The following is a 144,179-nucleotide window of genomic DNA, read 5'->3' on the forward strand; positions in this document are numbered from 1 at the left end:
CTTTCTCTGAAGTCTGTAGCATTGTGGTGGTGGCTTGTTGGTCATCCATAACTCAACCTCTGCCCCGTCATGGCCGCTGTCTCCTTCCGTCTCTTCCTCCTGTGTCCAAATTTCCTCTGCTTATGAGGGCTCTGATCATACTGGATAAAGGCTCACCCTGATTCAATTGGGCCTCATCGTGATAGTAACTTCAAAGCTCCTCCTTACAAGTGAATCTATGTCCACAGGACTGGGGGTTAGGCCTTGAACATGACTTTGGAGGGGTGGGGTGGGGCATGAGTCAATCCACTGGGTCTTTCTTTTAGCCCTGCCTTTACCTTCCTGCGTCCCCTGAACACCGGGGGAGGTGGAAGATGGTTGAATTGGGCCAAGGATGGCCAGGTGGTGCATGTCCTCACAATCTCTGGAATGGGCCACCCCCTCCTCAGCCTGGCCCACCAGCAGACCTCTGTGTTCTCGGGCACTTCTCAAAGCAGCTGTGCTTGCTCTTATTCCAGGTCAGCTCCCTTCCAGGAACCACTGTCTGAGGGTGGGCTTGGGCCCCCGGCCCCATGGACGTCAGAAGGGGTGATGGGCATCTGGGGCCTCTCATACAGCCCAGGGCCTTTAGAAGGGCCCACACATGTGGGTAGTTGAGCCTGCAGCAGCCTGTGTCCGCCAAGCCTCATCTCACCACCTGCCAAAATATCACAGCAATCTCAGTCACCCCTGTCAGGGTGGAAAATGATCCTATTTACTCCACATACTAGAAGAATCGACGAAGTTGGAGAAGGCAGAGAAGGATGGAGTGCCTGGTGGTAAGAAGGAGAATCAACAAGGAAAAGGGCAGGTTGAGGAGGATGTGATTGTTGGGAGAGAACAAGGGAGCCTGAGGTGAGCAGATGGTGCCTGCTTCCTCTTGAAGCTTCTGCTCCTTTGCAGGGTAAGCTGGGCTGGAGGAGGCGAGAGGAGGAAGGAAGCAAGCTCCTTCCTCCAGAAGCTTCTAGAAGCCCAGTACAGATGCTCTTCTGAGCATGAAGGGAAGCTCAGTCACCACCAGGGCTCTACTGACCTCTTGGTTTCTAAATCCAAAGGATGCTTTTTCTTTTCTGACTTTCTAAAGTGGTTGACATTTTAAGCATTATCCAAATACACAACAGGAAATCTTGTTACCTTCATAAACCAAAAAAAAAGTGGTTTTTATAAAGATTATTTTCTTGTGTGTACTCAGGATTTTGTCTGTGGCACTATTTTTCAAGTGTCCCAGACTTTATGTTACTCATGATGATATATTGCGGACTCTAGTTTTGTCTCAGCACTGAAATTCTCTCGTTTTCATGTGTTTCAGGAAATAGAAATGTTTTTTACATGATTAACAGTTCATCTATTGCCCATTTTATTTTTTAAATGGCTTAACTGAGGTATAATTTACATACCATAAAACTCACCCGACTTAAGGACAGTTCAATAATTCTTCATAACTTTATAGTGGTGCAACCATTACCACAATCCAGTTTTAGAACATTTGCTCATTTTCTTTTAACTCTTAAAAACACCTCAAACACAATTAGTGTGGAGATATATATGTCTATTTAAAAAAAGCAAAACAACCTGAAATTTGAATGCATTTTAAAAGTAGTGTGCTTTTTTTCCAATGGCAATAGCTTAAACCAAGCCAAAAAAACTCTTATTTTAATGAATTGAAATGAAATGAATTGAATTGAATCAATCATTTATTGCACATCACTATGTTCCACCCTGCTCCATGTGCCACGGAGACAAAAAGAAAGTACCAGGCATGGTCTTTACCATAGGAAGGGTTGAAGTCTGCTTACAGACAAAATAATTATGGAACAATTAGAGAGCAGATTTGATTGGATGCAGGTTGCTATGGCCAAAGTGTCCCCAGAGAAGGATGGGGAAGCTGGTTTGCTCAGCAAACTCCTTAGAGGCTCAGAACTCGGAAGCATCAGTTCCCAAATAATGCTCCCAAGATGCAGCAGTTGGAGCCCAGTTCCCCCAGTCCTGCCCGGCCAGTGCCAACCCCAGACTGGAGACTTCACCTTGGGAGGGGATGAGATGGAGAGGCTGAGGATGCACGATGCCAAGCACCAGGGAGATGGTGAGATCTGCCTGCGGTGGGACCACTCTCCATCCATCTGCCCACTGCCCCGTTGGCCTTCCCACCCTCCCCACCCCCATCCCCACCCCACTGGCACCCTGCTCCCAGATCAGCAGCTAGTTCATGTCTCCCAAGCAAGAGATGGAAGGAATGTTCCCTGGGAAAATGGACTTGAATGAATCCAGAGGAAAGACATCCACATGCTGACCCTTGGGGGTGACCCCTATGAAGCAGCCAATTGTTCACTGGCATTGAGAGCCACTGATTCATAGGCCCCATCCACCCACAATGTATCCAGTCAGCTTCATACAACTCACAAGTTCCCATTTTAACCTCCACTTACAAGTGTACAATTCAGTGGTATCAATTACATTCACAGTTTCATGCTACCATCACCAACATTCATTTTCATCTGCTCAAACAGAAACTCTATACCCATTGTACTGGTTTGTATATATTATGTCCCCCAGAAAAGGCCATGTTCTTTGATGCAATCTTGCAGGGCAGACATAATAGTGGGGATTAAGTTGGAACGTTTGGATTAGGTTGTTTCCATGGAAATGCACCCAACCCAACTGTGGGTGATAACTCTGATTGGACAGTTTCCATGGAGATGTGATCACTTAATTATGGGTGAGATCTTTGATTGGATAATATCCATGGAGGTGTGGCCCCGCCCATTCAGCATGGGCCTTGATTAGTTTACTAGAGCACTATATAAGCTCAGGCAGAAGGAGCGACCTTGCTACAGCCAAGAGGGACACTTTGAAGAACGCACAGGAGCTGAGAGAGGAGCTGCAGATGAGAGAGTCTGAAGACGGCCATTGAAAGCAGACATTTGCTCCGGAGAAGCTGAGAGAGGAAAAACGCCCCAAGAGCAACTGAGAGTGACATTTTTGAGGAACTGCAGTCTAGAGAGGAATGTTCTAGGAGAAAGGCATTTTGAAATCAGACCTCTGGAGCAAGCGGACACCAGCCACATGCCTTCCCAGCTAACAGAGGTTTTCTGGACACCACTGGCCATCCTCCAGTGAAGGTACCTGATTGTTGATGACTTACCTTGGACACTTTATGGCCTTAAGACTGTAACTGTGTAACCAAATAAACTCCCTCTATGAAAGCCAATCCATTTCTGGTGTTTTGCAGTCTGGCAGCATTAGCAAACTAGAACACCCATTAAACAGTAACTTCTTCTTCCCCTGCTACCCTGTCATCTACTATCTGTCTCTATGAATTTGCTTCTTCTAGGTATTTCATATAAGCAAGATCATACACCAGTTGTCCTTTTGTGTCTAGCTTATTTCACTCAACATGATATCTTCTCGGTTCATCCATGTGGCAGCATGCATCAGAACTACATTCCTTTTTACAGTTGAATAATATTCCGTTGTGTATAAGTATCACATCTTGTTTGTTCATCTGCTGATGGACACTTGGGTTCCTTCCACCTTTTGGCTATTGTGAACAATGCTGCTATGGACATTGGTGTGTACATATCTGTTCAAGTCTTTGATTTCAATTCTTTAGGGTATATCCTCAGTGCCTTATTCTCAAATACAAAATGATAACCCAGGATCACCAGACCTCTGAGGAAAATCTCAGAGGAAATGAAAGGAACCCAGAGGAAAGAGATAATATGACTTTTAATAACTTAAAAACAAACAAAACAAAACAATTAAAATTCCCTCAGAGAGATAAAACACTATATCCTTAAAACAAGAACAGGATACCGAAAGAAAGAAATAATCAGAGAACAAAAGGATCTCTAGGGAATTCAGGATATGACAGCTGAAAAATAAGTAATTACATAATTAAATAGTAAATGAATTGAAAGTCGAGGAATCTCCAAGAAAGTAAAACAGAAAGACTAAGAGGAGGGAAATAGGGAAGAAGAGAGACATAGAGAGCCAACCCAAGCAGTCCAAATAGTAGGCTCAGCCTAGGAAGTCCACATAATAAGAGATCCCGGAAGAGAGAAAGAGGACGGAGTGTTCCCGGAGGAGCCGGTGACGGCGCAAAGGCCCTGAGGCCGGAGCGCGCGGGTGCGCTGGGGACTGCGGGGAGGCCGGCGGCGCTGGGGAGCGGGGCGCGAGGCAGGGGGTGAGGTCAGAGGGGCGATGAGGGCCCAGGATGGGAGGCGCCTTGGAGAGCACTGGGAGGACCGAGGATTTTATTCCGAGAAGGGAGCCGCGGAAGGGTTTGGAGTCAAGGAGTAACGTGCCTGGTTAAGCGAATGGAGCATCACCAAAAGTGACTGAAGGAAGGCGAGGGGGAGCAGCGACGCAGCGATTGCAATCGTCCACCAAGGGACGGTGGTGGCTTGGAGCAGGGTGGTAGCCGTGGTCAGATTATGGGGATATTTTGGCGGTAGCGCGGCCGGGACTTCCCGCGGATGGAATGTGGGAGGATTCCCGGGGGTGGCGCAAAGTTCTCCGCCCGAGCCGCGGAAAGAAATGGGGCAAGGTTTACTGCAATGGGAACGCCTGCGGGGCGGGGCAGGCTGATATGGTTTCCAGTCAGCGTCAGCATCATCCCTCATTTTATAACTGAAGACATCTGCGTCTGAAGCACATGATTCAGAAGTTCTAGATCATCCTGCCAACCAGGAACCACGCACTCTGCTGGAAGCGTCCCTCACGGGTTATCCCGGCGCCAGACCTGTGCTAGGGGTGCAAGCACGTCAATTTTATATTCCTCACTATTTGGGTTTTTTAGGCACAGAGAGGTGGCGTTGTCTGCCCAAGCTCACACAGCCATTGGGTGGCTGGGATTTGAATCAGGTTCAGGCACCCTGAAGCTCCTTTTTCCCTTCCAGATACCGTTTTGTTTCTAACTGCAAAACTGAAGACGTGCTTGATAATAATTCTGAATTATCTATTCCCACACACTCTAGGATGGTAAACTCGGGAGTTTACCTTTTCTTATGGTGGTTGAGTTTTTGCTTTTTAAGTTCAACACATGATAAAAATCAGCTTCACCGCATGGAGAGGAAGTGTAACTAGACACTGCTTTCCTAGTCACTGGGAAATTTTCAAAATAAAAGACACTTTCAATTTGAGGAAGTGGGTAAACAGGCAACAAAGAATGGGAGGAGTTTACACTTCTTCAAAGATGAGTAAAACAAAAGGGACAATACAAAGCTGTACACATCCTAAATCCATAATTAGTCGAAGCAGAGGATCCTTATATCTGTTGAAAGAAGAGCCGGTGGTCACACAGGATCCACTCAGGATTTGTAGAATGAATGAATGTGCTCAGCCTTCTGCTCCCCAGCCCCTACCCCCTCCTGTTCTTCTTTTTCAACTTCCTTTTCCTGAAATGACAAACAGCAGCACAACTAGGAAGACCCACGCCTGAGCTCACGGATTTATTCTTGGTGACAGTCGCCATGAAGAGGTGAGTTACAGGAAAAGAACGCAGACAAAGCTGGTGCCGGCCAGTTTCAGAAGGAAGCTTGAGGTGCAACCCCTGGTTAGTTTTGCAGGAAAATAAATTTGCAGACAAATGGTTCATTTTACCAACCTCTTCTCTTAAAAAAAAAAAAAAATCCCAAAGTCATTTATTATTTTCCATACAGTTATGATTTTAGTGAAATTGAATGAATTCTTCTGGCTCAGGGTAAATATATATATGCAAACTCCATGAGTAATTAGTAATTTCAGATGACTTCTCCCAGTTTCTAAGCATGCTTGTCTTATGCATTTAGATGCTTTGAAAGGAAAATCAATATCATAGCTGTACTAAACTTCAGGAGGGCAATTTGACAATAGGGATCAAAAGACTTAAAAATGTATATGCTTTTCTAAGAGTATATCCTAAGGACGTAAATAAGCGATATGCAAGATTAGGAAGTAGGAAGTTCATTGCAATATTGCTTAGAATAGTATAAAAATTGGTAACAAATTAGATGTTCAAAAACAGGGAATTGGCTGAATAACTTTGAACAAATCTGAATGACAGTCTGTTGCATATGACAATCCAGAGATAAAAATGTTATTGTAGACATATTTTGTCATGAAAGAGATCAGGTTATGAAATATTATGGCCTGTAACTTCTGGAGGCAATATGAAAAATATGTAACCAGTGGTATGTGATTAGCAGGTGCTAATCAGTCTGAATTTCAGCTTTGAACTTGTTTCTCTGTAGCCAGAGCTATGGCTATACTCTCTCACCCTCTCTATCTCTCCCTCTCTCTCTCTCGCTCTCTCTCTATATATCTCTTGTCAATCAGTCATTTTGGACAGGTTTCTGCTATAACATTAATTCTGCCTCCTGGTGGTGTAATTCTGGTAATTTTTTTCTTCTTTCTTGTCAAATATACATACATATTTTTTCTGATATTTCTCAATGACATGTATTGATAATAATTGTTAAAAACACATTATCAGGTGATCTGAAGAAGTTAATGCTTCTACCAAATTGACTGACTATATCAAGGAACACCATAATAATAGAAAATAATAATTCTATTATTTTCTAACTTATTCCCCTGATTTGAAAATGAATACATAGTATTGTGATATTTAAGAATTTTACACACATGATACTGGCACATATTAAGTTCTAAATGCAACTGCAGATAGAAAATAGTGGGAAGACTAGAAAATATTTGATGAGGTTCTATGTAATAATTTATAAGAAATTCACTGTAATCTCTGTGGAACAAGCAAAACTTTTTTTTTTTTTTTGTAGTTAGAAAATCCATTCTACCTTTCTTTGGAGAAATCAATACTACAAGTGAGACTTTGACTTTCTCATGGATCAGAAGATTCTAGATAAAGGTAGGTCACTGTATTTCCTGGCTTAGCCCTCACCAATCTATAGCAGGAGAATGAGGTCCCATTAGTTTTTTTTTTTTTTTAACACAGTTTTATTGAGATATAGTCACATACCCTACAATCATCCACAGTGTACAATCAGTGGTTCACAGTACCATCATATAGGGGTGCATTCATCACCACAATCAATTTTGAACATTTTCCTTACTCTAAAAAAAATAAAAATAAAAGTAAAAAAGAACATGTAAAACATTCCATGCCCCCCCATTCCATCCTATTTTTCATTTAATTTTTGTCCTCATTTTTCTACTCATCTGTTAATACACTGGATAAAGGGAGTGTGAGCCACAAGGTTTTCACAACCACACAGTAACACCATGTAAGCTACATAGTTATACAGTCGTCTTCAAGAATCAAGGCTACTGGGTTGCAGTTTGACAGCTTCAGGCATTTCCCTCTAGCCATTCCAGCACACTAAAAACTAAAAAGGGAAATCTATAAAGCACATATGAATGCTCTCCAGAGTGACTTCTCTGCTCCATTTGAAATGTATCAGCTACTGAAACTTTATTTTGTTTCATTTCTCTTCCCCATTTTTGTCAAGAAGATTTTCTCAATCACACGATGCTGGGTCCAGGTGCATCCCCAGGAGTCATGTCCCACGTTGCCAGGGGGATTTACACCCATGGGAGTCATGTCCCACACAGTGAGTTTACCTGCCAAGTGGGCTTAGAGAGAGAGAGGTCACATCTGAGCAACAAAGAGGTTCTCTGGGGGAGACTCTTAGGCACAATTATAAGTAAGCTTAGCCTCTCCTTTACAGTAACAAGCTTCATAAGGGAAAGACCCCAGATCGAGGGCTTGTCCTACTAAATTGTCAGTCCTCGATGCTTGTGTGAATATCAGTGTTCTAGTTTGCTAATGCTGCGGAATGCAAAACACCAGAGATGGATTGGCTTTTATAAAAAGGGGGTTTATTTGGCTACACAGTTACAGTCTTAAGGCCATAAAGTGTCCAAGGTAACACATCAGTAATCAGGTACCTTCACTGGAGGATGGCCAATGGCATCCGGAAAACCTCTGTTAGCTGGGAAGGCATGTGGCTGGCGTCTGCTCCAAAGTTCTGGTTTCAAAATGGCTTTCTCCCAGGATGTTCCTCTCTAGCAAAACATCACTCACAGCTGCACTCTGTTCAGTCTCTTTGAGTCAGCATGTTTATATGGCTCCACTGATCAAGGCCCACCCTGAATGGGCAGGGCCATGCCTCCATGGGAGTATCCCACTAGAGTCACCACCCACAGCTGGGTGGGGCACATTCCAAGCAAATCTAAACAGCACCAAAAGTCTGTCCTACAAGACTGCATCAAAGATAATGGCGTTTGGGGGACAAAATGCATTCAAACTGGCACAATCAGTAATAACACAGCTGGGGAAGCCCAACATTTCTGCATTTTCCCCCAGTTCCTCAGGGGAGCCCTGCAAATACATTTTTATTTTCTGCCCAAATTACTTTGGGATGTATCAGGATTTCACACTAACCTGTTTAAACCTACCAGATCTCACTTCCTATTCAAAGTTCCATGTACTTATGGTGTTTGAATAACTGACCATACAAGTTAAATTATTTAGTGTGCTACAGAAAAGATAGATCCTGCACCAAATAAACATCTCTTCTCTTGTTCTCACAAAGAAGTTGAAGTTTTAAAACACAGTCAGTATCATCTTTTACCCTTTTGCCTGATTTACCTTAGTCCTAACCAGATTCACTTCATTTATAATCCCAAATGGAAGTCTGGACTCTTTTTTCAGCTTTTTTGACAGTTGCTGTATGTGCTAATATGGTCATTCATAGCTGCTGAGCTCTAGCTCTCAGTTTCGGGCATCACACAGATACCCAAATTTCCAGAGACTGAACAGGTTATACACAAGGAGCTCAGCAGTTCAAGATTTAGAGATAACCATTACAACTCAGGAATAGATGTGACTGCTGTAAGAGCTTGCAATCTAGGGGAAGTCCCATCAGTTTTTAGTGCTCATGTTACCATAGCTTGAACCTGCCCCCTGGTGACTCTGTGAGGACTAGTGTTTTTGTAGAGTCTCCTTTCTCCAGTATTCTTGGGGATCTCCAAAAGGCCACCTTCGATTGTCCCTCCCTGCCTGGGCTGGGTATCTAGCCACAGAGCCCCCTTTCTGCTTTCCCACCCCTATGGGCCATGGCTCAGGTACCACAGGGCACCTCCTGCCATCTGCTATACCCTTTACCAGTTCAATCGAATGTGGGGACAGACCCCTCCCTTAGTTTTCCAAAGAGAAAAGTGAAACAAGTTTGCAAATTTCATATGACTTCATGGGAGAGTTGAAGATAATGGAAGGGAATTTCATCACAGGCTGTAACTTGTAATGCTGCTAGATGCTAGAAGCTGCCAGGCGGGGCCTTCAGGCTGCCAGCCTCCAATCACCTTGTGGGGCCAGCTCACCTCTTTAGAAAAGGAAAGCCCTTGAACAAGTCTCCCCACATGGAGGGCAGGCACCCACACATCTTAAACTCAGAGGGAGAAGAGCCTTCCTGACTCAGGTTTTAAGGATTTCTCCAAGTCTTCATTATCTGGCTCAAGATTAACCGTTCTCCAGGAGGACTGATGGTGCATTGTCATTCTTTCCAGAAGCCCTACAATCCCACCATGGGGAGAGGTCTGGCCCCACGGTTCCCCCGAAGCTCCAGGCCTTTCACTCAAGCTGGGCCATCTTGAGTTGTTCCAAGCCCTGCTGGCGCCTTTTCTATCTCCTTTAGCATGAAATAAGGCTGTCCTGCTGCAGGCCTGGGGCAGCTGGCCTCTATCTACCATGACCAGATGTGAGATCATTCCCTCCTGCCTGCCCAGGAATAAGCGATAATTTTTAGTAATAGCAAATTCTAAATTAATGCATTATAAAGAAACATTTCTCCCAAAGAAGCAACAGTCAGGGGTATGCACACCCCAGGGGCTGGGGGTTCCTGCTGGCTCTCCAAGAAGTACATGGACATGGACACTTTGAAAGGAGGGTCTCAACCTTGGTGCAATTGACAATTTGGAGCAGATAATACTTTGTTGGGGGGAGGGAACTGTCCTGGACATTGTAGGATGTTGAGTAGAATCCCTGGCCTCTACCCCATTAAGAGGCCAGCAGCACCCAAGCTGCCTGAGTCATGACAACCAAAAATGTCCCCAGACATCACCAGATGTTCCCTGGGGGGCAGGTGGGGGTAGGCAGGAGATGACAATGGCCTCCAGTTGAGAACCACTGTTTTAAGGCAATTGATTTTCAATTTCACAACTTCCATAAATACTCTTTCCTAAAACCCCTCTGCTGAGCACACAACACTAGGGGTTCACATTTCTGTTTACAAGCACCCTTCTCCACTTTATAAAGAAAGCCACGCCTCTTTTTCATGCCTCGGGAATCTCATTAGGGTGCCCTTGGGAGTGAAAATCCATGCAAAGGGACAATTCGAAATGCTGCTGCTCCTGTTGAGAAACCGAATGACGTGAGCCGCTGGGTACTAAATCCTTTTGGAAGGCTGGTGGTCATCAGTCATTTGCTTGCAAAGACATGTAAGAACAACCTAATCAAATTGGCTGCGGTTAGGTCATTAAAAATAATTTTAAAACTTTTTAATATGGGAAATTTTATATTCTCATAAAACTAGAGAAAATAGTATCATGAACTCTTATTACCCACTCAGCTTAGATAAACAACATTAAAATTAGTCTTTTAAACATTTATCATGATGATGGAAAATTTCTAACATGTACAAAAATAGAGAGGAAAGGCTAATGAACCGCCATGAACCCATCACCCAGTGTGTTAGCTTTCAATTGCTGCTCAACAAATTCCACAAACTTAGTAGCTTAAAACAACATCTGTTAGCTCACACTTCCATAGGTCAGGAGTCTGGATGGCCTGGGTTCTCTGCTCAGGATATTGATATCAGAAAGCTGAAAATCAAGGTGTTGGCTGGACTGAGGCTCTGGGGAAAAATCTTCTTCCAGGCTCATTCGTGTTGCTGGCTGAACTCAGATCCTTGTGGTTGTAGGACTAAGGATCTTTTCCTTGCCAGCCAGTGGCTGCTCTCAGCTTCTACAGTTGGCCCACATTCCTTGCCAAGAGACCCCCTTCATCTTCAAGCAATAACAGCACATCGAATCCTCATGCTTCAAATCTCTGACTTCCTTTTCTTCTAGGAGCAGAGAAAATGCTTTGCTTTTAAAGGGCTCAGGTGATTAGGTCAGGGCTCCCCAGATAATTTCCCTATCTTTTAAGGGCAACTGTGCTATATAACTTAATCTAATCATGGGAATAAAATCCATCATGCTCACAGTTCTGGGGATTATACAGGGTGTTTACACTAGGGGCACAGCAAATCTTGTGACTCATCTTAGAATTCTGCCTGCTGCATCCAGTTTCAGGAATTAGCAACCCATGGCCAGTCTTGTTTCATCTTGTTGCAGGAAGCAGGCTCTGAGACAGAGGTTAGCATGGAGGAAGTTTATTAAGGAGGGCTCTCCAGATCAACCCCATGCAAGGAGGGGAAGAAGCAGGACTGGGCAGAGGGAGCTTGAGGAGCTCTGAAGCTGGGATGGTCTTCAGAGGTGTTCCAAGGTGCATGGTATTTGTTTTAGCAGCCAGGAAACGGAAACTCTTCCTTTTGTCCCCTTGCTGTGTATTCTGAAGAGTTTGTCTTGTAGTGTTTCTCATACTCTGGATTTTGTTGGCTGTATCCCTATGGTTTCATTTTAACAATTCATCAGTGTCCTGTATTTCCCATAAACTGGTAGTTAGAATGAGAGGCATGACTGATTTAGTCTTATTTTTTGGTAAGATTTCTTTGGTGGTGATGGTGTGGGCATCTATCAGAAGAGATGCCATGTCCATTTGCCTTTCTGTGATATCAGCAGCATTGTTAACTACTGCCTGCATCAGAATTTCTCACCCTCAGTACTTGATATATTGAGCCAGATAATTCTTTGCTGGGTGGGAGGGATGGGGGACATTATGGGGTTTTAGCAGCATCCCTGGCCTCTACCCACCAGATACCAACTCTCAACAACCCTTTGGTAAAATGGGCTCCGACAGTCAGAAAACATCTTCAGGCAGAGTTGCAGGTACTGGAAGTTTCCTTCATGTTCAGAAATATTTAGTGCCTAGGAGATATGGAGAGGTGTCAACAGCGTCTGCTACCATCCACCCCGAGCCTCCCAAACCACTGATGTCCCATGTTTATCCACTTCATGCTCTGATTCTTCCAGGTGAGGGTGGATCTCAATTTGATAGAATAAAAAATGTCCCCAATAAGGAGATTAGTGGGACTGCGATGGCCCCTTTTGCTGAAGATGGTCTCAGGGCCATAATTCTCATCTTCTCCCTCCTCTTCCACCCCTCGTGGATTCTCCACACTCTTGGCCAGCACTTCTCCTGGGCCAGTTGCTTGTCTAGTGGGATAGCCCAGATTTTTATCCCCGAAGGTCTGCACTCTGATGACTCTGCCCTGTTACTGTGCTTGACCACTCACAGCCCTCACTGGGTGCGGAAGCACCGACATGTGCCCTGATGAACTCCCTGCCTCTCTGCCCCATTGTGTAGCGGCCACTCCGTCACTTTGTAATAACTGGGGTGAATAACCTTGGACCCCTGTCTTTGCCTGCTGGCCTCCTGCACAAGGTGCTCCAAATAACCAGGTGGGAGCCCTTACTGCATCTCTTGGTGATGCATTCCCTTGTCCCTCCTCCCCAAAAAGAAACTAGGGGACAGGAAGTACTTCCTGGGGGGTGCTGGGAGTGATGTTGGGAGGAGCCTCTCCCACCCTGGGCTCCCAGACCCTTGTATCCTAACTGTTGGGAACCCAGCACCTCACCCCTCAGGACTCACAGCCAGCTGTGTCTTTGCTGTAATTGGTTGCTTCTGAGTGGTGGGTCACGTGCCCATTTTTGCACCTCATCTGCCATAACATGGTCCCTTGGTCTGAGGCAATGTATCAGTTAGGGAAGGATCAGAGAAGCAGAACCACTATGAGTGAAATGGAATAAGGTAACGTGTACACCACATGTCCCCACAGATGCCCATGTCCTAATTCCTGGAACCTGTGGCAAAGGGGAAATAAGGATGCAGGTGGAATTAAGGTAGATGATTAACTGACCTTAAAATGGAGAGATTATCCTGGATTTTTTGGGTGGGCCTAATAAGGGTCCTTAAATGAAGAAGAGGGAGACAGAGGAGGTCACAGTGATACTATGTGAGAACTTGACCTGCTGTTGCTGGCTTTGAAGGTGAAGGAAGGAGGGTGGCCTCTAGAAGCTGGAAAGGCAAGGAAACAGAGCCAACCCAGAACCTCCAGAAGGGAGCACAGCCTTGTTGACACTGTGATTTTAGCCCAGGGAGACTTCCAAACTACAAAGCTTACAAATCTGTAAGATAATACTTTTGTGCTGTTTTAAGCCGCTAAATTTGTGGTAATTTGTTAGCCTAGCAATATAAAACTAATACAGGTATTTATTATTGGGATTAGACCCTCAGCTCCTCAGCAATTATGGCAAAATATTATGGATTAAGCATAGATTTATCATATGACCTAGCAATTTCATTCAGATATATACCCAAGAGAAATGAAAATATACATCCAAAGACTTGTACCCAAATGTTTACAGCAGCATTATTCACAATAGGCCAAGTGGGAAAACAATCCAAATGTCCATCAATGGACAAATGCATACACAAAATATGGTCTATCCATACAATGGAACATGATTTATCCATATAAAGGAACAAAGTGCTGATAGTTTTACTGATACATGGATGAACTTTGAAAACACTATGCTGAGTCAAAGAAGCCAGAAACAAAAGACCACATACTATATGATTCCATTCATATGGAAGTCCAGAAAAGACAGATTCATTGAGACAGAAAGTAGACTAATGGTTGCTTGGGGCTGGGGGTGAGGAGGAGTTAGAGGAGTGGTAGTTAGCTAGAGGGTTTGGAATTTCTTTTTTTTTTTTTTTTTTTTTAATCATCATTTTATTGAGATATATTCACATACCACGCAGTCATACAAAACAAATTGTACTTTCGATTGTTTACAGTACCATTACATAGTTGTACATTCATCACCTAAATCAATCCCTGACACCTTCATTAGCACACACACAAAAATAACAAGAATAATAATTAGAGTGAAAAAGAGCAATTGAAGTAAAAAAGAACACTGGGTACCTTTGTCTGTTTGTTTCCTTCCCCTACTTTTCTACACATCCATCCATAAACTAGACAAAGTGGAGTTTGGTCCTTATATCTTTCCCAATCCCACTGTCACCCCTCATAAGCTACATTTTTATACAACTGTCTTCGAGATTCATGGGTTCTGGGTTGTAGTTTAATAGTTTCAGGTATCCACCACCAGCTACCCCAATTCTTTAGAACCTAAAAAAGGTTGTATAAAGTGTGCGTAAGAGTGCCCACCAGAGTGATCTCTCGGCTCGTTTTGGAATCTCTCTGCCACTGAAGCTTATTTCATTTCCTTTCATATCCCCCTTTTGGTCAAGAAGATGTTCTCCATCCCACGATGCCGGGTCTACATTCCTCCCCGGGAGTCATATTCCACGTTGCCAGGGAGATTCACTTCCCTGGGTGTCTGATCCCACGTAGGGGGGAGGGCAGTGATTTCACCTTTCAAGTTGGCTTAGCCAGAGAGAGAGGGCCACATCTGAGCAACAAAGAGGCATTCAGGAGGAGACTCTTAGGCACAAATACAGGGAGGCCTAGCCTCTCCTTTGCAGCAACCGTCTTCCCAAGGGTAAAACTTATGGTAGAGGGGTCAACCCATCAAACCACCAGTCCCCTATGTCTGTGGTCATGTTAGCAACCATGGAGGTGGGGTAGGCGAATACCCCTGCATTCTCCACAGGCTTCTCAAGGGGGCACTACATCTTTTTTTTTTTTTTTCCTTGTTTGTCTTTTTTCTTTTCTTTTTTTTTTTTTTTAACTTTCCCTTCTTTTTTAAATCAACTGTATGAAAAAAAAAGTTAAAAAGAAAACAAACATACAATAAAAGAACATTTCAAAGAGACCATAACAAGGGAGTAAGAAAAAGACAACTAACCTAAGATAACTGCTTAACTTCCAACATGTTCCTACTTTACCCCAAGAAAGTTACATAATATAGCAACATTTCAGTGAACTTGTTCCTACTACATCCATCAGAAATTAACAGACCATAGTCATTTCTGGGCATCCCCAGAACGTTAAGTAGCTTATCTGTTCTTCTTGGATTATTGTTCCCCCTTCCTTAATTGCTCTCTGCTGCTAGTTCCCCTACATTCTACATTATAAACCATTTGTTTTACATTTTTCAAAGTTCACATTAGTGGTAGCATATAATATTTCTCTTTTTGTGCCTGGCTTATTTCGCTCAGCATTATGTCTTCAAGGTTCATCCATGTTGTCATATGTTTTACCAGATCGTTCCTTCTTACTGCCGCGTAGTATTCCATCGTGTGTATATACCACATTTTATTTATCCACTCATCTGTTGAAGGACATTTGGGTTGTTTCCATCTCTTGGCAATTGTGAATAATGCTGCTATGAACATTGGCGTGCAGATATCTGTTCGTGTCACTGCTTTCCGATCTTCCGGGTATATACCGAGAAGTGCAATCGCTGGATCGAATGGTAGCTCTATATCTAGTTTTCTAAGGAACTGCCAGACTGACTTCCAGAGTGGCTGAACCATTATACAGTCCCACCAACAATGAAGAAGAGTTCCAATTTCTCCACATCCCCTCCAGCATTTGTAGTTTCCTGTTTGTTTAATGGCAGCCATTCTAACCGGTGTTAGATGGTATCTCATTGTGGTCTTAATTTGCATCTCTCTAATAGCTAGTGAAGCTGAACATTTTTTCATGTGTTTCTTGGCCATTTGTATTTCCTCTTCAGAGAACTGTCTTTTCATATCTTTTGCCCATTTTATAATTGGGCTGTCTGTACTATTGTCATTGAGTTGTAGGATTTCTTTGTATATGCACGATATCAGTCTTTTGTCAGATACATGGTTTCCAAAAATTTTTTCCCATTGAGTTGGCTGCCTCTTTACCTTTTTGAGAAATTCCTTTGAGGTGCAGAAACTTCTAAGCTTGAGGAGTTCCCATTTATCTATTTTCTCTTTTGTTGCTTGTGCTTTGGGTGTAAAGTCTAGGAAGTGGCCTCCTAATACAAGGTCTTGAAGATGTTTTCCTACATTATCTTCTAGGAGTTTAATGGTACTTTCTTTTATATTGAGATCTTTGGTCCATTTTGAGTTAATTTTTGTGTAGGGGGTGAGGTAGGGGTCCTCTTTCATTCTTTTGGATATGGATATCCAACTCTCCCAGCCCCATTTGTTGAAAAGACCATTATGGCTCAGTTCGGTGACTTTGGGGGCCTTATCAAAGATCAGTCGGCCATAGATCTGAGGGTCTATCTCTGAATTCTCAATTCGATTCCATTGATCTATATGTCTATCTTTGTGCCAGTACCATGCTGTTTTGGCAACTGTGGCTTTATAATAAGCTTCAAAGTCAGGGAGTGTAAGTCCTCCCACTTCGTTTTTTTTTTTTAGAGTGTCTTTGGCAATTCGAGGCATCTTCCCTTTCCAAATAAATTTGATAACTAGCTTTTCTGCGGGTAGCTGAGCTTGTACCTCGGCTTGCCAGGCCTGGGCCAGGGGACCTGATCACCCCCTGGGGAGGGTAGTAGGTACGGGCGTTAGTGCCCTCTGCAGCCCCCCCGAGCCTGAGGAGCGAGGTCAGGGCAGCTCCCTTTTCCTCACCCAAAATGTCACGGGCAGGGGAGGCTTGCCGGAGGAAACCGCCTTTCTCCCAACCGCCCTTTCCTCACTTCCTTATCTTGCCCACACACTCCCTTGTGCCAAGGCCACTCCTGCCACCGCCAGCGCGCATGCACCGTGGCCAGAACAACCCCCGCCCGCTGCAACGGCTCCTGCGTCCTCTCAGAACCAATCCTAGCCCCTCTTCCTTCAGTATTGCCATTTTAGGCTACTTCACCTCCTTTCCAGCCCTGCCCTTCTTACCAGCCTATATAACATGTGATCACCCCTGAATAAAGCCTCTTTGGCGCATACTCCTACTGGATGAAGAGTGTCTTGTCCTTATCGCCGCCCTCCACACCTTGCACGCCTCCCGCCGAGGACCCGGCCAAGTCCTCCGCCTCCCCCTCGCCTCCGGGAAAGAGCCCCCGCCGCCGGTACCCTTTAAGCAGCCCCGAGAGCTGAGGGCTCAGCTACCGGCCGCCCCTCCCCCCAGAAGCAGTAACCCCGACTGCAACTGGTGCCCTGTGTGAGGGGCGTCTCCACACAACAGTTCAGCAGGTCGCCCGCTCACCCGGACGCCTCTCCAGCTTCCCGTTTCCTCGCCTGCAAGGTAAGGGCCGCCTCTCCTTCGCCGCTTCCGGAGCCGTGTCAGGTTCACTGCTCCGAAGCCGCTCCTCCCTTCCCCCACGCTCTCTTCGTCCTCTTGTATGCGCACTTCTATGACCCCCGTTCCTCCTAACGCTCTCCCTCTTCCCCTCCATTACTTTGCTGTAGTTCTTTGTATCTTTGTCTCCTCATTTGGCGCCGTGTGCCTCTTTGCAACCCCCCCCCCCGACTGCTCCCGTTGCCAAAGGGCACTGCTTTCTGCTCTCGCCGTCTCCTTCGGCCTCGCGGCCACGGTTTATCTCATTCTCTCTGCTCGGTAAACAACTCCCCCTCCTCTCCCCTCAGCTATGGGTAATCATCTATCTACGTGCCAGGCACCTCAAGTTCGTGCTCTAGCGGGTCTCCTAGACACGCATCGCTGTAAAGTGTCTGTCCGGCAGCTGCAGATATACTGGGACCTCCTGCTGCCCTTTAACCCATGGCTCACCACTTGCCATCTTTGGGACCCTGTTATTTATGATCGTCTTATTGATCGAGTCACCAACGCCATGGAACATGAGAGCAAGCGCTTCCCTCCCGGCTTGCTCCCCACCTTGATAACCATCCGCTCCTGCCTTCAAGGCTCCCTCCCCCCTGATCGAGGCCCCATTAAATCCAAGGAGGCCCTATCAACCCAGTCAACAGATTCAGACAGCGATACTAATTCAAATCATGACTCGGACACGGAGTCCTTAGTCGAGCAGATTAACAACGCGCTCGAGGTGACTCCCAAAAAGCAAAATAACACTGCGCCACGCCAAGATGGCGAACTTCCTCCTTCTTCTTCCATCGAGGGGAGGAAATGCTCCGGCGATGACATCAGCCCTAAGCTGGGCCGGAAACCACATACGCTTTACCCCGCCCTTCCACAGGGCGGAGCTAGTCCACCATCTTGTGCCTTGAACCCTGCCCTTTCACAGGGCGGGGCTGATCCACCATCTTGTGTCTTAGCCACGCCCACCGCGCCGCCATCTTGCGACGCTTGGGGCCTCCCACTCCCGCCTCCCCCTTCGGCGAGCTCCCCCTCGGAACCGCTGCCGGCAGCTGCCGCCGCTCCTTCCACCCTGCCGACTAACAACCCCTGGCTGCCTTCTGCACCTCAAGGCAACCCTTGGGGCAACGCTCCCCCTACCCCCACTCCCGCGCCAAGCCCTCTGCAAGCGCGTCCTCCTTTCTCTCGTGCTTTTCGCTGCTTTCCTCTTAACCTTGCCCCCACCCCACAGAAACCGTATGACTGGTATCCCATTGACTCAGATACTATCAAGCAGCTTCGCAGGGCCGTCAAGGAGGACGGGTTAGGTAGCCCATACGCTTCCCAAATACTGCAGGATCTCGGCATGGACTATTGCATCCCCCAAGACTGGGCCTCGCTTGCCCGTTCCATTCTTAACCCCGGTCAGTTTGTTGACTGGCGTGCTCACTTCCAGGCGGAAGCAGCTAAGCAAAGTGAGCAAGACGCAGCCACTGGAGTCTATCATCACCCCGAAGCCTATCTAGGCACGGGAGCGTTTCTAAATGCGTCTGCTTATATTAATGCACCTGCCACCTTTTGGCCTATCCTTTGGGGAATCGCCTTACGAGCATTTGCCAACTGCTCTGCCTGTCGGCCTAATAAATTCACCAAGCTCTTCCAGGAGCCGAGTAAGCCTTTCGCCACCTTTGTCTCCAGAGTCGAAGAAACCTGCGCTCGAAAGGTAAGTGATCCCCAGGCCCAATATTACATGTGCCCATCCTCAAATCCTGGAAAATCGTACTGTAATTCCCCCAACGAGTACTACTGTGCATACTGGGGGTGTGAAACATTAGCCACTAATTGGAAGCCTCCTGTTCCTAATCATTACCTTACCTTAAAGTGGGCCCCTACAGGGTGCAAACTCCCTACTGTTAACTGGCTCGGCCAAGAAAGTGAGGGATCCTGCACACATCTTAATCTTACAGTGCAGCTCCCCACTGATCCCTCCTGGTTACTCGGTCAAACTTGAGGCTTCAGAATCTATGAGAAAGGAGGCGACCGAGGATCACTTATTCTCATAAAAAAGGAGGCTGTAAGCCAACTATGCCAAAATACTGCATTAAAAACACCCTCTGGCATAGGTCCCAACCAAGTCCTTAACCCCCTTTTTCCACAGCCTTCCAGCCGCACCTCAAGTACAAGCAGCGCATCCGGAAACCGCACCTCAGCTACAAACAGCGCATCGCCAACCCCACCACCCCAACCTTTTCTGCCCCCCTCTCGTTACTCCTCTCCCCTCCTCGGCCTTATCCAAGCGGCCTTCACCTCAGTGAATTCCTCCAACCCCAATCTTACCTCCTCTTGTTGGCTTTGCCTCTCCACTTCCTCCCCCCTGTATGAGCCGTTGCCTCCAACCTCTCCTTTTCAGAAAACACAGAGGACAGCCCCTTGGAATGCAATTGGAATACCTCTGCCGTCCCCCTAACCTTTCATTCAGTCTCCTATACAGGAAAGTGCGTCCGCCCTCGCTCCAGTAACTCTCCCGACCTCACTGCCTGTGCCAGCTACTCATTTCCCAGCAGCTCGGCAAAATTTCTCATTCCTCATAACTCCTCCCAATGGCTCTGCTCCTCTACAGGACTTACCCCCTGTCTCAGCACGAATATCATCAGTGAATATAAAGAAACTTGCCTCCTAATTGTCCTTATCCCTAGGGTCTTATACCACAGCGAAGAAGACTTCTTCCTCCGTCTGGAAATAACTGCAGCTCCTGCCCTTCTACAAAAGCGAGAGCCCATCACCGTCCTCACAATTGCCTCCCTCCTAGGTCTTGCCGGCACTGGCACCGGAATCGCTGCACTAGCCAGTCAAGGCTCCGCCCTAACTCACCTCCGGGCGGCTGTTGACGAGGACATTCGTCACTTACAAAACGCTATTTACCATCTAAAAAATTCTGTCAATTCCCTCTCTGAGGTAGTGCTCCAAAACCGCCGAGGTCTTGACCTTCTCCTCCTCAAAGAAGGAGGCCTCTGCGCCGCCCTAGGAGAAGAGTGCTGTGTATATGCCAATTCCACAGGTCTCGTCGAGGACAGCCTGAAAAGGGTCCGAGAAGGACTGGAAAAGCGTAAAAGAGATCGTGAAGCCACCAGTTATTGGTCCAGTTTTTTCACTCCCATCCTCCCATACATCCTTCCTTTTCTTGGCCCCCTATTAATAATTATTCTAGCTCTCATCTTAGGACCCTGCCTCATCCGCAAAATTGTCCAGCTTGTAAGGAAACAAACGGATGCCATTTTTTCCTCGTTCGTGCAAATCCAGTATCAGCGACTCGCCACCTCTGACGCCCCCCACTCCAAGATGACAGCCAACCCTCCGCGACCTCAACGCCACCGGTCAACCCGCCGACCGCGAGGCCCTTCTCAATCACTTGAACATCGCTCTCGCCTCGAGTTCCAGCTTCTCTGAACCCCTGAACTTTAAACCCCTCACCTTCGCCCAGCCCGCTGCAGCAAAGCCATTGTCAAGCGCCCGGGCACCACACCAACACTGAGCTCCAGCCTCACCGAGCCACCGTCAACCCCTTTTTCCCTTCCCTGACCTCCCCCTTCCCTCACCCTTAGCGGGCCTCTCCGGTAAAGCCTCTTCCTCTAATTAGAAAAGAAAGGGGAATTGCGGGTAGCTGAGCTTGTACCTCGGCTTGCCAGGCCTGGGCCAGGGGACCTGATCACCCCCTGGGGAGGGTAGTAGGTACGGGCGTTAGTGCCCTCTGCAGCCCCCCCGAGCCTGAGGAGCGAGGTCAGGGCAGCTCCCTTTTCCTCACCCAAAATGTCACGGGCAGGGGAGGCTTGCCGGAGGAAACCGCCTTTCTCCCAACCGCCCTTTCCTCACTTCCTTATCTTGCCCACACACTCCCTTGTGCCAAGGCCACTCCTGCCACCGCCAGCGCGCATGCACCGTGGCCAGAACAACCCCCGCCCGCTGCAACGGCTCCTGCGTCCTCTCAGAACCAATCCTAGCCCCTCTTCCTTCAGTATTGCCATTTTAGGCTACTTCACCTCCTTTCCAGCCCTGCCCTTCTTACCAGCCTATATAACATGTGATCACCCCTGAATAAAGCCTCTTTGGCGCATACTCCTACTGGATGAAGAGTGTCTTGTCCTTATCGCCGCCCTCCACACCTTGCACGCCTCCCGCCGAGGACCCGGCCAAGTCCTCCGCCTCCCCCTCGCCTCCGGGAAAGAGCCCCCGCCGCCGGTACCCTTTAAGCAGCCCCGAGAGCTGAGGGCTCAGCTACCGGCCGCCCCTCCCCCCAGAAGCAGTAACCCCGACCGCATTTTCCAAGTCTGCAAAGTAGGTTGTTGGAATTTTGATTGGGATTGCATTGAATCTGTAGATGAGTTTGGGTAGAATTGACATCTTAATGACATTTAGCCTTCCTATCCATGAACATGGAATATTTTTCCATCTTTTAAGGTCCCCTTCTATTTCTTTTAGTAGAGTTATGTAGTTTTCTTTGTATAGGTCTTTTACATCTTTGGTTAAGTTTATTCCTAGGTACTTGATTTTTTTAGTTGCTATTGAAAATGGTATCTTTTTCTTGAGTGTCTCTTCAGTTTGTTCATTTCTAGCATATAGAAACATTACTGACTTATGTGCATTAATCTTGTATCCCGCTACTTTGCTAAATTTGTTTATTAGCTCTAGTAGGTGTATCGTTGATTTCTCAGGGTTTTCTAGATATAAGATCATATCATCTGCAAACAATGACAGTTTTACTTCTTCTTTTCCAATTTGGATGCCTTTTATTTCTTTGTCTTGCCGGATTGCCCTGGCTAGCACTTCCAGCACAATGTTGAATAACAGTGGTGACAGCGGGCATCCTTGTCTTGTTCCTGATCTTAGAGGGAAGGCTTTCAGTCTCTCACCATTGAGTACTATGCTGGCTGTGGGTTTTTCATATATGTTCTTTATCATGTTGAGGAAGTTTCCTTCAATTCCTACCTTTTGAAGTGTTTTTATCAAAAAGGGATGTTGGATTTTGTCAAATGCTTTTTCAGCATCTATTGAGATGATCAATTGATTTTTCCCTTTCGAGTTTTTAATGTGTTGTAATACATTGATTGTTTTTCTTATGTTGAACCATCCTTGCATGCCTGGAATGAACCCCACTTGGTCATGGTGTATGATTTTTTTAATGTGTCTTTGGATTCGATTTGCAAGTATTTTGTTGAGGATTTTTGCATCTATATTCATTAGGGAGATTGGCCGGTAGTTTTCCTTTTTTGTAGCATCTTTGCCTGGTTTTGGTATTAGATTGATGTTAGCTTCATAAAATGAGTTAGGTAGTGTTCCATTTTTTTCAATGTTTTGAAAGAGTTTGAGTAAGATTGGTGTCAGTTCTTTCTGGAAAGTTTGGTAGAATTCCCCTGTGAAGCCATCTGGCCCTGGGCATTTATTTGTGGGAAGATTTTTGATGACTGATTGGATCTCTTTGCTTGTGATGGGTTGGTTGAGGTCTTCTATTTCTTCTCTGGTCAGTCTAGGTTGTTCATATGTTTCCAGGAAATTGTCCATTTCCTCTACATTATCCAGTTTGTTGCCATACAGTTGTTCATAATATCCTCTTATAATTTTTTTAATTTCTTCAGGATCTGCAGTTATATCACCTTTTTCATTCATTATTTTGTTTATATGGGTCTTCTCTCTTTTTGATTTTGTCAGTCTAGCTAGGGACTTGTCAATCTTGTTGATCTTCTCAAAGAACCAACTTTTGGTGATATTTATCCTCTCTATTGTTTTTTTTGTTCTCTATGTCATTTATTTCTGCTTTAATCTTTGTTATTTCTTTTCTTGTACTTGGTTTAGGATTGGTTTGCTGTTCATTTTGTAGCTTCTTCAGTTGATCCATTAGATCTTTGATTTTGGCTCTTTCTTCCTTTTTAATATATGCGTTTAGTGCTATAAATTTCCCCCTTAGCACTGCTTTTGCTGCATCCCATAGGTTTTGGTATGTTGTGTTCTCATTTTCATTCGTCTCTATATATTTAGCAATTTCTCTTGCTATTTCTTCTTTAACCCACTGATTGTTTAGGAGTGTGTTGTTTAACCTCCAGGTATTTGTGAATTTTCTAAGTCTCTGATGGTTATTGACTTCTAATTGTATTCCATTGTGGTCAGAGAATGTGCTTTGAATAATTTCAATCTTTTTAAATTTATTGAGGCTTGTTTTATGTCCCAGCATATGATCTATTCTGGAGAAAGTTCCGTGAGCACTAGAAAAGTATGTGTATCCTGGTGATTTGGGATGTAATGTCCTGTAGATGTCTGTTAAATCTAATTCATTTATCAGATTGTTTAGGTTTTCAATTTCCTTATTGGTCTTCTGTCTGGTTGATCTATCTATAGGAGAGAGTGATGTGTTGAAGTCTCCCACAATTATTGTGGAAACATCAATTGCTTCCTTTAGTTTTGCCAGTGTTTCTCTCATGTATTTTGTGGCACCTTGATTGGGTGCATAGACATTTACGATTGTTATTTCTTCTTGCTGAATTGCCCCTTTTATTAGTATGTAGTGGCCTTCTTTGTCTCTCAAAACATCCCTGCATTTGAAGTCTATTTTATCTGAGATTAATATTGCTACACCTGCTTTCTTTTGGCTGTAGCTTGCATGAAATATTTTTTTCCATCCTTTCACTTTCAGTTTCTTTGTGTCCCTGTGTCTAAGATGAGTCTCTTGTATGCAACATATTGATGGTTCATTTTTTTTGATCCATTCTGCGAATCTATATCTTTTAATTGGGGAGTTTAATCCATTTACATTCAACGTTAAAACCGTGAAGGCATTTCTTGAATCGGCCATCTTATCCTTTGGATTATGTTTACCATATTTTTCCCTCTCTCTATTAATATCCTTTATTGTACCCATACCGAATCTCTTTAGTACTGAACCTTTCTCCAAGTCTCTCTGTCCTGCCTTTGTTTCTCTGTCTGTAGGGCTCCCTTTAGTATCTCCAGTAGGGCAGGTCTCTTGTTAGCAAATTCTCTCAGCATTTCTTTGTCTGTGAAAAATTTAAGCTCTCCCTCAAATTTGAAGGAGAGCTTTGCTGGATAAAGTATTCTTGGCTGGAAATTCCTCTCACTCAGAATTTTAAATATATCGTGCCACTGCCTTCTCGCCTCCATGGTGGCTGCTGAGTAGTCACTACTTAGTCTTATGCTGTTTCCTTTGTATGTGGTGAATTGCTTTTCTCTTGCTGCTTTCAGAACTTGCTCCTTCTCTTCTATGTTTGACAGTGTGATCAGTATATGTCTCGGAGTGGGTTTTTTTGGATTTATTCTATTTGGAGTTCGCTGAGCATTTATGATTTGTGTATTTATGTTGTTTAGAAGATTTGGGAAGTTTTCCCCAACAATTTCTTTGAATACTCTTCCTAGACCTTTACCCTTTTCTTCCCCTTCTGGGACACCAATGAGTCTTATATTCGGACGTTTCATATTATCTATCATATCCCTGAGGTCCATTTCGAGTTTTTCAATTTTTTTCCCCATTCTTTCTTTTATGCTTTCATTTTCCATTCTGTCATCTTCCAGGTCACTGATTCGTTGTTCAACTTCCTCTAGTCTTGTACTATGAGTGTCCAGAATCTTTTTAATTTGGTCAACAGTTTCTTTAATTTCCATAAGATCATCCATTTTTTTATTTAGTCTTGCAATGTCTTCTTTATGCTCTTCTAGGGTCTTCTTGATTTCCTTCATATCCCGTACTAGGGTCTCATTGTTCATCTTTAGTTCTTTGAGTAGCTGCTCTAGGTGCTGTGTCTCTTCTGGTCTTTTGATTTGGGTGCTTGGGCTTGGGTTATCCATATCGTCTGGTTTTTTCATATGCTTTATAATTTTCTGTTGTTTTTGGCCTCGTGGCATTTGTTGAACTTGATAGGGTTCTTTTAGGGTTTGTAGACCTATTGAAGTCCTTATCTCTAATTTATCAGATCTACAGCTTCGTGGAGTACACTTTCTCTAACTAACCAGCAGGTGGCGTCCACGAGCCACCTGTTCTCCACAAGCCAGATCTCCCCTGCTTAGCCTTTTTGGTGAGTGGGGGAGTGAGTCTTGTGGGGCCCAATTGGTGTACCAAGCTTGCGTGTGTAGTTGGTGTTGCCTGCCCTGTATGTGGGGCGTGTTTCTGGGCAGTCGGGGAGGGGGGGTGGCCCTAACAATCAAATCTCCCTGATGATCCTAGAGTTTTAAAGCTGCTGCAATAGTCTAATCCTTCAGTTCAGTCCTGCCACAGTTTGTCTCTGCCACTGACCCACAAGTCTTTGGTATTGGCGTATGGCTCCTGAGACTTGCAAGTGGGCCCCTCTTCCAGGCCGTGCACCCCGGGTCCTCTGTTGAGGGATGACTGTGCTATGTCACAGGTGAGTGCCGTCCCCCCAGGGCAGTTCTGGGCTGCTGGGCTGTGTAGGGATGCTCCCAGTCTGCTCAAATGATGGCTGAATGGGGCTTTGTTAATTCACACTGCTCCACCTTCCCAGCTCTGGGAGATTCAGCTGAGGTTGCAGGGAAGGCTAATGTCCACGCCCAGTTTTGTGGTGTGTGCCTGTTATTTGAAGCACTTCCGTCACACTGGGTTGTCTGTGGCAGCTCTGGGCTATGGGGCTGGCGATGGGCAGGAGTGTTTCCTGTCCACCAGGATGGTGGCTGTGAGCGGACACCCCCCTTTTCTTGGGAAGTTGTGTTGTTTAGTGAATTTTCTCAGCCACTGGATTATTGCCTTTTGTCTCAGAGCTCTCTTAGTTCTGCTCTTGACTTGAGGTGCCCAAATTTCAATTCTTTGAAGCTTTCTGTATTGAGCTTCTTAGAGTAATTGTTTTAGAAAAAGCAAAAAGGATTTAAAAAAAAAAAAAAAAAAAAAAAAAAACGGCCCTCCTCAGAGATCTAATGGGTTATTGAAATGCTAATAGACAAAGCAACCAGGGCCATTAAGGAAAGGTGCACAGGGCAGAGAGATCAGCTTTGCTTCGGGATTTGCATATGCGCCTCAATGCCTGAGCTCCGCCCTTCCCCTTTCTGTGTTCACCAGAACTCCAAAAATCCTCTGCTTTTATTTTGGAGTTTTCCGTGTTGTTTTTTTTCTATGCCTGTCTCCTCTCTGCTGGGCTGGCTGCTCTCAGAGTCTCTGGTGTCTGGTCTCAGTCTATCTATGGTTGGAGTTTGAATCAGTAGAATGAGTTTTCTATAAGAGCAGCCACTGCAGTTCTCCCTTCTCCTTCCCGGAGCTGACAGCCCCTCCTCCCCCGGGACTGAGCCTGGCAGGGAGGGGCGTGAGTCCTCTGGCCGCAAAAACTTACAGATTTCGCTGATCTCAGCAGTTCCACGTTTTCATGAGTGTTGTATGAAGTATGCCCAAAGACAGATTGCTCTGTGGTGTCCAGTCCACGCAGTTCCTGGCTTTTTACCTACTTTCCTGGAGGAGTAACTAAAACTTATAGCTCACCAGTCTGCCCTGGAATTTCTTTTTGAGATGATGAAAATATTCATGGTTGGTGGTTGCACATTATCTGTGAATTTATGAAAAACCATTGAATTGTACACTTTGAATGGGTGAATTTATAGTATGTGAATTACATCTTAATAAAGCTGTTGAAAAGAATATTATGGAAGAGTCTTGCCTCTGCATTTGGGTGTGGGTCTGGACTCACTGTAGGGCAGCAGGACTGGCTGTCAGGAAGAAAGGCTGAACAAGGAGCTGGTATCGCAAGGACAAAATGGAATCTTTGAGGACAAATTGGAACCCAAAAGGCAAATTGGAACCTGTGTTTGCCTCTAACTGCCTCTCACCCTTGGAAACCCTCTCAGCCCAGGACTTGGAGACGCTGAAGGAGAAGACTCAGCAGAAGCTGAGGGAGCTGCAGACGCAGCTGCTGCCCCATGCTGGGCTGGATCTCTAGGGCTGCCGTAACGAAGTTCACAAACCGAGTGGTTTAAAACAATAGAAATGTATTCTCTCATGGTTCTGCAGCTAGAGTCTGAAATCAAGGTATCGGCAGGGCCTCGTTCTCTCTGAAGGCTCTGGGAGAGGATCCTTCCTTGCCTCCTCATGGTTTCGGGTAGTTGCTGGCAACTTGGCATTCCTGGCTTGTGGCTGCATCACTCCATTCTCTGCGTGTCCTCATATGGTCATCTTCCCTGTGTGTGTCTATGTCTCTATGTCCAAATCCCCCCTTCTTATAAGGACAGTGCTCATATTGGACTTAGGGCAAACCCTAATTCAGCATGACTCGATCTTGACTTGATTACATTTGCAAAGACCCTATTTCCAAACAAGGTCATGTTCACAGGTACCAGGGGTTTGGACTTCAACATGTCTTTTTGGGGGACACAATTTAGCCCATAATAAGACCATGACATTGGGCCCCTGCACTGCTACTCCATTCAGGGGCCATAGTGCAGGCACTGAGGGGGCTGAAGACAGAGGTTGACTGGCTTTCACTGGATGAGTGTGGGGTTTGGTGCTTCCTCTGTGGCGTATGCTCTCTGGTGAGCATGCTTTGTGCACATTCCAATGGGTCCACTCACATACCTCTACCTAGACCTCTTTGTTACTGATTTTCCACTTTTTCTCATTCCAGGTCCCAAGTCATTTGCCACTGCCCAGGAGTCCGTGTTTATCTTTACCTTGGGCCACTTCCTTCTCCACCCAAAGTGCATAACCAAGGCTCTGCCTGAAGCTCTCTGTGCTGGTTTGAATGTATTATGTCCCTCAAAATGCCATTATCTGTGATGTAATCTTCTGTGGGCAGATGTATCAATGTTGATTAGATTGTAATTCTTTGATTGTTTCCATGGAGATGCACCCAACCCAACTGTGGGTGATGATTCTGATTGGATAATTCCCATGGGGGTGTTACCCCACCCATTCAGGGTGGGTCTAAATTAAATCACTGGAGCCATATAAATGAGCTGACAAACAGAAGGAACTCAGTGCAGCTGAGAGTGACATTTTGAAGAGGAGCTACTGCCAAGAGGGACAGTTTGAAGAATGCACAGAAATTGAGAGAGGAGCTGCAGATAAGAGACAGTTTGAAGATGGCCGTTGAAAGCAGACTTTTGCTCCAGAGAAGCTAAGAGAGGAGGAACGCCACAAAAGCAACTGAGAATGACATTTTTGAGGAGCTGCAGCCTAGAGAGGAATGTCCTGGGAGAAAGCCATTTTGAACCCAGAACTTTGGAACAGATGCCAGCCACGTGCCTTCCCAGCTAACAGAGGTTTTCCGGACACCATTGGCCATCCTCCAGTGAAGGTACCCAATCGTTCATGTGTTACCTTGGAAACTTTATGGCCTTAAGACTAACTGTGTAACTAAATAAACCCCCTTTTATAAAAGCCAATCCATCTTTGGTGTTTTGCATTCCAGCAGCATTAGAAAACTAGAACACTCTCCTACTAGATTTCTCTTCAGCTCTGTCTCTCAGGGTCACCCCGAGTTGAGGCAGCATTGCAATAGCAGTCTGCTTTCAGATCAAACTAATATATGGAACAGATATACCCACAGACCAAGCCCAGGTTTTTTCGTCCTCTCAAGTTGTTTGCAGGTCAAAGGTGTAAGATGAAGAGAGGTGTTGAGAGGTGTTGGTGCAACACAGGTAGGTGGCATGTGGGTCTGGCTACCTGTTCTTGTTACTTGTGCCCTCCAGACATGCTCGGTCCCAATCTCAAAGGAGCCTTTTCCACCCTATGTAGAAGTATTGCTGAAAGCCTGCTCAACCTCATACCTTGCACAGCATGGGAGGCCTGCAAAGACTGTGAATTCAGCCTTCTTTGTATCCCCCAAATTCTCACCATAAGACCCTGCTGGGCTTGACATTCATCACAGTCTGCCTTTGGCTGCGATTGATGAGGTCTTTTTAAACAAAGCCATAGAGGTCTTCTGGCTTTTATACGATGCCCTAAGCATGTCAGTTTCTCCCTCAGCACTTCAGTGGCAGTTAATAACCAGCCAACTTCACCATCCTTATAATTAAAATTGCCCCTAATATCTCTCAAATGCTAGAGCCGTTGAGTAAGCCAGTGCATCCCTTCCTTCCTGAAACCTGTCTCAGTTCACTCCAGGTGAGTCCTAGGAGTTGTTGGTCTTCAGTAAGCCAGGGCTTATCACCACCCCACTCCTCACTTGTAATGGGGTCCTTGTTGCCATCTGATGAGGGATCCAATTCCAGAATCCCATCTTGAGGATCACTTCCTAGGACTACTCCTGTTCTCAACTCTTTTGTGTTATCCCAGATGCAGACCCCAAGACAAGGATTCAAGTACACATCATTTATTAGGGAGGTGTGATGATTTGGAGCTTTATGGACCCCAGAAGATCATGTTCTTAAAACTAATCCATTCCTGTGGATGTGGACCTATTAGTTAGGTTATTTCAGTTGAGGTACGCCCAGGTGGAGTCCTTTATAAGAGGATGAAATACAGAGAAAAAGACACAGAACCTAAGAGAGAAAGACACAGAGGCTTAGTGATAAAGCCACAGAAACACAGAGGAAGCCACTGAAGTCAGAAGCTGGAAGAAATGAAACCCGGAAGAGAAGGGAGAGACCAGAAGATGCCACCATGTGCCGTGCCATGTGGCAGAGGAGTCCTGGATCACCAGGTCTGTGATAAGCCTGTCTTCAGAAAGAACGTATCATCTTGATGATGCCTAGATTTGGACGTTTCCACAGCCTCAGAACTGTAAGCTTGTAAACGAATAAATCCCTGTTCTAAAAGCCAACTCATTTTATGGTATCTGCATTTCAGCAGCTTTAGCAGAATAAAACAGGGGGACAGGGGGTGACCTAAGGATACACGAGCAGAGATGTGGGGAAGTGAGGCAGGGCAGGGAAAGGAAGCCAGTAAAGGGTTTTCAAGCAAGTTACCACTGTGGGCAACTAAAACAGTCCTACTGAGAAACTGCAAGACAGCATAGAACACATTCCGCCCAAAACACGAGGGAGCTGGGGTATTTACCCATCAAATATCATCAGTCCCTGGTTGACAGGCTACTTATGAGGAGCCTTGCTTTTCTGGTACGTCTGGCCTGGGCAGAGAGGAGGGCACAGCCAGAGGGCCAGGGTGCCGGCTGCTGGAAGTTGGGCAGAGGGATGTGGGTAGGGGTGTATGTTACACAGCCAAGGAGAGCGATGGGCAATTTGCACATATGAGAAGCAATGATTCTCATGGTCAAGGAAAAAGAATATAGAAGTAAAGCCACATACATTAAAATTTCACACAAGAGGCTCTCGGTGTTGGGGAGCAAAATGACTACAGAAACTATTTTTATATGTGTATTTATGAAAATAGGTTTCCTATAATCTATCTAAAGGTTTTAGCATAGTTCCCTCTGAGCTCTGTTTCTAATGTCTTGCTAGCTTTACTAGATTTCTAAAACTAAGGAAAGATGGTGACTTATCCTTTATTTGTAGGGGCAAAAAACGTTCGGACTGGTTTCAGTCTGATCACAATCTGAGGAAACATGTTTGGCAAGCAGGGAAGCCTTTTGGGACTAGTTAAGGTTTTGACAGTGGCAGGAACAGAGACATGCACAGGTTCCCTCATTTCATGATGGTTTCCTCTAAGGGCACACAGGGAAGGAAGGAAGAAGACACAGGAGTTTTACCAGTGGCATAGCTAGGCTTTGGTGAGAAATACAATAGCTTTCAAGACACAAAGTAGGCTCTCAAGGCCCAGGAATAACTGGATGTTCTGGTCATTTTAAGTATTTTTGAGCAAATGGAGTGTATGGAAGATATCATACCACCCTGGAAAAATTGTAGTATTGGGTTTTCTGATGGAAGTTAAATCTATTTGTATGATGCCAAGGTGCTGGGCAGGACTTTTAGGGCAGTAGCTACCAGTGAATGATCAGCATTGGGCAGTGCTTAGCTTAAGGCAGAACTGAGAGTCTGGAAAATGCCACACCAAATACCAAACAGATCTCAGCAAGATCTGAGCAATAATATCAATCTACAGCTGACTACATATTTTAAATACATAGCTAAAATACACCTAACATAACCATTGTTCTAGTTTGCTAATGCTGCTGGGATGCAAAACACCAGAAATGGATTGACTTTTATAAAGGGGGGTTTATTTGGTTACAGAGTTACAGTCTTAAGGCCATAAAGTGTCCAAGATAAAGGGGGTACCTTTACTGGAGGATGGCCAATGGCATCTGGAAAACTTGTTAGCTGGGAAGGCACGTAGCTGGAGTCTGCTCCACAGTTCTGGTTACAAAACGGCTTTCTCCCAGGACATTCCTCTCTAGGCTGCAGTTCCTCAAAAATGTCACTCTTAGGGCTCTTGAGGCGTTTTTTCCTCTCTTAGCTTCTCCAGAGCAAAAGTCTGTTTTCAAAGGCTGTCTTCAAACTCTCTCATCTGCAGCTCCTCTCTTCTTAGCTCCCGTGTGTTCATTCTTCAGAGTGTCCCTCTTGGCTGTAGCAAGCTCGCTCTTTCTGTCTGAGCTTATATAGTGCTCCAGTGAACTAATCAAGTCCCATACTGAATGGGCGGGGCCACACCTCCATGGAAATTATCCAATCAGTTATCACCTACAGTTGGGAGGGTAGAATCTCCATGGAAACAATCAAAGAATTACAATCTAATCAATACTAACATGTCTGACCACACAAGTTTGCATCAAAGATAATGGCGTTTGGGGGGACATAATACATTCAAACTGGCACAACCGTTTTCTAGGTGTATATTCTCTAAGTATTTCTCCATTCTCTTTTACGTTGATTTCGAAATCAGCTCACTGTATATTCTCCAAATTCCACCATTGTCTCCCTATTTATTTTGTCTACCTAGAGCCTTAGCAAGCTTGACAACTGATATTCTCTGTAATTTCTGAATCCTTTATTTCTATTTACAATAGCCACCAGAAGGCGGGACCAAGGTTAAATGCTGAGGTGAGAAGGTGGGGAAATTGCTGTAGTAAATCAAAGAGAATGTCTCCAAATAATATTGGGACTAAGTTTACTGGCTATACTTTGTTTGCAATATTAACTCTCAACCATTGTTTTAAATTGGTAATAAAACATCTTGTGTAATATAACTAATACAAATTTCTGTATTAAAGCATTATTTATATTGGTTTGGTAAGATCCAGTAGTGCCTTTTTTATTTTTGCATTTATTTTTAATTTAAAATTTTATTATTATTTATTAGAGAAGTTGCAGGTTTACAGAAACATTGTGAAGAAAATACAAAATCCCTGCAACTCACAGTTTTCCCTATTATTAACACTTTGCATAGTGTGGTAACTTTGTTATAACTGATGAAACATTATTAAAATTATACTATTAACTATAGTCTGTAATTTACATCAGGGTTCACTGTGTTGTACAGTGCTATGTTGTTTTTTTTTAAATTTTTATTCTAGGAAAACATATAAAACCTAAAATTTCCCCTTTTAACCACATTCAAATATATAATTCAGTGCTGTTAATTACATTCATCATATTATGCTACCATCACCACCATTCATTACCAAAACTTTATGATCAACCCAAATAGAAACTATACAATTTAAGGAACTCCCATTTAATTTCCATTCCCTAACCCTCCCTAACCCTTGGAAACCTGTATTCTAGTTTCTGACTCTATGAGTTTGATTTTTCTAATTATTTCATATCAGTGAGGTCTTACAATATTTGTTCTTCGGTGTCTGGCTTATTTCACTCAACATCATGTCTTCAAGGTTATCCATATTGTCACATGTATCAGAACTTCATTCCTTTATACAGCTGAATAATGTTCCACTGTATGTATATATCACATTTTGTTTATCCATTCATTAGTTGATGGGTACTTGGTGTTTCAGTTTGCTAAAGCTGCTGAAATGCAATACACCAGAAAGGATTGGCTTTTTTAAAGGAGATTTATTAGGTTACAAATTTACAGTTCTAAGGCCATAAAAGTGTCCAAACTAAGGCATCAACAACAGAATACTTTCATTGAAGAAAGGTCCACAGTGTCTGGAACACCTCTGCCTGCTGGGAAGGCACAAGCTGTCTGCTGGTCCTTTGATCCAGGATTGTGTTGCTTTTGGTTTCTGATTCCAGTGGCTTTCTCCTTAAGCGTCTGTGGGTTCTCACTTAGCTTCTCCAGGGCAAATTCTGGACTTCACCTCTTAGTTTAGCATCTCCAAACATCTTTCTGTCTGCATTTCTGAGTGTCTGGGTCTGTGTTGGCTCTGAGCTCTCTCTCCCTGAGCTCTCCTAAGGACTCCAGTACACTAATTAAGACCCACCTTGAATGGGTGGGGTCACATCTCCATGAAAATAATCTAATAAAAGTTCCCACCCACAATTGGGTGGGTCACATCTCCATGGAAATAACCTAATCAAAAGGTCCCACCCACAACAGGTCTGCCCCCCCACAAGAGTGGATTAAAAGAACATAGTCTTTTATGATATAGATTCAAACCAGCACAGTTGGGTTGCTTTCAACTTTTGGCAAATGTGAATAATGTCACTATGAACATTGGCATGCAAATACCTCCTCGAGTCCCTGCTTTCAATTCTTCTGGGTATATACCAAGAAGTGGGATTGCCAGATCATATTGTAATTCTATACTTAACTTTCTGAGGAACTGCCAAACTATCTCCCACAGCAGCTGTACCATTTTACATTCCCACCAACAGTGATGAATGTTCTTCTTTCTCCGAATCCTCTCCAGAACTTGTAATTTTCTATTTTTTTTTTTTAAACAGTAGCCAATCTAGTGGATGTGAAGTGGTATCTCATTGTGGTTTTGGTTTGCATTTCCCTAATAGCTAAAGATATTGAGTATCTTTTCATGGGCGTTTTGACCATTTGCCTATCTTCTTGGGAGAAAGTCTATTCAAGTCTTTTGCCCCATTATAAATTTGGTTGATTGACATTTTGCTGTTGAATTGTAGAATTTCTTTATTATGGATATTAAACCCTTACTAGACATGTGGTTTCCAAAATTTTCTCCCATTCCGTAGGTTGTCTTTTTACTTTCATGATGAAGTCCTTTGATACACAAAAGTTTTAAATTTTGACAAAGTTCCATTTATCTATTTCTTTTGTTGCTTATGCTTTGGATGTAAAGTCTAACAAATCCTTGCCTAACACAAAGTCTTGAAGTTGCTTCTGTGTTTTCTTCAAGGAGTTTTACAGTTTTGGTTCTTCACAAAGATGACTTCTACTTTTGATAGTGGTGGAAATTGCTTAGGAAGGTTTCAGAGGGATGACATACCTTTATACTATATAATTTATAATCATCTCTTTCTGTAAGTGAAATCCCAGAGTATTAGAATCATTATAAAATTGGAGAATAGACAATAGTGTCAAGTACACAAAAAAGCAGTTCCTATTTGTCAGATATCCTAGGACTAATTTAAGCTTTTGGAAAAATGGGCCATCTTTTTACTACAGAGAGGAAAATACATTTTTCTTTTTATTCAGTTTCCCTGCTGATTTCTTCCTCTATGATGGATCCAGAAAATTGGGGACAGTGTGTGTGTGACAGTCACTGTGAGAATATATTTGAGTGGTATACATTTTCAATTTCCTATTCCATTCTCAAGTCCCTTTTTAAAGTCAGAATACCTACTCTGCCAATGTTTTCTATTCTAGCCTCATCATTCATTACTATTTGCTCATCCTCAAGATAGCCTCAGCTAGAATGAGTTCCAAGTGAGGACAGAACCACAGTAAGGGCAGGAAAGTGGTATATCCTCTGCATGAAAGACGGTGTCAAAATCTCTCTTCTTGCCCTTTTCCTCTCAGTTGAAGTAAAATATAGTCCTATTTTTCCATCATACAAACACATTTATCATGTCTTTTAAGTGACCCCCAAAGACCTGTAATTCTGTGATCATCTGAGCCCCCCCAAAAGAGATGGTGAGAAAAAATGGGATGTTTCTGGTATTTGCTACTACTGTTCAGTAAGAGGGGATTTCTTGGGCATCAGAGGTGTATTTATTAATATTGGCTTTTTAGTCAACTTGGAAAAAGAATTTGACAAAGCTTATTAAAAGGACAATTATTGAAGGGTTCCCAGCTTGAATATACACTGTGTTCAACTTCAGTGTCAAATGTGTCCAGATGGCAGGAGATATCTATTTGCATATGGGATGGAGAAGCCTTCTTAAAATGACATTATGCTGAGAGAAGAAGTATTTATAAAGAGAAAGCAGTTCTAGTTCAAGAAAGGAAGGGGCATGTGAAACCATTACAAGCTTTCACTGAAGGCTGTCCTCCAGCCCAGTCCTAAACTGAGGGAGTAAAAAAGCAAAAAGCAAGCAGAAAACTATTTCTCTACTAGCTCTGAGGGCCAGGGACTGCAGTGGTGGCTCCTTCAGAATCCTCGACCCTGGGCAGGGCATCATTTGGTGCACGCATCGAGACCCTCCATTATGAATACCTTTTGAAGGCATCAGCGGCAGCACCTTTGTTGTATAAAAATGTATTAAGTACAGTAAAAAAATCAAGAATTTTAGGACCAGTGTTTATTATAAAAAATTGTTTACAGCAGTAGGGTTTAAGACAAAACACAAATAAAAGATACAAGTTGACCGCATGAAAACATTGAAAACAGGGTTAAGTCCTTCCACTATCCAATAAAACATACAAACATAGTCATAAAAACCCCACTTGACTCAAGTTTAAAACTTCATTCATTTAATAATTATTTTCTGAGCACCTTCTGCGTGCAAGGCATTGCACAAAGTCCCTTCTCTCACAGCTTACGTTCTAGTGGTGGTGGTGGGGAGACAAAGACCAAACCAGACAAAATAAATAGAAACTGTGTTAGGTAGTCAGAGGGCTATGGGGAAGGGGGACAAGGGAGGCTTCTGCATACCCCCCAGATTCTTAAGAGTAACCTGCAGCTGGTTAAAGGTCCTAGCTTAGGAAAAGATACAAACTCTAAATTAGATTTTTAAATAACTTTTATAGGTTGCAAATTCTGGTCCGACTCTATAAAGTTCATTGTTTTAAGCAGCATTTCTAATTTTTTAATTAGGAGCTACACTAGTGAATACTGTGTGGCCACACTAATGCAATAAGGTCCATATCACACCTGTGTGTGTGGATGTATATGTCTGTTGCTTTTTATATATGTATATATTATATGATATTAACATCTATATTAATATAACTATTTCTGCCTCTATTAGCCTTTCACATCGTCTTAGGTTATATCCAGCCTTTCCAAGAACTCTCAATATTGTGATTTTGAAGCAGTTTATTGGTGTCTTCAAGTGCAAAGTATTTCCAACTAAGCTTTTTCAGAAAAAGTATGTATCACCTGGTAAGTAAGCACACACTGCTTAAGCAACATGCAGAACTTAATGAAGAATGGAATAAAGTGGCCTTCATACCAGACAGTCTCAGAACTTGAAGACATACATTCCCACATCTTGGGGATCTAATCATTTCGTTGGTGTCTTTCAACTGCAATGTCTGACAAAGGCATTGTTTCTTTTTAGGCTGTCCAGCTTGAGGAAGGTTTTTACTGTGGTAAATCTAGGGCCTGAAGCACTGGATGGACAATGCCACTGGCACAGTATGAAAGCCAGGGTTGGCAGTGGGTTATGAGATGTCCCTAACCTTTTTAAGGCAAATTATGAAGGTGACAGGATCTTTACAAATGCAAGGCCAGGACAGAAGTTCTGCTTTAAACCAAAGGCCTCTGGTCAGAAAGATCAGAAGGTATGTGTGTTCTGGGTCTCTCTGGAGATTCTCCAGCAGAGAACTGTCTCTCCCAGGAGATCCTTGAGCCTCCTTGAAACCCCATCATTCTCTGCTAGAGTGACGCAGAAGGCTTGGACTGCAGGTCCAGGAGCCTGTGCGGCATGGCCTGCAGTCTTGCGTGCGTGCTGAGGATGTGTTTACTGTCCCTGCCCTCCCTAGGGCAGCTACATTCAACCTCTTCTTCCACCAGGATGAACCTGTGACCTCAGCAGAGACTAACACAGAAACAGGACTGGCCTGAGGTTACACACACTTCCCAGCATGCTCTGTGCCTGCACCCTTCTCTTTCACTGGACCCTTCAACAACTGAGTTGAGAATTTTGCCCTGGAGGCCACCACAATTCTTAAGACTTCCTTTCTAAGAAGAAATTCATGAATAATCCCGAGAATCAAAAATTTAAAAATAAGTTACAGGTGCCCTTGGAAAGCATTAGATAATTTTTAAAAATAGTTTTTCTTTCTAGTTACATTTTTCCCCCTTACCTTGATATTAAATAAATTGCACTTTCTTAAGTGCATACAGGATGAGCAAAAGGGATACCCGAATAGAGCTAGGCAATATAGAGAAGTTAGTCTGGTATTTAAAAATGACACAGATAAGCCATAAAAACAAACAAATCCCATAGTATGTCAATAATTAAGAAACTGATTATACATATTATAATGCTGAAGTATTCTACTTCTTACACTATTTTATCATGAGAATTTTTTGGTTCCATGTCTTCTTGCATAAACTATGATTAATCTCTCTATGCTCCCTCCCATATCTTAAAAATAATAGTAGCAGCTTTCCTAATGAGATAGTTACCCATTTCCCCATAACTTTAATGACTGCAAATTCTAACCGGAAGCTACTGTTCTACTAAATTGTTAATCCTGAAATAGTCTTTAAATTTTTTTTTATCGAACAGTTTTATTCACACATCGTAATTCCCTCCTAAGTAAACAATCAATGATTCCTGGTATAATCACATAGTTATGTATTCACCACTACAATCTATATAAGGACACATCCATTTCTTATGCAAAGAAAGAGGAAGAGAAGAAAGAAAAAAAAATGACTAAAAAAAAAATACAATAAAAATGTCAGACACCACCAATGACAAAAATTCCATACCCCTCCCTTATATCCCCCTCTTACAGACATTCAGCTGTGATATACCGCCTTTGTTACAATTAATGGAAGCATATTACAATGTTACCATTAACTATAGACTCTAGTTTGCACTGACTGTATTTTTTTCCCTGATGCCATCCCATTTTCAACACCTTGCAAAGTTGACATTCATTTGTTCTCCCTCATGTAAAAACATTCATATATTTGTACATTTAATCACAATCATTGACCACTCTAGGTTTCACTAAATTATACAGTCTCAGTCTTTATCTTCTATCTTTCCTTCTGGTGTCATACATGCCCCTAACCTTCCTCTTTCAACCATAGTTAGTCATCTTTATTCAGTTATTTACAATATTGTGCTATCCATTTTTGGATCTATACAGTCAATCCTCTTGAACATTCTATACTGCTTCAGCATCAAATGCCCAATCTCTACCCTCTTTCTATCTCCTGATAGCTTCATTTCTATACTCTTCTCCAAACCTCCCTCTCCTGTCTTTTCCTAATTGTCTGTAGCACTCCTTTTAGTATTTCTTGTAGAGGTCTCCCGTTCACAAACTCTCTCAGTGCCTGTTTATCTGAAAATATTTTAAACTCTCCCTCATTAAAAAAATTTTTTTTCCCCATCTCCACTAACTCAGCATACAAACCAATGTTTGTATGTTCAACGTCTTATAAAACATCTTCCTACGATCCTGCTTTTTTTAAAGCAATTTTATTGAAATATATTCACATCAATCAATCCAAAGTGTACAGCGTTCACAATATCATCATACAGTTGTGCATTCATCACCACACTCAATTTTTTTAACATTTTCATTAATCCAAATAATAAAAATATGAAAACCAAAACACCCCATCCCCTCCTCCCCAACTATTATTCATTTATTTTCCCCCATTTTTCTACTCATCTGTCCATACACTGGAGAAAAGGAATGTGAGTCGTAAGGTTTTCACAATCATACGGTCACACCATATAAGCTATATAGTTATACACTCGTCTTTAAAAGTCAAGGATACTGGCTTGCAGTTCAAAAGTTTCAGATTATTTCCTTCTAGCTATTCTAAACAACATAACCTCCAGAATGACCTCTTAACTCCATATAAAATCTCTCAGCCACTGAAACTTTATTTTATTTCATTTCTCTTCCTCCTTTTGGTCCAGAAGGCTTTCTCAATCCTATGATGCTGGGTCCAGGCTCATCCCCAGGAGTCACGTCCCATGTTGCCAGGGAGACCTACATCCCTGGGAATTACGTCCCATGTAGGGGTCTCCCTCATTTTTGAAGAACATTTTTGACGGATATAGGATTCTTGATTGGCAGGTTTTTCTCTCTCAGTATCTTGAATATTCATATCACTGCCTTCTTGCCTCCATGGTTTCTGCTGAAAGAGTCACACTTAGTCTTATCGAGCTTCCCTTGTATGTGATGGATTGCTTTTCTCTTGCTGCTTTCAGAATTCTCTATCTTTGACATTTGAAAATCTGATTAGTATGTGTCCTGGAGTAGGTCTATTTGGATAAATTCTGTTTGGGGTACACTGTGCTTCTTGCACCTGCAATTTTATGTCTTTCATAAGAGTTGGGAAATTTCCATTGATTATATTCATGTGCTTCATGTTGTCATTCAGTTCCCTGATCCCCTGCTCATATTTTCCCTGTTCTTTTGTGTGTAGGATTTCAGATGTTCTGTCCTCTAGTTCATTAATCCTTTCTTCTGCCTCTTCAAGTCTGCTGTTGTATGTCTCCATTGTTTTTTTTCATCTCTTCTTTCATTCCCACAAGTTCTGCCATTTGTTTTTTCAAGCTTACGAATTCTTCCTTATGGTCACAGTGTCTTCTTTATATCCTTCATCTCTTTTGTCACACTTTCTTTCAACTCATTGATTTGATTTAGCAGATTTGCTTGAACATCTATAATTAGTTGTTTCAACTCTTGAATCTCAGTTGAGGTGTCAATTTGTTCCTTTGACTGGGCCATATCTTCGTGTTTCCTGGTATGGCTCGTGATTCTTTGCTGTCTAGGCATCTGATTTTCTTGATTAGTTTATTCTGGAGGTTGTTTTCTCTCTTTTTCTTATTGGTTGCTTTGAGCTCTATCTTATCTTTCTCTTGCTGGCCAGTTGACAGATTGGCTCTGCCCCTCAGTCTTCCCCCCAAAATCAGGTAACCACTGTGGCCTGCCTTAGGGATGGGAGGTAGACACTGCGCACCCCAGTAAGTTCACTGTGTGTGGTAATACAAATCTGTTGGCTTCCAGTGGTGCTGTTTCCTGCCAGCCAGCAAGACCTGGGTTTGTTTTAGAGCCCTGCTTTAACAGTTGTGTCTTCCCTATTTCTCATCCCAAACAGGGCCAGGTTTCTGTACAAGGCATGTAGACCAGCTCCTACGCTCCTAAGAAAGGGTGTGGAACATCTTTTTAAAAGTGTTTCAATTCCCTTGCACCTTCTGGACTGTCCAGGAAATGGCACTGTTTGGTAATGTAATCGTCCTCTGAGCTGCTTTGCCTCTGAGCACAAGGTATGTTAACACAGGTGTGCTGAAACTGCAGGATTCCTATGTCCTCGCTTTGCTGGCCAAAATCTGGCTCAATGTGGGCTCCACCTGTGGCAAAGTACTCCCTCAGCTGACCCAGTACTCCAGCTGTCCCTAAGGCAAGGAAATGGCTGCTGGCTGCTGCTTCCCTTAAGGGTGGGGAGGGGCTTTCAGACCCAGGGCTGTAAACACTGTCTCTGCCCACGTTTTCTCAGTCTCTTTGTGCCTCACTGACCTGGGCCTTGAAATGTCCTCCCCTGTCCCCTGGGTCTTCAAATGATGGGGGTCTGTCTCACTGCTGTGAGAGATTTTAAAATCCGTGTCCCTGGTGGGAGGGGTCCTCTCTGCTGATTCTGTGCCTTTCCCACATGAAGACCGAGTTTGGGCGGGGAGAGGACTGGCTGGTCTGGGACGGAAGATTCCTACCTGCTATTTCTTCTCTTTCTTCAGTTTGCCATTTGCAGGGTCCTTCTCTAGTCTATATCCTCCTCCAGAGTTTCAAACAATTCAGAATTGTCCTTTTCTTCATTGAACCTCTGGAGAGAAGTTTTCAGTAGCTGTTTATGACGCCATGTGCATTACGTCACTCTCTAATCCTGAAATTTTAACGCATAGTAAGAGTACTTGGTTTCAATTCTAAATCATGTAAGGAGCAAGTAACTTGAGGCAGGACCCCAAGGTTCTTGGGATAAATGGACAGAAGACTTGGGGAGTTACTAAGGATCATCTTGCTGGCATCTGGGGCTGTTTTCAAGAGTAAGCTACTTTACAGAAAACCAAGTGATGATGGTATTCAGGCTTTTCTAAATAAATTTCCCAAGGGCTTACCTCATGCCAAAGAAAGGACTGAATTTCTCAATATCTCCTGAAAAATAATGAAATATAATACTGGGTATGGAGGCTGAACAGATGACACACACAGGAACCAGCAGCATCCGTGACAGCATTAGCTGACACGGACACAGTGTCAAAACAGGACCAGCACCATGACACTTATACACCAGGGAAAAGATGAGTGGCCCTCTTAACTCATTTCATGAAAGGCAGGTCCAACAACAGGTCTTTTAAGACTTTACGAATGAGTATGAATGTAGAAACTTTTCTCCAAACATCTGTAATTTCATTTTTAAATTGTTAAGTTGCTTACTGATATTTTCATTTATATTTTATATTCTCTTTACAGTTACTGAGAGGAGCACGGAGCTCAGGCTCCCACAGTAAAATTCTTACCAATCTGCCCAAAATTTAGAGTTCATTTCTGGTCACATTGTCTTCTGCTGTAGAAGTTCTTCACTTGCTTTATCCTCACTATTTTCATCTTCATTAGAATAGTTTCCTGAGTCTCGACTAGTTTGGGAATTGTATTGTTTGTGATTTTCGTCAATTTCATGAGTTTCTTCGAAGGTAGTAATAGTGCTTGTATTTTCAATTATGAAACATCTTTCAGTTTGTTCCTCAGAAGTGGAAAGGAGTAGATTCTTTAGTGGCTTTTCAGAGAAATACTAATTTCAAAAAGGGAAAGAATAGAAACAGATTATTTAAAATGGTAAAAATTAGTTTTCCAGTTCTAATAGTTTTAACTTCTTATGTCCATTATTTAGAAAACCTATCTTCTGACATGCACATTAAAACGTAAGCAAAGAGCATACCAACTGCATTATTTCTAGAATAAAGTTATCATTAGTGAACTTACTAAATCTTACTATCTTTTTTTGGTGACTACATCAAGAGTACCTGAGAAAGGTGCCCTGTGCTACCAGGGGTAGGTGGTAGAAGAGCACAGGACAGGACAGAAAAGAGAGAGCACTGGGATCTTGGGTATTTTATTTTGAAACAGTAATTGTTTTTTAATTCAACCCACAGATACCCAGAGGAAACAAAAGTGATGGACTTTTTCCTCTTCAACTACAAATAATTCAGCTGTTGTAACTAGTTATGTCTCTTAAAAAAAACAGTTATGAATATAAAGAGTGTACAGAGATATTTAAAAACTTGGGTATAAGAGTTAAATAGCTAATTTTTACTGAGCTGACTTTTATGGATAATCTCCTATTCCTCAAAAATTAGGTACTAATGGCCCCGTTTTACAGTTGGGATACTTGTTTACTCTAAAATCATACGTTCAAGCTCACAGAGCAAACATATTACACCTTGTCAACAATTAGCTGTTTGGTCTCTCTAACTCCAAAGCCTAATTTCATAGCTGTACTGCCTGTCACACAAGGTGAGCAACTGCACACCTGCCCTAGGGGAATGTGTCACTCCCCAGGCACAAGTTCTATGCTGAGGTTTCAGCATTTAGTGCTTTCACTAAATACACTAATCTCACAGGAAGGCCAAGCAAAAAACTGCAGGATGATGAAAGCAAATGCCATATTTTTAGAGTTCATTTTCTGTGATTTCATCCACAGAATACACTTTCTACCCTGATAATGTTTCAGTCTTTTGATATATTGTGAAGAATCACAAAGACTTTAAATGGTAAAACAAATACTACAGTAGTCAAAGTGTTAGAAAAACATGGGGTTAAGGGCAAACCTTACTATTCCATGTTATGGTATTACATTAAATGCCTGTTTCTAAAGTTAATATACTAAAACATTGCAGAAGATACCTAAATCAGTCTGTATTGTTTTGGGGATATCAAGAAAACATATACTCTGTTGAAATCAGTTGTGTTTCCTGTTTGTTTTCAGAAAAACCCAGCTTGGCAAAGAAAAATAACATACCTCATCTATACTGGAAGGAGGTTTATGTGATGGAAAGAAAACATATTTGATACATTTCAAGAGGCCTTTCACAGCATAAATGACAAGTGGGAAGGAAAATAATGCAATGCAAATTCCAATTATAATCCAGGTTTTGGAGGTCTTTCCTAAAAACAAATAAATGATGTTTAACATCAATATGTGTCTTGACTCACAAATACTTTAATAGTTCTGACAATTTATGTGAAAGACTAGTCAGGTGAAAGGAAATAAAAAAAATCTATTAAAAAACATCCTTACATGTAAAGTATTTTCCAGCATTTCTACAACATACAATTTGTAAGATGAAAAAGGAAAAAAAAAAAAAGAAAAAAAAAAAAATTCTGTGATTAAGCATCTCCAAGCCAACATGAGAAGCTGTAAAATAGAAAATGAGACTAAGCTATTCCTACATAAATTTACATTTTGAACTAAGTGATCTTTTGATTTAAAAAATTTTTGTTAAATTAATAGGCTCATTGAATACTAAACCACAATAATGAAAGGAAATTATGTGACTACTGGTTGAAATATCAAACATTCAAAAAATAATGAATCGAGTAGAGAATTAAAAATATTTTCTGAAAACTATTTTCTTAAAGACTTTTAGCTTGACGGTTTAATTTTGATTCATATAGTTCATTAAGAAAACATTAGTTGTGCATATTTGCAGAAAAGAAATATTTTACAATTAATTTTTAAGTGTTAAATTATTTTTATTAAGTCCAGTTACATTAAAAAAATAAGATACAGAGAAAGATTCTAACCTGGCTGTGTTTTCTCACATACAATATCACTAAAAACACTGCTTTTATTCCATTTTTCATCTTCAACAAGTGCTCTTGCTTTGACACAATACACAGTCAGCGGTTGTAAGTTAGGAAGAGTAAAATCAGTTTTATTCTCTAGCATTTTGCTCTATAAAAAATAATGAAATCATTGATAAAGTTTAGTCACTTCATGAATAACGATAGGAAATACCAATTTTCTGAATTCCTTAAATATTCAATCTAGTACTGGTCTCTCACCAACAGTTACATGTGTTTAAGCAACATAAATTTGTTTCAGACAATGCCTTAAAACCAAATCAGCAAGTTAAAAATGCTGCTGCCCAAAAATCACGTGATAGACTCCTAAGACAACTCTAACTTAAGCTGGTTTAATTTCAACTGGTTTACCTCTAGGTAGTGGTTAAGAACGACTAAGAGTGGGTGTCCCAGCCTTAAACTGCCTGATTCAAGGTGTCACTGTACGGGACCTTAGGTGAGTACTTTAGTCTCAGGCCCTCACCTCCTGATCTATAAAATGAGGATAATTATTGCTCCATTCCGTTATTGGACAGCTATCACCTTAACAATGCCGTGTAACAACCATCCCAACATTTAGTGCCTCGAAACAATAATTATTTCTTTCCCTCATTCCTGAGTCTCCAGTTTGGCAGCTCTCACTGAGGCTGTGGGCCAGGTTTTGGCCTGCTCCACCAGGCTCTCATCCTACTCAGATTGGGATTATGGAGGGCAGGTTTTCTCCTGGCAGATGGCAGAAGCACAAGCACCAAGCCAAACGACACAAGCACGCTGATAGTGTTTAAGGCCTCAGCTCGCAGCACATCCACTCCCATTCCACATCCAAGTCCCACAGACAAGCCCAGCATCAGTGAGGCAGGACAGAATGCTCCATCCCAAATATATGCTGAATAATAGTTTACTCTATCATACCATATGGGAGGGTTGCTTTGAAGAATGCCAGAGACAAATTATGTAAAATGCTTAGCATAGTGCCTGACACAATGTAAGTATTCATAAATATCAGTTGCTATTATAATTATTTATGTATTAAGCCACATAGGATAGGACAGCAACCAAAATTTGTTGAACCTTTACTATTTGTGAAGTGATGTGCTGGGTATTGTCATTTATGGTACCTGTTTTAAACATTATAAATATGCTTCTGAAAAATTCAGGCACTATACCACTGCTACAGAGAAGAGGAAACAAAGTCTTAGGCACCTTGCCTAAGGTTTCATTAACTTCGTAGCTTGAGACACCAATTCAGGTTTGTCTGATCCAGGGACAACTGAAAACTGATCCTAACTCTAAACAGGCTGAATCATGCTGTGGTTACAGTATACTCAGATAGTTACAACAAAAGCAGACAACTCACTGGAATTTGCTTAGACTTCCAACAGAAAATGAAGTTACCGAATTCACCAACTTGAATGCACAAGATTTTTAAAAATTGATTCCTTGATTGTAATTCTACAAGGGAAAAGTGATCTAGGAACCATGCAGATTATCTGATGTTCTATATTATCTGTGTAAGTGGTTTTTGAATGTTAGTGTTTAGACCAGTGTTTCTCAACCCTTTTTTCATTACTACTCCCCAAGGGAGATTTTTAGATGATTTTTTTTCTAATCACTCCCCCACCATAAGCTTTGGAGGGCCACAAACCATTGTAATATCATAGATTCTTCTGTACCCCAAGAACTGGGTTTTGCCCCCTCGGAGGTGATACTGCTCCCACTGAAAATGTGGGACTCAGACCAGTGGTTTAACTGGGGCAATTGTGCCTCCAAGGGGACCTCTGACAATGTCTGGAGACATGTTTGGTTGTAATGACTGGGGGTGGTGGAGGGGGTGCTACAAGCATCCAGCGGGTAGAAGCTGGGATGCTGCTAAACATCCCACAACGCACAGGACACACCCCGCAACAGAGAATTATCTGGTCCCAAATGTCCACATTGCTCAAGCTGAGAAACCCTGGTTTGCACGAATACCTGGGAATCACGTTAAAAATGCAAATTCCTCTGGTTTTAACCCTAGCAATTCTCATTCACGAATTTCTCTGAAACTAGAAATTCAGGCTTTGTTTACCCAAATCGTAGTTATAACTCTAAATGACAAGTCTTTTACCTCAGCAGTTGATGTATTTTCCCAAAAAACAATTTCATAAATTATTGGGTAATACTGGTTCACAGACTTGTTTTCTGACTCTTTTGGAGCGCCAAGATAGATACGCAGGGAATTGTTAATAGGTTTCATGCTGATGACTGGGGGAAATACGGCAGCTAGAAAAAAATTGTGAAGACATTTAGATTAGAAACAATTTTTAAAACTCATACCAAATTGGAGAATTAAAATCTCAAGTAAAAACTATTTCCTCACTTTGTATTTCGGGCACAAATTTTTTCTCTTCAGACCAAAGAGACGTGTTAATTCCATTGGACGCTTTTACACGGAGGAAGTAAATTCCTTTTTGGAAAACTCTCCGAGGAAAGACACACTGGGTAGTTTTGACGTTTTTACACTCAGGTATTTGTTTCCATTTATCTGAATGGTTCCCAAGAGTCTTTTTAAAAAAAGCACTTTAAGGCAAAAAAAATTTCTTTAATTCAAACATAAATTCAGTAAATATTTTTCAAGCACCCACAATATGCTAGACACTCCCCAGGGGCTAAGGTCACAGAAACAAACAGTCCATACCCTCAAGAGACTCACAATCCAGTGGGAAACAACACAATCAACTAGAGGTACAAAGTTGTCTTAGAAGAGCTGGTAAGTACCTTAGATAGTATCAGAATGCCCTCACTTTACAACAAATGAAGAAATCTCAGTATCATCCAGCTATTTGCTGGCAGAGTTGGGACTAGTCTTCAATCTCCCGAGTCTCTAATGCATCATAACCACCTTTCAATCAGGCTGGGTGCAAGGAGTTGCAGGAGACTGAAGTGAAGTGAAAAGATACTCAAAATAATAAAATAAAGAGGGCAAAAGGAAATGTATGAAATGGAACTTACTGAAGCCACTGAACTTGAAAGGTCACGTTTTCATACAAGTAATCCCATTTAAGAACATAGTTCTGATTTTTAGCGTCAATTTCTATATTTTCTGGTGGAGGCAGTTCATTTTCAGCTAGAAGCCAAAGAATACACAAAAAAGCATACATTTTTACACGAGTGAGATAATATATGGTAAGAATTTCTAACAGCAGGAACAAGAAGATAAAAGGTTTACATTTCCTTGTCATAAGGTAATAGTCAAATAAGTTAATGGTGTATATTCACACAATGTCAACATATGTAGTCATTTAAAAGAATGCAGCAGATCTATATGTACTGTCAGAGAAAGACATCCTCAATAACTTAGGTTAAAAAACAAAACAAGTTGTAAAATATGTCTGGTATGATACTATTTTTTATTTAAAAACAAAACCCAAAGAACTCTGTATCAGCCCAGAAAAAAGGATAGAAGGATACACACAAACTGTAAGCAATATTTATCTCTGGTAAAAGAAATACAGGGGGAATGACAGAGGCACAAAAGGGAAAAGTTTACTTTAAATCCTTCAGTATTGTTTGATTTAAAAAATAAAGCATAATACATTTATAATTAAAATAATAAACAAATCCTAATTCCTAGTCTTGACCTTGATCACTGGCAAGATGCTACTGACTTATAAATTGGGATGCTTTCATATTCTAACAACATTAGACCACTTATAAAGTCATACTTTTTAGAAGACTAACTTGTTCTACTAGCAACTACCTCCCCTTTTTTGTGGATTCTGAAACAAATAAAAGCAGTTTCTGTCATTACAATATATTTTTGCTTTCAAGTAAAATTATTTTACTTCAGAAAAAATTCCCAAATAACATTTTTGACTTACACAAATACTGTTATAACCAGTGCTTTTAATATCCATCAAACCTTCATATAAACTTCATCAACTACAGGGAAAATGCCAAGATTAATATATTGTCAACCTGTATATAATTATTGACTATAAAGCAAAACCTCCTTCTTACCCGTGGTATTTATACAATACACTGGACTGTAGAAACCAACTTTTCTCTGCAAACGTAGTCTTGCTTTAACTTTTAAACAATAAGTAGTCTCCGGTGAGAGTTTATAAATCTTATCTCCAGAATAAACAGTTGCAATCCTTTTCTACAAAATAAAAAAAAAGTCTATTTTTAAAAAAAGTAGAAAATCAAAGTTTAGAATTAACTCATCACATTTTTCTCTCACATTAAAACAAAGGAAAAAAAAAAAAAAGCTTACTTCTACACTTGAAGAATTTTTCCAGATAACTAAACTATATGTAAAGCTGAAACTATCCATAGCCCACATGACACTATCTTCTGTTCCAGGAGGGGAGATGTTGATGATTATTGCCTTATCTTCAGCTTCTAAATGTACTTCTGGAGGACCAATCTGAGCTGTAAAAGTCAAAACAATTTTTATATACCTTTGTTACTATCACGCCAAAACATTTATTCAACAAATATTTCAATCACTTGAAAGTACCTGGCATGGTAAACAGAGAAGTCCCCGTCCTTACAGAGTTTATGTTCTAGTGTGGGTCTTGGGGGAAAAAACCAAACCAAGAAATAAACAACTACATATAACGCCCCATGTGCTATAAACAAAAATAAAGTGATGTAAAGGAACAGCAAACAATAGCAAGCACTGTTTTAGATTAAGTTGGTCAAAAGTCTTTCTGAGAAAGTGACATTTGTGCTGAGATCTGAATAAAGGGAAGGAGTAAAGGCATGTAAATATCTAGGGAAAAAATACTCTAGGCTGAGGGAAAAAGTACAAAGCCCCTAAGATGCGAACATGTTTGGCATTTTCTGGAGACAGTGAGGGGCTAGCACAGCCGAACAGAAGAAAACAAGGCTGAGAGGTGATGAAAATGAGATAGGAGAGGTAGCTAGAGGCCAGACAGCCAAGGAAGGGCTTTGTGGTCACAGCTGAGTCTGTGAAAAGTCACTGGCGGATGGAGACTGGAAGAGTGCCATGATCTGATTTACGCCTTGGAAAGATCATTTGGTCAATGGAAGTGGGGAGAGTACATACTCTTACTTAAGCTACTATAGGAGTTCAAGTGAGAAAGAAAGTCGCTTGGTAAAGGCTGTGGCAGCGATGGAAGTCAGAAAGGATCAGATTCAGGATATACTTTTAAGGTAGAGCAGACAGAATTTGTTGATGAACTGGATGTAGGATATGAGGAAAAGTTGTGTCAATGATAATGCCCAGGCTCTTGGCCTGAGCAAATAAATGGGCAAATGGTACTGTCATTAACTGAGATGGAATATATTACAGGGAGAACAGGTTTTAAGGAGAAAATCAAGAGCTTTATTTGGATTTGACGTTTAGATGTCTGAGGAGAGAGGGTGAATAGCAAGCTGGTGATATAAGTCTAAAGGTCAGGTGAAGGAATGGGACTGGTAGTATAATTTGGGGAGTCAACAGCCTACAGATGGTATTTACAGCTGTAAGATTACTAGCGAAGCAAAAGTAGAAAAGGAAGAGAAGCAGTTCAACGACTGAGCCCTGTGACAGTCCAACACTTAAAGATCTGGAAGATGAGAAGAAAGTGGCAGAGCGACTGAAAAGGAGCAACCAACGAAGTAGGAGGAGAGCCAGGAAAGAGCAACGCCGTGGAGGTCAAGGGAAGGAAGGGGGCTCTAACTCCAGCTGTGCTACAGAGGGGCCAAGTCAGAAGAGGGCCTGGGATTGCAAATGGACTGGGCTTGTGGCGATCACTGGTGACCTTGACAAGAGTGGTTTAGTAAAGTGATGAGGAACAAAGCTTGATCATAGAGAGCTGAAGAGGGAATGGGGGGAAAGCAGAGGAAGGAAGTATAGACAAGTACAGACAGTTCTTTTGGGGTGGTTTTGGCAGTGGTTCTCAGGATCCCTTTACAATCTTAAAAAAATTACTGAGGTTCCCAAAGGGCTTTTGTTTAAATGGGTTATGTCTTTCAATACTTAGCATATTAAAAATTAAAATGAAAAAATTTTGAAAATACTTGGCAATTAAAATAACAATGTCACACCCATTAAATTTTACCAAATATTTGTTAAAAAAAAAAAAAAGCTTTATTTTCTCAAAACCAAAAACTTAATGAGAAGAGAGGTACCATTTTACATTTTTTTGAAAACTCTTTAATGTCTGGCATAAAAGAAGACATACAGATTCTATAATTACTTCTGCATTCACACACATCAAGCAGCCTCTGGAAAACTCCACCGTAAGTATGTAAGAGAACGAGAACGAAAAGGGCAAACACATCGTAGAATTATTATGAAAATAGTTTTCTCCTTACCAATTCTCCTGAAAGAAACCCTAGTGTCCCCAGACCACCCTGTAAGAACCACTACTATATGAAAAACAGAGAAATGGGGTAGTTGCAGGAAGGAAATAAAGGTTTAAGGGAATCTTTCTTTTTTATTTTTTACAGATGAAAGATACTACATGATGAAATTGAATGGACTTGGGAAGTACACTGTTCTAGTCATACTTAATAAAGAATTACATCTAATTCGGCTAGCAACTTTTTCTTACCTTTTTGAAATGGTATAAATGAGTCAACCTCATACCATGGAGAAGTATTGTTTCCTTTTTCTGCTCTTATACGCAATTTGATTTCTTTATAAACATTTAGCTTGGCAGAAGAAAAGTTGCATTTGGTACCAGTAATATACTGACACCCAGGCAATTTTATCCAGTTATCCATTCCAGGTCTTTAAAACAGAAAAGCATATGAATGAATGAACCAAGGTATAAATACAAAAGAGTATCAAGTAAGTTTTCAGTTCACCAACCTTATAAATCTAGTTTAAGTAGCCATTTCTTCTAATTGAGTTAATGTCCTATTAACGTTTTAGTTTATATCTTTCCAGACTTCTCCAATGCCTGTATACCAAGTTATTATTTATATAAATGGAATAATCTGATAGTTAATTTTAAAATATAGTTCTATATTTAATTTTGTGGGTGGCTCCATTAGGATTTCAAGGAAGCAGAGAAATGAACCATAATGTAAAAGTAGATTTAGTGCTGTTTTTGTTAAAAGTAAATTGGGTGACTTCTGACATTACTTTGTGTTTCTGGACCTTGACTTCCTCACTGAAAATCTGGGAAATGGATTTCATTATTCCCTTCTGACCTCCTCTCATGAATTAATCTACCCATGAGGTTGACCTTACAACAGAATCAGTGTGATTTCAGAGTTTCCCCTGCCCTCCCCCAAACCACAACACCACTTCTGCTTGCTGATCTCCTGAATTCCTTCCATTCCATCATGGGAAACATAAAACTTAAAAATGCTAATATTAACTAACAAATTCCTCTAAATGTAATTGGTCTATCAAAATTTAAGCGAATGAGATTAGATTTTTTTTTAACAGAAGCAAACTGATGAAGAAATCAAGCTGGCACGGAATGTCTAAAGCAGAAAGGACATGCTGCTACAAAGTGGGGAGAAGAGACTAGGGTGAAAGTAAGAAATAATAAACTAGAATTCCTTTTTTTTTTCCCCTATGGTAAACCCTGCCTACCGAAAGCAGGCACAGAAGCTGTCCTCTGAGAAGGCATTTTTGTCAAGCCTAATTCTACTATTAGCTGTTCTTTTTCTCCCCTTTTTAAGTAATATTGTATATTTCATTTTAAAGATACATTAAAAACCCAGTAACTTTTATTATTATAAACAGAAAACCTTTTCATAAATTTAAAACTAAGCCTTGGTATTATTTCAACCCACCCTCGCCCTTTACATTTGTCTTTCGGTCCTGCTCCAGGAGATGCAACCGTATGCTCTATTATAACCACTTTTGCATATAAAGGCCTCTCCTGCTCACTGACGTATTCTGATCACCCAGAAGAGTGCTCAGCATAAAAGGCACCCACCATTTGTTTTATGAAAGAATGAATGCTAAACATTACACCCATCATAATATACTCTACATGTAAGTTGCAAACACTGAATTTTTTTAGATAGCATTTGTTCTATGGGCACTGGAACCTTAGAGATACAAGTTGGTGGCGTACTCTTTCTCCAACTAACCAGCAGATGGCATCTGCGAGTCACCTATACCCCTCAAGTCAGTTGTCCCCAACTCTATCTCTGTGGTGTGTGGGGAAATGATTTTTGTGGGGTCCAGTTAGTGGACTCAGTTTGGGTTTGTTGTTGGAGCTGTCTGTCCTGAATGTGGTGCGTGTGTCTGGGTGGCTAGGGAGGCAGGGCAGCTTTAACATTCAAACCTCCCAGGTGTTCCTGGAGATTCAAGACCACTGCAAGAGTCTAAGCCTTCATTTCAGTTCTGCCCCAGACCCTCTCTGTCGCTGACCCACGAACCACAGGCATTGACGTAGCATCCCGGGGTTTTCCAAGAGGGCCCCCCTTCTCAGCTGTGATCTTCCAGGACCTCTGCTGAGGGAAGGCTGTGCTACATCACTAGTGCGTGTCGTCCCTCAAGGGAAGCCCTGGGCTGCCACGCTGTGCAGGGGCGCTCCCAGCCTGATGCAAAGATTAGCCTATAATTCTTGACTGGTGTAAGTTCTGAATAAAGGCTGGTAGTAGAGCTGGGCCCCACCCCTTTCCTCTTAGAGAAGATAGATGCCTTAGGGAGAGGTCATTAGCATTTCAATGGTCTCTCTCTGCCTGTACCACACCCGTCTGGGTCACAGAACTGGGAACTGAAAAAGGCCAAGGCTTTCTCCACTGAGTCGAAAAAGGAACAGAGGCGACCCTCCGGCTCTCCAAGGTCAGTCATCACCCAAAGCCTCTGTCTACTTGCTGGGGATTCCTACTGAGCAGTTCACACTTGCTAATTAAAACCCCCAGGTGGAGCTCAGCTGAGCTATATTCGCTTGCTGGGAGAAGGCTTCTCTCTGGCACCACAAGGCTTTGTAGCTCGGGCTGTGGGGGAGGGGTCTCCCGATTTGATCTGCAGTTCTTACTTACAGATTTTATGCTGTGATCTCAGGCATTCCTCCCAATTTAGGTTAGTGTATGATGAGTAGATGGTCATGTTTGTCCCCCTGCAGTTATTCCAGATTATTTACTAGTTGTTTCTGGTTTTTTTTCAGTTGTTCCAGGGGGACTACTTAGCTTCCACTCCTCTCTATGCCGCCATCTTAGATCCGCCCCCTGGAATCTTAATATCTTGCTTATGTGTATGTGTATCATTTATCTGTGGTATATGGAGTATACCAATGGTGCATGTCCTATATTCTATGAAACACTGTATTAGAAAATACCTGTTTGCTGCCGCTATTACACGTCAATTTATCATTTTAATCAATGCCACTGCGCACTTTATATACAACTATTCAATACTTACAACAACCTTCTGAGTTAGATAATTTACTACTCTTACTAGGGTGTCCCGTCCCATTTTGCCTAGGGCAGTCCTGGTTAAGCCTGTTGTTGCAGATTATGTGAAATTAGATGTCTCTCTTCTTTTTTAAAAGTATCCTGTTTTGGATGCTAAATTATATGGTCATATTAGTTACTAAGTCCATTTAGGTAAGGAAACTGAGATACATAGAGTTATTAAAAGAGGGTAGATTTAAGCCCAAGTAGTTTGGCTCCAGTTTGTAACCTGCCCCAGCTTGCATTATGCCACACCACGCCACAGTTTTCCCCAAATTTGTAGTTAGCATATTTTTGCAAAACAAATTGTTTATAAAGCTGACAAAATAAAACAGGGTAAGGACACACTGAAATAATGCATTTGATGTTAAAAGTCCGAATGGAAGAGTAAAAGATATTTATGGACTACAGAATTTAGCATAAGCAATAACTTGTGAAGGAACCAAAGTATAAGGGCAGTGTCTGGGGCTTTGCTCTTTATTATAAAGGTAACTTTAAATATACATATGAATATACACATATACCTTTTTTTTTCCTCTCTATTCCAAGATCTCTGATGGGCTTTTTTGGGATACTTTCCTATATTCTCAGGACATGCTCAAGTTCAGACCACAATTTTAATTTGAAGAAGCCACAGCATCTAGAGCAGTCAGAGAAGATATGGCTGCAAATTAGAGAAACTGCCTCCTACCTTCATCCCCAAAACTCTTTTGTTTTAATGCCCAAAGATGAAATTGACTAAGTCTCTATTTGTAGAAATGAAGTTATTAATAGTATGTAAAGTAGATGCAACATTTTTAAATAATAGAGAAAACCAAATGTTTCCTAATCTGAAAAAAAAATAAAAAATCCCATGGTGTTAAAATTATAAAAATTATTCAGGTATTCCAGCAAATCAACAAGTAGAGACACATACATTTGATAATCTGCTGAAAAAGTCACGTTCCCGATAGACTCACTGCTCCAGTTCCACCTCAGGATAAAGGTGTCATCTATGATGGAGACCTCTACGTTCCACGGAGATTTTAGATCTTTTCCATCTATAACGGCAACAAGAAGGAAGAAAATAATTATACATGCATTGTATAGATATCAAAAAGTTATTCTCCCCTTCACATCACTGACTAAAGAATGAATATGTTTAAATAAAGTATGTAAAAATCTAAAAAAACCTAATCACTCTCAGCACAGCCAGGCTCCTAATTGTTTATATCTCTGCATTAGAGAGAGCTAGAAAAAGGTGGAGTCTTCTTCATCTATAAAAAGTAACAGTTGTGTTTAAAACTGGAAAAAAAAAAAAGGTCTGTATAAAAATAGGAATTTTCTTTGGTCTTTGAGGTAATACTGACGCAAAGGGTACAGGGTTCGACTGTTTGACAGCCTTGATTTGCTTTCACACTATGCTTAGAGATGGCTGCTTCAATACAGAACTGAAGAGGTGTGATTTCAAAGTTGAAAGCTATTCACAGGAACTGAATAGTCACAAAACAAAATGGAAAAAGACATATGAACAGTTATCACATCAGCCAAGCCCTTGAGGAACCTGACAAGGCCCTGACTGTAGATTACATCAAGTCTGAACCTTTACTTCTTACTACTCCTAACACAGATCTTCCAACTCCTCCTGTCTCATTTTTCCTTCCCAGCCCCTCCAACATGCAGTTCACTTCTCTTCCTGACTATGGAAATCCCCAAGGCCCAGCTCAAGTTGGATTCCTTAAAGAAAACTTCCCCAAATACTGCTCCTCATGCTGACCTTGCACTTCTCTTGCATGCTATATAATTTAATCTGCATATCTGTAACTGAGAAATTAAGATTTAACAAACAATTATGATTGAATCACTATAAAGATGTCTTTTTCTTACTTTCTAGTATATTGTAGAATAGCCAAAAATACCTGAAATTGCTGAAACCCACTGAGTTGCAAAATGTAAAATCCTCCTGACCGGCCCCCCCTTGTGCCCCACCCCTCAATCCTGTTTCACAACTTTAGAGTCTTGCCACGAAGACAACCCCTAATGTTAATGAAGGAACTTGGGTGAACCCAGAACTAACTGTTGGCTACAGTGTTCATACTTGTTATGTTAATGGTTATCCCAGCTTAGTTCTAGCTTAGCTCCACTCCTTTATATTTGTAAATTGTAGTTGTTTATACTTGTTATTGTAATGGTAACAATTCCATCTCCCCTTTCAAGAAGCCACAAAACCCTTAAACTCCTACGACTCTGGGAGACAGATTTTAGACTCATAGGCCATATCAGATCTCCCTGCTTCATTGTACAATAAACTCTTTCTCCCCTTGAAACGTGGCATCATAGATCGGCTGTTATGTGCGTCTGGCAGAGAACCTCCTCTTTGATTGGTATCACACTTGTCACAACCCAGCTTAGCCTTCAGACCAAGAATTTACCAAGCACGGAGTTAGACATGAGTTTAATAGGACTTAACAGGAGTTATGGTTCCACGGTGGTGGCAGGCTGGGAAAGACAGAAGTTAGCACTGCCAAAAGCAGGGGGTACCGGGGTGGTTTACAAGGGTTAGGACAAGTAGGGTGTAGGAACAGTTTCGGCAGTGTCTTGTGACACAGGGGTATGGACCTCGGTTATCAACAGTGATCAGGGGAGGGGAATTTCAGTGCTTTGTTAACAATATACGTTTTCTTCCCCTGGGGAGGTCTGATGACGTAACGTCTATCCAGTCAAGTAGCCGGCTACGTGAAATCACTATGGAGGGGAGGGGGCCCCCACAATCCAAGCCCATGTAGAAGACTACATTGACCATAGGACAGACATTGCATCCATGGACAACAGAACACTAGAAGTCCCCCCACCCCACCAGAGATAACAAATTTACAAAGAGATGCTGCCATGGTCAAGAAAGGAAACGCAACCATTTAGACAAAGGGTCTATTGATAACTCCTGAATTCTGCCAGGCCAGTAGGCTACTCCACACAGTCCAATTTTCAGGGGTCACAGTACAAGAAAGGCTAGTAGCATCTAAAGGTGGCAAATCCATGCAAACCCAACACTGGGTTCAACTGTGGGCATGAGTTACTGCTGAGGCCCACTGCAGGAAGCTGTCTGCTAGGCAAAAAGAAAGATGTTTATGGGGAACAATAAGGGGTAGTATCTGCTGATTTAACAATATACATGCTTGATTTCCACTGGTTGATAACAAGGTACCGGGCAGAGGAACATTATGGGGAGGTTTTAAATACCAGACATTCTCCCTTTGTGTGCCAGTTTGAATATATTATGTCCCCCCAAACGCCATTATCTTTGATGTAATCTTGTGTGGGCAGATCTATCAGCATTGATTAGACTGTAATTCTTTGAGTGTTTCCATGGAGATGTGCCCCACCCAACTGTGGGTGATGACTTTGGGTAATTTCCATGGAGGTGGTGGCCTGCCCATTCAGGGTGGATCTAAATTAAATTACTGGAGCCATATAAATGAGCTGACAAACAGAAGGAACTCAGTGCAGCTAAGAGTGACATTCTGAAGAGGAGCTGTAGCCAAGAGGGACACTTTGAAGAAAGCACTGGAACTGAGAGAGGAGCTTCAGCTTACAGAAGACATTTTGGAGACAGCCTTTGAAAGCAGATTTTTGCTCCGGAGAAGCTAAGAGAGGACAAACGCCCCAAGAGCAACTGAGAGTGACATTTTTGAGAAGCTGAAGCCTAGAGAGGAACGTCCTGGGAGAAAGCCATTTTGAAACCAGAACTTGGAGCAGATGCAGGCCATGTGCCTTCCCAGCTAACAGAGATTTTCCGGACGCCACTGGCCATCCTCCAGTGAAGGTACCCGATTGCTGATGTGTTACCTTGGATACTTTATGGCCTTAAGACTGTAACTGTGTTACCAAATAACCCCCCTTTTATAAAAGCCAATCCATTTCTGGTGTTTTGCATTCTGGCAGCATTAGCAAACTAGAACATTTTGCAAATCTTGAAAGTTTTCTACCATTATGTTAATTGTTAAGCCGGGTGTAACAAGAGTCCACATAGTCATGCATAAGGGTCCCATGGGAATAGGAGGCCCAGGATTGGTGATAAAAGATTTTAACAGACATTTGGGCCTTACTGCAATATTTTGGGTAACTCCTATTCCCCCAGGGACTTCGGATTCCTAACCAATGCAGCTGCATAGGCCAGCACCAAGGCCAACTGACCTCGCTTTCCCCGTTTTGTATGGTCTGAGGCACAGGCAACAATAAATTACTTCCCCACTTGGGCTGTAAAGCAGCTGGCCCTTTAACTTGGATTCTCAATGCTTGCCTTGGTCTGGCTGTTAGCATTTCAATAGGAGCTGGGGCGACAGCTCTAAGTGTGGCATTCAGGTGGGTGAGGGCCTGACAAAACCTTCTGTTGTAGAGATTTTATAGTCCGCTGCCCATGTTTGGGTCATTTGTTCAGTAAAAGGGATTCCCGAACACTGTCTATTTGTGTAGGTAGGCCATACAGAGTGCATAACCTTTCCAAACAGCTGATGGTGACCCGCTGGTTTGCCTTTCCCACTGGGAAAGCTAACAAAAGTTCTGTAGCTGTGTCCATGGCAGTAAATGCACACCTCGAGAACAGAAGGTGACTGATGTAACCCACACATCCCATCTGGTGTGGAAGCCTATGTGGCCGACACAGAGAGCACAAAAGGCACTCTTTAGTGGTGTCCGCTAGCTGTTGGCAAGTTACCTTTGTTGTTGGTGAGCATCCCAGATGTCTTTCCATAACTCTTGTCATTTCAACAGCTACCTCAAGTGTAGCAACTTGAACTTCTGAATCCTCTACATAGGATAGTGGTCCAAGAATCTCCTGCATTTCTGCATTCAGAGGGCTGGTATTGAAAATGCTGTGCTGCAGCAGGTACACTCTCCACCTGACCAGTGTGCTCAGCTGGGCACTGCCAGAGCGTGGCTTAGAAGCTATGTCAGTTATCCACCTCTGAATAGGGATGGCCCTTTTTAAAGTGACTGGGCATCTTTGCGTCAGTTCCTCCACTTGCATTATATGCAGCATACAATTGCTTTTTTAGGGGGCTGTATCTCAGTTCTGCCCCTTTCCACAGTGGTGACCAAAGCCAAGGGGCATTCGTTTAGAATATTGCCTCTGCCACAGACCCCACCCAAAGCCAACGTTAGTGCCGACTACATCTAACTCATGGGGCACGTCTGGATCTCTGCCCTGCAGTGCTTGTGCCTGTGCTACTGCCCTCTTGCCTTTTTAACTGCAGCCTGCTGGGAGGTGTTCCATTCCCAGGGATGGCCTTTTCTAATCAAGACATACAAGGGTTTTAACATTTGGGCTAAGTAAGGAACAAAGGTTTCCAATATCCCCAACAACCCCAGGAAAGCCATTAGTTGCTGTGGTGTTTGTGGCGCAGGGAAACACGGCACCTTAAAGAGAGTTACTGGATAGTGAAATAAGAGTTACACTTGTGGGACTTTTCTACTTAGCCAAATCCTTTGCCACGAAACCATGGCAGATGGTCAGGCTATGTACATAACCGTGGGGAAGCAAAGTAAAAGTCCATTGTTGGATACCCCAGAAGAAGGCTAATGCAGGCTGGCTTGATTTTACTCAACAACAAAAAAAAATTAGCAAGATCCAATACAAAATGATAGTGACACAACTGGGTATTAACTTTTTGTAATAAACCAGCGATGTTCAGAACTGCGGCACACAATGGCGATGATACCTTGTTTAAACCACATCTCCCCCATTTTTCTGCCCCTGGCCCTTCCCCCATAGCTGCCGTAGGTGCTTAGGCTTTGGAGGCAGGGATAGTGGAGACTGATAGAAAGAGGCTTATCTTGTTGAACTTAGATTTAAAAGTTTTAACTCAGGGCAGTGGGATTTGGGAGATTCTACACCCCACTTTTAATTATTTCCAATTATTAGATCTACTTCACTTAAAGCTGTGATCTGGACAATTGGGAAAGGTCTTTTTGCCTTTTCCAGAGGCAGCCCTCTGGCAGCCTTCAGCTGCCTTAGGGAAATTCCACGGGCAGTTTCTTGTCAATGTCCAAGTTTGTTTACAGTAATTACAGAACTAAAGCTTTGAACCCTGCTGCAAAGAGGTTTTTTATTTTCCTTTTGGGACTCCAGGAGTACTAATTTACATATAAAATTGCTTATTCATTTTTAAGTAATTCAAATAGAGCTCTTTAAGAATTTTTGTTAACTTGTTATTACTGTCTGGGGGGGGTACAAGAACTTACATTAAAGAGGCAGACAAGACAACAATACACTGAATGGGCAGACAAGACAAACAGAGCGTTAGTCATAAGAAAAAGAAACACAAATACTTTTCAGAGGGGCAAACACAGAATTGAATACACATCATTTTATCCCATTTCTACCCTTTTGCAGAACAATTATAATACCATGTTCTTTACATAGAGCCATTTCTCTCCTGATTTTAAATCATACTGAGGCCCAATTGTGTTAAAGAAATAAATATTTTCTTAGGCTCATAACAAACATCTTTCCATTTTTTTTTTTTTTTTAAATCGCATCAAAGTGTTCCCATTCTTCCTCTCCTTCCTCTTCCAAGGAAGAGGTCCTTGGAAATTCTCCAGACTAAAATTCTCCAGGCTAAAACTCTCCAGACTTGAGCCTGAGGCAACTTACAGTCTTGTGCATATCTGCATGCCAGAGTCTCTAGCTGATCATCCACTGGGAGCAAGCAATCAGTTAAGAGAGTCCTTCATTTCAGCCTGGGCAAGGTGCTTATCTCTCTAATTTTACTCTCTCTTCTAAATGACATGCTGTTGCAAAACACTTAGCAACTCTGCCCAAGTTTTCACTTGTGGCGGTCCCCATTTGTCTAGGAGGGCAGCCACCCCTCCCTATGGATGATATGGGACAATTTGGGATTTTCCCTAGACTCTCCCTTCCTATAGAATTTATGCCTGCTATGGCTGGTGGCTTTTAGATCCTCCTGGCTGGCTTGTCAATTGTCACAAACTAGCTCTGCACTAGGACCAAGAATACCTGAGGCACAGAGTTAGACAACAGTTTAATAGGACTTAATGGAGTTATCATTCCAAGGTGGCAGTGGGCTGGGAAAGACGGAAGTTAGCGTTCCACAAAAGCAGGGGGTGACAAGAGGTGGATTATAAGGGTTAGGACAAGGAGGATGTAAGAACAGTTTCAGCAGGGTCTTGTGACACAAAGATGTGGAGATTTGTTCTCAACAGTAATCAGGGGAGGGGAGTTTCCATGCTTTGTCTACATTTTTTCTTCCCCTGGGGAGGTCTAGTGACTTAAAAAAACAACTTCAATTTTATTGAGATATATTCACATACCATACAGTCATACAAAGAGTACAATCAATTTGTTCACAGTACCACCATATAGTTGTGTGTCCATCACCAAATTAATTGAGTACAATCAACTGTTTAGAGTACCACCATATAGTTGTGTGTCCATCACCAAAATTAATTTTTGAACATTTTCATTACCACACACACAAAAGTAATAAGAATAAAAATTAAAGTGAAAAAGAACAAATAAAGTAAAAAAGATCACTGGGTGCTTTTTTTTTTTTTTTTTTTGCCTCCATGTTTCTACTCATCCATCCATATACTGGACAAAGGGCAGTGTGATCCACATGGCATTCCCGGTCACATTGTCATCCCTCATAAGCTACATTTTTATACAATTGTCTTCAAGATTCAAGGATTGTGGGTTGTAGTTTGATAGTTTCAGGTATTTACTGCTAGCTATTCCAAATTCATTAGAACCTAAAAAGGGTTATCTATATTATGCTAAGAGTGCCCACCAGAGTAAACTCTCGGCTCCTTCTGGAACCTCTCAGCCACTGAAACTTATTTCACATCCCACTTTTGGTCAAGAAGATGTTCTCCATCCCACAATGCCAGGTCCAGATTCCTCCCTGGGAGTCATGTTCCATGTTGCCAGGGGTATTTACACCCCTGGGTGTCAGATCCCACATAGGGGGAGTGCAGTGATTTCATCTGGCAAGTTGCCTTAGCTAGAGAGAGAAGGCCACATCTGAGCAATAGAGAAGCATTCAGGAGGAGATACTTAGGCACAATTATAAGCAGGCCTAGCCTCTCCTTTGCAGTAACAGTTCCCAAGGGCCAGTCCCACGATCGAGGGCTCAGTCCATCAAATCACCAGTCCCCAATGTCTGTGAGAACATGAGCAACCATCGAGGTGGGGAAGCCCAACACCCCATGCATTCTCCCCCAGCAATGTTCACATTAGTGATAGCATATAATATTTCTCTTTTTTGTGCCTGGCTTATTTCACTCAGCATTATGTCTTCAAGGTTCAGCCAAGTAGTCATATGTTTCACAACATCATTCCTTCTTACTGCTGCATAGTATTCCATTGTGTGTATATACCACAGTTTATTTATCCACTCATCTTTTGAAGGACATTTGGGTTGTTTCCATCTCTTGGCAATTGTGAATAATGCTGCTATGAACACTGGCATGCAGAGACCTGTTTGCATCACTGCTTTCAGATCTTTCAGGTATATACCGAGAAGTGCAACTGCTGGATCGAAGGGTGACTGTTCTAGTTTGCTAATGCTGCCAGCACGCAAAACACCAGAAATGGATTGGCTTTTATAAAAGGGGGTTTATTTGGTTACAAAGTTACAGTCTTAAGGCCATAAAGTGTCCAAGGTAACACATCAGCAATCAGGTACCTTCACAGGAAGATGGTCAGTGGCGTCTGGAAAACCTGTTAGCTGGGAAGGCACGTAGCTGGCAACTGCTCCAAAGTTCTGGTTTCAAAATGGCTTCCTCCCAGGACATTCCTCTCTAGGCAGCAGTTCCTCAAAAATGTCACTCTTAGTAGCACTTGGGATATTTGTCCTCTCTCAGCTTCTCTGGAGCAAGAGTCTGCTTTCAATGGCCGTCTTCAAACTGTCTTTCATCTGCAGCTCCTGTGCTTTCTTCAAAGTGTCCCTCTTGGCTGTAGCTCCTCTTCAAAACATCACTAACAACTGCACTGAGTTCCCTCTGCCTGTCAGCTCATTTATATGGCTCCACTGATCAAGGCCCACCCTGAATGGGTGGGGCCACGCCTCCATGGAAATATCCAATCAGGGTGCATCTCCAAAGAAACACTCAAAGAAATCTAATCAAAACTGATAAAGTCTGCCCACACAAGATTACATCAAAGATAATGGCATTTGGGGGACACAATACATTCAAACTGGCACAAGGGCAAAAACAGAAAGAGAGACAAACTAGAGAGAACAAATTAAGACACATCAAGGATCAATCCAGTAGGTACAACTTTCTACTAGTAACAGTTTAAGGGATAACAGAAAATAGAGGGAAGAAAGTATCTAAAAACATATATATATATATATATATATGTATATGATTTCTGCCTTTGACCATGATGGAATAGCATGCACAAGATTTATGTTCTTGCCTTGAACTTTAGTTTGCTAATGCTGCTTGAATGCAAAACACCAGAAATGGACTGGCTTTTATAAAAGGGGGTTTATTTGGTTACACAGTTAGTCTTAAGGCCATAAAGTGTCCAAGGTAACACATCAGCAATCGGGTACCTTCACTGGAGGATGGCCAACGGTGTCTGGAAAACCTCTGTTAGCTGGGAAAGCACGTGGCTGGCATCTGCTCCAAGTTCTGGTTTCAAAATGGCTTTCTCCCAGGACATTCCTCTCTAGGCAGCAGTTCCTCAAAAATGTCACTCTTAGTTGCACCTGGGATATTTGTCCTCTCTCAGCTTCTCTGGAGCAAGAGTCTGCTTTTAATGGCCATCTTCAAACTGTCTTTCATCTGCAGCTCCTGTGCTTTCTTCAAAGTGTCCCTCTTGGCTGTAGCTCCTCTTCAAAACATCACTCAGAGCTGCAGCTGCACTGAGTTTCCTCTGCCAGTCAGCTCATTTATATGGCTCCACTGATCAACTCAGACCCACCCCAAATGGGTGGAGCAACACCTCCATGGAAATTATCCAATCAGAGTCATTACCCACAGCTGAGTGGGGTGCATTCCAAAGAAATACTCAAAGAATTAGAGTCTAGTCAATAGTGATAACATCTGCCCACACAAGATTACATCAAAGATAATGGCGTTTGGGGGGACATAATACATTCAAACTGGCACAGTGACTCTATATCTAGTTTTCCAAGGAACTGCCAGACTGTCTTCCAGAGTGGCTGAACCATTATACAGTCCCACCAGCAATGAATGAGTTCCAATTTCTCCACATCCTCTCCAGCATTTGTAGTTCCCTATTTGTTTAATGGCAGCCATTCTAATTGGTGTGAGATAGTATCTCATTGTGGTCTTAATTTGCATCTCTCTAATAGCTAGTGAAGCTGAACATTTTTTCATGTGTGTTTTGGCCATTTGTATTTCCCCTTCAGAGAACTGTCTCTTCATATCTTTTGCCCATTTTATAATTGGGTTGTCTGTACTACTGTCATTGAGTTGTAGGATTTCTTTATATATGCAAGGTATCAGTCTTTTGTCAGATACATGGCTTCCAAAAATTTTCTCCCATTGAGTTGGCTGCCTCTTCACCTTTTGACAAATTCCTTTGAGGTACAGAAACTTCTAAGCTTGAGGAGTTCCCATTTATCTATTTTTACTTTTGTTGCTTGTGCTTTGGGTGTAAGGTCTAGGAAGTGACCTCCTAATACAAGGTCTTGAAGCTGTCTCCCTATATTATCTTCTAGGAGTTTTATGATACTGTCTTTTATATTGAGGTCTTTGATCCACTTTGAGTTAATTTTTGTGTGGGGTGTGAAGTAGGGGTCTTCTTTCATTCTTTTGGATATGGATATTCGACTCTCCCAGCCCCATTTGTTGAAAAGACTGTTATGTCCCAGTTCAGTGGCTTTGGGGGCTTTATCAAAGATCATTCAGCTGTAGATCTCGGGGTCTATCTCCAAATTCTCAATTTGGTTCTATTGATTGACATACCTATCTTTGTGGAGTACCATGCTGTTCTGACTACTGTGGCTTTATAGTAAGCTTCACAGTCAGGGAGTGTAAGTCCTCCCACTTTGTTTCTCTTTTTTAGAGTGTTTTTAGCAATTCAAGTCATCTTCCCTTTCCAAATAAATTTGATAACCAGCTTTTCCAAGTCTGCAAAGTAGGTTGTTGGAATTTTGATTGGGATTGCATTGAATCTGTAGGTGAGTTTGGGTAGAATTGACATCTTAATGACATTTAGCCTTCCTATCCATGAACATGGAATATCTTTCCATCTTTTAAGTTCCCTTTCTTTTAATAGAGTTATGTAGTTTTCTTTGTATAGGTCTTTTACATCTTTGGTTAAGTTTATTCCTAGGTACCTGATTTTTTTAGTTGCTATTCAAAGTGGTATCTTTTTCTTGAGTATCTCTTCACTTCTTTCATTTCTAGCATATAGAAACATTACTGACTTATGTGCATTAATCTTGTATCCCGCTACTTTGCTAAATTTGTTTATTAGCTCCAGTAGCTGTATCGTCGATTTCTCAGGGTTCTCCAGATATAAGATCATATCATCTGCAAATAACGACAGTTTTACTTCTTCCTTTCCAATTTGGATGCCTTTTATTTCTTTGTCTTGCCTGATTGCCCTGGCTAGGACTTCTAGCACAATGTTGAATAACAGTGGTGACACTGGGCATCCTTGTCTCATTCCTGATCTTAGAGGGAAGGCTTTCAGTCTCTCATCATTGAGTACTATGCTGGCTGTGGGTTTTTCATATATGGTCTTTATCATATTGAGGAAGTTTCCTTCAATTCCTACCTTTTGAAGTGTTTTTATCAAAAAGTGATGTTGGATTTTGTCAAATGCTTTTTCAGCATCTATTGAGATGATCATTTGATTTTTCTCTTTTGATTTGTTAATGTGTTGTATTACACTGATTTTCTTATGCTGAACCATCCTTGCATGCCTGGAATGAACCCCACTTGGTCATGGTGTATGATTTTTTAAACGTGTCCTTGGATTCGATTTGCAAGTATTTTGTTGAGAATTTTTACATCTATATTCGTTAGGGAGATTGGCCTGTAGTTGTCCTTCTTTGTGGCATCTTTGCCTGGTTTTGGTATTAGACTGATGTTAACTTCATAAAATGTGTTAGGTATGTGTTCCGTTTTCTTCAATGGTTTGAAACAGTTTAAGTAAGATTGGTGTCAGTTCTTTTTGGAAAGTTTGGTAGAATTCCCCTGTGAAGCCATCTGGCCCTGGGCATTTATTTGTGGGAAGCTTTTTGATGACTGGGTTGGATCTCTTTGCTTGTGATTGGTTGGTGGAGGTCTTCTACTTCTTCTCTGGTCAGTCTAGGTTGTTCATATGTTTCCAGGAAATTGTCCATTTCTTCTACATTATCTAGTTAGTTGGCATACAGTTGTTCATAGTATCCTCTCATAATTTTTTTTAATTTCATCGGGATCCACGGTAACATCACCTTTCTCATTTATTATTTTGTTTACATGGGTCTTCTCTCTTTTTGATTTTGTCAGTCTAGCTAGGGGCTTGTTAATCTTGTTGATCTTCTCAAAGAACCAACTCTTGTGATTATTTATTGTCTCTCTCTCTTTTTTTGTTCTCTATGTCATTTATTTCTGCTTTAATCCTTATTTCTTTTCTTCTACTTGGTTTAGGATTAGTTTGCTGTTCATTTTCTAGCTTCTTCAGTTGCTCCATTAGTTCTGTGATTTTAGCTCTTTCTTCCTTTTTGATGTATGTGTTTAGTGCTATAAACTTCCCCCTCAGTACCGCTTTTGCTACATACCATAGGTTTTGATATGTTGTGTTCTCATTTTCATTCATTTCTAAATATTTAGCAATTTCTCTTGTTATTTCTTCTTTAACCCACTAACTGTTCAGGAGTGTGTTGTTTAACCTCCAGGTATTTGTGAATTTTCTAAGTCTCTGATGGTTATTGACTTCTGATTGTATTCCATCGTAGTCAGAGAATGTGCTTTGAATAATTTCAATTTTTTAAAATTTTATTGAGGCTTGTTTTATGTCCCAGCATATGGTCTATTCTGGAGAAAGTTCCGTGAGCACTAGAGAAGAATGTGTATCCTGGTGATTTGGGATGTAATGTTCTATATATGTCTGTTAAATCCAATTCATTTATCAGATTGTTTAGGTTTTCAATTTCCTTATTGGTCTTCTGTCTGGTTGATCTATCTATAGGAGAGAGTGATGTGTTGAAGTCTCCCACAGTTATCATGGAAACATCAATTGCTTCCTTTAGTTTTGCCAGTGTTTGTCTCATGTATTTGGTGGCACCGTGATTGGGTGCATAAACATTTATGATTGTTATTTCTTCTTGCTGAATTGCCCCTTTTATTAGTATGTAGTGGCCTTCTTTGTCTCTCATAACATTCTTGCATTTAACATCTATTTTACCTGAAATTAATATAGCTACTCCTGCTTTCTTTTGGCTGTAGCTTGCATGAAATTTTTTCCATCCTTTCAATTTCTTTGTGTCCCTGTGTCTGAGTCTCTTGTATGCAACATATTGATGGTTCATATTTTTTGATCCATTCTGCCAATCTATATCTCTTAACTGGGGAGTTTAATCCATTTACATTCAACGTTACTGCTGTGAAGGCATTTGTTGAATAGCCATCCTATCCTTTGGTTTATGTTTGTCAGATATATTCTTTTCCCCTCTTACTGTCCTATAATGAACCAATATTGAATCTCTTTAGTATTGAACCTTTCTCTATCTCTCTCTGTCCTTTCTTTGTTTCTCTGTCTGTAGGACTCCCTTTAGTATGTCAATAGGGCAGGCCTCTTGTTAGGAAATTCTCTCAGCATTTGCTTGTCTCTGAAAAATTTAAGCTCTCCCTCAAATTTGAAGGAGAGCTTTGCTGGATAAAGAATTCTTGGTTGGAAATTTTTCTCCCTCAGAATTTTAAATATGTCATGCCACTGCCTTCTCGCCTCCATGGTGGCCGCTGAATAGTCAGTACTTAGTCTTATGCTGTTTCCCTTGTAAGCGGTGAATTGCTTTTCTCTTGCTGCTTTCAGAACTTGCTCCTTCTCTTCAGTATTTGACAGTCTGATCAGAATATGTCTTAGAGTGGGTTTATTTGGATTTATTCTACTTGGAGTTCGCTGGGCATTTATGCTTTGTGTATTTATATTGTGTAGAAGGTTTGGGAAGTTTTCCCCAACAATTTCTTTGAATACTCTTTCTAGACCTTTACCCTTCTCTTCCCCTTCTGGGACACCAATGAGTCTTATATTAGGAAATTTTATTTTATCTATCATATCCCTGAGGTCCATTTTGATTTTTTCAATTTTTTCCCCATTCTTTCTTTTGTTCTTTCATTTTCTGTTTTGTCATCCTTCAGGTTGCTGATTCGTTGTTCAGCTTTCTCTAGTCTTGTACTATGAGCATCCAGAATCTTTTTAATTTGGTCAACAGTTTCTTTTATTTCATAAGATCACCTATTTTTTTATTTACTCTTGCAATTTCTTCTTCATGCTCTTCTAGGGTCTTCTTCATGTCCTTTATGTCCTGGGCCATGCTCCTGATGTTTGTCTTTAGTTCTTTGATTAACTGCTCCAAGTACTGTGTCTCCTCTGATCTTTTGATTTGGGTGTTTGGGTTTGGGTTATCCATACGTCTGGTTTTTCCATATGCTTTAAAATTTTCTGTTTTTGGCCTCCTGGCATTTGCTTAACTTGAGAGGATTCTTTTAGGATATATAGGCTAATTCAAAGTCTAACCTCTAATTTGTCAGATCTACAGCTTGGTGGCATACAGTTTAACCAGCAGGTGGCGTCCGCGAGCCACCTATTCCCCTCAAGCCAGTTCTCCCCAGCTTTGTCTTTGTGGTGTGTGGGGGTCTGATTCTTGTTGGGGTCTAATTGGTGCACCAAGCTTGGGTATATTGTTGGCGCTCTCTGCCCTGAATGTGGGGCGTGTGTCTGAGTGGTTAGGGAAGGAGGGCGGCTTTAATAATCAAACCTCCCAGGTGTTCCTGGAGATATAAGGCTGTTCCAAGAGTCTAAACCTTCAGTTCAGTCTCACCACAGACTGTCTCTGCCGCTGACCCACAAGTCCTTGGCATTGGCGTATGGTCCCTGGGATTTCCAAGTGGGTCCCTCTTCCAAGCCGTGCCCTCTGAGGGCCTCTGCTGAGGGAAGGCTGCGCTACATCACAAGTGCGCACTGTCCCCCAAGGGAAGTTCTGGGCCACCAGGCCATGTAGGGGCATTCCCATCCTGCTGAAAGGATGGCTGTATAGGGCGTGTTAATTTCCCCCTTTTAGCATAGCTCCACCTTCTTATCCCAGGGAGCTAAGGGTGCGCGAAAGGCTATTGTTCACACCTGATATTGTGGCGTGTGTGCGTGATGCTGGAAACACTTTCTGTCACACTGGGGTTTTGGGCGCAGCTCTGGGCTGTGGTGCCGGTGCTGGGAAGGAGCGTTACCCACTTGCTGGGAAATGGCTGTAAGAGATGTGGTTATTTTCCCCTTTTGGCTAACCTCTGCCTGCCTTGCTCTGACACAATTAGCAGTGGGTGCGCAAAAGGCTATTGTCCAGGCCAGATACTGAGTCGTACCCACAGCCTGTTCCTGCCACGCTTCAGTGTGCGATTCTCACTGCCGTATCCGCAGCTGCTTGTGGGTTTTTTGAAAAAGAACTAGTTCAACTCCAAATGCCAACCCATGGTTTCCCCACACCGCAGTATGACTGCTGGATATTCAGCAGGCTTAGTCACTCGTTTCAGAATGCAGACTCCCGGTTTCACCAAGTGCACGGTTCCTGTGGATTTAGCAGACCTTGTCCAGCTGGTGCATCACTGGAACTGGTGTTCTGGGTCACTTTCTGGCTTTTATCTGGTATTTTTCAAGGAGGTGTTTTTTTGCCCTGTCTCTCCTAACCGTTATCTTCCGGAAGTCCCGGTCTGGTGACTTTTAACATCTGTCCAGGCAAGTAGGCAGCTATGTGAAATCACTATGGAGGGGAGGGGGCCCAGGCCCTGGGCCCCCAAAACACACAATTTCACATTTAAGTAGATATATTCAGCACAGGATCTGACGTAACAGTAGGCTCTCAAATATTTATTCTATGAAAGACGTTTTTTAATATTTGCTTTTTGCCTTAAACACAAATTTCCAAACAGACTACAAGTTCTTTAAGGAGAGGGTCTATATTGCTTCATACTTAATTTCCATTTTTCAGAGTACTTAGCAGAATCCTGGGTTCATCTGAACTTCTTCAAAATCACTAAGGTCTGATCTTTCACTAGGGTGTTACAACTTTTTGTAATTTAAATTTCCTTCTGGATCCTACAATATTTCTAGCCTTTATTTCTGCATCAGGGTAAGCATGTCTTTGCACTTTTTCTACCACAGGAGTTCTAGTGTAGAACCTTATTAGGACCACTTCCTGTCCTTTGAGTTAAGAGACATTATATTATAATAGGGGAGCAAAGGAGGAAGCATCTGAGAAAATATTTTCTGATTATTTTAATTTTGGGGAGGTACCAATCAAGTCTCCCACCCTCAATTTTCTGTTTCACATTTGTATTCTCTGAAACTTCATTCCTGAACAGAATAAACTCCCTTATCCAACTCCCCTAAACTTGATTACCATCCCATTTATTGGGATTTTACAGATTCAATGCAGCCACAGGGCAGAGATTGGGCTTACAGGGGTTAACAAAAGACTTGAAGGCATTGCAGGACTTGTAGTAATGTAACCCTGTAGCTGCTCTTGTTGCCAATTAGCCCGTTTCCCTTCAAGAGATCTGAATTATAAATGTAATTTGAGTCTACTTCCTCTCCCTTACTCATTATTTTGTTTCACAATACTGCTGTAACCAGTAACAATCCATTTGTTCCAGCAGGTTTTTTTTTTTTTTTGTCAGTTTAGTCTCTTACCTTGTTATATTATGTTAAACTATTTACAATACTGCTGTAAACTGTAACCTAATGCCTACCCCAGCTCTTCCAAGAACCTCTTAGACTTACATTAATTCTGTAAACTGTAAGCTAGTGCTTACCCTAGCTCTTGTCTCCAGGCCCATGCTTACACACTTCCAATTAACCATAATCAATCAATACCTGTCAATGTCACTCTCACCACCTCCCTTTGTCCAATCCCATAAAAACCCCAAACCCTTATGACTCGGGGAGACAGATCTGAGGCTTTTCTTCCTCCTGTTGTCCTACACAGCATGCTCTGTCATAAGACTTTTTCTCTCTTTGAGACCCTGGTGTCATACATTGGTTTACATGCGCATTGGGCAGAGAATCTGGTTTGCTAACTGTATCATGTCTAGAATATCCCAACTCTAGTAAATCTGGGCCTTGAGCCATGAATTGGAAATCTGATGGGGTAGAGCCAGGGATTTCTCAGGGATGAAATTCTTCTGCTAAAGGAAAGAGATCCTGGAGTTAGAGGCATTTTGGCATCTGGGAGACCAATGAATAAATCTTCAATAAAACTGATAAATGCACAGGGACTTAGAAACAAAGTTACTAAACAGGCTTAGTTTTTGAGGATTTTGCTGTTTAGTTTTAGCAACTCCATTTAATAATAGTGTATTTCACCCTTTAATTAGCATGTAAATTACATGTGGGCATTGAATCCAACACTTATATCCACATAAATATAATTGGTTACCCTAACCTTTCACATTCACATTGATGACCAGAAATGGTTTACTATCTTTGTAAGTCTGATGTAAATCCAAACATCCATGCAAATATAAATAAAACTTTCTTCTCATACTTTGGATTATTTTCTTAGGATAGGGTCATGCACTTACTAGGTTAAAAAGTATAGATATTTTTATGACTTTTGAAAGCCAGAGCAACACTGCAATCTCAAATTCTGGTTATCACATTTGGGTTAACATTTCATTTGGTTTTGAACATTACTATTCTTTTGGGGAAAAAAGTAGATTAGTTCACTGATAGGTAACTAATAATTAGGCCCTTAATACCTTGAGGGATAATCAGCAATTTAAATAGTTTGACATTTAGGAAAATAGTCTAGTCTTGTTAAGCTCCAGGGCTCTGAGGCCATTGGATTTCCCACCCTGCAACTGGCTACCTATATGACCTGAAGCAAGCTTTTTAATCCTCTGTGCCTCAGGTTCATCTGGGAAATGAAGGTAACAGTGCCTAGGGTTGTTCTGAGAGCTAAATGAGTTTACATACTTAAAATACTTAGCAAAGTGCAACCAAGAAATTAAGATTTAACAAATAATTATGATGACAATTATTATACAGACACCTTTTTCTTACTTTCTAGTATATTATAGAATAGCCAAAAGGAAATACCTAAATTTATTGAAACCCACTGTGGGAAACTTAGGACAGGGCATTCCCCAAGGGCCTTGAAGACAGCACACAGCAGCTTGCCTGACCTAGGTCAGTTCAAATCTGACCTATTCTCTTTGTGAAATCAGGTGCTAAATGTAATCTATACCTCCTCCCTGAGACTCCAAGATACTGTTACCTACAAAATAATCTATAATCTTCCTCTCCTCCCTGCTGATTACAATCAATCCCTCCCTACTTTGCAAGAACACCCCCCCAACCCCCCACCCCAGCTCCTGCCTTATGTTCTCATACCCATTGGAATGTCGAGCCCTTATAAACAGCCTATTCAGACTTCCCAAAGTGCGGACTATTTCCACATTGAGCTCTGAACTCACCGCCATTCAGAGTGGCTCCCAAATTCATTCAAAGCAGCTCCTGAATCCAGGGTACTGTGACTCGACTTCCCACCGTGTTGGTAAGCCCCATAATAAAACCTCAAGTCTCAGAAGGTGTCCGGTGCTTTCTTTAGTCCTTTGGCAACAAAAGCCCTCTCGGGCCATGACACCCACTGAATTGTAAATTGTAAAAACCTCATGACTGGCTCCACTTATACCCCCTTATACTGGTTTACAACTTCAGAGTCTTATAAGCACTTGAAGACAACCCCCTCATGTTAACGAAGGAACTTGAGTCAACCCAGAACTACTGACTGGCTCTTGTAATGGTTAGTGTAGTTCTAGCATAGCTCCACTCCTTTACATTTGTAGATCGTAGCTACTTATGCCTGCTATCGTGATGGCAACAAGTCCATCTCCACTTGTTTGACTCCATAAAAAAACTTAAACTCCTTGGGCTCAGGAAGACAGATTTTTAGGCCTAGAGGCCATCTGACCCTGTGCTCCCACAGAGCAATAAACTCTTTCTCTCTTTGAAATCCATGTTATAGATTGGCTATTAGGTGCATCCAGCAGGAAATCCTGGGTTTGTTCAGTATCAACAGTGTCTGGCACATAGTTAAGTGCTCAATAAACATTAGCTTCATATAATTCGTATTTAGCAGCCCTCCTCTAACCTAGATTAGTTTTTTAATGCACATCCTCCTGGAATGTCAATTTTACATGAAAACCCGGGTCAGTTACTTTTAAAACATAAGTGTAATGCAAGATTTCCACGAACAAAAGACTTCAAAGAAATTTATCATAGGTTGAACCAGGACCTTAGTACCTGTACACTACATCTGTGCAAGAGTTTGAAAAACAGGATAACATGTCCTACACAGGGTATGTTTTCTGAGCAAACAGTTCATAAGTATTTTGAATCCAGTGGACAGCTTCACCCAACTCCTGGATTCCTACCCTGCTTCTCTTTGGGTTCCCCTCCCCAGGACAAAATTACCTCACTCTTCCAATCAGCTTTATAATTATGGCCACTCCCTTGAGGCATGCTCGCTAAGTATAGAGAAAGCCAGCCCTCTGGCTTGAGGGCTGTCCCAGCCTTTGTATTTTGGCTGTACACTTCTCTTTTACTACTTTTGATAGCTAGATAAATAGAAAATACTCGATATAATTCTTTAGCTGGAAAATGCTTAGTATAGTCTTCAACAGCCAATAGGAGAAAAACTGTTAAGATCATATCATTCAAGCAGCCTTGAGTTATTCTGACCATGAAAAAGCCCTTGTTAAAGTAACTAGCTGTTGTTCTAATCTCAACAACAAAAAAACTTGCTCTCTGCTCTCAGGAACTTTCCCAGCATTGCCCACAGGAGGAAACCACCATACGGTTTCATTAAAAACTGGCTTTTTAAAAAACAAACCTGAATGAGGGGAGGACTTCAGGACTTCAAGATAACAAGGAGATGCTGACAGAACAGCTTTCTCTCTTTTATTTTTTATTTTTTTTCTTTCCTCTCTGCTTTTTTCTGGCTTCTGGCCATTTCTTTGTCTGGGGTTATAAAAGCCCAACCAATTCTTCTCACTTTGAACTGGGCTTGAAAGGTTTTTCCTTCCTCCAGTTCCTTGTTGATGAATATTCAATAAACTCACCTTCTCACCAAAGAAAGAGACTTGTTTCTCTGTTTGATGTGCGATCAGGTGGGCCTGACTACCTGGGACCGTGTTTTCTACCGGTAACACTTGATTATTAGACTGCACGAATCCTGAAGGCAGAGAAATTCTTTCAACACTTAGCCCACTCCCACGCAAGATTACGTCTTCCAAACTGAAAAACAACGAGCGTTTCAGCAACAGCATTCTAGTTCGTGGCTAAAACCCAGTTTATGACACCGGGGAGCCGAGAACCGGATTTTTCCAAAAGAAACATTAACACGCAGGCTCTGTCTCGCCCAGTTTGGCGGGGAGGGCGCCCCCAGGCCGGGGCGTGGGTGCAGCAGGCTCCCCAGCAAGCGGCGTGCCACGACTCTGAACCTCACTTTCTCCTGTTTGTTCTTCGAGCCCAAGTCGGTTTCAATCTGAGCCTTGCGGCCACAGACCCCAAACCACCACGGCGCGAACACCCCGAGGTTCCCAGGAAGGATGCCGACGCCGCCCCACCCCGACCCCATATCTAGGCTGCCAACGCCACCGCCACGACCTTCCCCAAGGCCTGCGCCGAGACGCTCTCGTCTCTCACCTGCGGCTGCAAGCAACGCCCACGGCGACCCGACGACCACCATGAGGGTCGTCGCGCCCAAAAACGCGAACATCGTCCGCGGGCCGCCGCCGACCCCCGCGGATCACATCCTCAGTCTGCTCGAGCGGGCTCTGGGAACCGCCCCCTCTGCGCACGCGCCGTCCTTCCCCGAACGCCAAGCTGGAGGATTCACGCCCGCGGCGGGGCCGCAGGACCGCGCGCACACGCACGCGCGCTTTGGGTGGCAGCAGGCTGCCCCTCCCCTTCGTCTTCCTCGCGGTTTCGGGCCAGTGACTGCCGGCTCGCGGCCCGCCCTCTAGTTCCGGCAAGAGCTCCCCTACCCCGAGAGGCCTTGACCCTCACAGGAACGCGGCGCATCGCTAGTGCGCGTGCGCAGCCGTCGCGGCCCTGGAGTCACCGTCCCTATCCCCTCCCGTTAATGGCCGCCGGAGCGCGTTGGCGTGGTCGGCAGTTCTCTGTCCTCGACCTCCTCTCTCCGGGTCACGGTCCCGGGGATTTTGAGAGCCGTGTTAGGGCGACTTGGGGATTAAGGCGGACGAGAATGAGGAAACTGCCTAGCGGGCGAGGGCATTCCCTGTGTCCAGGGCGGTGTGAACAAAGAGCAGGAATTTTGAGCAAAGACGCGGCCGGCGCTGGTTTTCCGGGTGGCCGGGCCGAGGGATGGTTTTCCGGGTGGCCGGGCCGAGGGATGGTTTTCCGGGTGGCCGGGCCGAGGGATGGTTTTCCGGGTGGCCAGGCCGAGGGACGCACGGGTCCCTTGGACTCCTGGAGAGGCTTGAGCTGTCTCTAAACTTTTTTTGATCGCAGACCCCTATCAGTAAACAGTTTGAGCCCACCATTCTGATGTTTATTTATTTACATACTTCAGCGATAGATTATATCACTGATTATATAAAAAGACAAAATGAAAATTTTCAAAGGATGAAGAATGAAAAAAGCATTAAACGTTTAGTTGTTAATTTTAACAACTTAAAAAAAAACTTTGAAGGTATAATTTACATACCTCGAAATTCACTCCTTTTAAATGAATGGGATGTTTGGTAATCTATCCAGTTCATATGCCTAATTTTTAAAAACCTTGGCTTATCATATTGTGATTCACCTATTTTTAGGTTTAGTTCTGAGTTTGGAATGTGTTAGTGCTTTGTTTTAACGAGTCATAGCTGGAATAATACCCACAAACATACGTGTTTCACTTACTAAATCATACTCATTTTAAAGCCTTTCCAAAAAGTCTTTTGACTTAAGGTTTTTATTAAAATTTCCAGTTCCGGTTGTCCAAAAGCTGTTTTCGGAAACTAGTTGGAATATGTTCGGTTTTATGTTTACAACAATGGACTCACTGAAACCGACTGAAGCACTTCATTTGAAAGACTTGTAAACAGGTTGTGATATCTTTTTCCACAATGTGTAGTAGGCAGCAAGTTTTCATATATGCATGCTGCATTTTTGGCAACAGAAAAAATCATCCATATAGAAATATTTCCAAATATACTTCAAAATGCAAGCGTTTCTTTTGATTTTCACTTCCTTGCTATAAAATTGTCACCTTTTAAGGGACTTAGAGGTTTATTTTGGTTTTCAGTAGCTACTACATAACATGCCCATTGTTGGATACCTAATTCATCTTTAAATTGACAGCATTTGGCACAAAAGATTTTCGCGGTCTTTCCCTATCTTACTACAAAGTATTGTAAAGATTGGATTGCATTTTAATAAAATTGGATTGTGTTTTAATGAAATTCACCTCCGGTGTGACACCCTACAGTACTTTGTGCACTTTGGTTTCAACTTATTTGCTGTAATAGTTTGTGGATGAGGCAATGAATTCATTGTTTGGTGCTACCTCTGTAACTTTGATCTAGAACCTCCTTTTATCTCCTTTATTTGACTCAAAAATGATCCATCAGAGTTTCCTCCTGCAATTTTTCCTTAAAACTTTTTAAAATTTTTATTTTGAAATAATTTCAAATTTACAGAAAAGTTGCAAGAATAGTACGAGAATTCCTACATAATCTGTACCCACAGTCATCAAATTGTTGACATTTTGCCACATTTGCTCTCTGTGTGTGTTCTAGTTTGCTAATGCTGCAGAATGCAAAACACCAGAGATGGATAGGCTTTTATAAAACGGGGGTTTATTTCACTACACAATTACAGTCTTAAGGCCACAAAGCGTCCAAGGTAACACATCAGCAATCGGGTACCCTCACCGGACGATGGCCAATGGCCTCCGGAAAACCTCTGTTAGCTAGGAAGGCAGCTGGCGTCTGCTCCAAAGCTCCGGCCTCAAAACGGCTTTCTCCCAGGACGTTCCTTTCTAGCAAGCTTGCTTCTCTTCAAAACATCACTCCCAGCTGCACTCTCTTTCCTCTTTGAGTCAGCTCATTTATATAGCTCCACCGATCAAGGCCCACCCTGAATGGGTGGGGCCAAGCCTCCATGGGAACATCTCATCAAAATTATCACTGACAGCTGGGTGGGGCACACTCCAAGCAAATCCAACCAGCACCCAAGGGTCTGCCCCACACAAGACCACAAAGATAATGGCATTTGGGGGACACAATACATTCAAACCGGCACAGTGTGTGTGTGTGTGTGTGTGTGTGTGTGTGTGTGTGTGTGTGTGTGTATGTATATATATATATTGGGTATGATACAGTGGATCCAGACATCTGCTGGTTAGTGAGGTTAATTCTGGTCACGTAGTCAAGGGTTATCTGCTTTGGCTACTGTGTAGTTACTATTTTTACCCCTTGCAAGTTATCTGTGGAGAGACACTTAGAGGTCTTACAATACCCTGCTCTTCAATCAATTTATCCCTCCAGAGTTAGTGTCCATTGATGATTTTTGCCAGTACCAATCTATACCATGATTGTGGCGAAATGGTCATTTTTAACCCTTCCTCTCTGACTGCAACTATTCGTTGAATATTATAAGAAAAAGATTTCCCTCATTCCTTGTATTTGTTGTCAGTGTGGACTCATAGGTTGTTATTTTATTCAATTGGTTGTACTTAATGCTCAAATTGTCCCAGATTTGGGCAGTGGGTACCATTTCAAGCTGGCTGGCTGATGTGTCCTCACCATTTTTTTTCAAGTACTAATTTATTGAAAAAAATTCAGTATCATTGTTTATTGTTAAGAATTATACATTGAGCATTACCAGATCACTTTATAATCCATTTTTAAAAGAATTTTTTTCTAGAGAAGATTAGGGTTTACAGAAAAATCATGCATAAAATACAGGATTCCATGTAATACTCTATTATTAACACCATGCATTGGTATGGTGTATTTCTTAAAATTGATGAAAACACATTTTTATAATTATACTATTAACTATAGCTCATGATTTAACTTATGGATCACTCTGTGTTTTGCAGTTCCATGGATTTTTTTTAAATAAAATTTTTATTCTGGGAACATACATACAACCTAAAATTTCCCCTTTAAACCAAATTCGAATATGTAATTCAGTGGTATTATTTATGTTCACAGTGTTGTGAACCAGCACCATCTATTATCAAAACTTTCCATTGTTTGAAGTAGAAACTTTCCCACATTTTTATCCTACATTTACATAAATAATAGGACATTATGCATAATTCCAAATTGATGGCTGAATTCTACAGTAGGGCATTTTTGATAGCTATTTTTCTGTCTTCGACTTCTGATATGAATTCCAGTTTTTCACTTTAACATTTTTATAGCCGCATTGTAAGAAATTTAATGGTGCCGTAGGAATTAGAACCTAATGAAGTCTTTCATTCAATCTTTCATACACTGAAAAGGTTTTATAGTTTGATACCGTGATCACATATTCTATATATGTTATTCTGGTGGTTTGGAGCTGTATGTACCCCAGACAAACATGTTATTAAACAATTCATTCTGGTGGATATGGACCCATTGTAGATAGGAATTTTTGATGAAGTTACTTAGATTAAGGTGTGGCCCACCGCAATCAAGATTGGGTTTAATCCCATTATGAGTCCTTCATAAGTGGAATGAAATTCAGAGAAAAAGTCATGGGAAGCAAGAAGCCGAAATTCATTGGAACAGAATTCCTTTCCGTCATTTTTAGGTATAGAGATCAGAAGAGGTGGTTGTCTCCAAATAGGAAGCAGGAGAGCCACTGGGTCTGGCTTCTGTACAGACTGAAGTCATGCTCTTCATCCAATGGTTGAAATCTCTGAACACCATGTTAAAGATTTTTTTTTTTTTTTACCATTGACATGATGGTAGATGTGTCCTTCTTGCAGATATTTTGCATGGATATAATTTCTTGTTTTTTAAGGGCTCTTACCCTGCCTGAGAAATTAGAGAATGAATAACGTGGGAACTGTGCAAAAGATGAAGGTTCTGTGCTTGCTGTTTAGGAAAAAAAAAAAAAAAACACCTCAGAGAATCACAACAAAAGTCCCTTCTCAGAATCAGGAGAACAGAAAGCTATTTACTGATGTGGACCCGGCCCCAGCGCTCAGGTCACCTTGGGCGCCTCTTCGTGGGTCCCGCCCTTTTTTTTAAAGCACTTTTTTACCTTCCAGCACAGATGTTCCAGGCTCATTCATGTATATTTTTCCTGCCCTAGCACTGAAATCAGCCATTTCACTAAAGGGTATCGGCTTCCTTTTTGTGGGAATGGTATTTAGAAACCAAGATCTGGGTACTAAAACTTTTTAAAATTACAGTTGTGGGTATATTTTGTCTTTAATGGACTAACAAAGAAAATTACTTCCTCATGTATTTCACTTTTGAAACGGATATGTTAGAAACATCTGCACTTTATGTATAGCAAACTTACACCACTCCGAAATTTAACTCTTGTTTCTCCAAATCCTCAGGCATATTTTCTACACTTCTTCCAATAGTATTTGCTAAAAAATAAATGTGTTTTAATTTATCATTTTATTGTGGCAAAAAAGAACACGTGTCTCTCCATAACGTGGTTTTTTGTCTTTTGCTATTAAGTGAGAACCTCAAAGGAGGCTTCTGAATACTGTCATCAATTGTAGTGAAATTTTGGAAAGAACTGGAATGAATGGGTATCGCCTAACTTTAAACAGTCTTGAAAAAGAATTGTAGAGGGTGGCTTTTATGGAAAATTTCTTCCTAATGTGATGGCTTCTTTCTGTCATTAACTAATATCTAAAGCTGCAATATAATTTAGGGGGGAGGGGAATGGTTAATGAATGGGTGTAAATACGGTTCACAAAGAGTCTTTATGATCATTTCTTTTTTCTTTTACTGACTTCTTGAAGGGTCTGATCAGATTCTCACTGTTTTAATATCGCAAAGTGGCAAAAAAAAATTAGTTTATACCCACCATAGGAGGGGCATCAGTTCTGCCATTATCTTATTCACTGTGTGTTACTATATTATCTTTAATTTTCTATTTATTCACAGAAATCTTTTACATTTTGTGAGCATTAGTTTATTTAAAACTAGGTAATATAATCTGTAAATGCAATCAGGTCAAGTAAACTGCTAGACTTGGTCACAGACTCCAAGAATGAGCAAGTAAAATCATCATTGACCATTTTTACCCCATGGAACTCGCCATCCAGGCATGTCTGATTCCTTGACATTTGGACTAAGTCAAGGTGCCAGTGTTCACATACATCAAATATTAGTAAAGCTCACTTTATTTCTTATTTTAAAATGCAAATAGAATTTCATTGCACCCCAGCGAACCCTTTATTCCAATGCAAACCCCAAGGTGGCTGCACCCTAGTTTGGAAACCACTGCTCTGGAACCTTCCAGATGGGTAAGTTTACTTCTTTCTGGGCAGAGAAGTTGGTAGAGTAAAGCTCAGTGTCACTAGCTGAGCACCAGCCTAGCAGTGCAGACTTTCAGATATCCAGGAGGAATCTGAGCAGCATTGCTATGGAATTTCCAGAATTGCCTTTCACCTTGATGCTTTATCATCATACTCCTTTCTTCACTCCAGCGGGCAGGAAATGAAGTAAAATATAGCAAGAAAGCAAGCAGCAGGAGCACTCACCTGGTTTAGAGGTGAGGGGTAAGGATTGCAGCAGGTTACCTGGAGTAAGAGGTGGTTAAGCGGTGACTTAAAGTGTAAGTAGGAGGCAGCCAGGAAAAGGGAATTATGCCCAGCAAAGAGAATGGCTTGAAGGCCTGTGTTCAGTGTAGCTTGAGTCAAGAGTGAGACTGGCTGCATACTGTCTGCTTGCAGGGAAAGAAAGATATCTGCCTTGAAGTGACATCATGGAGGACAGCTACACCCCTTGCCTTCTGGTGAGGATCTCAGACACACGACACTGGACCTACTAGTAAATACAATACCTATCAAAAGTGGTGAGTTTTCTGCCCGATGCACTCAAATGACCAATTCCTGAGACACTGGGGTTTCAAAGAGAGAAACAGTTTATTGCTAGGTTCAAAGCAGGAGATCAGAAGGCCTGTTGGCCTAAAAATCTGTCTCCCCGAACTGCAGTGACTCTGACAGTGTTATAGTACTAAAAGATGGGCAGGTTTTAGGATAATGAGTACAGTGGCTTGAGATGATGAAGTTAGAGATGATTTAATTATTCAGCATGCGCAGACTGATTACATGCTTAGCCACAGAATGTGTGTAAGAACATGGCAGCCTTTATATGATGATGGGGTGATTTTTAGTATCATAATGAGGTATAGGTCCCTTATAAGTTATAGTTTAAGCTATTGGGCATGTCAGGCAGGCCAATTTTTATTAGATCCAGCTCCGTCGAGGAAGACAATTTTGGAATTGGGGTGGCTTAGTTCTGGGCTGACTCAAGGCCCTTCGTTAATAAAAGTTGAAAAAACAGGATAAGCGGGTACAAGTGAGGATCAGTCACAAGGTTTTTACAATCACAAGATAAAGGCTATATAGTTATACAATCATTATTAAAGATCAAGGAGGCTGGATTACAGTTTAGTAATTTCAAGTATTTTCTTCTGGCTATTCTATTATACCAGGAAGTAAAAAAGAAATATCTATATCATGATCCAGTAATCATAATCATTTGCTAAATCCTAACTTCTTGGTTACCAAGAGTAGAGTTCTGAAGTTGGCTTGACCTGGGTTGGTATCCCAGTTCTATCACTGTGATATTTGGGGCAAGTTAATCTATTTAATATTGTTCCTCACAAGGACCATAATAGTATCTACATCTTAGTGTTGTGATGAGGATTAAATGATTAATGCATGTGAAGTGTTCAGTCCAGTGTCTGGCACATGGCACTCAATCAATATTGGCTATTTTTTCCCCTGATCACTGTGGTTATTGTTTTTTCTACTTTAGAAGGGCTCAAGAGGAAGAAGCGATCTAGTTCTGCTGGAGAAGATCCAAAGCGTCACATAGCCCCAAAGATCATACCTTCAGTCTCCAACCTCACCTGGGCTGAAATTTGAAACCTTCTGTGCTGTCTTCAAACCTGCCCCACCACTTCTCTTCTCATTTTCAACAGATGCTCTCTCACCCAACCCCTTCTTTCTTGGAAAATTGAAGTAATCAACAGATCAGGTCTCAGCTTCCCACTGCCAAAACTTCAAACTCACCTACACCTGCACCGATCCTTCCTTCCTCCCTTCCTCCCCCTCTCTCTTTCTTTTCCTTCCTTCCTTCCTTCCTTCCTTCCTTCCTCCCTCCCTCCCTCCCTTCCTTCCTCCCTCCCTCTCTTTTTCCTTCCTTCCTTCCTTCCTCCTTCCCTCCCTCCCTCCTTCCCTTCATCTCTCCCTCCAGCTGCTGTCCTTTCTCCTACTATTCATAGACTTATCCACACCTTTCTTTGTTTCCTCACCTCCCATTTGTTTCTCAGCCCACTAGGCCTAGATTTTTGTCCCTACCATTGTGCTTACCAACCATTGTTCTCTTCAAGATCACCAGTTAATTTCTAGTGTTCAAACCCATTAGACTCTTTATAGTCTTTTCCTTATGTGACTCCTCAAGAGCTTTTGGTGTCTTTATCATTCTCTCTTCCCTTCTTCTCAGAGTCTCATAATTCCACCCTCACTTGCTGTTCCTTCTGTTTCTCTGACCATTCTTCCCAGTCTCCATTGCAAACCCATTCCACTCCTGTGTCTTAACTGTCAGTGTCCTTCATTTCTCTGTCCTAGCTCCCTTCTCTTCTCATTTGAAGTGATCTCCTCTAGTGCTCTATTCTCCTTCTAAGAGTTCATTGACTCTCACTTATGCTATTGACTCTCAAACCTGTCTTCAGCCTTGATCTCTTCCTGATAACCAGATTTGGTACCCACCAGCATATTGGGAAGGGGAGGGGGCTTTTATTTCCCAATCATTTTGCACCTCATTTGAGGAGTCCAACTCCAGACCGAAATCCCATGTGTGCTCTCTCAGGCCTGACCAGAGGCAATTACAAGGCTTTGCCCGGTAGGTCTCATGGAGGGAAGCTGCCCTCCCCACCCAAGACTTGGTGCACAGCCAGTGCCTTGCAGTTTTCTGGAGGGAGATGCAGTCAAGTACTCAGGCTTCCCTAGGCCAGCCATGTTCATATGCGTATCTGCATTCCTGGCCAGGCAGCTCCATTCAGAGGTCTCCTTACAGGGGCCTTGGCTGAGGGACTTTGCTCCACACTGACCCAGTACCTTTCCGCTTCCACCCCTTCCCCTCCTGCACACTTCAGCCCATGGGTCCATAAAGAAGCAGGAGCTTTTTGTTTGGAGCTCCTTGGCAGGGAGACCATTCCACCTGACCCTCACCTGGTGCTGTTTTAAGGGGAAAAATGGAATACTGGAAAGCCAGCACCTCTTTTTGCCCCTTGCTTGCATTATGACAATAAGGATTGATTGTTACTTTCAGTTTGCCTTGTTGACCCAATTGACTATGTCCATACCTGATTGCTTGATACTATTTGGTGAGCCCCTTCCATTTGAAAACCTGGGTCTCTCTTGAGCTGAAGGAAATTTTCTTGTTTTCGTTTTGTTCTTGGGTTTTGTTGATGTTCTTGGATCTATGGGTTCATAGTTTTCATCAAATTTGGAAAATTATCAGCCATTATTTATTTAAATATTTTTTGTTTCCTGTACTCTCTTTTTTCTTCTTCCAAATACACATACCTTAGGCGGCTTGAAGTTGTATGACAGCTCAGTGATGTTCTTCTCATTTCTTTTCAGTATCTTTTTTTTTCTCTTTTGTTTTGGATAGTTTCTATTGCTGTATCTTCAAATTCACGTATTTTTTCTTCTGTGGTGTCGAATGTGCTATTAATCCTATTTCAGTGTACTTTCCATCTCATATATTGTGTTTTTCATCTCTGGAAGTTTGATTTGGATCTCTTATTAAAAAATACCTCTCATGTCTTTCCTTAACATATTCATGCTTTCTTCTTGAACATATGAAATACGGTTTTAAAAACTGTTTTATGTCATAATCTACTAATTCTATCTAGTGTTTCTATTGATTTATTTTTCTTCTCATTTTATTTTCCTGCCTCTTTGCATGCCTGACAATTTTTTATTGGATGCCACTCATAAATTTTACACAGCTATTTTGTGAAATATTTTTGTATTCCTCCAAATATGCTTGAGTTTTCTTCTGGGATGTGAATATTTGGAAATAGTTTGATCCTTTCCAGTCTGGCTTTTAAGCTTTGTTAGGTGGAACCAGAGAAGTGTTTAGTGTAGGGCTAATTTTGTCACAGACCTGATGATCCATGAATTATGAGGTTTTCCACTGACTGGTGAAGTATTCTCAGCCCTGTGCAAGCCCCAGGGACTGATCCCCTTGCTTTTATGTATCATTCTTTTCCTGGTCTCAGGTAGTTTCCTTGCAACCCATCTACTGATCAGAACTTAGCTGAATACTTGCAGGGGATCCTCTGCAGATCTCCAGAGCTTTCTCTCTCTGTGAGCATTTTCCTCTCTGGTTCTCTGCCCTGTGAAGTCCAGCTGGCTTGGCCTTCTTGGACTCCTAGATCTGTCTCCTCAGAATTCTGTGATCCCCCTCCCAAAGTCTTGGCCTGGAAATTCTCTCCAGAATGTCAGTTTGGGCAATTGTAGGGCTCATCTCATTTGTTTTCCTTCTCTCAGGGATCACACTTCTGTGCTGCCTGTTGCCTAATGTCCAAAAATATGTGTCTCATATAATTTGTCTTTTTTCTTTTAGCAGTTCAAGGCAAGAACATAAATCTTGTGCATGCTGTTCCATCATGGTCAAAGGCAGAAATCATATATATATATATATATATTTAGATACTTTCTTCCCTCTATTTTCTGTTATCCCTTAAACTGTTATTAGTAGAAAGTTGTACCTACTGGATTGATCCTTGATGTCTCTTAATCTGTTCTCTCTAGTTTGTCTCTCTTTCTATTTTTGCCCTTGTGACAGTTTGAATGTATTATATCCCCCAAATGCCATTATCTTTGATGTAATCTTGTGTGGGAAGATGTTATCAGTTTTGATTAGATTTCTTTGAGTGTTTCTTTGGAGATGTGCCCCACCCAGCTGTGGGTGATGACTGATTGGCTAGTTCCATGGAGGTGTGGCCCTACCCATTCAGGATGGGCCTTGATCAGTGGAGCCACATAAATGAGCTGACAGGCAGAGGGAACTCAGTGCAGCTGTGAGTGATGTTTTGAAGAGGAGCTACAGCCAAGAGGGACACTTTGAAGAAGGCACAGGAGCTGCAGATGAAAGACAGTTTGAAGACGGCCATTGAAAGCAGACTCTTGCTCCAGAGAAGCTGAGAGAGGACAAATATCCCAAGTGCAACTAAGAGTGACATTTTTGAGGAACTGCTGCCTAGAGAGGAACGTCCTGGGAGGAAGCCATTTTGAAACCAGAACTTTGGAACAGATGCCAGCCATGTGCCTTCCCAGCTAACAGAGGTTTTCCAGACGCCATTGGCCATCCTCCAGTGAAGGTACCCGATTGCTGATGTGTTATCTTGGATACTTTATGGCCTTAAGACTGTAACTGTATAACCAAATAAATCCCCTTTTATAAAAGCCAATCCATTCCTGGTGTTTTGCATTCAAGCAGCATTAGCAAACTAGAACAGCCCTGGTGATTAACTTGACTTCCAATGAAATTTTTACTTCTGCAATTATGCATTTAATTTTCAAAAACACTTATTGTTTCTTTTTCATAACATCTGTTCTTGTTTCATGGATGTATTAACACCTCAAATCTTTTAGGATTTGGGTTTTTGTGACATTCTCTTCTGTTCCAATATTCTATTTTTGTCGATTTGTTTTCTTTGTTTATCTTTGTCTTCTCTTTTATGCTGCTAGTTTAACTAATTGTCTGATGATCTTTGGGTGTCCATTTATATTTAAAAGGGGAGAACTGGTTTCTTTTTCTAGTTACCTAGTTGTGATGGTTTGAAGCTGTATGTACCCCAGAAAAGAGCATGTTCAGAAAAGACCAGCTAATCCATTCCTGTGGGTGTAGAACTATTGTGTGTGGGAATTTTGATTAGATTATTTCAGTTTAAGCATGCCCCAGGGTGGGTCTTAATCCTCTTACTGGAGTCCTCTATAAGAGCATAAAATACAGAGAGAAGATACAGAAAAAAGCCCAGAAAAGCTGAGAGAGAAGAGCCAGAAGCTGAGGGCAATGAAACCTGAGAGAAAAGGACCAGCAGATACAAGGCAGAGGAGCTGAGGATCACCAGTAGCCGGTCTTTGGGGAGAAAGCATTACCTTTTGATGCCTTGATTTAGACATTTTCATGGCCTCAGAACTCTAGGCTTGTAAATTGATAAATCCCCAGTGTAAAAGCTAGCCCATTGCTGATATATTGTATTTTGTCACCTTTAGCAAACCAAAACACTAGTGTACACAAAGTCTCTGCCAAGAAAATGAAGGTAGCCTGGGATCTCTGTGTTTGGGGCAGAACTTGTCTCTAGAAGCTTCTCTGAAGACTAGGTAAGCAGGGATCCAGCCCTGCAAGGTTGGGGGGCAGCAATTGCCCGAATGGGAAAAACTTTACTCTGGTCCATAGAACAGCAGAGTTTTCCCCAGGTAGTAAATTCAGTTTTTGAAAAGAATAGATCTCTGATTTTTTGCCTATGGGCAAGTGCTGGACTGCCTCAGGAAGGGGCGGGGCAGGAGGTAGGGAGGAGTGTGGGAAACTTCCTGACACTGTCATTCCATTGACAGACTTTTAATTAACCAATCCATTTTGACTCTCTTCTTATTCTCGCCTTCCTTTCATCTCGGAACAAAGAGCAATGGCCTCTAGATATTTTTGATTACACAGCCCCATAGGAGAAAAACAAAAACAAAAGAAAAGAAAATAAAACCCGTTTGATCATGCATTCCCAATACATGTATTGTCATTTATTGATAAATTGAATATACGTGCTAACTGCACTATTCTTTTATATACATCATAAGTCATACAAAAAATAGGCATGTTAAAAAGATGCTTCTTAAAGACATTAAAAAGGCATCTTAAGGCATTTAAAAGGCATTTTAAAGGGTTTTAAAAAATAGAGATAAAAATCTTAGTATTTGTTTCTATTACCTGTGTTGATGGCCACTGGTCTGGTGCCCTTTTGGGGTCTTATGGTAGTTTGAAGCTGTTATGTACCACAGAAAAAGTCATGTTCTTTTAATCCATTCCTGTGGGTGCAGACCTATTGTGGGTGGGAACTTTTGATTAAGTTGTTTCCATCGAGATGTGACCCAGCCCATTCAAGATGGGTCTTAATCCCCTTACTGGAGTCCTTTTTAAGAGGATAAAGGACACACAGAAAAAGCCCAAAGAGCTCAGAGAAAAGCCCTGGAGAAGGTAAGAGAGGACCCACAAAAGCTCAGAGAGGAAGCCACTGGAACCAGAAGCTAAAGCAACGAAACCAGGAGTGAAGGACCAGCAGACTCTGACCATGTGCCTTCCCATGTGAGAGAGGTGACCCGGATGCCAGCAGCCTGTATTTACAGTCCAGGTATTGTCCTGTTGATGCCTTGAGTTGGACATTTTCACAGCTTAAGAATTGTAAATTGTAAGTTAATAAATCCCCATTGTAAAAGCCAACCCATTTCTGATATATTGCATTCCAGCAGCTTTAGCAAACCCAAACAGGACTGGTCCATAGGACACCTCTCAGCTCCCCTGAAATCCACCCCCTGCTGAGTCCTCTGTGTTGCTGCTTCCTCTCTCTTTTATTGACCATGCTCCTTAAAAGTCCCTAAGTGGCAGTAAATGGAAAACTCCTGAGCTCTTAACTACAGAGCAGAGATATCCCAGTGCCAGCTCAGGAAGAATTTTAAGGTTGCACCTGTACAAGGATGGATGGCATGGATATTTTCACAGGCTACTGTAGGTTGCACAAGTCATGTAGTGCACCTCTTGGGATGCAAGTGACAACCTTAATATTTTTAAATGAACTTTCTTCATATAGTTTATCAAAGAAGAAAAAAATCTTGGAAACATAAAGCAATGCAGCAGCAGTCATTTAACTCCAAAACCAATGCCCTCTGACTGGAGTGCATTTTATTTGCTAAACATATGTTTGAGAGAATATAATAAACTAGAAACAGAGGGTGCAACAATGAACGAGAGGGACACGGTACCCTCCCTCATGAAATCTACTATGAAAGACAGATATGACAAACAATTAAATGTGCAGTGAGAATGGAGCATACAGTAAAGGAGTAAGGTTAAAGGGTTATTTTGTATGTTTTAAAGGGTGCAGAAAGCATGCATAAGCAGTTGATAAAAGTGATGTTTAGGAAAGAGTCAAGCTAAAGGGAAAACTGGATGCTTTTGATTTGAAAAAGATAATCAATTTACATCACATGCAGGTCAAAGATTTTTTTGTTTTTTGCTTTCTAAAAGCACCTAAAACGATTCTTATTTGGTCGTATAAGTTGTTTCAGGGTTGGAGGAAATAAAACACTGTAAACCCACACTAATAAGCTCTTCTGACATCTCAGCGTAACTGCCCAGACCACAGAAGTTTAGGCTTGCCTTTCTGAGTCATAAGGAAAGCCATGTTTATCCGCCTATTTCTTATCTCATTTTGAGTCTTTGCAAGGCTTATTGTATGCTGCTTTAGGAATAAGCCAAAATAAAATGCCATGCTAAGCAGGGGCTGAGTCCTCATTCTTTCCAGTCCTAGGACCTGGACCAGACATTGTACACTGATGCTATCAGTGATCCATCCATGGCCTGCAGGTAACCAGCCTGCACCTTCTAATGGCAAACACCTGCATCTTTGCCGGATGCAGACCAGAAGCGCTTGGGAACTAATATTCCCTTGGAGCCAGCCTTTAGCCAATGCCTGATGGATGTGTGAGTATAACAACCACAGCTCCCTCATCCCTTGGCCAGGATAATTGTGTGGCATGTGTTTGAGACCATGTTCCTGAACTTTTCCATGGGAATAAGATGAAATACTCATTTTGATAGCTGGCTTATTGGAAATCTTCCCTTCCCTGTATCTCCTCCCTTCCACTCTATTTCTATTCTTGCACCTCCCAGGATCTTCTTCAAGTGAGAGTCCAGTTAAGATAGATGGTAATATGACCAAATGTTGAGACCCCTTCCTATCCCCCTTACACTGAAAGCTCCACTCCTCTCTCCAAAAGGCCAGTAAGAGGATCTGGGGAGGAGACACAAATTTCCACTCCTGTGCTTTCCTACAATTTGTTCAGCCCTGCTTGTGGCAGGAGGAATCCAGACACTCAGAATGGGGCAGATCTGTCTGAGACTGTTCAACTACGATGAACCCAAGCCTGCAAGACCAGTTGTCATGCAGGTCCCAGCTGTCAAAAGAAATCTCTTCTGCTGGTGTTGGGGTTTTCATAACTGTCAAGCTCTGCCACTAAAGCATCCTTTTCTACTCCTGCAAAAATAGAAAATCATAATACAGAAACCTGCAAATTTTGTACTCAAGTAACAACTTGTGCATCCTTTAAAACAGTGGTTCTCAAACTTTAGTGTGTATCAGAATCTCCTGAGGGCTTATGAAAATATGCATCTCCGGTTCCCCTCCCCAGAGGTTCTCATTTGGTTGGTCTGGGGTGGTGCCCCAGAGCATGCATTTCTCACAGCTTTCCAAGTGATGCTGAAGCTGTTGGCCCAGGGAACACACTTTAAAAACCACCAATTTAAAGGATTTTGATGTTCTTTCCACCAGGCTTAAGTTATTACATCCTGTATTAGGGTTCTCTAGGGAAACAGAATCAATGAGAGGTGTCTCTGACTATCAGATTTGTAAAAGTGACACACAACTGTGGGTATGCATGAGTCCAAATTCTGTAGAGCAGTCAGCAAACTGTCAACTCCAGGGAAGATGTCCGATGAACTCCTCAGGAAACGAGCCGGCAACTTTGACGAACTCCTCAGGAAACACTCCACTGGGCAGCCGAAGAAGTGAAGGTCCTCTATCTGTCTCGCTTATAAGTCTTCAACTGATTAATTGGATCAAATCCAGCCAATTGCATTTTCTCATTGTGGAAGACACGCCCTTTGGTGAGTCATCAGTCACAGCTGCAGTCAATCGACTGATGATTTAATAAACCAGCCTGTTGGTTTATTAACCAGCCACAAATGTCCTCACAGCAATTGTTAGGCCAGTGTTTGCTTGACCAGACAGCTGGGTACTATCACCTGGCCAAGTTGACATGTGAACCTAACCATCACACATCCCTTACATTTTCTCTTCCTTTCACAGGATCATTTTTTAAGACTTACTATTTTCTCTCTCTCTTTGTTGTTAGAGAAGTTGTCATTTACACAAAAATCACATATAAAATAGAGTTTGCATATACCCCCCATATTATTAACACCTGGTTTTAGTGTGGCATATTTGTTACCATTCATGAAAGAACATTTTTATAATTGTACTGTTATCTATAGTCCATTATTTACAAGGGACTATATAGTCCACTGTTTGCTTTCATGGGATCTTATAATATGACACATAGTTTTCCATGTCATTGTGTTATATTTAATAGATTATCGGAGTTCCTTAGTGATGGTATGATATGTAAAAATTTTCTGCTTAAATAGTTGTCCTCAAGATAACCATGTTGGCAGTTCTTTTACCTAGTAATAAAATATTAACCTACTTTATTCAATTTTAAACACAATTTATTTGGATGTGGAAACATGGTGGATGTTCCAATTTACTAAAGCTACCATTATGCAAAATACCAGAAATGGATTGGCTTTTATAAAGGGGGTTTACTTGGTTACAAATTTACAGTCCTGAGGCCATAAAAGCATTCAAACTAAGGCATCAACAAGAAGACACCTTCACTGAAGAATGGCCAGTGGCATACAGAACACCTCTGTCAGCTGGGAAGGCATGTGGCTGGTGTCTGCTGGTCCTTTGCTCCCAGGTTGCATTTCAGCTCCTCTCTCAGTTCCTGTGTGTCCTTAGCTTAGCAACTCCAAACACCCTTCTGTCTGCAACTCCAAGCATATCTGAGCATCTCTGTCAGCTCCCAAGCATCAATCCGAAAGTCTCTCTCAGCTGCTCTTGGGGCATTTTTTCCTCTCTTAGCTTCTCCGGAGCAAACTCTGGGCTAGCATCTCAAAGCATCAGCAACCATCTGGTTCTGGGCCAGCTCTTTAAAAGGACTCCAGTAACTAATCAAGACCCATGCTGAATGAGTGGGGCCACATCTCCATGGAGACAATCTAATCAAAAGTATCACCCACAGTTGGGTGTGTCAGTCACATCTCCATGGAAACAACCTAATCCAAATATCCCACAAGATTAGATTAAAACATGGCTTTTAGGGGGACATAATATATCCAAATTGGCACAGTGGAGTAGGGGGCTCCTTCTACCAGAACATCTATCAAACAGATAGGAGCTGTCAAAACAACTATTTTGAAACTCCATAGGCCAGATGAACATTGTACAACATCCAAGGAAAAGTGGGAGGAAAAGGCTGAAAGTATGGTAAAGAACAGTAAATTGCTCTCATGTGCTTTGGCTACCATCACCCAACCCCCACTCTCACAGCAGGCCATCCTCGGGTCCAGCCCTAGGCTAGCTTGCTGGTGACACAAAGGGGCATAAAAATCCTCTTCCCCAAGACCAGGAGTGAACACGGTCAGTCACTGATCACAGCTTTTGATTAGTGACTTCGGATCACTGGAGGCACGGCTCTGAGGGCAGCCATTGTTTCAACATGCCCTGGACAAAGGCTGTGGTGGAGGAGGCTGAAAGATGCTAGGCTTCCTCAGGAATGTGGGAGAGTGTGCAGTTGAAGGGCTGCATTTTCTGGGCAGGCCAAGAAAGATCAGCTTTGGGGAGCCATGGAAGAAGTTCTTGGCAGCCCTCCTGATCCTCTCCCCAGGGTACTTTGCAGCTGGCCTGTGCCCCCTTCATGAGTCTCTGGCCCTGTTTTGGCTGGGAAATGCTGACTTGTAAAGTCCTCTCTGGCATGCCCCTCCTCCCAGAATTTGCCCTCCAGGCAAAAGCAGCTTGAGACAATGAAAGGACTATAAGAAACTATAGAGTTAGACGATCTGAGGCAAAGGTTTGTCCACTTCAAAATCCTGGAGAGAGAGGCCTGTCTCCTGGGGAAACAGAAGGGGCAACCAAACTCCTGTAAATAGGGGAACTCCAAAACAACAAAAAAGCAAAAGCCCAGGACAAGACAAAGGCCAAGAAAGGCAGGGAAAACCTTGCACACTGCATTCATCTCGGGCTGACCTTTTTGACAGAAGGGCTGAAGCTCAAGAAAGTCTCTGTCTTATCACCAAACTTACAAAATAACAAAACAGACATCTCAGGGAATGAATCCCAGAGTTAACATTTAAAAATATTAAAATATACAGTGTGCAGCAAAAGAGTACAAGACAAGCAAAGATACAGGAAATTATGGACCATACAAAGGATGAAATAAAAATACAGGGAACACCGATGAAGATCAAAATGTGGACATACTGAACAAAGCCTTTTAAAAAAATCTTTAAAATGCTCAAGGAGATGAAGGAAAATAAAGAAAAGAACTGAAGGATATCAGGAAAACAATGAATGAGTTTTCATTAGTTTCATTAGTTTCTCTTAGTAAAGAGATAGAAATTTTTAAAAAAGGAACCAAACATAACTTCTGGAGTTGAAGACCACAATAACAGAAGTGAAAAATTTCCAGGAGGGATTCATCACCAGATTGGAAATGGCAGAAGAAAGAATCAGTGAATTCAAAGACAAGACACTTGAAATGAGTCAGCCTGAGGAACAGAAAGAAAAAAGAATAATAAAAAGCAAAAATAGGCTAAGACACCTGTGGGACACCATCAAGTGTACCAATATATGCATTATGGGAGTCCCAGAAGTAGAAGAAAGAGATAAAGGGGTAGAAGGAATATTCAAAGAAATAATGACAGAAAACTTCCCAAACAGCAAAAGATATGAATATGTACATCCAAGAATCCCAGAGAACACCAAACAGGATAAACATGAAGAAAAATACACCCTGTCATATACTGATCACACCATTGAATGCAAAGAACAAGGAGAGTGTTCTGAAAGCTGCAAGAGAAAAGTAACATGATATGTACAAGGGATCCCCAATTAGACTGAGTGCTGATATCTCATCAGAAACTATGGAGGCAAGAAGCCAGTGGGTTGAAATACTTAAGTGCTGAAAGAAACCAATTGCCAACCAAGAATTTTATATATGGTGAGACTTTCCTTCATAAATAAGAGAGAGATTAAGACATTCCCAAATAAACAAAAGCTGAGGGACTTCATCAACACTAGACATGCCCTATATGTCCATCGCTAAAGGGAGTTCATCAACCTGAAAGGAAAGGACACTAGACAGTAGTATCTTTGAACCCCTAGAGTTCATTTCCCAGTTTATCTCTTTCCTCTCCCATCTTACTATAAGCTGCAAGGAGAAACCAGGCTACATCTTCCACATGTAATTTGGAGATCTCTTCAGCTGAGTATCCCAGGTTGTTGCTTTCAAATTCTGCCTTCCATCTGAAACCAGGACTCACTTTTGCCAAATTCTCTGCCACTTTAAAACCAGAAATTGATGGTCTGGAAAACCCTGGGCTTCCAGAAAGTGAAACCCCAAAGGCTACAGCCCCACATGAGGATTTAATGAAACCTGGAACCAGCCAGCCATTTCAGTACAAGTCAGAATTGGAGATGGGTTATTCAGAAAGAATTTGTGGAAAGTCCTATTGTCTTGACAGATTTGACTCCTGTAAGCTGCATGCCAAGTCAACAATTTTTTTGCAAGATCTGTATAGATGGAACCACGGCTGGTCTGGATTGGAGGGAAAAGAGAAGGAATAAATTGAAGGAAACATTTCTTCAAAGACAAAACTATGGAAATTGAGGTCTGGAGTTAAGAAATCTCAGGCAAGGAGAGCAGTGCAACCCATGCACATGGAAATGTGGAAAGGGTGAGTTTGCCCTGGAGGATGAGAACGGGCCTTTCACCTCGATGCTCAGGAAGAGTGCTGACACCCCAGGCCTCAGAGAGGGTGGAGCACATTCCCTGGGGATTGGGGAGAGCCTGGCTGCCATCCCACTGCTCTGAAGGGGTTGAGCATGTGCCCCAGAGATGGAAGAGATTCTGGTGCTGCTGTGATGCTTGAGGAAGGTGGGGCTGAGAAGAAGGTGCTGTACCCAATGTGTGGATATGTTGGAGCACTCAACCCAGCATTTGGAGAGAAAAGGGCTGCTGCAAAGGCCCTTAGAAAGGGTTGGACTCCTGCTCTCTCAACCCCCAAGGGTAAAATGTCATTTGATAAATGACTCTCAGACTTTGGAATCTAATGAAGTATGCTGTTCCAGTTTGCTAATGCTGCCATTCTGCAAAATACAAGAAATGAATTGGCTTTTATAAAGGTGGTTTATTTGGTTACAAAGTTACAGTCCTAAGGCCATAAAAGTGTCCAAACTAAGGCATCAGAAATAGGGTGTCTTCACTAGAGAGCAGTGATGGTGTCCGGAAAACCTGTTAGCTGGGAAGGCATGTGGCTGGCTTCCGCTCGAGGTTTCTGGTTTCAAAATGGCTTTCTCCCAGCACATCTCCCTCTAAGCATCTGAGGGTGTTTTCTTAGTTTTTCCCAGGCAAACTCTGTGCTAGCAAAGTCTGCTTTCAGAGGTCATCTCCAAAATATCTCTCTCAGCTGCAGCAAGTGTTTCGGCCTGTGTGGCTCTTTTTAAAGGACTCCAGTAAACCAATCAAGACCCACCATGAATGGTAAGGTCAAATCTTCATGAAAACACTCAACCAAGAGGTCACACCCTAATCAGATATATTTATCAATCTGCCCCCACAAGATTGCATTAAAGAATATGGCTTTTTTGGGGGGACATAATATACACAAACTGGCACATATGCCCTGTGGTTTAGGAACTATTTTGGTTCTGTGAACCCTGTTTTCCTTTCAGTTTCTCCCTATGGCAATTGGAACATTTATCCTATAACTGTCCCTCCTTTGTGTATTGGCAGCAGATAAATTTTTCTAAGTTTCACAGGTCCACAGCCAGAGAGGAATTTTGCCTTAGGACAGACCACACCTGTAACTGATTTTCATGGGATCTTGTACTTACCTATTTTTAAATTTAAATGATTTAAATTTTTGTGATATTGTGATGGAATGAATGTATTTTGTATATGGAAAGAACATGTCTTTTTGGGGTCCAGGGAGGTGGAATGTCCTGGTTTGGATATATTATGTCCCCCAAAAGCCATGTTTCAATCCAGTCTTGTGCGATATTTGGATTAGTTTGTTTCCATGAAGATGTGACTCACCCAACTGTAGCTGATAACTCCATGGAGGTGTGGCCCTGCCCATTCACTGTGAGTCTTGATTAGTTTACTGGAGTCCTTTTAAAGAGTGGCCCAGACCCAGATGTTTGCTTATGCTTTGAGATGCTAGCCCAGAGTTTGCTCCAGAGAAGATAAGAGAGGAAAAAATGCCCCAAGAGCAGCTGAGACAGACTTTCAGATTGATGATTGGGAGCTGACAGAGATGCTTACAGATGCTTGGAGTTGCAGACAGAAGGATGTTTGAAGATGCTAAGCTAAGGATGCACAGTAACTGAGAGAGGAGCTGAAATGCAACCCGGGAGCAAAGGAAAAGCAGATACCACCCACGTGCCTTCCCAGCTAACAGAGGTGTTCTGGATGCCATCAGCTCTTCTTCAGTGAAGGTATCTTCTTGTTGATGCCTTAGTTTGGATGCTTTTATGGCCTTAGGACCATAAAATTTTAACCAAATAAACCCCCATTATAAAAGCCAATCCATTTCTAGTATTCTGAATAATGGCAGCTCTAGCAAACTGGAACAGAGCTTAGTACCGGGAGTGGTTCTTGAGAAACTGAATATTAAGGTGGGCTTTTACAATTGTTTTTCTACTCTGAATAGATTCAAAGGCACTAATTACCCTATTTCCAATGATCGAGATGGCTCTGACAATCCATGGAGTGAGTTGGCAATGGAGATACACAGAATATCACCATTTGATTCTCCTTATCATACTTTTGTAGGATGCAAGGCTCTGTGTGACAGTGTTTTTGACACCTTAACAGAGTTTTGTGGAGTTAAGTTGTGTAATGTTGTTCGCTGGTTGTTCTTAAATACACTGGATACAGTTATAAGAGAAAGGGATGAGCAGAAGGCTTCAAATTTGAAACTTAAATGCTGTTTGACAGATGTAAAGGTTTCTATGTGTGCTCTGAAAGAAAATCTTATTTCCTGTGGCCACAGACTTGAGATTTCTGAAAACCAGACCCAGAGAGTCATTGTGTGAGTAGCAGATTTACAAAGTAAACTAAAATCTCAACCTTGCAGGGTGTCTGCTGTTAAAGTAAAGGTATTGATTAGAAAAGAATGGGATCCTGAAAATAGGGATGGTGTTTTAGTCTGCAAAACACCAGAAATGGATTGGCTTTTATAAATGGGGTTTATATGATTACAAAGTTACAGTCTTAAGGCCATAACATGTCCAAGGTAAGTCATAAACAATCAGGTACCTTCACTGGAGAATGGCCAATGGTGTCCAGAAAACCTCTTGTTAGCTGGGAAGGCGTGTGGCTGGCGTCTGCTCCAAAGTTCTGGTTTCAAAATGGCTTTCTCCCAGGATGTTCCCCTCTAGGCCACAGGTCCTCTTCAAAATGTCACTCTCAGTTCCTCTTGGGGTGTTTGTCCTCTCTCAGCTTCTCCAAAGCAAAATTCTGCTTTCAAAGGCCATCTCCAAAATGTCTCTGTAAGCTGCAGCTTCTCTCTAAGCTCCTGTGTGTTCTTCAAAGTGTCCCTCTTGGCTGCAGCAAGCTCGCTCCTTCTGTCTGAGGTTTTATAGGGCTCCAGTGAACTAATCAGGGCCCATGCTGAATGGGTGGGGTAACACCTCCACAGAAACTATCCAATCAGGTCATCGCCCACTGTTGGGTGGGTCACATCTCCATGGAAACACTCAAAGAATTACAATCTAATCAACACTGATACGTCTGCCTGTTAGGGCGGAGTCATTCAGGAATCCACACAACGCAGTGAGTCATGGTTTAATTAGAGAGTTTAAGGTTTATTAGAGGAAGAAAGCAGAAGAAAGCAGGTGAGAGCCAACAGAAAACAAAGAAAAAATGGCTCCAGCTCTCTATCTGAGAGCAGCATTTTTTAAAGGAAAAAAACCACGTGGGGAGGGAAGGGTGTCCTGTGCTTTGAGTGGGTGAGGGCTTATCAACTTCTGAGCTGACTGGTTACTAGGGTTTTAACACAGTACTCGTCTTTGATGTGCACTGTATCATCTAAGTGGAGGAAGCAGGCCTTTTGGCTTGTTTGTTGTTGTTCTTCTTATGGACATATCTGGCCTTGCCTTACCCGCCTTTGAGGTGCCACTGTGGCTGGGACAGCCTTGAACAGCCTTCATTCTTTAGTTTATGGGGCACCTATTTTCTGTGAGATAAGCAGCAGGGCCCCTGGATCAGATATTTCTTCTATATGTTAGACTCTTTTTTTCTAGTCTGACACCGCCCACACAAGATTACATCAAAGATAATGGTGTTTTGGAGGACATAATACATTAAACTGGCACAGATGGGGACATATGGTTTGATAATGATGGCAGTGAGGACATTGGAACCCTGGATTCTGCTGAGTCTTTGCTAGATATACCTATAGCGTTCTGCCCTGAGAAAACAGCCCCCACACCCCCTACCCCCATTCCTTGCTCCAGTCTACCTTAAGGAGATAGCTACCCAACCTCCAGCCTGCTTTGAGGAAACAGCTTCCTGACCTCCAGCCTGCCATCCAACCTCCACCTAAAGAGATTAACCCTTCAGGGCCTGCTAAACCTATCACCTCCCCTGAGGAAGCAGCCCTCACTCCTCTGTCTGGAGAGATTGATCCTGTTTCATTAGACGAAACTGCAATAGAATTGGCTAGAGAGATACTTCAGTTCTTTTCATGACCTACCCTCACCACCACTCTTTTCTTCAAGACCTATAACTAGACTGAAGTCCCAGCAGGCCCTGAAGGGTGAGGTTCAAAGTGTGGCCCATGAGGAAGTATGGTATATTCCAAAAGAACTGCATGAGTTTCTGATTTTATATAGACAAAAATCAGGGGAATATGTGTGGGAATGGATGTTAAGGGTGCGGGATAATAGTAGAAGGAATATAAAGTTGGATCAGGCTGAATTTATTGATATGGGCCCACTGAACAGAGATTCTGCATTCAATGTTGTAGCTTCCTTGGATAGAAAGGGCATTAGCAGTTTGTTTGGGTGGTGGGCTGAAACTTGGATCAAAAGGTGGCTGATATTACCTGAGACAGAAATGCCAGAACTGCCCTGGTATAATGTAGAGGAAAGGATCTAAAGGCTTAGAGAGATTGGAATGTTAGAGTGGATTTATCATGGAAGACTTTCTCACACACCCCAGGAATATCCAGAGGACACATCTTTTGCAAGGACTATGAGGAATAAATTTGTGAGTCTAGCTCTGTCATCCTAAAGATCTCTGTAGTTGCCCTTCTCTGTAGGTCAGATATTACTGTGGGAACTGCTGTCACTGAGCTGGGATACGTAAACAAAATGGGGATAATTGGATCCTGAGTTGGCAGAAGCCACATGACAGCAGTTAATCGCCAAAGACAAGGTGGGCGTAGCTGCCTTAATGGACAGCAGGTTCAAAGCAGCAGTCAAAATAATCTGACTCACAGAGACTTATGGCATTGGCTAGTAGATCATGAAGATGGTCAGCAATTTCTTCTTACTGGAATAGACACATACTCTGGATATGGGTTTGCCTTCCCTGCACACATGCTTCTGCCAAAACTACCATCCATGGGCTTACAGAATGCCTTATCCACCGTCATGGTATTCCACACAGCATTGCTTCTGATCAAGGAACCCACTTCACAGCAAATGAAGTGAGGGAATGGGCACTTGCTCATGAAATTCTCTTGTCTTACCATGTTCCCCATCATCCAGAGGCAGCTGGATTGGTAAAATGGTGGAATGGCCTTTTGAAGACTCAATTATGGTGCCAATAGGGCTGGGGCAGTGTTCTCCAGGAGGCTGTGTATGCTCTGAATCAGCGTCCACACTATGGTGCTGTTTCTCCCATAGCCAGGATTCATGGGTCCAGGAATCAAGGGGTGGAAACAGGAGTGGCACCACTCACTATCACTCCTAGTGATCCACTAGGAAAATTTTTGCTTCCTGTCCCTGCAAGCTTAAGCACTGCTGGTCTAAAAGTCTTGGTTCCAAAAGGAGGAGTGCTTCCACTAGGAAACACAACAATAATCCCATTGAACTGGAAATTAAGACTGCCACCTGGCCACTTTGGGCTTCTTATGCTTCTGAATCAACAGGCAAGGAAGGGGATTACTGTACTGGCTGGGGTGATTGATCCTGACTAACAAGAGGGAAATAGCATGACAACTACACAGTAGAGGTAAAGAAGAGATTTCCTGGGATACAGGAGATCCTCTAGAGCATTTCTTAGTACTACCACACCCTGTGATTAAAGTCAATGGAAAACTGCAACAACCCAATCCAGGCAGGACTACCAATGGCCCAGAAACTTCCGGAATGAAGGTTTGGGTCACTCACAAAGCAAAGAACCACAGCCAACTGAAGTGCTTATTGAAGGTAAAGGGAACATGGAATGGGTAGTGGAAGAAGGCAGTGATAAATATGGACTATGACCGATGACCAGTTATAGAAATGAGGACTATGATGGCATGAATATTTCCTTCTTGTTTTGTGATAAGTATGTTTCTATTTGTACATATAGCAAATATCTTTGTTTTCTTCTCTATCTTATCCCCTTATCATATAACATAAGTTGTATTGTTCATTTCATAGTATCTAAGTTATAGGAGATCAAGATTAAGAGCAAATGTTACCCAAGAACTTGTACCCTATTCTGGAGGATTTAGTGCATTTCCGGTTATATGCAGGACTGCTGAGTATTGTTAGGTGAAACATATATCTGTTATTGTGTTCTATTTAGAGAATAGGTTTGGTTTAAAATGATGTATATAGCTGCCAAGTTGACAAGGGCTGGACTGTGATGGTTAGGTTCGTGTGTCAACTTGGCCAGGTGATGGTGCCCAAGTGTCTGGACAAGCAAGCACTGGCCTAACCGTTACTGCAAGGACATTTGTCAGTAAATTGATTGCATCTGTGGCTGATTACATCAAGAAGGGACTGACTTCTGCAATGAGATAATTCAGTCAGCTGGATTTAACCCAATCAGTTGAAGACTTTTAAGGGAGAAGAGAGAGAACTCTCACTTCTTCAGCCAGCCAGCCTCTCCTGGGGAGCTCATTGAAGATCTCCATTGGACTTTCCAGCTCACTGCCTGCCCTACAAAATTTGGACTCATGCATCCCCATGGTTGCGTGAGACACTTTTATAAAATTTCATGCTTACAGACATCTCCTGTTGGTTCTGTTTCCCTAGAGAACCCTGGCTAATACAGAGAGGATATGGAGAAATAGGAACATTCATTCATTGTTGGTGGGAATGACAGTTTGTTGGTTCCTCAGAAAGTTAAGTATAGAATTACCATAAGACCTGGCAATCCAACTTCTAGTAGATACCCAAAAAGAATTGAAAATAGGGGGTTGAATAGATATTTGTGCACTGATGTTCATAGTGGTATTATTCACATTTGCTAAAAGAGTGAAGCAACCCAAGTGTCCTTCAACTGATGAATGGATAAATAAAATGTGGTATATAATACAATGGAATATTATTCAGCCATGAAAAGGAACAAAGTTCTGATACATGCAACAACATGGATGAACCTTGATGACATGATGTCAAGTGAAATAAGCCAGATACAAAAGGGCAAATATTGTGTGATCTCACTGATATGAAATAATCAGATTAAGCAAGCGCATGGAGTCAGAATCTAGAATAAAGGTTACCAGGGGATAGGGTAGGGATAAGGAAGGGAAAGTTAAGGTTTAAAATGTATGGGATTCCTATTTGGAATGATGGAAAATGTTTTTGGTAATGGATGGTGGTGATGGTAGCACAATATTGTGAATGAAATTTACAGCACTGAAATATATATAATATGAATGTGATTGAAAAGAGAAATGTTAGATTGTATATATAGTAACAGAATAAAATTTTTAAAAAAATCCATAGCAGTATACTACAAAAATAGTGAGCCCTAAGTTAAAACATGGGCTATAGTTAATAGTACAATTATAAAAATGTGCTATCATCAATTGTAACAAATATTCCACCCTAATGCAAATTGTTAATCATAGGATGGTATACGCGAATCCTATATTTCATACATGATTATTCTGTAAACCCACAAGTTCTCTAATAAAGAAAAAATGTATTAAAAACACAATTAGCAATCACATTCTTTTCAGATATAACACTCAATTACTGTATCTAAATATATTGCAAACATATTGCAGTTTTGTCAAAAGTCATGAGGTTTAGAATCTTTCAGGACACTTTTTTACACATACAAATGATAAACTTTGAAGGAAAAGCTTTGCTCTTTCCCTTTACTCGTGTCTCCCCAAATAAAGAACAAGGTTCCTCGAGGTTCGCACTGGAGTTTGTGGGCTGCATTGTGCCTGGAAGGTGGAAAAACCAATGTCAATGTGGCGGGGAGTGGAAAAGAAAGACCTTGGCTGAAAAGCCAAAGCAGGGATGGCCGGAAGTCCCTAGCTGGGAGGCCACCAGCAAAGTCTAACTGCCTGGACAGACACCCAGAGGTTCGGGTGGGCCAGAGAGGATGAGCAGGGGAGCAGGAGCAAGCCATGGAGGAGGAGAGGGTGCCAGAAAGAAAAAGGAAGTGGGGAGGATGTTGTAAAATGCACGCCCAGAGTCAGTAGCAGCTAAGGCCCATCAATAACTGTGTCCTGAACATCTCTCATGACAATGAGGAAGCAGAAAACTTTGCCTCTGATAGACCTTGACCATGAAACATGCTTACAATTTTATATACCAAGAAGCATTATGGCATTTAATTGCTATGTTGAAGACCAAGATAGAAAAGAGAAGGCTACTGTTTTGTGGTGTACGGCCACTGAAGCACTGTTAGCCAGGTGGAGCAAGGGTCTTTAGAGCTCAGGCTATGCTCACCGTCTTCCATGTGGCTTCATTACATACGTTCTCCTCCTTAGGTTTACTACCTTAAGAAAGAAAAAAATAAGGCTTTCTGGAAAATGTAGTTCATTTGATGACAAGTATGTGTAAGGCATATTTGTTCTGGGAGATGCAATTTGCTAAATGCGTTGTAAATGGACCCACTTGCACAATACTGCACACAGTAACCCACACCATAACCTCACCAGGATTGCGTTACTGCAACCCACCGATTTGGTGGAGGTTCTTTGGTTAGTCATAAAACACTACTAGATTCTAGTCTCAGCTTTATCTTTTCAGACCTGCTCAAAAGAATATTGCCCGTGGCCTATCGGATGCAAACATGTGGGAGGCTTGGTTCTTCCACAGCAGGCACTCAGATTCCTGCCTCCAAGGGCAGCTGTGAATTTCTCAGATGCTTCTTCCAGCATTTCCAAGCTCTGATAGAGCAGGAAAGGCTGACTCACAGAATTAGAGCCCCAGGACAAGGCAGACTCCTGTGATGAAGAAGAAAAGCAGAGGGGCACGAGAGGGAAAGAGAAAATGAACAAGGGTGTGGAGTCTCTGCTATAAATTCTGTATCATAGAATGAATGAGAGAGAATTAATGAATAGATATGGAAGTGCTTTAACTTCACACAGGGTGATGGGGGGATGTCATATATATATATATATATATATATATTACAGATATAATTTAACTATAATTTGAAGAATTTAAGAAGGTCAATGTGGGCTGATTCCAGATCATGTACATGTAACTTCTAGGAACCTGAAAGATGGGAAGACCTAGAATGCAATGCAGCAACCAGTAAAAGGGAGGCAGAAGACCTGAACGTCTGAGTCTGCCACTAATTTACTGAATGGCCCTGGGCATTCATTCATTTGTGCATTCAAAAAATATATCTTGTGTACCTATTAACTACCTAGTCACTGTTATGATACCACACAAAGATGGGGTTCTCTGCCTGATGCACACAACAGCCAATCTAAGACACTGGGGTTTCAAAAGGAGAGTTTATTGCAATGCAAAGCAAAGAGAACAGAGATGTTCTAAGGGCCTAAAAATCTGTCTCCCTGAGTCTAAGGAGTTTAAGGTTTTTATGGATTCAAACAAGGGGAGATGGCGTTGTTACCATTACAATTACAAGTATAAGCAGCTACAATTTATAAACGTAAAGAAGTGGAGCTATGCTAGAACTAAAGTAACCATTACATGAACAAGTCAACTGTTAGTTCTAGGCTGACTCAGTCTCCTTCGTTAACATAAGGTGGTTGTCTTTGTGATATAAGACTCCAAAGTTGTAACACAGGATAAGGGGGTACAAGTAGGGCCAGTCTCAAGGTTTTTACAATTTGCAATCCAGTGTGTTTAAGTAATTTCAGTTATTTCCTTTCAGCTGTTCTATAATATACTAGAAAGCAAGAAAAATGCCTCTAAATAATGATTCAGTCATCATAATTATTTGTTAATTCTTAATTTCTTGGTTACAGTTATGGGCTGAATCATGTTCCCGTAAATAGGTATTCATGTCCTAACCTCCAGTCCTGTGGGTGTGGACTCATTTGCAAAAAGGATCTTGGAAGATACTATTAAGGTGAGGCCAAACTGTATTAGGGTGGGCCTTAATCCAATATGACTGGAGTTCTTACAAGCAGAGGGAAGTTGGACACAGGAGTTGCAGACAGATGGGGAGAGAGACAGCCAGGTGAAGGAGGCAGAGACAGAGTTACAGGTGGCCGCAAGCCATCTCCAGGGTGCTGCAGACTTTAGAGAAAGTGTGAGACTGTGGACACCTTGATTTTGGTCTGCAGGCCACCAACACCCTAAGACAATAAATTCCTGTTGTCCAAGCCAACCAGTCAGCTCCGTCAAACCAGGACAGTGCTGTTCTAGAAGACAAAGTCTCTGGTCTTGTGGAGACTACAATCTAGTGTGAACATAGACAAATGTGCGAACAAATAAACACTGTTGAATTGAATTGAAATATATAACAATACTTAGTGATGCAAGCTATGAAGAAGAATAAAGCTGGACAGGAGACAGGGAATGGGGAGACCTCCCCAGGAAGCAACTTTAGAGCAGAAACCTGGTGAGAGGAGAAGAGGGCATGACCCAGGATCAGCGTGGAGGCTGGAGTAGCCAGAGTGATGGGAGGGAGAGGGTAGAGGGTGCAGAGGAATGGAGGCCAGAGGTGAAGCCTGGGGACCTGCAGGATATGGGAAGGACTTTGGGTTTCCTTGTGAGTGAGTTGGGAGCTCATCAAAGAGTTCTTAGTGAAGGAATGATGTGATCTAACTTTTATGGCTCAAAGGATGACTCTGTTGTGTAAATATTCAAGTGTGGAGTGGGGGGCTAGGGAGGAAGTAGAGAGACCTGTCAGGAAGCCATTGTGGCAATCAGGTGATAGGCGAAGGAGGCCTGGGCCGGGTGGAAGCAATGTCAATGAGCAGAAGCGGTGCAGATTGAGATACATTTTGAAGGTGATGTGTCCAAGGCTTGATGATGGATTGCATTTGGCATGTGTTCCGGTTTGCTAATACTGCCATTATGCAAATATCAGAAATGGATTGTCTTTTATAAAGGGGATTTATTTGGTTACAAGTTTACAGTCCTAAGGCCATAAAAGTGTCCAAACTAAGGCGTCAACAAGAGGATGTCTTCACTGAAGAATGGCCGATGGCATCCAGAAAACCTTTGTTAGCTGGGAAAGCACGTGGCTGGCACCTGCTGTTCCTTTGCTCCCAGGTTGCATTTCAAAATGGCGTTCTCCAAAATGTCTCTGGGCTTCTGTCTGCATCTCCAAGCATCTCCAAGCATCAGCATCAGCAAGAATGTGGAGTAACTAGAACTCTCATACATTGCTGGTGGGAGTGTAAAATGGTGCAGCTGCTTTGGAAAACAGTTTACGGTTCCTCAAGAAGTTAAATATGGACTTACCTTTTAAAGGACTCCAGTAAACTAATCAAGACCCATGCTGAATGGGTGGGGCCACACTGCCATGGAAATAATCTAATCAAAAGTATCACCTACAGTTGGGTGAGTCACATCTCCTTGGAAACAACCTAATCCAAATATCCCACAAGATTAGATTAAAACATGGCTTTTGCAGGGACATAACATATCCAAATCAGCACAGCATGAAAGAGAAAAAGAGGAGTCAAGGATGACTCCAAGATTTTGGCCAAATCCTTGGCTCTCTAAGACATTGCTTCTTTGACTATAAAGTGAGGGGATTAGACTAAGCATGTCTAAGACTCCTTCCAGCCTGAGAGTCCAAGACTCTAAGAGTAGCTTTGGACAATACACAGGAATAGATGTGCCAGTGAGAGGGTACCATCTCACCCCTTCATCTCACTGAACTTCAGTTTACACATCTATGATGGTTAGGCTCATGTGTCAACTTGGCCAGGTAACGGTGTCCAGTTGTCTTTTCAAGCAAGCACTGGCCTAACTGTTACTGTGAGGACATTTTGTGGACTTCAATCATCAGTAAATTGACTGTACCTATGATTGCCTGCATCTACAACCAACCAAAGAAATTGCCTTCAGCAATGAGAGATGTTTCATCCAATCAGCTGAAGGCTTTAAAAGGAGAAGTGATGACTTCAGCAGTCAGAAGAGAGAATTTTCATCTCTATTTCAGCCAGCCAGCCTCTCCCGGGGAATTCATCAAATACCTTCATGGGAGTTCCCAGCTTGCAGACTGCCCTATGGAATTTGGGCTTGGGTGTCTCCACAGTTGTGTGAGACAATTTTATAAAATCTCATACTATTTGCAGGTATCTCTTGCCGGTTCTATTTCCCTAGAGAACTCTGACAACATCTGAGTTAGGGTGCTGAGGAGTAAATGAGGTTAGACATAGCACTGTGCCTGGCACACCATGGAGGCCCAATAATTACTAGCTTTCTTCCTTTTTTTTGGAAGAGTGAGCATCCCTTGCTGGGCTGTGCTCTCAGGGCCTGTAGGGGAGGGGTCCCAAACTAGAAGCCAGGTGGGTCTAGTAATATAAAACAAATTTTAGCCTGCAAAGTGTTACTGAAAAATGTGACTGTGACTATCTTTAGGTAAGCTTGGACTCTCCAGTCCTCCAGGCCACACCGCATCCTGTGGTCTCACTCCTGTGGGAAGGCAAGTGTGTGACCCTCCTCTGCAACTTGGAATCACCAAAGCTTTAGGCCAGTGGTCCTGAGACTTTTAGAGACTTCTTTTATTTTTATGTGTACAATTCAATGTTTTATTTTTTAAAAACTTATTCACGCAGTTGTGCAACCATCACACTCCCTAACTCCAGAACATTTTCATCACTCCCAAAAGAAACCCTGTATACTTTAGCAATTGTCCCATTTCCTCCCAACTCCTCCAGCCCTAGGCAACTGTGAATCTGTCTCTATGAATTAGCCTATTCTGGACATTTCATATAAATGGAATCTCACAAAACATGGTCTTTGTTGACTGGCCTCTGTCACTTAGCCTCATAGTTTCAATGTTCATTCATGTGGTACCATGTATCAGAACTTTACTCCTTTTTATGGCTGAAAAATATTCCATTGCATGGATATGCCACACCTTATCTATTCATCTGTTGATGGACACTTGGGTTGTTTCCACTTGTTGGCTATTCTGAATAAAGCTGCTATGAACATTCGTGCACAAGTTTTTATGTGGGTTTATGTTTTCATTTCTCTTAGGAATATATCTAACAGTAAATCACTAGGTCATAAGGTAAGTCCATGTTTAACTTTTTGAGGAACCATAAACTGTTTTCCAAAGCAGCTGCATCATTTTACATTCCCACCAGCAATGTATGAGAGTTCTAGTTACTCCACATTCTTGCTAACACTCATTATTATCTGTCTTTTTCCTTTATAATCATCCTAGTGGTGTGAAATTGTATCTCATTGTGGCTTTGATTTGCATTTCCATGATGGCTAATGATGTTGAAGATCTTTTCATGTGCTTATTGAACATTGGTGTATCTTCTTTGGAGACACATCTATTCAACTCCTTTGGCCATTTTTAAAAATTGGGTTGATTGTCTTTTTATTCCCTTTGAGATTCTTGAAGGCCATGGTTCCTTTACTCAGAACGTCACATATAAGATTCCAGGCTGAGAAACTCTGGGCTCTAGAACTAGACTCTGGGGCTGATCCAGGACTGAATCACAGGTGGACTTGGGGAGGAAGAGACTCAAAGTCAGCAAGAACTTGATAATCCACTGAGATTATCCTACTTTAATAATTTTTCAAGGGGCTTTTGTACATGAAAAACCCACACCAAATTATTTGTTTTTATTTTTTTCAGTAAGATAGAAGTTTATTTTTCTCACAGTCCAAAAGATGTTGGTCTGTTCTGGGCAGGTAGGCAGCTCTGTTCTACAAGGTCCACCAGAGTTCCAAGTTCCTTCTCTGTTGTTGCTCCATCATTTCCTAGGGTGGTATACTGGTCCACATGGTTGGAGGTGGTTCATTAACATCCTCTCATTCTAGACCACAAGAAGAAGAAGGAGGACATCCAGGGCAGGTGGCTGCACTTTTAAGCGGAAGACTGTATTTCCACTCACTTCAGATTAGTATGGACTTAGTCACATGGCCATACCTAGCTGCAAGAGAGGCAGTGAAATGTAGCTCAGCAGCTGTATTGGTTTGCTAAAGGTGCTGGAATGCGATATACCAGAAATGACTTGACTTTTTCAATGGGGATTTATTTACAGTTCTAAGGCCATGAAAATGTTCAAATTAAGGCATCAAGAGGTAGATACCTTCTCATATGAAAGGCCGATGGCATCTCTGTAACATGGGAAGGCACATGGCAACGTCTGCTGGTACTTCTCCTGGGTTCTGGTTTCAAAATGGCTTTCTCCAAAACGTCTCTGGGTGTCTGTCTCTCTTAGCTTCTCTTGTAGGTCCTTCTTGCTTCCTCCAGGGCATTTTCTTTCTAAGTGTCTCTGAGCTCTCTTGAAAATGTCTCTGCCTTTTATCCTCTCATAGAGGACTCCAACAAGAGGATAAGATCCACCTTGAATGGGCAGGGTCACATCTCCATGGAAAAAACCTAATCAAAAGGTCCCACCTACAATAGGTCTGCACACACAAGATTGAATTAAAAGAACATAGGCTTTTCTGGGGGTACATAATAGATTCAAACCAGCACAGCTTGTTTGATTATTTGTTTTTTAAACAGTTATCAATGATCTAAATGTTCATATTCTGCTTAGATACCTGTTACACCAAAAGACATCATTTTACAAATTAGAGCTCCCCAACCATTTAAACAGTGATTAAAATATAATTAAATTCTTCCAAACTAACCATCTAATGAAAATGATAAGCCCAATACATTAGATATTTTTCAAATGATTTAAACACCTTAAACAGATGGCACAGGTTATTATAATGATTATAAAACTTTTCCATATTAACCCCCAAAAGCCTTTTTGCAAAAATGCCAGTGTCGTGGATTTTAATTTACTTCTTCATGATGTCTGTTCCTATTTTCTTTCCTTCCTTTTTTTCCATAGCTCCCTGGGGGTGCTGGGGCCCTTTCATTTGTCCCTCCATGACCACTCTCCCCTTCTCTGCAACTGCTTTGTAGAGAAGCTTCAACAGAGTCCTCTACCCTCTGACTTCAGGTGTGTCTGGCCCGTGGGAGAAATAAGCCTGAGACTGGAGGGTGGGGGCAGGTTACCGTGGGGGTGGGTGAGGCGGGCTCGCTTCCTGCAGGGTCTCCTCAAGTTCGTGTGCCCCTCAATGGAGGTGCACACAGCCTGCCGTTTCCCCTACTCTCTCTAGGGCAATGGTTTCTTCCCTGCCGTGAGAACCAGGGGTGGCCAGCTCTCCACTAAGGCTGGCACCACGTGACCACATTGTTCCCTGCCCACCCTCTATAAATAGCCACTTTCTTACTCCCACTTCAGTTATCCTGTTGGCATGTGTCATCTCTTTCCTGTTCGGACTCTGACTGACAGACTGGGTTATTATTTTACTTGCCTGACCTGGAGCAGCAGGGAGACTTTCGCTACTAGTTAGGGTGGCCAGTTAGGCTAACAGTTGAGGTCTCAGAACCAATGATAGGAAACCCGGATTCTATCCAAGTCCCTCCTGGGTCAGCTGGCCAGGGCTTTATTTTTGGTAGCCTTTGTCCATTACGCAGGGGACTGCCCAGGTAATTGGCTCTAACCAATCAGTTTTGCTTTGAATTTTTGTGTCCCTATTCTTGTGTTTCTTAGGTAAATAATTCTTGTTTGGGCATCTTATCTTGACACTAGAGCCTGATAAAAGACAATGTGTGTTTAATTACATAAGTGTTTATTATGCAAACAGTGTATATCATTTTGCAACTGCTTGTTCTAAGAAGGACTTGGTTTTGGTTCAACTAACTATAAAAGTGTGGATCAATTTGGTTAACTGAAATAGAAAATTTTATTTCTCAGTGACCATTAAGATCTGTAAAATGAGGCCTCTGTAACCTTCACTTCTGGCTCTGTGTATACTCAGGGTCTCGTGGGCCCACAAAGCCCCTATGAGTGAGCACAGTCAAGACCTTGGGGCCTTTTGGGGCAGTCTCACCTGGGATACTTTTAGCCTTTTCATAAGTGGCATTTATGATTCCTCATCAGCTGGTGCTGAAGGAGGAGCGAGAAGAAAAAGAAGCCACGATTCCATCCATTGAGACTTTTATGATACGAACTGTCTGCAACCTGTGGTATGATAATGGCTTGTTCCTCAGCAAAGGATTTACTGCTAAGCAGTGGGTATGAGGATGTCTTAGATTTTGCCAGGAAATTTGGCCCTTGGATTTGCTGCCTCTAGGCCTTGATGCTCAAGCTGGTACATGTATGTCACTTTTTGATGCACCTCCAGGCACTGGCTGAGTCCTTTTTTCTCCAGACTGCAGTGGAAGCTACCTGGGAGGTCTCTCCTTTCAACCCTTTCCCCACCTGCCAGTGCTGTGCTGCCCCTGCCATGGCAGAAAGGCTGGGAGTGCTCGAATGGCAGAAGCAGCTTTGTGAAGCCCCTGCTATTTGCAAGACACTGTTCCAAGCACTTGGCAGATATTCTGACAATAGGCTCAGAACACTGCTCAGTTAGTAAGCTCATTTTCTCACTCCCCTCAAGAACCGTTTCACGCCTACACCTCTCTCCTCCACACCCTTCTCTTCCCCCCCTTAGCTGATGATCTACACTTTATTGGGAAAACAGGAGACATCAGGTTTCCTTACTTGCACAGCCAGAAGGGTATCCCTCTTCCTCTCCATGACCAGGGCCACCCATGGGCTTTGGATCCAGTCCCCCCTCTCCTGAACTTTTCAATGGCATCAGTCTTTCTTTCATGGGTGTGTCAAATAAAAAACAAATCTGGACTTGGTAAGAAGGGACTTTATTCGAAAGGGTTATTGCAAAGGGGAAAGGGGCTATTGCAATCGGGAGAATGTACTGACCATAAGGTTAGCAAGTGTAAGAAGAGTTAGGCAAAAAGGTTTTTTTTTTTTTTTTTTTTTTTTAATAGAGAGGAAAGAACCAGGTGTAGGGAAGTGGAATGAAAGGTTCATGTGATCAGATAGCAGATCTGAGGATATTTTATGCTAGAGCCACCTATTTTCTGGGAGGGGCCCTTAAAGTTCAGGGGTCCAGAGGAAAGAGAGAAGCTTAACCAATGTGTGGTTAGCAAGGGTTTTGTTACTATTGATCGGTGGGGACAAGCAGCTCGGCTAATCATTTATGAGGCAAAAATGGGAATGTGGAGGGTCTGAGGCTGGCTTGGTCATAGGGAAACGAGGGGGGCACCCGTGAGTCTTATCTCCGTCGTATGGGGAAGGGTGGCTGTGGTAGGTTGAATCATGTACCCCAGTTTAGTCATGTTCTTAATATCAACCCACGTCCCTGTGAGTGTGAGCCCACTGTAAATAGGACCTTTGGAAGATTTATTTTTAGTTAAGGTGTGGCCAACTGACCTGGGGTGGGGCTTCATCTGGATTCCTAGAGGCCTTATAAGGAGCAACAGGAGGTCAGTGAGAACCTGGAGGAGGAAGGAGAGGACATCACCAGGTGACGGGAAAGCCAAGAAACCACAAGCGTTGCCAGGCAGCCAGCACCAGAACACTTCCGGCCCTGGGAGGAAGCAAGACTTCTAACCTCCCAAACCATGAGACAGTAAGTTCCCATGGCTGAAGCCAACCCAGTTTGGTAGTATTTATCAAAAAACTAAGACATGGTTCTTTGTGGTAAGCCATTTTCTGGAAAACAAAGGGTGGGAGGATTTAACTTTTGCTGTTTTCCGGGATCGCAGGTCTCAGATGAAAATTTTACATCATCAGGTGTCATCATCATTTCCTGTCTACTGAGGCCACCCAATATTACACAACCGTGGTGTAATGTCACCCACCTGAAACGTCATGCCTTGGACTTCCTTATCCTCCTCTGAGCCCCTTCCAAGTCATACTTTTCCAAGGAGCTGGCTATCCCTGCTGTCTCAACTTCCCCACTCCCTCCTACTTACTCCTCAACTCCCTAAAATCTAGATTTTATTCTCACAACTCCACTGAAACAGGTGGTGCCAAGGTTTCCATGTTAGGCTGTGTTTCCTGGAAACAATCTCTGAGATGAAGATTTGCATGCAGGAAATTTACTGGGTGGAAGAGGGGGTCTTGGGAACAATACTCGTAAGGAGGTGCGAAAAGCAGGATTGGGCAGAGGGACTTGAACTGTGATGCAGTCACCACAGAAGCTTCAGCTGAACCCGTGATGACCTTTGGAAGTGGGTGGCTCTTCGGCATTGTCTGAAGCCGAGGCTTGGAGGCCTGGCCTTTGGACCCCTGCATCTACCAGCCACTGGGTGTGGGCTGCCCCCAGCCCAGAGGGAGGTGTTAACTTCTGACGAGGCATCTCCTTTTGGCTGAGGTCAATGTCTGACTGGGGGCAACCGTGAGCCATCAGTAGCCAACACTATAAGCATGTGGGGGGACAAGTGCCTCTGTCCTAAGAGGGATCTGGACAGCACACCCCAGTGTCCACTGCGGTCACCCAAGTCCTCTAAGCCACTATATCTACCACAACATGTTCTGTCCTCACCTCACCTAACTTTTCTTTGGCTTCAGCACAATTGACTATTCCTTCTAGAAAAAGCTTTCCTCAGTTCCCAGGAGACCACACACCGAGAAGGATCCACTTCTAAGCTCAGACAGTTGTTGGAAGAATTCAGTTCCTCAAGGAATGTTGCATTGAGGGCCTCAGTGCCCAGCTGGCTGTTGGCTGGAGGGTGCCCTCAGATCCTTGCCGCATGGGCCTCTCCAACATGGTGGCTTACGTCCTCAAAGCAAGGGAGCCGAGAGGCCACTGACAGTCCATGCAAGATGGAAATCACCATCTTATGTAACTAATATGGAAATGACATTCCATCACCTTTGTCACATTCTTTTGGTTAGAAGCCAGTCCTAGGTCCCCCACACACTCAAGCAGAGGGGGTTACACGAAGGCACCAATACCAGAACGTGGGGGTTGTGTGTGTGTGGGGAGCCTCAGAGTCTGCCTGCCACAGGTGGGGAGGAGAACACACTAGAGCCAGACTACCTGGGTTCACATCCAGCTCTGCCACTTCTGACCTAACCTATCTGCCTTTGTTTCCTCATCTGTAAACTGCAGCAGATAATAGTATCTGCTGCATAGAGTTGCAGGAATTAAATAAAAATGTAAAGGTGCTGAAAACAGTGCCTGGCACACACAAAGTGCTAAAGAAGGTTTGGCTATCATTACTTCCCTTCTTTTACAGGTAGCCCTCCAAGGCAGATGGGAAGGGAGTTGTGGCCTCCCAGTGTTTCCTGTTATGGAAAAATCGTACAGCCTGATTTAGAGTCTGCCCTTGCTGTGATTTCTCTCACTTGGAGACATTATCCTCAGAGGTTTAACCTTCCTGGCATATCTGTAGTCACCAACCAACAGCAATGAATCTTCTCAATCTCTGTGGCTCATAAAGCAGCAGCCCATTAGTTAGAGGCTGCTGGAGTTCTGATGGGGTGGAAACGAAGGCACCGAAGGTGTCTGCTGGGTCCACGTGGGAGCTGTGGTGCCAGCTTCTGGGAACCGGCTCTGGGCCCACGCTGGAGGCGAGTGTAGCTTCTGTAATCCTGCACAGCCTCTGCAGAAATGACTCCAGGGAGAGCTCAGGGCAGCCAGGAGACAGAACTGTGAGCTTGACTCAGGAAGAAAATCACCTTGCATTTCCGTTGAGAGTCTTTTTTTCTTCTTCTTTTTTTTCCTTTGGTTTTAAGGAGGTGAATTGGCTTGAGTATTGTGAGAACTAGAGGATTCAGGAAATGAGACGGCAGGTCAGCAGGCACAGCCAACCTTGCAGCTAATCCCTCGCTGGGGAGAGAATGCTAGCAAGTTCCCACACAGTGAACTAGAATAACCCCCTGCCCCTTCCTCCTTCCTCTTTTTAAGCACTAAGAGGAGGTGATAGCATGAAAACAATGGAGCCTTTCACTGCCATCCATTTTCATATTTTCATCTTCACTAGTTTCAAACCACTCCTCATACCGGGTCTGAACTGTGAGCCAGCTGGGAGGTCTGGATCTCCCCGACATGTTCCACCAGCTCTGGGCGAGCAGCTTCATGGTGACCTGAGGAGGAGACCACCCACCCTGGGAGGGCGCTCAAACCGCAGCCTTAGACTACAGGGATGTGGCGGTCACAGGGGTGGAGTCTCAGCACTGGAAGGGTGGCAAGAGTGTAACAATGGCCGCCACCAAGAACTCAACCCTAGGGGAACCACCCCACTGCTCGGCTGGCAGGCGACGGGGTCGCCAACGGAAGCACAACTCCCGCAGCCCTGGATGGAACGTGTGCAAGGTCGGCTTCACCAGCGGGTGTCCGTTCCCTGCGGCCAGCGGGTCTCAGTCTGTGGCTGGGGCAGGGAGTTGTTCTACACGCAGTACCCCTCTAGAGTGTGCGTGTCCCCTCTCTTGTGTGGGTGTGCCCCTCTCTCATGTGTGTGCCCCTCTCTTGTGTGTGTGCCCCCTCTCTCGTGTGAGTGCCCCCTCTCTCATGTGTGTGCCCCTCTCTTGTGTGTGTGTGCCCCCTCTCTCGTGTGAGTGCCCCCTCTCTTGTGTGGGTGTGCCCCTCTCTCATGTGAGTGCCCCCTCTCTCATGTGTGTGCCCCTCTCTTGTGTGTGTGTGCCCCCTCTCTCGTGTGAGTGCCCCCTCTCTTGTGTGGGTGTGCCCCTCTCTCATGTGTGTGCCCCCTCTCTCATGTGTGTGCCCCCTCTCTCATGTGTGTGCCCCCTCTCTTGTGTGAGTGCCCCCTCTCTCGTGTGTGTGTGCCCCCTCTCTCGTGTGTGTGCCCCCTCTCTCATGTGTGTGCCCCCTCTCTCGTGTGAGTGCCCCCTCTCTTGTGTGGGTGTGCCCCCTCTCTCGTGTGAGTGCCCCCTCTCTTGTGTGTATGTGCTGTTCTGGAAGAGCCCCACTCCCTCCCCTCCAGGGACAGATATACTATGGGGGTGTGAGCCAATGCTGTAAAACACGCCCCGCAGAATCGGACTATCTCCGGGGAAAGTCCGCATATGCTGGGACTCTTATCTACTAGGGGATTGGGCTGTATGAGCTTTCTGTCAGCACTGAAAGACTCAGTTTTCCATTCCTTAAGAGAACATGACGAAATGCCGGGCAGCTTGCAGACAGGAAGCCTCTGGCCCTTAGCGTTGATGGCTCTTACTGTCCCAGAGAAAAATCCCTTGGGTGAAAGCCTTGGGAATGGTTTCTTTCATGGGATTTCTTTTTGAGGAGATGAAAGTGTTCTAAAATTGGCTGTCATGGCAGTCACACAACTCTGTGACTATATTAAAAACTGCTAAGCTGTATACTATAAACGGGTGAATTGTGTGGTGTTAAATCTCAATAAAGCTGTTTAAAAAAACAGCAATAGGGAGTTTTATCTGACATTGAGATTTTGAGCTGCTAACCAGCTGCTCCTCTCTTTGAGTGTCTATCCTTGGCCCCTTTCCTAGCAGAATCCAGCGTATATATCTCCTGAATCCATTGGATCTGAGAATTCTTGGGAGAGTCTCCCTTTTCCTGCTACAGATCCCTTATTTCTCCAAGCAAGCCTGGACACAGATCCTTTTGCATGCTTTATCCCCCAACCTCCTGCTCCCAACAGGGAAATCCTGGGAGCTTGAGGCCTGCTAAAGGGCTGGCAGCAGAAATTATAGGAAAAGGGGAGTAGACTAATGAAGGAAAAGGTAATGTGGAGTTAACAGCAAGAGGAGAGGAAGTAAACGCACACACAGTTTTAAAAAGAAATGAGTATTGAGGTCACAGAGGAAGCTGGGCCAGAAGCACGGAGAACATCAGACATCTTTTAGCACCTTCGTCGTTCCCTGTGCTGGGGAGACAAGGGCAAGACTAGAACATGGTCCCTTTGCTCTCGGCACTAACAGTGGGGACAGACGCTGCAAGAAGACAGTGCTGAAAGGGCTAACGTCATGGTTCATACAGGAAGCCGGGCAGGACCGGGGACTGAGGGCCTCCTGAGCTCATCACACGGCTCCTGTGGTCGGTCTCCGGGAGGCAGCGTCCCCTGAAGGGTGCAGCCCACGCAGTCTCGTGACAGCCTCAAACCCTTCTCTGCTTAGAATAGACACCACCTGAGCTTGATGGGCCTCGAGTTTTACACTTAATATGGTTAAAAGTATTTAGTAACAGAATTTTGCATTTGCCTAATAACAGAATTACCGAATAACAGAATTACCGAATAACAGAATTACCGAAAGGCTAGAAGAAGAAAGGAATCGATTTTATTTTTTAACTCAAGTTTTATTCCAAAGTATTTGGTCCCTTCTTATCACACATCTCCATTTCTTTCTTCCTCCTCACCATTCGGGAAAAAAGGAAGTTGTGACCAAAGAAGTGACATTTCTGGTGATGCTTAAAGCAGCCAGGCATCTCCTGGCAATGTCTGTAGCCTCGGGACCCCATCTTGGATGGGGCCCGGAGAGCTAGTCTCCGAGGAAAAAAAATTTGAGACACAGGGACTCCCCAATTCTCACATCTGCCTCTAAGGATGATCAGAGTGCCAAACATGGACGGAGAACTTCTGAACAAAGTGCCAGATTTTAAAGGCTCATTGGTAGAAAATTCCATCATGGGTCCTCAGACTCAAAGATGGCATTGAATGTTGAAACAAAGTATTTATTTACTTATTATTTATTTATTTTTTCCAGCCCTGCAGAGAGCAGAGGGGGAGGAGGAGGGCCAAGAAGGATCCATGACAAATGTTCCTTGTGCCTCCCTCCGGAAAGGACCCACAGAGCAGAGTCAGGGACCGCTGGGCTGGGCTACTGAAGTTGGCATGTCTTGGGGGACTTCTCCACTGTCCTGGCATGTTGGACAAGCTACAAAGTTGACACCAGCAGCCTCTTCACAAGGCCCATAGGGATGAAAAGATGTGCTGCTCCCAGTGCTGGAGTGGCTGGCAGCCCTGCTGCCCACGGCTGGGTTGGGGTCCAGGATCCACCTGCTCTCTTCCTCTCGAGAACCCAGCAGGAGAACGTCTCACCCCTGGCTCAAGGGTTTTTTCTGTTACCCAGCACTCTCAGGCCAGAAATCTCAATGCATTCCAACTCCTTCCAGTATTGTAGGAGAGATCAGTCTGCTCATGGTCTGGGGAATAGGGAGCTAAGGCTTAAAATGTAGAGTTTCTATATGAAATGATGGAAATTTTTGATAATGGATGGTCATGACAGTAGCACAACATTGTGAATGTAATTAACAGCACTGAAATGTATATCTGAATATATATATATAATACACTTAATATGGTTAAAAGGGGAAATATTAGTTTGAATGTATGGTACTGGAATAAAAATTGATTTTAAAATAAAATAAATTTCACAAACAATGAACCCTGAGTTAAACCATGGATTATTATTATTAGGTATACAAAAATGTGCTTTTATCAATTGTAACAAATTTACCACGTCAATGCAAGGTGTTAAAAATAGGGTGGTATATGGGAATCCTGTATTTCATGCACAATTGTTCTGTAAACCTATAACTTCTCTAATAAAAATATAAATATCTGTTAGTATTGTACAATAGTGAAAAAAATTATTTGCTTAATATCTAGCATTGACATTTATTGATAAAATATTTAGCAATGTAATCAGGGATGTTAGTTATTAATTCAGGGGCTTTTGACAAAATGTAATGATAATTACATCATTTAAAGTTTATGCTTCAACTCTTTCATATGCTGTGATCTAAATTAGTATTGAAAGGTTTGAAATTAAATAACCAAAATTAAGGAATTTTAATTATCCCTGCTATTCACTCTGTAATTAAAGCACAATTGCTCTTTTTTCTTTCTATTTATCCTGATTTTAATTTTCTTTTATTCTTCCACCGTCTGTTTCTCTTCCCTTTTTTCTTTTACTTGAAGTACATATTTTGAAAATCTGTCATGATACCCTGTGGTTTCCAGCAAGTCCCAGGAGCATTGACAAGTTCTGAGTCATGACGCTTCCATTACATTCTAGAAGAACTATTATGAGGAATAAAGATGATACATAGAAAGTCCCTGGCACGGTGCCTGGGCCCTAACTGCCTTCAATAAATGGTAGCTATTATTCATATTAACATGTGTCACAAGTATGAATTGCACCCCCAAACTTGGGACACATTACTTAATTTTCTTTAAATTAAATGAAATCTGACTCTGGGTCCCATCCTGCTGGTGTGGCAGAAAATCCAGTCTCTGGATTTGGGAATGGGGTTGGTCCTCGTCCCGGGTGGCCCATGGATTCTAGGGGCTACTCTGATAACTGACAGCCTCTGGCCCACTGGGGTAGCCATCGAAACACCCCTCCTCCAAGTGGCAGGCGTCTGCCTGGGTCCTGTCTCCCGGGGTGAATGAAGGGGAACTCATACTTGCAGGATTTGCTTCTTCCTGGGTTGCTGACAGCCAGATTGCCCACAGTTCCCCTTTACTCACGAGCCCATAGACCCCAAATCCCTCTTTGATCCTTCAAACCCTGAGGCCAGGAAGCCGAAAAGGCTGAATGGCTTTCTCAGTCGGAGGGGCAAAAATACAGAGATCAGAACACAACCGGTTCTCCTTCTGTCTGCTTCTTCTACCTCCAGGAAAAGTAGATACACAAAGGACAGATGCACAGGGGACAGCCAAATGATTTTTGACAAAAGCACAACAGCAATTCAATGGATGAAGGACGGTCTTTTCAGGAAATGGAGCTGGAATGATCGGACGCCCATGGACACACACCTCACACTTAAACTTTAAGTCAAAATCGAGCATAGATTTAAATGTAAAACATAAAACTATAAAGCTATAGAAGAAAGCATAGCAGAACATCTTTGGGGACCTAGGACATGGCTAAGAGTTCTAAGACATGATCCCCAAACCATGATCAATAACATAAAAAATTGGTAAATTGGACTTTGTCAAAATTAAAAACTTTTGCTCTGCTAAGAGAATGAAAAGACAAAGCTGCAGACAGGGAGAGAATATTTGCAGACCACACATCTAACAAAGACTCTTAAAACTCAACAGCAAAAAATGCAAATGATTCAATTAGAAAACAGGCAAAAGACATCAAGGGCCATTTCAAAGAGAATATACGAGTGACAAATGAGCACGTGAAATGATGTTTATTGGGGCTTCCCAAACACCGCCACATACTTCATTAAAGCCAGCAAAGGAGTCTCTAGTGCTCGTCAGCTAGCAAGAGGGAGTCACGTAACAGAACGGAAGTGACATCCCATCCCCTTTGCCGTTGGTGAGAAGTAAGTCACAGGTCCAGCCTGCACTCAAGGGGATATGATGAGGGACAGATGACCTTAAGAATATGTCCATGACAAACCTCCTCAAACCAACCACCACAACACAGGGAAAATGGTTTTGCATTTTCATTACAGAACCACAGGAATCCATCAGTATGGGCTCTGTACAATGTCCTATCTCCTATTACCTACAAACCATTCTCATCCCTTTCCCCAAAGCTGTGCCTTAGAGTCCCCTTTCCTGTCAAAAGGTAACACCTTTTCCTTAGGGCAGAATTCATCCCTCCTTCCTTTTCCTCATCCATCCAATTATTCCTTTTCTCCATTATCTTAAGCTTCTTTCTTTCTCTTGGCTGGTTTATTTCCCCTGATTCTATCATTATGCTGAAACCTCGAGGAAACAACATGGGTAGCTAATTTCTAGCTGTTGACTACATTTTCAAAACATTTTTTCCACGGCATGTCATCCTGCAGAGAAAGTAGTGTGAATTGGCACTGACTCTACAGGGGAAGGCTCACCCCTTGGGATGCCCAGTTATGCCCCCACAACTATTGAGCACCTACTATATACTGGCACTGCTCCAAGTCCTGGGGAGTCAGTGCTGAATGAATCAGACCAAGTTCCTGCCCTCATGAAGCCTCTGTTGTTAGTGGGGCTGGGATGGGGGGGATAAACCACAGACAACGAGACAACATAATTCCAAGAAAGGAAAAAGCAGATTTTATTTTATTTAGAGAGCTAAAATAGGACAATGTGAAGGGAGGTGCCCGAGTAGCTGCTTTAGCTCTGGTGGTCAGCGAGGGGCTGTCTGAGCTCGGATGACAGGAAGGAGACAGCTGTGGCATCTCTGGGGTGAGAGCTTCCGTGAGGAGGGAAGAGCCTGTGCCAAGGTCGGGACGTAGGGGTGAGCCTGGCACGTTTAAGGACTGGTCCAAGAGCAGTGTGGCCAGAGCAGAGTGGATGACAGCGAGAGGCGTCCACCTGAGGTCCGACAGGGTGTGGTAGGTTAGAGGTGAACCAGGGCCAGGGGTTTGGACTGCGCTCTCAATGCAGCAGGAAGCCACTGGCAGGGCTGTATCAAGCTTGCAAAGCTCACGCTAAGGGATCTGGGGAGGAGCACAGGCTGCTGGTGGGCTGGGGTGGGGAGTGGGGGTCAGTTCTTGCAGGTACTGGGAGACCACTTAGTGGTATGGCTTTTCTCCAGACTTGGTGACTCAGACCCCGGAAGAACGTGTCGAGGTGAAGAAGTGGAGGAAGTTAGGTTACGTTTTGGAAGTCGATTCCACAGGACTTGGATCGGATATGGGGGAAAGGTGAGGTAAGAGAAATGCAAGATCATTCTTTTATTCATAGGGCAGGATGGTTGTGCTGTTCGCTGTTGGAGAAGGCAGGGGAAGCAGCAGGTTTGGGGAGGAAAATGAAGCCCTCTGCTTTGGCCATCTTAAGGTCGAGATGTCTATAGCAGACATCTATGTGAGGTTTCCGGAAGGCAGTTGGGTAGATTGGGAGGCAGATGGGTGAATGAGACTGGGGGCGAGTTGGGTCTAGAGAAATGGATTTGAGGATCTTCAGGCTGTAGATGGTATTTAAAGCCAAGGGAGTAGAGACGTAAAGACAAATTCCACATTCTATCCAGAATGGAGCCAGTGAGCCAGTGAGGAGTAGATAGCTTGGCATAACAGGGTCACATATGGTCTTGCATCTCTGCTGCCAGATTTTATAATATTACTTGGTTTTTCTTCTGCTACCGTGTTGGGGGCCTTGGACTTGGGTAGGGGCAGTTCACAATGGAGGGTGAGGAGGGGCTCCAAAGGGGTGGGGTAGAGGAGAGACCTAGCCAGCAGGGGAGGCTGTGGACCAATGCTTGGCTGATGGACTCTAGGAACCATTTCTAGATGGCTGATTGGCTTCTTTTGTGGTAACTCCCTTAAGTTTGTCCCCAAGCCCTTAGTAAATGCATGTCAGACACTAAAACTTGGGGTCAGCTGTGCTGCAGGAAATTAAGGGCTGGCCAGGTGGGCAGATCATCTGACCCCCTCTTAACCTATAAGCTATGTAGACTCACAGACCAGGGGCCTTTCCAGCTTTAAAGTAAGATTCCAACATGAGGTGTTGTAGTGTCTCAGGGCTGCCATAACTAAGTGCCACAATCTGGGTGCCTTAAAACAGCAGAAATTTATTGTCTCACAGTTCTGGGGACTAGAAGTCCCAAACCAAGATGTCAGAATGGATATAATTCCCTTTGAAGACTCTATGGAAGAATCTGTTCCTTGCCTCTCTCTTGGCTTCTGACAATGGCCGGCAATCCTTGGCTTGTGGCACATCGCTCAGTCTCTGCCTCCATCATCACCTGGCCATCTTCTCTCTCTCTCTGTATCTCTCCCCTTTCTTATAAGGACACCAGACATATTGGATTAGGGGCCCACCATATCCAAGTATGACCTCATTTTAACTTGCATAATTCCATCGATAGTAACCCTATTTCCAAATAAGTTCTGGGGATTAGAACTTCAACATAACTTTTTTGTTTTACATTTTTATTATGAAATATAAATACAGAACAGTGATAACTTTCAAAGTCAAGGTACAACTTAACAAGTAGTTATGCCAACTAGATATGACCCCTTTGCTCATAAAATTGGTGGCCCTTTTCAACATGAATAGGTTGGGGTGGTCACTGCCTAGACATCTCTGAAGATTGGGAAAGTGATTGAACTAGAGGAAGGGATAGCAACAAACAAGAAGGAATTTAACAAAGGATTATGAATACTGAATCTTTATATAATTTTTTTCTTAGTTGCTAGGGTATTAGAGTAGATAGAAGGAAAAAATTGAAATGTTGGAACTGTAACCCATAGCAACCTTTGAAATTTGTTCTACAGCTACTTGTTAATTGTAATTTGAAAGCTACACCTTTTTGTATATATGTCAGATTTCACAAAAGGGAAATGACTGAAACTATGGTACTCATAATAACTTTGATAATTTCCTATATATCTACTAGTTAAATCATACTTCGAAAGATATTGCCTTTTTGTATATATGTTGTATTTCATAATAAGGAAGTAACTGAAACTGTGGAATTGTAATCTATAATATCCTTTGAAATTGGCTCTCTACTTGTTAAATTGCACTTGGAAAGTTATCACTTTTATGTATGTATGTTATACTGTACAATAAAAAATGATTAAAAAAAACAAGTGTGTATATATATATTTTTTTGCTAAGAGTGTGAAATTTATTGATGAACAGCAAATTCTGCACTGGCAGCACTATTTCCAGACGTGGATGTGCCTTCAACACACCCTAGCAGAGCAGCAACAGCAAAATAACACAGCAGGAAAATGACAAGTTGGATACAAACCAGGCTCTTAAGACATGTATATAATATATTTCCTTTGTACAATGAAGACAAAAAAGACTCTTTCCACCTACCTTTATTGTGAAGCACCTAGAGCCTTTAGTGTGCTGTTTAATCCAACTAACTTTCATTGTTAATAGATTATTTCTGTTAATCCAGAATTGTTTGACTCTGATTTCCCTGTGAGTTTTATAAATTTTTATCAGTATTTGATACAGTCAATTGATTAAGAACGGAAATGTTAGATGCTTTAGACCAGTTTAAGGAGACAGTGGAGGAAGGGGGCTAGGGCAGGCCACCACTATACCATCCCTGTAAGCTGTGTAAGCCTAGGACACACAAGGTGCCCTGGCCAAATCCGTCTCCTAGAACCACACTGCCGCTGGATCAGCTACTCCACCCCTCTTATCTACAGAATGAAAGAACAGAGTACAGGACTCCTTTAAATTGTGCAGTAAGAATTGCTTAAAAGTTCTAAATTCTGAAGGAAAGGAAGGACATACCTGTTACCACCACCTGCTTTGCAAGATAGCTGTAAGGAAGATTCACTGATAAGTCACTGATGTGGTGGCAAGGAAATTGGTGAACTAATTAGACTCTACTTTAGGCTAGAACAAAGATGAAGAGCCTTAAGCACTTGTGCTCATTCTTGGGAAAGCTGACATATTTCTAGAACAATCCTTGTTTATAGGGAAGGAAACTGAGTTTAGGCAGGTTAAAGAACTTTCCTATGGTTACATGGCCAGTAAGTTGGAGAATCAGTGGGACCGACTCCAGGGCTGGAGTTCTTCACACCACTAAGTTATATGGCCTTTTCAGCCCCCTCTCTGCCACCCACTTCATCCCAAGTGAAGCACGTTCAGACAGCTGCAGAACAAACTTCCTGGGTTCAGCAGAGGCTGGATTACATGTGTTGTGCTTTCCTTCAGTGGCGAGGTTAAGTTCTATATTCTAAAGCCAAAGAAAGTTTAGGAATATCGGTTGCTTTGCAGATTCATAGAATTTAAGATTAAAAAGTCTTAATCCCTCCTGAGAATTGGATGCTTTCTACTGTAATATTAGGGGCTTTTACATATTTCTGTCACCTCCACTAATACATTCCTTTTAGTTATTGCTGCTATTCCTGAAGACTGAAGACTTACTTTATCCCTATCTTAAAGATATTTATATATCACAAGGAAACAGGGTTCATGAGCATTTTAATAGCACTCACGTTTAGAAATATGTTAGTTTTTTTTTTTTTTTAACACCATCATTATTTATTGCTAACACAAATTCAAAGCATTTATGCAGTTTGGTTTTACTATAGCCAGGTCAGGAAATCAAGGTACAATTGCCATCATATCTTAATCTTCAGAGAACAGCATCTCCATGAGGCTGGCCTGAAGACACTCAGATTCTACCAGTTTTTGATGCGCCCCATATTTTAGTTGTGTAGGCACTGCAATTACTTTCAGGTTTTTCTGAAGTCATTATTTGGATTTTCCAATAAGGTCTTTCTCCTCCTTGGCAGTAGATGAACACACATCCTTCACTAACGTGCCTCAGCCCCTCTTGTATGACTGGTTCACCCTGCACACAGCTCGGACCCCAGCTTTTCCCTCCAGTGCCCTTAGAACCTGAAAAGTAGGCGAAAATGGTCTTGCTATTGTGTTCCTTCCACAGCCTGGCTGAAATCTTTGAAGCTGGACATGCACATATCCTCATAGTGGGCCAACTCGGGATCTTGTTGTAAACCAACAACATAACTTTTTGGTGGACACATTTCAACCCCTAACACAAGGGATCGTTGGCCTTTTGGAACTGTTCACTATCTTGACTGTGATGCTGGACACACGAGCCTACACGGGTGGCAAATTGTGCAGAACACATACACACAGACGGGTACAAGTAGAACCAGGAAAATGCGAATAATAGTGGATTGTACCAATGTCAATATCCTGGCTGTGATATCATATGGTAGTTTTAGAAAATACTACAATTAGGGGAAACCGGGCTGTTTTCATTTCTTGGCTGCCAAAACAAATACCTTACAATGGGTTGGCTTAACATCAGGAATTTATTGGCTCATGGTTTCAGAGGCTAGAAAGCTTGCTTCCTCCTGGGGTGATATCTTCTGGTTGCCTGGCAATCTTTGGGGTTCCTTGGCTTTTCTGTCACATGGCAATGCACATGGTGGTGTCTTCTCTTTTCTCTTCTGGGTTCTGTTGATTTTCAGCTCCTGACTGCTCTCTGCGGCTTTTCTTTTGGATTCCAATTTCCTTTGCTTATAAGGACTTGAGAGTTATTGGATTAAGGCCCACCCTCATTCAGTTTGGGCACACCGTAATCGATAACATCTTCAGAGGTCCTATGTACAAATAGCTTCACACCTATAGGACCAGGGATTATGACCTGAAAATGTCTTTTGTGGGGGACATGATTCAATCCCCAAAATGTACAAAGTGTACAAGGGGTCTTTCTGTATTATTTCTTACAACTGCACATGGATCTACAATTATCTCAATAACAATTCAATCAAAAAATGTAAACTTTTAAAATTTATATATATAATAGGTGGGGCATTAAAACATTGCCCAGAGGTGCTCACAATCCCCTCAGGAGAGGAACCCAATTTAACCTCGAACCTTTCTGCCTAAGCATAGGGTGATGGGTGAACCGTGTTAGCTGGGTATCAAAAAGCAAGAGTAGGGTCACTTTGAGGGTCCAAGAACAAAAGGATAAGCAGGTAAACAGGTACTTCCCACCAACCACACATGTACCTTTACAACATACAGATGGCTGGGTCCCACTTCTAGAGAGCTGGATTTAATTGGCCAGGGTGGGGCCTGGGCATCAGCATTTCTCGAGCTTCCTGAGTAACTGCAGTGTGCAACCACATGGTTGAGAACACTGAAAGGGAAGAGCAGGGTGCCTTGCAAGAGAATCCAGGTTAGTGAGCTCCTTCCCCCACAAGCCTGGGCTGCCAGAAAGAGCCAGAGACGGAGGAGACCATGGGAGGGGTGAAATTGGCTCATGCTGGCCTACCTTCAGGGTCCTGTACAATCAAACTGGACATATTGTTTTCTGCTAAGAGGACCAACTGAAGCCCATTCTGATTCCAAAACTTCTTGGACATTTTCTCACAGGTTGGGCTCTCCCCTCCTTCATTTCCTGGGTACAAAGTCTGTAGCCTCAACAATGGGTCACCCTCACTTGGTGAGGTTGCAAAATCTGCCCTAAGCCTCAGGCCATCAGGACGTGGCCCTGCTCCACATCTGGAATGACTATTTTGTGTGGCTCCCATTGCATGGGGCTTTGGTTGCTACATGGGATCGGAAGTTCCCACCAAAGATTTGACCACAAAGATGAAACAGATAATATATGTAAAGTATTTATCACAAAACCTGGCACATAGTAAGCACTTTATCAGTGATATCTTTGTTGATATTATTTCTTATTTAAAAAGAAAACAATGGTGAAGATTCAAGCACATTGAAGAGGAAGGCACCCACTATCTTCATTCCCAGGCCTCAAATAATTCCATGATGTGGATAGAAAGATTGGAACAATACTGGGGAGAAAAGGTCTCTGAGTGCTTAAGCAGACTTAGCAGGAATCTAAATGAAAAGGAATCGAGTGGATATTTGGCCAGGTCTGGAGTTGGCTCCCTTGATTCGTGTCCACTGTCCTCATCAGCTTCCAGCATAGTCCCTTTTCCCATGCCTTGCAGTGCTGCATGAATGTATTACCCCTACTGTTCTTCTGGGTGTCTCCAACTATGGCCCTTGTCTTAGTGTCCCAAGGCTGCTGGACCAAATGACCTCAACCTGAGTGGTTTAAAACAACAGAAATCTATTTGCTCACAGTTCTGGAGGCCAAAAGTCTGAAACCAAGGTGTCTGCAGGGCTGTGTTCCCTCTCAAGTCTCTAGGGAGGAATCCATCATTGCTTCTTCTAGCTTCTGGTAGTTGGAGGCAATCCTTGGTGTTCCTTGGCTTATGGCTGCATCACTCCAATTTCTGCTGGCATCTTCACATGGCCTTCACCTTCCTGTGTCTTTGCATCTGTGCTTCTGGGTCCAAATTTCCTTCTTTTTATAAGGACATCCTAATCCAGAGTGCTGGTTTAGATATATTATGTTCCCCCAATATCCATGTTCTTTAAGGCAATCTTGTGGTCGCAGAGATACCAGTCTTTTGATTAGGGTAGAAATTTTGATTGGGTTGTTTCCATGGCATGGAGATATGACTCACCCAACTGCCCAACTGTAGATATTTCCATGGAGGTGTGGACCCCGCCCATTCAGGGTGGGTCTCAATTAAATCACCGGAGTCCTATAAGACAGCTCACAGACAGAAGGAGGAGAGAGCAGCTGAGAAGGACATTTTGGAGAGAAGCTAAGAGCTAACACTAATGCTGACACTTGGAAATGCTAGGAGATGTTTGGAGATGCTAGCCCAGAGTTTGCTCCAGAGAAGCTAAGAGAGGCAAGCCCAGAGACATTTTGGAAAAAGTCATTTTGAAACCAGAACCCCAGAGCAAAGGATCAGCAGATGCCAACCTTGTGCTTTTCCAGCTAACAAGTTTTATGGACGCCATTGGCTGTTCTTCAGTGAAGGTATACTCATGTTGATGCCTTAATTTGGACATTTTTGTGACCTTCAGATTGTAAATTTGTAACCTAATAAACCTCCTTTATAAAAGCCAATCCATTTCTCGTATTTTGCATGACAGCAGCCTTAGCACACCGGAACATCCAGTATGACCTCATTTTAACAAATTACACCTGCAAAGATCTATTTCCATATAAGACCACATTCACAGGTACCTTGGATTAGGGCTTGAACATCTTTTTTGGGGGGCACAATTCAATCCACAAGAGCCCACAAAGGCAGGAGGGGGACATGGGCCCAGCCCATCTCACTCATCAGCCAGTGTAGACACCCCACACACCAGGGTACAGGGCTCAGTATTTCTTGGCTGCTTTGGGACCACCTCTTAGCACAAGCAGCATCCTCTCATATGGGCGTCTCCCAGACACACCCTCCCTATCAGGTTGGAGTGGAAATATTACCTATTAGAAGGAAGGAGAGATACAGGTACAAAATAATTTCTAAGGTTAAACAGCAAAATGTATGGGAAATGCCCCAATAGATACTTTTTTTTCTGAGACAATACTCATTATCAACTTGATTTGAGAGAATTCTGTATGTTTTGAACACATATGGAAATTGAATACATGTTGGAATGATGACTATTTTTAAGCCCTTGTATATTCACTACAATTTTCCCCAACTTTTTATTTTGAAAACTTTTAAACATACAGAAAAGTTGAATAGCCAGGTAGTCCTCATCTAGAATTACTATTAACACTTGGCCACATTTGCTTACCTCTCTCTCTTTCTTGCTCTTTCTCTCCACACACATACACACACACACACTTTAACAGCTCTGACATTTAGATGTGTCTTACAGTCGACAGTGAGTCATAACTTGTGACATTGTCTTCATATTTTTTTAGTTTAACAACTCCGATATTTAGATGTGTCTTACAATCAATAGTGAGGCATAACTTGTGACATTGTCTTCATTTTTTTTAGTGGCTCAAATACAAATGGTGCATCTTAAAATTGATGGCAACTTAGGTTCAATGGACAACAGAAAGAGTAAAATGGTATCTGCTTTGTTAAAATGTTAGCTCTTATAGTTATATTAATATGATTGTGAATTTGTCTCATTCTCCTTATGGTTCTGTCATTTTGATCTATTTTGAAGCTATGTTGTTAAGTGCGTGTAAGTTTAGAATTCTTTTATCTTCCTGATGAATTAAAACTTTTTGTCATTATGTAGTGGGTCCTCTTTACTCTAGTAATACATTTTTGCCCTAAAGTCTATTTTCTTCTGATACAGATATGGAAAGAGCAGCTTTCTTGGCTATAATTTGTCTGGTATATCTTTTCCTCTCTTTTTCCCTCTAATTTTTCCTAGTGAGTTCTGTGTGTCTTTTGGAAACAACTAAAGTTTTATTATTATTTTTAAAATACCATCTGAGAAATTTTGCCTTTCTGGATCACTTGGTCCATTTACATTTGGATACATTTCTATTATATTACTTTATATTTTCTATTTGTTCTGCCTTTTTAAAGTTTCTTTTTCTTTTTTTTTTTTTAAATCTGAGTAATCGCTTGACTGAATAACTTTTCTTATTCTACTTTTTCCTCTTGTACAAAGTTTGCCAGCCACAGCACCATTGAAATTTTGGATGGGATGATTCTCTGTGGGGTGGGGGTGTTCTGTGGATTGTAATATGTGTACCCCATCCCTGGTCTCTACCCACCAGATGCCAGCAGTGCCCTCTGCAGTTGTGACAACCACAAACATCTCCAAACATCGTCAAATGTCCCCTGGGGGTTAAAAATCCTCCCACCCCCACACACATTGAGAAACGCTGCCCCAGTACTGAGATCACTCTAGAAATTCTAACATGCTTATTTAATTCATCAATGCCTCAAAATATCTCTATCCTTCTCCCAAACACAAAAATGACACAAAAATAACTTCACTCATCCCCCTCCCTGTGGTTTAGTGTTTTTTTTTTTTTTAAACCCAGAATACATTATTGTTATATACAGTCAATGTTTAGACTTACTCACTTATTTACGAGTTTCCTTCCTATTACTTCTTTTCAGCTATCACAACTTCCATCTGGGATCAGTTTCCTGCTGCCTAAAATACACCCTTTAGATCTTTATTTAATAAAGGTCTACTGGTGCCAAACTCTCAGCTTTTGTTTGCCTGAGTCTTTTTTCTCTCCCTTTTTGTGAGAGATATTTTTGCAGAGTTTACAATTCTAGGTTGACAAAGATTTTTGATGTGCATGGAAAGTATCTTACTATTTTCTGGGTTCCATTACTGCTGAGAAGTCATCCATTAGTTTAACTGTTATTCCTTTGAAGGTAGCCTGCCTTCTGTTTTTGATATCCTGTGGTTTCACTACAATGTGTACAAATGTGGGTTTCTTGTTTGTTCAGCTTGGGATCTGCTGGATTTGTGGACTGGAGTCAGCATTGTTTTCAAATATTCAAATTTTGCTTTTGCTTCATTCTTCTCTCCTCTACGGCTCTGATTAGAAGTTTAATAGCTCATCTCACTGTATCCTTCATATATCTTAAACTCTCGATCCCAGGAACCCCATCCCCCCCAACATGGTATCTCCCATTCTTGCTCCGGAGGCTGTTTGTCCCCCAGCCTCCAGCTAACCAATCTCAGGCTTCAACTGTTCTCCCTCAGGACCTCCCACCTCTGGAGGGAAGCTGTTAGGAAAGAGCAGAGAGTGATGTCTCATTCATGGCTTAATCCTGCACCTAAAGGGGTGGATTTTTAGGGCTAGGAAATGCCCCTCCACTCCATTTTGTTCTCTGAGGTCTGCTCAGGGTTTTAGTTGCAAATATCAGAAACTGACTCTGGCTGATTGAAATAGAAAAGACGTTTATTAAAGAGGTATTGGGGGAACTCACAGAATCTCCAAAAGGGTCAGAGAACCAGCCTTGGGGAAACACAGACGGGAACAATGTCCAAATCAGACCCAGCCTGGGAGATGTCCACTTGCCATCGGACACTTCCGCAGGAGCCCCCACCTTTGCTGATGCCCATCTGTCTTCTGATCAAAGCCTGGGGTAGGGGTGTGGGTTGTGTGCCTATATCTTAGCAGCAAGGAGGCTGGGAAAATAATGATGTGGATTTTGAGCCTCTAAAGTGAGAGAAGAAAAAAAAAAAATCAAGTGGGAGAGGAGCTCTCACTTGGGAGGGAGGAGATTCCTCAAACATATGGAGGAGATTCAGATGCAAGCAGGCAACAGGAGCGTCAAATGCCCACTGTTGGGACAGGATTCATAATGGGCTATCTCTTTTTCTTCTCTCCCAAACCAGATGCATCCATGGAGTGTAGAACTTAAGACAGCCCTTCTGTTAACCCCACATTCAGGGAGGAAAAGCTTATCTGGGGAATAGACTAATTTTTCTCGTCTTATAGGACGAGCCCTGGACCAGAGTGAGACCTTTAGAGGCACAAAGAGCTAAAATATGCTGATCACTCCCTTCCAGTATGTTACTGGAAAATGATTTAAAAATCTGTAATGGTAAATTGAATATAAAAAAGTCCATCAGACTTCTGATCTCCTCCCAAAACCACATGGTGATTCATTTCAAAAACGTTAAACTTCGATGAATCTGCTTTATTGGGCAAATCTGCTTTATTGGGCAATCAGGCGAAGAGGAACGGACATTTCTTGCTGACCTAAGATTGTGGAGTTAAGTCACAACCATGAGATGGGGCTGCTGGTAAGAAGAGCTGCCTGTGTTAGCCAACTAAGTGCTGGCACTATGGCAAGCATTTTTTTGGTAGTCTTGCTAATCCTCAGGCCTTAACATCGTCATTTACAGATGAGAAAACCAAGAGGTCTTAAGCTGGTAAGTGTCCGAGTTGGAACTGAAAGCCCAGGGCTTTTCTGTTCTTGGGAGTTGCCTAGACTGAGTTGCTCCCAGAAGATTTTAGGACCCTGCACCTAGGACAGTGCCTGGTCAACAGGGGCAGGGATTAAGAAATACCTATTCAGTGAGTGGACAACAAAAAAGGCAAACTGGAGCCTTATTAAATATCTGACAGTTATACAAATTTAGTTATCATTAACACGTACAGGTTAGACAGTAAAAATTAATAGAGCACTGGAAGTAATACAAAACATAGACAGGTAGAAAAATAAATCCAGTAAAAGCATCCCTGAGAATCAAAACAGTTTGTGTCTCTACGGCGTGCTGACTGCTTTGGAGTTGAGATGGTTTTTCCGATCTGTCTCTCAGAAGTCTGAAAGGATTTTGCACCGTCTTAGTCTCTATTCCTTGTTATATTTCTGTTTCTCTTGCCCCTCATTCAAGTAAGCATAAGAGAAGTGACTGAAAATTATACCCTCAAAGGCCAACTACTTTCTATAGTAGCTAAAGTCTTTATAAAGCAGCGCGTTCCCAAGATGGAGTATATTTGCAAAATGAGCCTTATTAAAAAATAAAGCTCTTTGGGTTGTTCAGATGAGTCCAGAGTCTGAGGGCTGTCAATTTGGGGTTTGCGCAGTTGGTATCGGCCCTTGGGTGATGTTCTGCTCATCCTCCAAGGCAGATGTGAGGACTGGGGGGTCCCTTTGCCCAGGGCAGGGTGTTTCCCCCTCCAGGATCAGCTCTGGGGGTCCCTGCTGAGGTGGGAGCCCAAGGCTGCGGTCGTCGCTGTGACTCTGCTGGCTGCTCTCAAAGTCTTCTGTAATGACACTCAGTTTGTCAAAAACGTCATTCTCGTCGGAGGGTGGGAAGGAGAAAAACAGCAGCGTGCTGTGATGGGGGTGGCCCAAAAACTGTGGAAGAAACACATGGAAAGTTAATTATCAGATTTTTCCCAATTTCTTTTCCTGGGCTCAGAAAGATTTTATCAGAACTCCTGGCTAGAAAACACTGCTGTAAAATGTGGTAAGCCACACCCCGTTTGCTAAGTGATCGAAAGTCACCCTCTGAAGATTCTTCTTTAAAACCAGGCAGGAGATTTTTAGCTGAGGTGGCCTGGGCACCATTTCCTCTGGAAGCAGGGGTGCTGCAAGCACTAGATCAATGTGTCCTGGAAGAACAAACAGAACCTTCCATGCATCCGTGGGCTGAGTTACCTGACCTTTGGTGCTTCCCCAGATTCCCCAGCATCCCCGGGACGCCTCACACTGTGCTGTCCAGTATGGTCACCAAAAGCCACACATGGCTTCTCAGCACTTGAATGGTGGCTAGTGCAAACTGATATGTGCCACAAGTGTGAAATGCACTCTGGATTTCCAAGACTTTGTATGAAAAAAAGAATGTGAATATCAGTAATTTTAAAAAATACCAACTGCATATTAAAATGATAATATTGTGGATATACTGGATTGCATAAGCTATATTATTAATACTAATTTTACCTGCTTATGTTTATTTTTTTTTTTAAATGTGGCTACTAACAAATTTAAAACATGTGGCTACAAGATGTCTCCAGTAGACAGTGCTCTCTGAGCACATTTTACGGATACCGAGTCTTTAGCGTGTCTCCCAGCAGACTGGTCTCCAACTGTTTGAACAGTGAAGATGCATGCCTATTTCCTGGAATACCTGCTGATTTAGTCTTTCTCCACTCTTCATCGTTCCAGATCCACCAGCGCCCTCAATCCTCATGATTAGATGGAGAAACACTCTAAAGCTTTGCATTTTTTTGTTTACTCCTTGTTCAATCTCTAACTGATTAGTTTGCTTACCCTCTTTTTCTTTAAATGCAATTTTATTGAGATATACTCATACACCATATAATCCACCCAAAGTATACAATGAATGGCTCATGGTATTACCGTATAGTTGTGCATTCATTGCTGCAATCAATTTTCAAACATTTTCATTACTCCAAAATAGAGAAAAAAAATTAAAAAAAAAAAAAGAAATAAAAAAGGACACCCAAACCATCCCATACCCCTTATCTCCCACTATTATTTATATATTTTTTTATCATTATTTTATCACTAATCTGCCCAAACACTGGTTAAAGGGAGTGACAGTCACCAAGTTTTCACTATCACACGGTCACACAATAAAAGCTATAAAGTTATACAATTATCATCAAGAATCAAGTCTTCTGGATTACCATTCAACAGATATAGGTATTTCCTTCTAACTATTCTAATAGACTAGAAACTAAAAAGGAATGTCTATATAATGCATAAGAATAACCTCCAGATTGACCTTTTGACTATATTTGAAATCTCTTAGCCATTGACACTTAATTTTGTTTCATTTCTTTTCCCTCTTTTGGTCAAGAAGGCTTTCTCAATTCCATGATGCCAGGGCAGGCTCATCCTTAAGACAACTGTCCCTCGTTGCCAGGGAGACTACATCCTTGTGCTTCTCTCTTAATGTAATTTCCACACTCAGCCTCTTGATATGACTTAATTTGACTGAATGTAAGCTGTGGGCAGCTGTGCTACCTACTGATGTGGAGCTGTCAGCATTCCCCCTCCTGGGTCTTCTCTAGCTGAAGGAAGGTGAGGGAGGGGGGCAAGTGGAAATATGTCTGGATCTCTTATGGGCAAAAGAGGAGACTGGGGGAATGGGGAACCTCTCCAAATCCTCAGACGTTGTGGGGAAAGGAGAGAGGTGAGGAGAGCAAAAGAAGATGTACTAAATCTCAAGAAAGCAAATGGCAGGCTGAGTCTCCTGGCGGGATACACACGGAGCAGCTGATGGCTGGTTAGCCAGCTCAACAGATCAGTGTTGAAGAAACTTCCCTACTGCTTTGTCAACGAAAAGTCTCCAGTCCCAGCAAATTTCCCAAAATTCAAAATGATTCTCTGGGTCATGGTTAACAAGACTGCAAATATTATGAGTCAAACTGAACAGTTTTATGATGTGAGGACCCCAAACTGCTCTGCTTCCTAGAGCATCTTTTGCCTTCACTCTGCTTGCCTTTCTCTACCACCCTCATTTCTGCAAAGTCTCCTAGCTGTAGAGGCAAGAGCTCATTTCAATGAGAGCCTTTACTATCTTGTTTCTAGCTTTAATTTGTCCGTAAGCATGTTTGTTCCATTTGTCCTTTCCTGTCTGACCAGCCTCTTTGATGGAGAAGCCAGAAGCAAAAATAACAGGGGAATAACCAATCACCAAATTTATATGGAAGGGTAAGAGGCCCCAAATAGCCAAAACCATCTTGAAAAATAAGATTGAAGTTAGAGGACTTATACTTCCTAATCTTAAAACTTATTACAAAGCCATAGTAATCAAAACAGCATGGTACTGGCTCAAGGACAGACATAAAGACCAATGCAATTGAATGAGAGCTCAGAAATCAACCCTCGCATTTATGGCAAGCCAGTTTTTGACAAGAGGGCAAAGACCACTCACAAATGGAAAACAGTAGTCTCTTCAACAAATGATACTGGGAAAACCGGATTTGCAAAATAATGAAGGTGGACCCCTACCTTATACCATATACAAAAATCACTCCAAATGGATCAAAGACCTAACTGTAGGAGCTAGAACTATAAAACTCCTAGAAGAAATCATAGAGAAGCATCTTTAGGACATTGTGTTAGGCAATGATTTCTTAGACTTTACACCCAAAGCACAAGAGACAAAAGAAAAAGAAATGGATGAGACCTCATCAAAATTAAAAACTTCTGTGCATCAAAGGATTTTATCATGAAAGTAAAATGACAACCTTTATAAATGGGAGAAAATATTTGAAAACCACATATCTGATAAAGGTTTAACATCCAGAATATATAAAGAAATCCTACAAACTCAACAACAAAAAGACAAATAACCCAATTGAAAAATGGGCAAAAGACTTGAATAGACATTTCTCCAAAGAAGATATACAAATGGCCAAAAAGAACATGATGCTCAACTTCATTAGCCATCATGGAAATGCAAATCAAAACCACAATGAGATACTATTTCACACCCACTAGAATGGCTACTATTTAAAAAAATGGAAAATTAGAAGTGTGAGAGAGGATGTGGAGACATAGGAACACTCATTAGTTGCTGGTAAGAATATAAAATGGTGCAGCTGCTGTGGAAGATAGTTTGGCAGTTCCTCAGGAAGCCAAGTATAGAATTACTATATGATCCAGCAATCCCAGTTCTAAGTATACACCCAAAAGAAGAGAAAAAGGGAACCTGAAGAGATATTTGAACACTGATGTTCACAGCAGCATTATTCACAATTGCCAAAAGATGGATGCAACCCAAGTGCACATCAACCAATGAATGGTTAAAAAAAATGTGGTATATATACACACAATGGAATATAATTTAGCCATAAAAAGGAATGAACTTCTGATACATACAATGACATGGAAGAACCCTGAAGACATTATATTGAATGAAATAAGCCAGACACAAAAAGACAAATATTGCATGATCTCACCGACAAGAAATAATTAGAATAAGCAAAGTTGTAGACTCAGAATCTAGAATACAGGTTACTAGGGGACTGGGTGGGGGTAGGGAATAGGGAGTTAAGGCTTAAAAGGTACAGAATTTCTATTTGGGATGATGAAAAAGTTCTGGTAATGGATGGTCACAACAGTAGCACACATTATGAATGCAATTAACAGCACTGAATTACATATTTTAATGTGGTTAATAGGGGAAAATGTTAGGTTATATATATGGCACTAGAACAAAGTTTTTAAAAATCCATGGAATTGCACAACACAAACAGTTAACCCTAAGTTAAACCATGGACTATATTTAATACTGCAATTATAAAAATATGCTTTCACTGATTGTAACAAATGTACCGTAACAATGCAAGGTTTTAATTATAGGGTGGTATATGGGAACCCTGTATTTTATGCATGAGTTTTCTGTAAATCCACAACCTCTCTAATTAAAAAAATATATATATATAGCGGGAGAATAGTTTTGCTTCCTCTTGGCTCTCAGTTGACAAAACACCTTCCAACCAACGAAAGGGCCTGCTGTCTTTGTTCTCCTGCTGCAACAGTGGCTTCTCGAAGGCTCCCCTCTAGACTCACTTCTCAGTTCATTCTGGAGCTTCTGTCTGCCTGGGACTCTTTTAGAAGGTTCTTGGACACTTGGAAACATCTGGTCATGTGTCCCACTCTCTATCCTGAGTGGATGCTGTGTTGTGCTGTCAGGATCCCCCTCCAGGGCAGAGGCACTCATTTCCCCAGCTTCTGGGAACACTGGCAGCTGAACCGGCTCACAGGGAGCCCCTCTCCAGGAACTGCCCTTCACAGATGGGAGGTTGCAAGGGCAGCCTGTATCAACTGACAGGTCAGAGGAAAAGGCCTGACATTCTTTGTCAATGACAGTGTTACTAGGACCAGAAGAGCAAGAAATGGCAAGGACTTCAGAGGTCTTAGTTAAGACACACGTACCTCAGAGGGTGGGAAACTCACCCTACCAAGATTCAGGGGCTGGACATATGATTGAAATTTCAGGGGATCTGTGAAGTAGGGCATAGCAGGAATAGCTCATCGAGGTCAAATGATCTATCCTGTGCTCCCACCAGTAAAAAGGAAGCACTATGCTTGGTAGGCCTCTCTGGGTTCTGGAAGCAGCACATTCCACACTCAGAAATATGGCTCCAATGCATTTATTGAGTGACACAGGGCTGCCAGCTTTGGGTGGGGCCCAGGGCAGGAGAGGTTCTGCAGAAGGTATGGGCGCTGGTGCAAACAGCCGTACATTTCATGACTGGCTGATATAGGGGCACAAAGGCCTAGCATTATCTATCAATGATGACATGTGGGCCAAACCCGATGAACATGGAGCAGGCCGTGTGACAGATCATTCAAGTATAGGTGAGAAGAGGTGCTGTGTGGGGTTAACAGCAAGCTCTAAGAGGAGAATCACAATACAGATCCTTTGAGTGTGGGGGCCAGATGAAGCCATCCGCAGTGAAGGATTACGCCCCACGTGAAAATGGCTCCTAGAGTGCTACAGGACTTGCAGAGACAAAGCCTCTGATCATAGGACACAGCTGACAGCAGGTGGCCCTGCCACTGGAACTGCTCATCATACGGTGTGCCAGACCCAATGGCACTAAGCCTAGGTCAGAGGGCACAGCCAGCTGCATGAGTAGAGGGCTTGGAAGCCCATGCCCCTACCATGGTGGCACCAGGACCTCTTCCTCTGGTCACACCTATGACCATGTTGGGGGTTGGAGTCCTTATGACCAGCGGAAGGAGGGAAAGGCCAAGCTTCAGTTCCAGGGAGGTTGGCATGGTGACGTGGGTACAAAGCTGAAATGGCCCACTGCTGCACTCCAGCCCCCCAACTTGATGGCCCCCCACTTTATGTGCAAGAAGTCACCTGAGGTCAGGTTATCCTTGAATCCCAGGCAGTGGCTAATGGTGAGGCTGGCTGGTCAGAGGCCTGGAAGAAGAAAGACTAGAAGATCAGAGACAAGGAAGTCTGGGGAAGAGGCATGTGGATGTAGCTCCAAGTGTAGAGATCTTTGTGTCACATATTAACTCCCAGGATGGGAAGTCAGGATAACTTGGCCAGCTGCCGTCATCCAGCCTCTGTCACTGGCCGCCTGCATGTGGTACCATGGGCTCAAGAACAGAGCAGCCATGGTGGCCGGGATGGATGCCTGTGCCCCAGAGCAGGGTCTCCCACTCACCAAGAGATCAATTCTAATCCTCACCCCTACAATGGACACTGCGCCCCCAGGAGACCAACCAGCCACACGTGGCCAAGTGATTACATTGGGCTTCTTGCACTCTGGAAGGGGCAGCCATGCATCTTGACTGAAGTTGACACTTATTTCAGGAATGGTTTGCCATTCCTGCCTGCAGGGCCTTGGTCAGACCCACAGAGGCCTTAGTTTTGCTCTACTGGTACAGGACCCCACATAATGTCATGTCAGGCCAAGAGACCCAACCACAGCAAAGGAGATCAGGAACGGACACGTGCCCTGTGGGAATCACTGAACCTATCACACGCTGCCCCACCCAGAAGCTGCCAGCCTGGTGGAACAATGGCACAGCCTGTTGAAAGTGCAGGTAAGGGGACAGTTTGAAATAATACCCTGTGCATAGAGGGCATGGCCTTCTAGTACCTGGTCTGTACCAGAATCAATGACCATCATATGATGCTGTGTTCCCAGTAGGTAGAACACATGGGTTCAAGAATCAAAGGCTAGAAGTAGGGGGGGCCCTGATTAGCATCACTCCCAGTGACCCACTTGGGGAATCTGTGCTTCCTGCCCATGTAATTTTAGGCTGAGTCTAGAGCCAGATGGGTCAGATTCAGCCCACTGCTTGTTTTGCTAAGGCCCACGAGTCAAGAACTGTTTTTAGATTTTTAAATGATTACACTACAATTGTTCATGTAAGTACCTATCTAATGTCTTGAGTTTGCCTCTTGGTCTGCAAAGCTGAAAATATTTACTATTGGGCACTTTAAGAAAAAGTTTGCTGACCCTTGGTCTAGAGGGTTCCCAGAGGTAGAGCGTTTTTAGCAGGCAGCCCAGTAAGAGACCCATTAGACTTTAAGCTATGGCTGCCATCTCTTCACTTCAGACTCCTTGTGCCAAGAAATGAGCAGGCCAGAGAGGAAGCCACTGAAGCCAGGAGCTGAAAATGACGAAACGAGGGAGAGAAGGACCAGCAGACACCAGCCATGTGCCTTCCCATATGACAGAAGTCTCCCAGATGCCGGTGGCCTTTCTTTAGAGAAGATATCCTCCTGCTAATGCCTTAATTTGGACATTTTCATGCCTTACAATTGTAACTTGTAAGCTAATAAATCCCCATTGTTAACAGCCAAAAAAAAGAAAAAAAAAGAAATGAGCAGGCAAGAAAGGAGCCACCACACTGCAGACGTCACTGACCCTGAGACATCAGGAGGAGATAAGCCTGCTGTTCCAGAATGTCGGGCACCCTACGAGCCACTGGGTGTCTCATGATCCTCCCATGCCCAATCCTGATGGCAAATGGGCAACTGTATCAGCCATCACCTGGGAAGGGCTTGGTGGGTCAGCTCTCAGGAATCTCAGGGATCAGGTAGGCTGCCCATGCCAGCAGAGGCTAGCCAGGGGAGAGGGAGGTGGGGAATCCAGAAGGCAAAGCAGAGGGAGACCAGAGGCAGTGGTGGGGCTTGGAGCCTGCTCCACTAACCTTCCGCTTACAACTTTCACCAGGGAGAGATCAACTCTAATCCTGGAGGAGCTGCTCCCAGTGCATCCAAGTGATGTAAGGGGTGGACTGTAGTGGCCTGTAGTGCGGTGTGCCACCCAGAGCTCCCTTCAGCATTGAGGAGCTCACGCTCCTGGCTGCTGGGAACATTAGCTGCTGAAGTCTCATGGCTGAGTCTCTCCCTAGGAATTTCCTTTGGCTGAAGGGAACCGCCTCACCCTCCGCTACGCCCCCTTCCAGAGAGCCCTCATCCAATGACTGGTCAGTATGGCATTCCAAGGCCTGGCCCCCTTGCCTCATCTTGACATGACTCCAGAGGGCCATCCCAGCTCCAGAGCCCCTTGGGGTCGGCTGAGGCCTCTGCTGTGGCTGCATCACCTGCCCTGTACTCCCTTACAATGACTATTCCCAAGGGTACTCTCCATTAAGACTTTTGGATGTAAATCTCCATCTTAGGGCCTGTTTCCTAGGCGATCACACTGAAGACAGGTCCTTTCTGGGTCTGGGCTTGGCATATTTTCAAGTTTATTGTCTATCCAGAATTCCATTTCTCAGGGCCTCTTCAGTTCTACAGTCTAGCCACTATATCCTTTCTTCTTTCTAAACTTCTTGAATATAGCTTTCCTAAAGTCTAGGATACATGCCTAACTGTTCCAGAATTTCAATCACTCTTAGATATTCCAAAACTGAAAATGCACCTGTTCCTCCTCCCATCCTCTCCCTTGGCTCACTGGCGGGCACTTAGCCTGGAGTTCCCTCTTTCTCATCTTCTCCACTCTGAGCTCTGCTTTTTCCTTTCCTGTCCCAGAACCACCACCTTTGCTCCCCGAGGACCTGGGGCTTTGGGCAGAGAAGGCCAAAGGAGAATCAATGTCCAGGTGGGAGGGAGGACTTCTGGAACAAATCTTTGCTTCCTCTGCCTCCTTCCTTAGGGCTATTCCTTGACCACAGGCTTCCCTGAAGTGGACGCCATCCAAGGGAATGAGCCAGTATGCAAGGTGTGTTATTCTCCAGGAAAACATGTCTGGGATTATGTGACCCTGACTCAAAAAGGAAAACTCTTTCCAATCAGGGTTTTCAATCCCCATCTTGCTACATGTAACCTACCTCTTTCAGGTGCTGTGGTAGAGAATTCCCAGGTGAGAAGGCGTACTTCGTCTTCTTATAAATGCACCACATCAAGGCGAAGCAGCCAAGGAGCAGCAGGAAGACCACGAACACTGAGGCTATGAGGACCACAGCGACAATCCAGGAGGGGGTCGTTTCTGCCAAAGATAATGGGTTGTCCATGTTCCTGCTCTGTATAGGTTTAGTCGCAGAGATCATAACACCACTCTAACCATCACAACCCAACGGCAAACCCTGAATGCAGGGCCATGTTCATCTCAGAAGGCATTTGGGAGGAAACACAACAGCTGGCCCAAGGGTGCACGGGGTTCCAACACCCATTCCCCATCTTCCTCAGGGTTTGGGTCCTGCTATTATTGCTGGTATGCATTAAAATAATAAGAAGCAAGAAATGAGCACTATGATCCACTCTACCTACTCACAGTGTGGCAATGAGCCTCCTTGTTCTGGATTCACCTCTTCTGCCTGGAAGCCAGAAACACTCTCCTGGGCCCATGGAGCCTCACTGAACACACGTGCCACAGGATTTTGCATCTAGGAAGTCACCCTTGGTCTCCTCATGGTCCTAGCTCCCCTCTTGCAGTACCTTCTCCCATCACCCTGGCCACCCCATACCCTAAACCCAACCCCTGCCAACCAGCTCTTCTCCCATGATCAAGACCCAAAGCATCTGGTGCCGAGAGAGGCTAAGTGAATGAAGCTGCCCTTTAAGAGCAAGCCATTGCCAAGAAACTGTTTGGGGGGAGATGTCAATTCACAGACACACAAAGCAAATCAAAGAGCTTCAAGGCAGCCGATCCATCCTGAAGCTACATCACTGCCCTCACCTGCCGACACCCAGCAGGACTTATCACAGTGAGTGGCACATAGCAGACAACCCTTTAATATCTGATGAATGGATATGGTGTTTGTCCAGGGAAGCGGCTGGCCAGAACCAGCCTCTATCTTCTGCAGACCTCCTTCCTCCATCGCTGTCTCACGTTTAATTCGTGCTGGCAGTGACTTCGTAATGTTTCCAGCTCTTGCTCTTGTGGCTCCAGAGGAATTCCTTATCCCAGTTTCCCCATGAATCTTGTTTCATTTATTGGACTCAAGGCGTGGTTCCTTCTAACCCACACTATCAGCGTGTCCTGTGTTTCTTCTGGTGAATGCGGGGTCATGTGGTGAGTGAGCCGTGGATGGAGTGGCCCCCAAAATACATCCTGGCTAATGACTGCGCTCAGCATGGGCGCTGACAACCCAGCTACTGAGGAAGTCTCAAGATCATACTCATCCATTTGTCCTCCCATTTACTATTTCAGTAGTTCTCAAGCTTAGCCTGCATCAGAATCACTCGGAGGATTATTAAAACACTGACTGCTGGGCCCACCCCTGTCATTTTGTTCTGGATGATGAGCCCTTCGAGGGCGGTGCCTGGTCTCCTTGGGTCTCTTGCCTGGACGTCTTAGCGTCTTAGACAAAGCCATTCCACAGGAACACCTGACAGATGGGGAGCAGATTCAAGGGACACTTTTCTTACGAACCCTGCAGAAAGAGTCCCAAAAGGGTGAGGGGAGAGGACTCTGCTTTGCACCAGGTTGTGTACTGTGGAAGAATCCATTAACCAACACCCTCAGCCCTTGAGTTGCTTCTGATCCATCTGACTGCTCTTTGCCGAAAATGATTACTTTTAAGTTGTACATATGTTACCAGAATAAAATTGTACAAGATAAAGCGCAAATCCTAATGAAAACTACGGACTATCTTTAATAGTATAATTATAACAATATAATAATGCTTCATCAATTGTAACAAAGGTACCATACTAATGCAAACTGAGTAATAGGGGAATCAGGTGTGTTTGTGGGAGGGGGGGTGGTATATGGGAACACTGTACTCCTTGCATGATTTTTCTGTAACCTCACAATGGCTCTAATTAAAAAAAAGATAAAGATGATAACTAAAAATCAAAACATGAGCACATGAAGCACAAATTAGCTCAAAGTGACCACCTTTCCTCTTTTGGATAGGGTAACTAGTTCACAAATTAATGGCATATTATGGACTAGTCTTTCCCAAGCTGTGTTTCTCATAATTCTGTATTCCTTAGGATAATGTTAATCCTTCAGAAAGGTATTGAAAGATCGAATAATTTTGTGAAACACTGAGCATATACCATGCTAATATAGAAGGTGACTTTTCTGAGAGGGGAAAAAGTACATCATCATTCCCAAGTTTACTTGCTGCAGGCTCTTATTTTGAGAAATGTCCACAAAGCTCAGGGAGCATGGTTGGCACAATCCTGCAGTTGGCGCTGGGCACTGATTTCAGCTAGTTTTTGCTAAAGTCTTTCATAATGACTTTGTGGACAGTAAGACAAAATAGCTTCTATAATGGCACACTATATTCTGATGGATTGGTACCAATTTGACAACTAGTTAAGCTGTCTAAAGGAAGGTGTGCCTTAGAGCACACCAACATTTTAAGCAACAGACTGGATAAGGATCCTTAAGTTTTTCCTAGCAATGAGTAGATAAGATAAGGCAAAAATCGGACAATAAATAGGTTTGATGGCAAACATCAACATTGAAGAAGAACTTTGCTTTCTTGATGAAGACGAAATGATGAATCAAAACTAACAGAAAAACACTGAGTAGAATTAAACATATAGCCTCACATTGAGGCTTCACTTGCATAAGGTATGACAGAGAAGAAACATAAACTGAAAATGACCTGGTGATGTTGTTTGTTGCAAAGGTCAACATGTAGTGACCACGTGTGACATGCTATGTATAAAGAGTCAGCATGTGCAGACTGATTGGTACCTCCTCTCTCTTTCTTTTCCTCATTCCCTTCCTCTGTGTTTCTTTTAAAGAAACATCAGGGGCTAAGACGTTCTGCTAGACACGGCAGTCCACGTGGTACGTGAATGACTATGTTTGGGTCCTGGTACCACATTTTAAGAAGGACCCTAAAACAAGCAGCACTATCTGAACTCCCTGTGCTGTCGTGTGTTAGAAGGAACTGGAGGCGTGCAGCTTGGGAAGGAAAGGCTGAAGGGAGGGTGACAGGGCTCAGCCTTTGCGGGGTGGTCTTGGGAGGACAGAGGAGACTACTTCTGCATGGAGCCTGAGAGGGTGCATGAGGACAACCAGGGGGGCTCATGGGCACAGACCTTGGCTCACTCAACAGAAGATGTTCCCATCAATCCCTTGGTCTAAGGGCACAGAATGAACTGCCTCTGAAGGTGGTCGTCTCCTCCCCATCATGAAGCTGATCAATCAGAGCTGGTAAAACATGTCAGGGTGAGGCAGATTCCTGCACTGGGCTGGAGTTTGAGCTGGATGTGATAATGTCTAAGGAGCTTCTGCCCCTCATGCTCTGGGAGTCTACCACACACTTAAAATGCTCAGAGAAGGCAGAGTCACTGACTGTGTCTCTCAGGACTCACCATCATTGGTTGTTTGCTCACAGACAGGCTCACTCCATTCCCCAGTTTTGTTCCTATCAGGAAGAAATCCTTGAACTTGAATGCAGTATGTTGTCCACGGCTCCAGATTTCTTAGTACTTCAAAATCATACTGGGAAGTAATCTGAAACTAACAACAAATATACAGATAATAAAATGTCTCTGTGTTGAAGGGATGCCATTGTTTTGTTTCACACCTCCTAGTTATGATCTCTGCTGCAGGCTTAAAACAGGAAGGAGCAGGAGGCAGGAGTTCCCTGGGTTCTTTCCACCACTGTTCTAAGAGACCAGTCAAGGACTCTGTGACTCTTTGTCTCTGTGACTGACAAACCAGCTCATTTCCTGAATTCTCTAGTTGAAACAACACACAGATGACAACAACACTTCCTTTTTTTAAAAAGATAAACTGGTCATGTGCCGTTAGACTCTGTGATTCTCTTCCTAAGTCAGGAGCATGTTTCTGATCCTGGCTGCATGGGGCTCTCCTCCGAATGACTTCTATTGTGGTCCCTCAGTTGCCCTCGTGGGGAAGCCCTTCCTCATCTCGTGAGCCCTCCGGGGGCTGGCATTGCTGACTCATCTTGGTTTAATGTGAATATGATTCACTGAAGGCAAGAATTGAGGTGTAGCTACTAAATACACTGGAGAATATAACTTCTCGTAAACAAACTTTAA

The 144,179-nt window shown here is 42.7% G+C and overlaps 2 protein-coding genes, 2 long non-coding RNA genes and 1 pseudogene across 6 annotated transcripts in view; 2 read left to right on the top strand and 3 right to left on the bottom strand.

The window, feature by feature from the left end:
* Positions 1-5,279: 5,279 nt before the first annotated feature.
* Positions 5,280-43,616, top strand: LOC119531268. 2 transcript variants are annotated; one of them, XR_005216292.1, is made up of 3 exons: positions 5,280-5,497; positions 6,795-6,883; positions 43,433-43,616. It is a non-coding gene; the product is annotated as an uncharacterized LOC119531268 (long non-coding RNA). The 2 variants fall into 2 exon arrangements; XR_005216291.1 differs by lacking the exon at positions 43,433-43,616 and adding an exon at positions 27,947-28,163.
* Positions 41,175-74,692, bottom strand: IFNAR1 (interferon alpha and beta receptor subunit 1). 2 transcript variants are annotated; one of them, XM_037832311.1, is made up of 11 exons: positions 74,531-74,692; positions 54,563-54,686; positions 50,835-51,013; positions 48,545-48,702; positions 48,289-48,430; positions 47,281-47,395; positions 46,649-46,848; positions 46,397-46,551; positions 44,251-44,401; positions 43,466-43,611; positions 41,175-42,238 (listed from the first exon to the last, which is right to left on the bottom strand). In XM_037832311.1, exons 1-11 carry the CDS (start codon positions 74,601-74,603, stop codon positions 41,999-42,001), a joined length of 1,683 nt encoding a protein of 560 aa, XP_037688239.1. In that variant the 5' UTR covers positions 74,604-74,692; the 3' UTR covers positions 41,175-41,998. The 2 variants fall into 2 exon arrangements, with proteins under 2 accessions (XP_037688239.1, XP_037688248.1); XM_037832320.1 differs by lacking the exon at positions 74,531-74,692 and adding an exon at positions 54,171-54,286 and having other exon boundaries at positions 54,563-54,688.
* A 36,402-nt stretch (positions 74,693-111,094) lies between these two features.
* Positions 111,095-116,846, top strand: LOC119513457. The gene is made up of 3 exons (XR_005212679.1): positions 111,095-111,220; positions 112,836-113,914; positions 116,284-116,846. It is a non-coding gene; the product is annotated as an uncharacterized LOC119513457 (long non-coding RNA).
* Positions 116,847-123,514: 6,668 nt separating this feature from the next.
* On the bottom strand, positions 123,515-123,985 carry LOC119543507 (annotated as a pseudogene).
* Positions 123,986-129,669: 5,684 nt separating this feature from the next.
* The window catches only part of IL10RB (interleukin 10 receptor subunit beta), a 26,043-nt gene continuing 11,533 nt past the window's right edge, over positions 129,670-144,179 (bottom strand). The window contains exons 5-7 of the mRNA XM_037832443.1: positions 143,487-143,634; positions 140,036-140,193; positions 129,670-131,602 (exon numbers count right to left, since the gene is read on the bottom strand). Coding sequence (XP_037688371.1) covers positions 131,309-131,602; positions 140,036-140,193; positions 143,487-143,634 — 600 coding nt within the window. The 3' untranslated portion in view covers positions 129,670-131,308. The remainder of the gene's footprint in view (positions 131,603-140,035; positions 140,194-143,486; positions 143,635-144,179) is intronic.

Source organism: Choloepus didactylus, chromosome 1 (genome assembly GCF_015220235.1).
Source record: "Choloepus didactylus isolate mChoDid1 chromosome 1, mChoDid1.pri, whole genome shotgun sequence".
Classification (NCBI taxonomy): domain Eukaryota; kingdom Metazoa; phylum Chordata; class Mammalia; order Pilosa; family Megalonychidae; genus Choloepus; species Choloepus didactylus.

Coding starts and splice junctions, on each gene's coding strand:
- IFNAR1 (XM_037832311.1), bottom strand. CDS start 74,603: ATGTTCGCGTTTTTGGGCGCGACGACCCTCATGGTGGTCGTCGGGTCG. Junction 51,014..54,562: donor TTTTCAGCAGATTATCAAAT/GTATGTGTCTCT, acceptor TCTGTTTTAAAG/ACCTGGAATGGATAACTGGA. Junction 48,703..50,834: donor ATTTATACCATTTCAAAAAG/GTAAGAAAAAGT, acceptor TGACTTTTACAG/CTCAGATTGGTCCTCCAGAA.